At 35.1% G+C, this 144,179-nt stretch overlaps 4 protein-coding genes, 3 long non-coding RNA genes and 1 pseudogene across 12 annotated transcripts; 5 read left to right on the top strand and 3 right to left on the bottom strand.

The window, feature by feature from the left end:
• Positions 1 to 19,742: 19,742 nt before the first annotated feature.
• On the top strand, positions 19,743 to 20,976 carry LOC132301575 (probable receptor-like protein kinase At1g11050; annotated as a pseudogene).
• Positions 20,977 to 21,646: 670 nt separating this feature from the next.
• Positions 21,647 to 49,121, bottom strand: LOC132301574 (putative disease resistance protein RGA4). Its single transcript, XM_059798816.1, has 7 exons — positions 37,685 to 49,121; positions 35,772 to 36,605; positions 26,741 to 26,851; positions 25,853 to 25,990; positions 25,644 to 25,763; positions 24,570 to 25,525; positions 21,647 to 22,137 (listed from the first exon to the last, which is right to left on the bottom strand). Exon 1 carries the CDS (start codon positions 49,119 to 49,121, stop codon positions 47,640 to 47,642), a length of 1,482 nt encoding a protein of 493 aa, XP_059654799.1. The 3' UTR covers positions 21,647 to 22,137; positions 24,570 to 25,525; positions 25,644 to 25,763; positions 25,853 to 25,990; positions 26,741 to 26,851; positions 35,772 to 36,605; positions 37,685 to 47,639.
• Positions 49,122 to 54,895: 5,774 nt separating this feature from the next.
• Positions 54,896 to 55,695, top strand: LOC132300446 (uncharacterized). The gene is made up of 2 exons (XR_009480437.1): positions 54,896 to 55,165; positions 55,288 to 55,695. It is a non-coding gene; the product is annotated as an uncharacterized LOC132300446 (long non-coding RNA).
• Positions 55,696 to 56,658: 963 nt separating this feature from the next.
• Positions 56,659 to 58,517, top strand: LOC132301573 (probable receptor-like protein kinase At1g11050; the record flags this gene model as incomplete). The annotated part of the gene is made up of 2 exons (XM_059798815.1): positions 56,659 to 57,148; positions 58,249 to 58,517. Coding segments are annotated over 2 exons (759 nt in total), but the record flags the coding sequence as incomplete, so codon positions are not given.
• Positions 58,518 to 79,231: 20,714 nt separating this feature from the next.
• On the top strand, positions 79,232 to 93,626 carry LOC132300445 (receptor-like protein EIX1). 3 transcript variants are annotated; one of them, XM_059797511.1, is made up of 2 exons: positions 79,232 to 79,780; positions 92,010 to 93,626. In XM_059797511.1, the coding sequence occupies exons 1-2, from the start codon at positions 79,292 to 79,294 to the stop codon at positions 92,127 to 92,129; spliced, it is 609 nt and encodes a 202-aa protein (XP_059653494.1). In that variant the 5' UTR covers positions 79,232 to 79,291; the 3' UTR covers positions 92,130 to 93,626. The 3 variants fall into 3 exon arrangements, 2 of the variants coding, with proteins under 2 accessions (XP_059653494.1, XP_059653495.1); XM_059797512.1 differs by lacking the exon at positions 92,010 to 93,626 and adding an exon at positions 91,074 to 91,574 and having other exon boundaries at positions 79,236 to 79,780; XR_009480436.1 differs by lacking the exons at positions 79,232 to 79,780; positions 92,010 to 93,626 and adding exons at positions 89,664 to 90,578; positions 91,074 to 91,574.
• A 10,831-nt stretch (positions 93,627 to 104,457) lies between these two features.
• Positions 104,458 to 109,503, top strand: LOC132300444 (uncharacterized). Of its 3 annotated transcripts, none has more exons than XR_009480435.1 (4): positions 104,458 to 104,922; positions 105,537 to 105,910; positions 106,157 to 106,276; positions 107,034 to 109,503. It is a non-coding gene; the product is annotated as an uncharacterized LOC132300444 (long non-coding RNA). The 3 variants fall into 3 exon arrangements; XR_009480434.1 differs by having other exon boundaries at positions 104,459 to 104,922; positions 105,547 to 105,910; XR_009480433.1 differs by having other exon boundaries at positions 104,467 to 105,910.
• Positions 109,504 to 115,969: 6,466 nt separating this feature from the next.
• On the bottom strand, positions 115,970 to 118,679 carry LOC132300443 (uncharacterized). Of its 2 annotated transcripts, XR_009480432.1 has the most exons (6): positions 118,369 to 118,679; positions 118,170 to 118,277; positions 117,693 to 117,871; positions 116,693 to 116,838; positions 116,511 to 116,607; positions 115,970 to 116,392 (listed from the first exon to the last, which is right to left on the bottom strand). It is a non-coding gene; the product is annotated as an uncharacterized LOC132300443 (long non-coding RNA). The 2 variants fall into 2 exon arrangements; XR_009480431.1 differs by having other exon boundaries at positions 116,511 to 116,838.
• A 721-nt stretch (positions 118,680 to 119,400) lies between these two features.
• Positions 119,401 to 120,846, bottom strand: LOC132301572 (putative disease resistance protein RGA4). The gene has a single exon (XM_059798814.1). The coding sequence runs from the start codon at positions 120,844 to 120,846 to the stop codon at positions 119,401 to 119,403; it is 1,446 nt and encodes a 481-aa protein (XP_059654797.1).
• Between the last annotated feature and the right edge of the window lie 23,333 nt (positions 120,847 to 144,179).

Raw genomic sequence — 144,179 nt, 5'->3', positions numbered from 1 at the left:
ATGCTCAAGCCTGAACCCAAAAGCTCAAGCCTGAACCTCAAAGCTCGAGCCTGGGACTCTAAAGCTCGAGTCTGGACGTCCTAGAAGTCAAAAATACATGTGGGAATTATCAAAAATCATCTTTCTTTGTTTCCTTATAGGCTCAGATTACCCTAGAAAACCTAAAAACCCATCCAACCCTTATTAGAAGTTAATACTTCTATAAAAGGAGGAACAACGCCATCATCCATCCATTCGTTGTCTCATATCTCTCTCACGACGGCTTTTAGGGTTTTGAAGAAGAAGATCCAAAAGGAGTTTTGGCGGTCCATGGCAATGAAGACCACAATAACACAGATGATATCTTGCATCGTCATAAGTAGCTAATTCCTCTCTTAGGGCGTTGATGTAGCCCGAATCCGAATATTATGGTTTGATTATTCTATACTTTGGGAATTTAATATATTATGCATTTTGATTGCATAATTTTGGGCAATTGCTTAATTCAATTGGTGTTTTAATTATTAAATAGTTTTTGAATGATTAATACCTTGTCTTAGATTTAATTATTCTTAAATTATATTCAACTCATTCTTATTGGACGATATCTGGCGGAGCCCTGTCGGACATAAGAATGGAGATCATGCAATAGTGTTCAAACGTTTTTCATGAATGAATGTTTTCATAGTTTATGCCTAGGGAAGACGAGTTATACTGCAAAATTAGTGAGAAGTAGGTAGGTAGATATTTCGTGCCAACCGAATATAGGTTATTATTAATTGAAATTCATGAAACATCTTTCTTTAAAATCCGAATTAAATGAATGTTATTGAATTTAATTCCATATTATACATAATTGTTGAAATTCCAAGGTTGAACAGTTGACCATAGTATGAGGTTCGTGGTGAAGTCAATCTCTAAGTATTTCTTCTCTTGATCTCAATCCTTTTAATTCGTTTATTTTATTTTATGTTATTGAGTTACAACATAACACAACAAATCAAATCTTCCTTCTAAATTAAAATAGTATTAATTGAAGACTCGATAAACCACTACAGTCCTTGAGGTTCGACACCCTTAACATAGCCCTATGTTACAAGGATTCGTTCTATTGCGAGTGGTTAATTTATTATTGACACACATCAATTTTTGGCGCCGTTGCCGGGGACTGTGTCATGAATTTATTGAGTTTGAGATTAGTTCTATTTTAATTTGTAGTTTTGGGCTTTGTATATAATTTTCTTTTGATTTCTTTTTGTTTTCAGGTGCAAGATTTTAGGCATGGGAACAACGAAGCAGAGGGAATAGAAGTTTCTGAACATTTTGTGAGTTTTTCTTATTCTTATCCTTGAACTTATTTTTGTTGTATATTATTTTTATTATTTTTTATGTTGAAGAGGATTGTCATGAATGGAGGAATTTTTAGATACAGGTTATAAGGACCATTATATCCCTTCTACTTATAACCTCCCATCATGTTTTGTTCCTTATGAAATTGAGTCTAATTCGTTACAAACATCACCATCTTACTATGGACTTGATTACTCTTTTTATCCTCCTTAAAACTATTACCCTCCCCAACAATTCTATGTAGAACCAACTCCATCACCTTCTAGGTACTCGCCTAGATTTGAAGATAAAGTTTTAGCTCTGTTAGATAAGCTCGAAGCAAGTACTCAACTTCTTCATTCTCATTCTCCATTTATAGCCCAGCTAGAAGATCATGTTGAGAAATTAAAAGTTCATGCTAAGCAAATAAAAATTCATGTTGAGCAAATAGAAGTTGACGTTAGGCAAATAATGAATATTTTGTCTTGTCAAGAGAAGGAGGAAGTGCCTAATCTGCCAATGGCCAATCCAATAGAGCACAACATGATTTATAAGGATATTCCTTGTAATTTGGATCATGAAGTCATTGAGGCCACCTTAGAGAATGAGGAGAAGGTGATTCATTTAGAGGAAGAGAAAAAGGATGAAGAGAGTGAGTTTCCTAAAGATCCAATTGAGTCTTTGAAAGATACTATCTTGCTAAATAACAAAGGAAGTAATTCTTTGAATATATTCAAGAGTATAACAATGATGCAATGTAGACCACTGTTGATTTTGTTTTCAAGATCGTGGATGAAGGGAACGATATTAAATCTTCTATTTATTTTCCTATTATTCCTTTGGAAGATGAATTCACCCTTGTAAGTGAGGAAGTAATGGGGAAAATTGATAAGAGGTTAAACGTGGATGTTCTGTATCCCGTTTTTGATAGTTTTGACTAGCGAGTCGCCCCCGCGTATGCTAGAGACGTTAAACTTAGCACTTGTAGATTAGTTTATTTTTATTTTTATTTTTATTTTTATTTTTATTTTTTTAGTTATTATTTTTTTTAGATTAGTTTATTTTAATTTTTCTTCTTAGTTTTTCTAGGTTTTTAGTTTATTTGTTTATTTTTCTTTTATTTTTAAATTAGGTTAGTTTAGGTTTGTTTTGATAAAAAAAAAAAGTTAGTTTCTTTGTGTATTTTTCTTTTATTTTTAGATTAGGTTAGTTTTGTTTTGATTTGATTAATAAAAAATAAAATTGGCTTATGCATAATGATATATATCTATATTACTCTATATATTTGATACTTTAATATGTGTTGTGGAGTGTGATATTTTTGTTAGGTACAAAGGAATAAGCTTGGGGGTGAGGTGACGATTTCATTCCTCTGAGCTATCAATTCTTGATCCTTGCTGGTTTTGCATATTTGGTAATATCTTTCTAACTCTACAACTATTTTCACACATTAAGGACAATGTGCATCTTAAGTTTGGGGGTAAGGCAGTGCCTTTTAAAATTTTTGTTGATATATTGTGCACAAGAGGATGCAATTTAATTGTTTAAGCATGATTTTGAGTCTGTTGATTGTTATGATGTCCATATGTAGTTTGATATTGGTTTAAGATGGCTTGTATGCCGAATTCATGCTAAATAGGAATTTTTGAAAATTTTTCATATCAGTTGGTGGCCTGTGGTCCACTTTGTCAGGATGATTACTATTTGATGATTTTGATCTCTAAAGTACTTCACTTTGCACATGTTCACACTTGCATGAATTCTGTGGGGTATAAACTTGAAGTTTTATTCTAATTCATATTAAACTAAGATAAGCAGGTGAATTTAATGATTTTGAGAACCAAGGTATAAAAAAAAAAAATGAAAGAAATAAAATGGTATGTATGTAATAAAAAAAAAAGTTTTTCACTAATGTGAAAGAACCAAATGAAAAGAGAGAAAAATGGTCAAGTTTGGGTCTGTACCTTGATTGCTTGAACAATTAAGTCCTTAGGGGTGTTTCAACACCTAATGCCCTAAAACCAACTGGTTTGGGAGTCATTGACTGAAAGTTCGTTACATAAGAAGTTTAGGTTGCCTAGATTACTTGAGGAATTAGGTCCGTAGGGGGGTGTTTTAACACCTAATGCCCTAAAGCCATCTGGTTTGGGAGTCATTGGCTGAAAACTCGTTACAAGAGTGATTTAGAAAGCTTAATTGACCTGAGCATTGCATAGTACCCATTTGAGAAAAAAAAAAAAAAAATTAAGTAATGAATGAAATAAATGCATACCATTAGAAAATTAAGAAAAATACCTTGGGGAGGTTTACTTGTGAATTGAGGGATAATAGGAATTAGATATAAGTATGGATAGTAAGCCACATGTTTAAAATTGTAAGTTTACTATTAAAATGATTTTAGGGATCGAGATTGTTAAACATGTGATTAAACTGACATATGGGGACCATGACTGCTGATATGATATTGAAAGTTGGAGATTTTTCCTGTTTAATATAGTTCCTTATACTTGTTGTAGTTGACTGATTGATGTATTGCTGGGACATTATGATATGAAAATAGGATTGAATGAGCTTATCGTGCAATTAAGGCACTAATTTGAAGTTTGTGGGTATCTTCACTTAAAACCTTCACGAGACTACAACTCGTCCACTAGGGGTAACCTAGGGATTTAAAGGCTTGTTGCATAAGCTAAATGAAAGCTAAATGAAACCGTGATTCCCATGAAAATGACTTTTTAGTCTGTATTGCTAAGGGACTAGCAATATATTAGTTTGGGGGTGTGATGAACGTTGAATATTGCATATTTGAGCCCCTAAATACGCATATGTAAAGAACTAAAGTGATATATCTATCCTGTTTTATACTGATTTATGTTTATTTCATATTTTTAGGTGTTTTCCCAAAGATGCAGTTAAAACCAAGCTTTTATGATGAAAAGAATGATAGTGAAGTTTACCGTGTCGTTGCCGGTCATTCGAAGCAAGCCGAGAGTGAAAATGGTGAATTTTGGAAGAGTTTAAGTTCAGAAGCTTGAGCCTCAGTTTTAAGGCTCAAGCATAAAATGAGAAATTCCACCAAGGCAGGTAAGCTCGAGCTTTGAACTCAAAGCTCGAGCCTAACTTAAGGGTGCTCGAGCCTTTGCCTAAAAGCTTGAGCACATGATGCGTCGGAATGTGAAAAGTTGAACCAATCTCCCAAGACCTCATGCCAAGACTCAGAGATCGAGCACTAACACCTAAAGCTCGAGTCCACAGCCCTGAAGCTCAAGCCCAACACCTTGGGATTGAGCACCATGAAGAGAGGATCGAGCACCATCAATAAAAAGATGTTCCGGATAAATTTTGCTCCCAGAGCTCGAGCCTTAGCTTTAAGGCTCGAGCTCGAACATTTCGGGCTCGAGCATGGCTAAAAACTCTAAACCCGCTTTAGTATTTTAGCTATAACTTTTGACTCAGAACTCTAATTCAGCAAACTTAGAGGATTTGGAAAGAAGACTCAAAGCCTGATATTTTTGTCTCTAATAGTCATTTCCAAATTCGCACTATAAATGGGTCAAAATCGCGTTACAAAGTCGGAACAATTTGCTAGCAGGTAATACTCGAGCCTGAACCCAAAAGCTCGAGCCTAGGACTCTAAAGCTCAAGCTTGGATGTCCTGGAAGTCGAAAATACATGCGGGAATTACCAAAAATCATCTTTCTTTGTTTCCTTATGGGCTCATATTACCCTAGAAGACCTAAAAGCCCATCCAACCCTTATTAGAAGTTAATTCTTCTATAAAAGGAGGCACAGGGCCATCATCTATCCATCCGTTGTCTCATATCTCTCTCACGGCGGCTTTTAGGGTTTTGAAGAAGAAAATCCAAAAGAGTTTTGGCGGTCCATGGCGATGAAGACCACAACAACACATATGATATCTTGCGTCGTCATGAGTAGCTAATTCCTCTCTTAAGGCGTTGATATAGCCCGAATCTAAATATTATGGTTTAATTGTTCTATACTTTGGGAATTTAATATATTATGTATTTTGATTACATGATTTTGGGTAATTGCTTAATTCAATTGGTGTTTTAATTATTAAATAGTTTTTGAATGATTAATACCTTGTCTTAGATTTAATTATTCTTAAATTATATTCAACCCATTCTTATTGGACAATATCTAGCAGAGCCCTGTCGGACATAAGAATGGAAATCATGCAATAGTGTTCAAATGTTTTTCATGAATGAATGTTTTCATAGTCTATGCCTAGGGAAAATGAGTTATACTGCAAAATTAGTTAGAAGTAGGTAGGTAGATAATTCGTGCCAACCGAAGATAGGTAATTATTAATTGAAATTCATGAAAAATCTTTCTTTAAATCTGAATTAGATGAATGTTATTGAGTTTAATTCCATACTATACATAATTGTTGAAATCCCAAGGTTAAACAATTGACCATAGTATGAGGTTCGTGGTGAAGTCAATCCCTAAGTATTTCTTCTCTTGATCTCAATCCTATTAATTCATTTATTTTATTTTATGTTATTAAATTACAACACAACACAATAAATCAAATCTTCTGTCTAAATTAAAATAGTATTAATTAAAGACTCGATAAACCATGCCCTATCCTATAAAGATTCATTCTATTGTGAGTGGTTAATTTATTATTGACACACATCACCTCACGTGATGGTTTGGGTTTTGTACTAATGCAGGATGGTAGAGTAGTGGCTTGTGGGTCTTGACAGTTGAAGACTCACGAGCTTAACTACCCTACTCATGACTTGGAGTTAGCAGCAGTTGTGTTTGCTTTGAAGTGTTGGAGATACTATTTGTATGGTGAGAGATTTGAGGTTTTCTCAGACCACAAGAGTCTCAGGTACTTTTTCTCCCAAAAGGACTTGAACAACAGACAAGGCGATGGGTTGAGTTCTTGGAAGATTACAATTTTAACTTACAGTATTATCCGAGCAAGGCAAATGTGGTAGCAGATGCCTTAAGCCGGAAATCTTGTGGGACTTTGGCCGGTTTGGCTATTCGAAAATGGAAAATGCTAAAAGATCTGGCAGAGATAGGGTTGCAGTGTTTTGATGATGATGTTTGCAGTAAGTCGGCATTCTTGTTTAGTCTTGTGGCTCAGCCTACTCATGTCGGACGAGTGATTGAGTCACAGAGATAGGATCCCGATTTAAATGTTATTCATGCTTTGATCTTGAGTGGTGAGATTGTGAAGGATTGGACCTTACATGCGGATGGAGGTCTACGGTTTAAGGGTTTGTTGGTTGTTCCCACAGTTTGTCGTGAGGACGTTCTAGGGGAGTTTCACACCTCCCATTTTGCAGTTCATCCAGGCGATAGCAAGATGTATCATAATTTGAAATGTTAGTATTGGTGGAATGGAATGAAGAAGGATGTTGCATAGTTTGTGGCTAAGTGCCTTACTGTCAACAGGTAAAGGCTGAGCATCAGAGACCAGCCGGTTTGTTACAACCATTGCCTGTAGTGCAGTGGAAATGAGAACAGATTGCTATGAATTTTGTGACAGGTCTTCCAAAGTCACGAAGGGGAAATGAAGCCGTATGGGTCATCATTGACAGATTGACTAAAACGGCTCACTTCTTGCCTATCATGGCAACAGATGACGCAGAGGTGTTTGGTGTTCTATATGTGAAGGAGATTGTGAGGTTGCATAGAGTTCCAGTAACCATCGTTTCGGACAAGGATGCCAAGTTCATTTCGAAGTTCTGGGAAGGACTTCAAGCTGTGTTTGGCTCAGCGTTGCACCTGAGTATGGCATTCCATCCACAGACCGACGGCCAGTCGAAGCGTACTATCTAGATTTTAGAGGATATGCTTTAGGCATGTGTGCTTGACTTGGGTGGTAGTTGGGAAAATCATCTACTGCTTATTGAGTTTGTCTATAATAATAGTTATCAGGCGAGCATTGAGATGGCTCCATTTGAGGCGTTGTATGGCAGACCTTGTAGGTCTCCTATTTGATGGACTGAGGTGGGCGAGACAGCCTCCTTAGGACTCGAAATTGTACTCGAGACTACAGAGAAGATTAAGCTGATTAGACAGAGATTGCCTACAGCTTAGAGCCGGTAGAAGAGTTATGTGGATAGAAGGATACGACCGCTATCCTTTGAGGTAGGAAACCATATTTTTCTTCAGGTTTCTCCACGGAAGGGGTTGATGAGGTTCGGAAGAGTGGCAAGTTGTCGCCACGATTCATTGGACCTTTTGAGAAATTGGACCATGTAGAAGAGGTTGCTTACAGAATAGCATTGCCACCACAGATGGACAAAGTCCAAAATATCTTTCATGTATCGATGCTACGGAAGTACGAGCCGGATCCATCTCATATTTTGAGTTAGGTTGATGTGGACATTGATGAGGATGTCTCCTATGAAGAGGGACTATTTCAGATCCTTGACACACGACAGAAGGTGTTAAGGGACAAGACGATACCGTTAGTGAAAGTTCTTTGGAAACACCAAGGAGTCAAGGAGGCTACTTGGGAGCTTGAACAGGAGGTTCGCTCCAAGTACCCAGCGTTGTTTTCTTCCCCAGGTATGGCTTGATTTTGGGGATGAAATCCTTTTAAGTTGGGGAGATTGTGATGTTTCCATTTTTCACCGTTTTTCATTTTCTAAGAATTTTGTCATTGCAAAGACATTTTTGTCTTTTGTCATTTTGCGTACCGGACACTGTGAAGTGTGCTGGTTGTGTCCGAGAGTTAGTTGGGGCATTTCATTGAGTTCAAGACTCTTTGAAATGCAAGGTTTGTCATTTTGGCATTTTTCAATTTTTTGGGCCGGACGGTCCCACGCTACCGGAATTGTTACATACGGGGATTTTGGTTGGGTCCATTTGCATCATATGCATTTTTATTTAATGTATTATATGTGGTTATTATATAGTTGGTACATATACATATTTGTGGTGAGAATTAATAAGAAAAAGAAAAAAAATGGAAAATTTTATAAAAAGGAGGTGGGACCCACCATTCTTGATTTTTAAGAGACAAGAGGCATTTTGGCCTCATTTTTCCTCTTCATTCTCTCTCTCCCCGCTAGTCTTTCTCTCTCCCAATTCTCATCTCATTTTTTTTTCTTTTCTTTCCAAGTGAGCTTCAATTCTTGATTTCTCCTTCATCTTTTGGAGTTTTTGAATGCCGTTTGCAGTAAATTGAAGAGCACAACGAGATCTACGTTTTGATCGGAGCCAACCTTTATTTGGTCACCGTTTTGGGGATCTCAAAATTTTAGGGTTTGAGGTGAATTTGGGGCTTTTCTTCAAATTAGAGGTAGGAGTCTCTAATACATAATTTCTTGTGCTTTTGTGGATTATTCTTTCTTAAATTGTTGACTAGCATGCTTAATTTGTATAATTTCATGCAAACTTGTTTAAATGTTGTATATGAGATTATGACTAAGTGATGATTGATGTGTTGTGGAAAGCATGCCTATATGAAATAGAAATTCATGTGTTTATAAACCTATTATGTTAGATCAATGTTGAATAAAAACATGAGTTATGAGTTTAGAAGTTTATTTTGAAAGTTATGTGTGAAATTTCTCGGTAAATTGGTGAATTAGAGACATGAAGCATTCATGCATCTATTAGGAAAGAAAAGGGAAAGTGTTTTAGAATAAATGAAATTGTTTTTGGGAAATGATTTTAATGAAAGGTTTTGCGAAAACCCGGACGCCTAAGAGGTGCCGAATGGTCCATGGTGTTAGTGTAGTCTAGAGGGGAGTATGGTTAGGCTAACTAGGCCAGATGCGATGCCTTGGAGGTGCCTTGTGGTCATTGATAGTTAGCCAATCCTCCTTTCGTGGCGCCTTGGAGGTGCCTTGGGTCGGATTGCACTAACAGTTTAGAAGTTGAAACAGGAATGTTTCGGAAACGGGGAGCGACATTTGCATAACATTGCACTTCATTAGACTATATGGTGTGTATGTGTTTAAATGACAATTGTTATATACTTGTTGTTATAGCTGTTGACATGTAACCCCTGTGTCATGATCCCGTTTTCTCTTTTACCTATTTCTTATATGGATTCACGGGGTCATAAGAAGTGTGTCTTAGGTACCACCTACTGAGCTTAAGCTCACCCCGTTGTTATTTAACAATTTTTTTTCATTTTCAAGGCTAGGAAAAGAAGTAGTGGACGCTGACACACCACAAGCTTGAAGAAGAATAGAAGTTTATATTTTGTTATCTTTTGCCTTTAGCCCACTCTTTTGAAAAGTTGTAACCTATGAAATGTAATTGTATTGTAATGTGACTATAATCTTTTGACAACACTTGATGTATATTTGGAACTAGGTGGACATGTGGAGGTGAATGGGAAATGGAGTTATATTTTGATTAATTATAGATGTCTTTCAATTATATTATATCATGTTCTTTTGTCGTGAATTCGGAAATTTGACTGCATAACAGGTCCAGTGTGGGTTTGGTTTGTAACAAACATAGTCAGGAACCATTCCAGGGAGTTGGAGCATGAGAAGCCTTGTTTCGGTCGGCTGATCCTCACCATCAGCCTACCGAAACCCCAGATTCGGCTGACCGAACCCCCTTCATAAACCGACCGACAAGTTATTTTGAAAAGTCTCGAGAGCATGCAAGTTTCACAACCGTTTCAGCCGGCCGATCCTGCCTTGTCAGCCGGCCGACTAAGGGCTAACAGCCGACTGACCCTTCCCTTTATAGACCCGCACATTCACTATCTTTGTATATAGTACATTTGGTGTATTTTAAACCCCTGGACCGATTCGTGTGTTAAATATTGATGTAATAAATGACGTTGTTGTCCTTAGTTGACCTCGGGTTCGGGCAAGGATCCGGTTAGCCATTCAAACCCCCGGGTTCAGGTCGTTACATCAAACTTGACAAGTACAGTAATATTTACTACACAAATATGTAAAAGTCAAAGACGTCAAAGTTTGAAAAGTGGATGCATGCTGATTCTAGGAACTTGCATGAGCTATAAAATATTGCCAGTGGTTTTTCAATCTAGTTGATGCTTCAAATTATCGAAATTACCAAGATGACCCCAAAATATTTTTCACAGGTATTTTCAAGCCCCCCCCCCCCCCCCCAAAAAAAAAAATAGTCACTTTATAGACTGTTTGTTAAATCATTATGTTCCTCTCATATGGTGGCTTTGTTTGTTGCCTGCTATTTGTCTGATCACATCCGTGTGTTCGCAATGGATGTTCTTTGTAATCGTGTTATTGTGCAGTGTTGTTTTTGTTTGTCAGAAAAAAGGAAAAAAACATAAAAACCAAACAAACAGTAGCTGTATAAACTATCCCTCTCTCTCTTAAAGATAAAGTTTCATCTTGTGTTAATGTCAATATTGGTGTCTCTCTCTTTATTTTCTCTCTAAGCTCAGCCTTGTTTAGCCCAACCAACATAACTTTATGCCCCATGAGCCTAGACTTTTTCTAAATCTACCAATGGGACTTCTTTAGTTGCCAAAACTACTAAACAAACACCATAACAGCCACAGCTTGTTGCCAAACCCTCCTCAACATATATTATGTAGCCCTGTCCCAAAACCTCAAAGACACTTTTCTCTTCCTAATTCCTGACTTGCCCACCTCCATTTCTTGCCTCTCTCAATTCCAAACCAAGCTCAACTCTCTCTCTCTCTGCCTTCCGATCTCACTTCTGAATGTCATTGGTAGTGATTATCAAGATTCAACGTTGAGCTTGCTCTTTAAATCTTTGTGTCTTGCTATATAGGGCTCACAAAATTCAAAGGATGAGTTTGCGCAATCGCAACTGTGCCCAACACAACACGAGACCTTTATTAGTCTCACCACCACACACAAATTTATTCATTTGGAATCTGGATTCTTCTACTTCATTTTAATTAATTATTTTATTTTTTATTTAATAATTTTCCCTCTACACCACACAACAACTTCCCATTTAACCACAAAATGAAAGGACCATGACCTCGAGCTTCTTGCCCTATCTACGTGCATGTGGACACACTCAAAAGGCCTGCACTAGGAGAAATTATTAAATGGTCCTCGACCATGTAGTCCAGGGCCCTTTAATAAAATTTGTCTTCTTGTGTCTTGATTTGAATAAAATTAAATGTAACTTTTGTAATTTATTTATTATTGTTATTATTTTATAGTTTAGGAAATTAAATGCATCACTAGGAGTACTTTTCAATTCATGATAGTATAGGAAAAATTTTATACAATTTATCCTAATTTGTTATATAACAATGTTAGCAACAAATTCTTCTCTGACTAAGAGACAATAATTCTAAAAAATGTTCCAGTCTTCTTTAAAAAAAATTTTGAATTTTTTTTTGAATTTGGTGTATTCTCGTCAAACTTGACAAGTACAGTAATATTTACTACACAAATATGTAAAAGTCAAAGACGTCAAAGTTTGAAAAGTGGATGCATGCTGATTCTAGGAACTTACATGAGCTATAAAATATTGCTAGCGGTTTTTCAATCTAGTTGACGCTTCAAATTATCGAAATTACCAAGATGACACCATAACATTTTTCATAGGTATTTTCAAGCCCCCCAAAAAATAGTAGCTTTATAGACTGCTTGTTAAATCATTGTGTTCCTCTCATATGGTGGCTTTGTTGTTGCCTACTGTTTGTCAGATCACATCTATGTGTTTGCAATGGATGTTCTTTGTAATCGTGTTGTTGTGTAGCGTTGTTTTTGTTTGTCAGAAAAAAGAAAAAAAAAAAACAAAAACAAAAACAAAAACCAAACACACGGTAGCTGCATAGACTCTCTCAAAGATGAGGTTTCATCATGTGTTAATGTCAATATTGGTCTCTTTCTTTATTTTCTCTCTAAGCTCAGCCTTGTCTACCCCAACCAACATAACCTCATGCCCCATGAGCCTAGACTATTTCCAAATCTACCAATGGGACTTCTTTAGTTGCCAAAACTACTAAACAAACACCATAACAAATTATTGCCAAACCCTCCACAACATATAGGGTGTAGCCCTGTCCTAAAACCTCAAAGACACCCCTCTCTTCCTACTTCCGAACTTACCCACCTCTATTTCTAGCCTCTTTCAATTCTAAACCAAGTTCAACTCTCTCTCTCTCTGCCTTCCGATCTCACTTTTGAATGTTTTGAACCCTAACAGTTCGTTAGCACCACCGACAAATGTGCTCATACATAATCCTGGCAAGACTGGCTCCACCTCCTTGGGCCATCCACCGCCATCGACTTAAACTATCGACAAGATCTCAGTGACTTAAATTATAATGATGCATGCGTCGCTGCTGGCTTCCAGGTTCAATCCAAATTGATTTTCATTGATGGGAATAAGTCTCACTCCACATATTGCTTTTATTATATGGTTCTTTATGCAGCCGCCTTTGTAAACCAGCTCGGCCCCAAGAGTATGGGTGCACTCGGGTGTATTGACTTTTATGGCTCAAACTGATGTCAGCAGTTACATCATTTTTTGAAATACCCATTACTTCATCATTCTTGGCAGCCAAGGAGTGTATTCTGCAAGCTTCCCATGCGTGGTCTCCAAGTCCTGCCGTTTCGTGGTCACCAAGTATACAACCAGTGTGTAGATATGTTGGCTATAAATAGCCTAGTCCATGGCATCCAAGTATCATCCAAAATTGAGTGTAAAATTTGCTTAGTAAAGAAAAGCAAGGAGTGAGAGAGTTTTGGGTGTAATTAGGTTTTGGGTGTGAGCCACTTAAGCATTGTATCTCTCTATTTCCATAGTGAAATATTGTTTTATCTTCTCCCCGTGGATGTAGGCACAGCCGAACTACGTAAATCCTTGTCTCATTTGTGAGTGCCATTTTATTATTCTTATCATTAATTTTCTCTTGTTCTCATAAACTCCTATTCGATCCTTATTTCATAACAAACTGGTATCAAAGCTTGGTTATTGTATTATGTACACGTACTGTTCACAAATACGGCACTATTCACCGAAGAATTTTTGGGGGAGTTTTTTGAGATGTCGACCAGATATGAAATTGAGAAATTTGACGGCAAGATTAGTTTCAGTCTTTGGCGCATCAAGATGCAGGCCCTGCTAACCCAACAAGGTCTAAAGAAGGTATTGTTCGAGAAGGACAAGTTGCCAAAAACTATATCCAATGAAGACAAGAATGAGGTCGATGAAAAGGCGCGCAGTGCGATTCTCCTGAATCTTGCCGGTGAGGTGCTGCGCGAAGTTATTGATGAAGACACGGTGGCAAAGTTGTGGCTGAAATTAGAGAGTCTGTACATGACGAAGTCTCTCCCCAACAGATTTTACCTGAAATAGAGACTCTACACCCTTCGTATGAAGGAGCGTATGCCTCTTAAGGAACATGTTGATAATTTTAATTCTATTATTATGGATTTGAAAATTATTGATATTAAAATTGATGAAGAAGATCAAGCCCTTATTTTGTTGTGTTCTTTGCCTCCTTCCTATGAGCATTTTGTTACCACATTGCTCTATAGAAAAGACACCATTAGTATGGAGGATGTTAAATCCTCACTAAACTCTCAAGAGTTGAGAAAAAAGGTGTCTGGAAATAATAGAGATGAACAGGTCGAGGGTCTGGTTGTGAGGGGAAGAAGTGAGAAAAAGGGTAGTAGGGGCAAATCGAGATCTAAATCTAGGTCTCATAAAGATACTGAATGTTATTATTGTCATAAAAAGGGGCACATTAAGTGGAATTGTCCAAAATTGAAAAATAAGAAGAAAGATAAAAAGAATAAAAAGGAGTCTAAGGATAAATCTACTAGTAATTCTTCTGATATTGCTGGGGTTGCTAAGGAAAGTTCCTCGGATGTCAAAAATGTTCTTTCAGTTTCTGTTAGTGATTATCACTGCAGTAGTGAATGGGTTCTTGATTCTGGTTGTTCCTATCATATGTGTCCCAATAGGGACTAGTTTTCTACTTACCGTTCTGTTGATGGTGGTACTATTTTAATGGAGAACGAAAATCCCTGTAAGACTGTTGGCATAGGCATAATCCAAATTAAGATACATGATGGTATTGTTAGAACTTTAACTGATGTTCGGCATGTTCCAGATTTGAAAAAGAATTTAATTTCTCTTGGTACTCTTGACTCTAATGGTTATAAGTTTTCAGCTGAAGGTGGAGTTTTGAGAGATTCTAAAGGTGCTCTTACTATACTTAAGGGAAAACAGAGAAAAGGCCTCTATTTTGTAGGGCATTACTGTGACAGGCGTTGCTTCAGTATCTTCTTCAGTTGATCAAGATTTAGAAACTACCCATTTATGGCATATGCGTTTAGGGCATATGAGTGAAAGGGGTTTAACAGAATTGAGAAAACGAGGTTTGCTAGGTGGACAGAAGACAGGAAAGCTGGACTCTTGTGAGCATTGTGTCTTTGGCAAGCAGAAAAGACTCAAGTTCAGTACAGCTGTTCACAGGACCAAGGGCACTGTTGATTATATTCATTCAGATCTTTGGGGTCCTCCAGAGTTCCCTTTCTTGGTGGTTCTCGATATATGTTGACTTTCATTAATGACTTCTCCAGGAAAGTCTGGATCTATATCTTGAAGCAAAAACATGAAGTGTTCCTTAAGTTTAAGTAGTGGAAGGCCATGATTAAAAAGTAGACCGGAAAGAAAATCAAGCGTCTCAAAACAGATAACGGTTTAGAATATTGCTCAGGAGAGTTTGACGATTTCTACAGAAATAAAGGCATTGTTAGACACCATACAGTTCAAAAGACTCCACAACAGAATGGTGTAGAAGAACGCATGAATAGAACTCTTTTGGAAAGAGCTCGTTGTATGCTTTTCAATGTTGGGTTGTCTAAGGGATTTTAGGCTGAAGTAGTTAATACAGCTTGCTATTTGCTAAACAGGTCACCATCGGCTGCTATTGAGTGTAAAACACCTGAAGAGGTATGGTCTGGTACTCATGCTGATTATTCTAATTTAAGAGTTTTTGGATGTCCTGCTTATGCTCATGTTAATGAAGGAAAAGTTAAGCCTAGAGCCAAGAAATGTATTTTTACTGGCTATGCATCTGGGGTGTAGGGATACAAGTTGTGGTGTCCTGATCCCAAGTCACCTAAGTTTATTACCAACAGAGATGTTATTTTTGATGAGTTTGTCTTACTTCACCCGAGAAAGGAGTCTTTTGTTACAGGTGAATTTCAGGGTGTTAAGCAGCAGGTGGAGCATGACTTTGAAGCTCCAGAGAAACAAGTCAACACTCCAGCTTAAGAGGTGCAGTATGATCAAGTACCAAATGAGCAACAGTACAGTATTGCTACAGGGAGACAGAAAAGGCAGATTAAACCTCTTAAGAGGTATGCTTATGCAGATTTAGTTGCTTATGCTTTGTCTGTGGCAGAAAATATTGAAGATAAAGAGCCTTCCATCTACCAAGAAGCTATTACAGGAAATGAATCTGCCAAGTGGACTGTTGCTATGATTGAGGAGATTGAATCACTTCATAAGAATCAGACATGGGAAATGGTGAAACCTCCTAAAGGCCAGAAGATTGTTGGCTGTAAATGGGTCTTCAAGAAAAAGGAAGGAACTCCAGGTGTTGAAGATGCAAGGTTCAAAGCACGTTTGGTGGCAAAGGGTTATAGTTAGAGAGAAGGTGTGGATTTCAATGAAGTTTTCTCACCAGTTGTGAAACATACCTCTATCCACATGTTACTTGCCATGGTTGCCTATTTGACTTGGAGGTTAAGCAACTTGATGTCAAAACAACTTTTCTACATAGTGAGCTTGAAGAATAAATTTATATGCATCAGTCAGAGGGGTTCATTGTTTAGGGAAAAGAAGACCATGTTTATTTGTTAAAGAAATCCTTGTATGGGTTGAAGCAATCTCCAAGGCAGTGGTACAAGAGGTTCGACACTTTTATGGTTGGTCATGGCTACTTAAGAAGTAGTTATAACAGTTGTGCCTACTACCGAAAGCTCTCAGATGGTTCTTTTATATACTTATTGTTATATGTTGATGACATACTTATTGCTACAAAAGACATGTCAGAAATTAACAAGTTAAAATCTCAGTTGAATACTGAATTTGAGAAGAAAGATCTCAGTGCAACGAAGAAGATTTTGGGTATGGAAATTTAGAGGGATCGTCAAGCTAGCATATTGAGTTTGTCACAGAAGAGTTATATTGAGAACGTGCTTGAGCGATTCAACATACAGAATTCCAAGCCCGTGAACACACCACTTGCTACTCATTTTCGTCTTTCTGTAGCTTTATCACCGCAATCCAAAGAGGAAAAGGAGCACATGTCACGTGTTCCTTATGCTAGTTCAGTTGGTAGCTTGATGTATGCAATGGTTTGCACTTGCCCTGATATTTCACATGCAGTCAGTGTAGTTAGCAGATATATGGATAATACATGAAAAGAGCATTGGCTAGCTGTAAAGTGGATTCTTCGGTATTTGAAAGGTACTGCAGATATTGGCTTAGTTTATCAAAAGAGCAGTGATGATTTTCGCAGCGTTGTTGGTTTTGTGGACTCCGACTACGCTGGTGATTTAGACAGAAGAAAATCTCTGATAGGATACGTCTTTACACTCTCAGGTTGTGCAATTAGTTGGAAAGCAACCTTGCAATCTACAGTTGCTCTCTCTACTACAGAAGCAGAATATATGGCGGCCACTGAAGCAGTGAAGGAAGCCATTTGGTTGAGAGGTTTGGTTAGTGTTTTGGGTTTGCAGCAGAGCTCAACTGTTATTTATTGTGATACTCAGAGTGCGATATATTTGATCAAAAATCAAATCTATCATGAGAAAACCAAACACATTGATGTCAGATATCATTTTATTCGGGATGTCATATCAAAAGGAATTACTACATTAAAGAAAATTGGCACAGCTGAAAATCCAGCGGATATGATGACAAAGTCCATTCCGGCTCTCAAGTTCAAGCATTGCTTGGACTAGGTTGGTATTCTCAAATGTTGAAATTGCCCTTAGGGGCTTAGTGGAGAAGACAGTTTATTTTGCATAAATACAGTGGCTCATTTGAATTTTTTGCCAAGGTGGAGATTTGTTGACTTTTATGGCTCAAATTGATGTCAGCTGACCGGTCCTTGCCTTTACAACAAGGGTCGCGATACCAAGTCAAGCTTGAAGAGTTGTGAATTTAGGAGGTGGCCAAGTTTTACATTTATAAAAAGCCACTACTACCTTTCTCTATATAAAATATAGATAGGGCGAGTAGGGATCGTCCCAAGGGATTTGATGATGTATCGAATTATGAAACTATGGTAATTAGGGTTAGTAGGTCGAGTGATCACACAATTGATTGGTTGGTTGATTAAGCTAAATTGAATTCAACTAAATAAAATAATATGAAGTAAACAAGAGAGAGAGAGGTCTTGGGGTGTAGAGATCACCACCAAGCAATACTTTTCTATACTACTAATAAGTGATCAATTGAGGGTAATGGATGTGTTGCAATATGATAAGGGTGTGTGTGCATTAGGTTGATTCAATTGGCAAGGATTACAAATCAAGCAAGTATTGTCTAAACATCATGTGAAGAGCACAATATATCTAAACAATAGAGCATATATTGTCTAGACAATATGGGGATAGCACAATAGATCAAAACAAGTCATTAATCCTTCATTAAGCTCACAATCCACATACAACACAATATTAGAGGAATATGCCATTTGGACTCACAAGCATGGAACATCAAACATCAAGAGTAGATTGTCCTCCCATCTAACATTACACTACCACTACACTAAATCTACACTACTAGCATGAAAATAAAGCTATCTAGACTAGGGGAGAGGCACAAACCATCAAGAATAGGCATAAACCATCAAATGAACCAAAATAGCATTCATTAAGCATATCATCTTGATAATCTCTAGATCTATAACATCAATACACATAGACATGCATCAAAAACACTAAATCTAGAGATAAGCACATGAATATCCTACTCTAGCATACATAGACATATGGATAGCATAGAATAGTCAATTGGAAGCATTAAACCATACAAACCATGAAATAATCAAGATTTATATATACATGAATATCAAGATGTATCATACAACACTAATCCCTCAATAATACACAAGATTAGAGTATAGAAAGCATGCTTGGGGCTAACTCTAGCCCCAAGAGGATGTCTAGCCACTCATGGTAGTGATGATCCAACTCTCAAGGGCTAACTCCATGGCTGCTCCTTGTTGGTGAAGGTCTCCTCCAATGGTGCTCTAGCTTCCCACCTTCCTCCTCTCCAAGAATAGCCTCTAAAATGATTTTTTTAATGTGTGACAAGAGACTCTCCCTCAAAAAGTGTATCATATTCCTTATATAGGTAGGTCAAATACACCCCATGATGAGCTGTGGTCGTGCAAGGCATATTCTCCAATCATTGGATGAAGGACGGTATAAATGAGCTGGACTTTAACTTTTTCTCGTTGGAGGAAGTTCGATCGATCGAACCTTAACTTGGATCGATCGAACTGCATCTTGGATCGATCGAAGTGGTCTGACTCCTCCGAATAAGGACAAGGCTGAGATATTTCGAAGATATTTATGGGGAAAAAGACAAAAGTGGTTGGTAGGCGTACAGCTGTCGATCGATCGAAGGTGATGTTCGATCGATCGAACTTGGAATTTCAGCAAAGGCCAAAGTTGGATCTATCGAGAAGTACTGTGATCGATCATAGATGTTCGATCGATCAAACTCTAAGTTGGATCGATCGAACTTTTCAGCTGCACAACTTGATTCCTTTTTACTCCTTTCTTTCTCCACTTTGCTCCCTCCTTTGGTTTATCTCAGGATTGCTTCAATTAAGCTCTTATTTGGCTGAGTTAGCACAATTTTGGGATTAGTGCCTGAAAATATAAATAACACGTAATAAGTCTAAAACGGCAAAGTAAGATAGATAAAGGTACTAGAATGCTTAAGCTTAACGGGTTTAAATGCGCACTTTTCAGTGCTCATCATCAGCAATTACATCATTTTTTGAAACACCCATTACTTCATCATTCTTGGCAGCCAAGGAGTGTATTCTGCAAGCTTCCCATGTGTGGTCTCCAAGTCCTAGCATTTCTTGGTCACCAAGTATACAAACAGTGTGTAGATATGTTGCCTATAAATAGCCTAGCCCATGGCATCCAAGTATCATCCAAAATTAAGTGTAAAATTTGCTTAGTAAAGAAAAGCAAAGAGTGAGAGAGTTTTGGGTGTAATTGGGTTTTGGGTGTGAGTCACTTAAGCGTTGTATCTCTCTATTTTCATAGTGAAATATTGTTCTGTCTTCTCCTTGTGGATGTAGGTACAGCCGAACCACGTAAATCCTTGTCTCGTTTGTGAGTACCATTTTATTTTTCTTATCATTAATTTTCTATTGTTCTTATAAACTCCTACTCGATCCTTATTTCATAACAGGGTGCATTAGTGTGGTTGCAGTGCGTTGAAAATATGCAAGTTCAGGATCAGAGAGTAAGGGCAAATCGAGACTGGTTTATTGGTCAGCTGGAGCTGCTGTCACCATTTGTGTCATGACCACTTGTTTGTTGGGTTTGTGGTGCTGGTGGAAGAGATGGAGGTTGAAGAAGAATAAATCATCAAACGGTTCTTCAGGTAATATTGGGTTTGATTCAGATGATAAAAGAACACATCTTTATTGGTGACTCAAGTTTGGAGTGAAAAAGTTCAAGATTCAAGAGCTTGAGAAGGCAACTGATAATTTTTTGCCCAAGAATGAAATTGGGTGAGGCCAGTTTGTGATAGTCTACAAAGGGATACTGCAAGATGGAACAATAGTAGCCGTTAAAAAGATCACAGAATCAGAAAATCAAGGCGCTGCTGAATTTTGCAATGAAGTGGAGATCATTAGCACATTAAAGTACCGGAATCTAATGCAGCTTAGAGGGTGTTATGTGATGGATGAAGATGAGAAGAATGGAAATGGAGTGTGTTGTAGATATCTTGTTTATGATTACATGCCAAATGGGAATCTCAAAGACCATTTATTTTTTTTGCCAGAAAATGGGAATTGGATTGAGACGAAACCGTTGACTTGGCCTCAAAGGAGGAGCATAATCTTGGATGTGGTGAAGGGTCTGGCTTATCTTCACTATGGGGTGGAGCCTGCAATATATCATAGAGATATTAAGTCCACAAATATACTACTAGATGCAGATATGAGAGCAAAAGTGGCAGATTTTGGGTTAGTGAAACAAAACAGATAAGTAGTGCAGCCGCCTCATCTCATGACCGCCAGAGTGGCCGATACACATGGTTACTTAGCCCCAGAATATGCATTTTACGGGCAATTGGCAGAAAAGAGTGATGTTTATAGCTTCGAAGTAGTTATGTTGGAAATCATGTCCGGGCGAAAAGCACTTCATTTGTCATCCTCAGGATCGCGGTGCACATTTTTTTATCACAAATTGGGCCTGGTCATTGATGAAAGCATGCAATGTAGAGGAGGTTTTAGGTGCTTCAATGTTAGGAGATAATGAATTTGCCAATCCAATTTCCAAGGAGATAATGGTAAGATTTGTACTTGTTGGGATTTTGTGTGCTCACGCGATAACGGCCTCGAGGCCTATCATTTTGGACACATTGAAGATGTTGGAAGGAGATATGGAGGTTCTTGCAATCTCAGATCCGTTCGTTTATGGTGGCGGAACATATTGCCTTAATTGAGCTTTCATATAGATGAAATATGCTGCTAAACAATGTAGCCCGCCAAGGGCTGAAGTAATGCTACAATGCCCAATCAGTTTTTTGTGCGATGTGAGACTCCGGTAGATAGTTTCCAACAAGGTAGCTTGTACTGGCCAATAACCCCTATTTATAGCTTGTTATTTATATTATATATCTCTTCTCTTTGTTTTTCCTCCGAGTGGTTTTGTTTATATATTTTGATTTGTGTTTCTCAATCTTTGTTCAGATTTGGTTTGCGAGTGGTTGTCTTGCCCTCTTATTTTCGTGTGCCTTCTAAGACCATCTCCAATGCTGAAAGCTATTTCTGCATGCCAAATCTATATTTTGACAGGTGCTACAGTGTCAAAATGCTACATTTTAGCAATTCTGCTCCAATAGTGCATATTATGCAAAATGCTATTTTTTGACACAACCACCATTCATTTTCAACTATCATTTCTAACTACCATTTTCAACTATTATGTCCAACTACCATTCTTTTTCAACTAACAAATGTGTATTTTATTTTATTTTTTTATTTTTTTTGTGAGTGTTTATATTTTATTTTGCTTGTTTGCCTTGTTAAAAATAAATAAATAAATTTGAATCATCAAACCCATGTTTGGCATTTCAATACTACAATTCGGAATGTGTGTGGGTGACCTGAATGGATAAAAATTGAAACCAATATATGCTAACACAAATATAAAATAAAGTTCTTTCTGCATCAAGACGAAGTAGCAGAACATATATCATAGCCCTATATCTGGATTAAGCACTGAAATCTTAAAGGAAGTTGCTCTGTTACTTAAGATTGGGGGTTATTCACGAGCTACACAACTTCAAAGTTCAAACAACTCTTCAATGATCTGAGCAGATCAATCCTACCAATACTAATCTTAGAAACCAGAGATGTATAAGCTTCATGAGGTTGCACTGTCTTCATCATCATCTCCATCACCTTCAGAGTCCTTTGATTGGTCAGTGTTGTCTAACTTCTCGAATGTCAAATGGCGTCCGGTTATATGATCTATTGGATGGGTGTCTTGTGGCCCTCCTTTGCGTCCCATTGCCAACATCAGTGGAGGGGGTAGCAAACCTACTCTGAAAAGTAGGCGTTGGACAGGGTCCGAAGGCTGGGCACCAACTGATAACCAATATCTGCAGAAAGAGGGAAAACATTACAGCGGAATTAAAAAAGGAGAACAGGGAAAAATAACTTTTGGAGTAATTAGAGTTTTGCTTGAAATTAAATACAACTGAGATCTAGGTATCAGTCTCCATTGGTGTCGTGAATGAATTTGTTACAAAGTAGAAGTACAAAAACGGTGGAACGTTTTCAAGAGCTAGGTTTATTCTCTAAAAAAAATTTATCTTAAAGTCCATTAAAAACCAGCCTGAACCAAACTCCATTTGGTCTAGAAACTTGCATCTCTGCAACAAACTCCCTCAAACCAGAAACATCCCCAGCAAAAAACTGTCAAGAATACCAAAATAAAAAATAAAAAAAAAAAAAGCGCAACAGCAAAACTATTCAAAGGCCTGCTCAAACATGTAAAAATCTTGAAATCAGATGAGACCAGCCCATTGTTATTAACCAAACTCCAAAACAAACAACCTGAAGGCATTCCATTTGAAGCCAGAGCTTGAACCAGCTCTGCAACAACATCAAAATTAGATCACAAACACTACACGATATATACAGAAAAAACTAAACCTTAATTGTGTGTTAGTATAGTTTCTACTCCAAGAGAGCTATATGGGTATGTTCTCAAGGAAAAAGGCAGCCTCTATAAATCTTTTAGTGAATGAAATTTTCAAATATGTTAAATCTGATAAAATATTTTCTAAAATTAGTGTACAAAATACTAATGAATTTTTTATTTATTAAGTCACGAGAAAATTTTGTCAAGCTAATTCTCTCTTCCACACTAGATTATTCCAAGAATCACAAATACTGTAAGATCTAGATTAGCTTCAGAACAGATCACTAACACTGCACGATATATATTTCAGAACAATGGGAAATCAGCAATGCAATCATGGTAGTTCTTTCAGGGAAGCTATAATAGTTGAAATCCTTTTTTAGGACATTCCTCCGGTGATTATTTGTTTTCTATCATTTGTTTTACTGATATCTCTACATCCTTGCACTGATGGTGCTGGTGTTTAAATGACATACAATATATAGTTTCCATGAAAACCAATGATATATTTCAATGTTATTTTAGTATTTTAGAGTAAAATTCAACCACAAAATATATACATAGTTTTATGCAATGTTTAAACAAAAGAAACTTTCTTTTAGCAAAGTTTACCCAAAAAAAAAAGAAGTTATTATACTTTATAGTATTTTAGTGGCTGTGTGTGTGTGTGGGGGGGGGGGGGGGGGGGGGGGGGGGGGGGGATGAAACTAATTTTCTTTCCACTTGATGATACAGTATATAAAACAATTCATAGATAAAAGAACAATTAAACATCCTATGATGAATTATCATATACGAATATGGGCATGGAGCACCATTAAGATTGAGAAAAAAATAATCATAATAAATAAATAAATGAAAAATAAAAATGAGAAGTCAAACAAGAATGGAGTTGTGCTCAATAGCAAGAGCCACCCAAATCCACAGCCAAACACTACACCCAATAAATAAAAATAGAACAAATAGTAAGGAAGTGCCTTCAGCTCTCCCAATCATAAGCTAGCCCTGAAAACCCTAATCTTTCCAACTACCAACCCACCAATTTGCACAATGAAAACCCAAATCTTGTCAATAGAAAAAATACATGTGTATAAATATACATCTACATATATATATATATATATACACACACACATACATATATGAGGATGAGAAGGGAAGAGAAAATACAGATCTGAGAATTTACCCAGCCACCGTCGATAATCGCTGTTGTTGCAGATGAGAGGGAGGGAGAGAGAGGTCATTGCAAATGGATGAGAGCGAGAGAGAGACGGTCGGGCAACGAAAGAGAGAGAGACCGATAGGATTGAGGAAAGAGGAACCCACCCACAGAGCAGCTGAAAGAACAAAGCTCAAAAACCCCAAAGGCAAGCCCATAGCGGACAGAGCGAGGAAGAAAAGGAGGAAGTTACAAAAATAGCTATTGCTATACGTTTTGTTACAATTGGCATAAAAAATAGCAAAGTTAAAATGTAGCAACCCAAATAGTATTGCATTAGAGAGCCCATTTTGAAGCTCACCTGCTATATTTTGAATTAGCTCACCTGCTATATTTTGAATTAGCAGCCCATATAGCAGCCCCTTTGGAGATGCTCTGAGGCTTCTTGGCCTTATTGTTTCTGTTAGGCAATGGAGGAATACCCTTTATATACATGCATAGTTATCTTTGTAATTGTTATTTATTTATTTATAAATAATAATAATAGAGTTATTTTTATTTCTTTGTAATAGTTACTTTTAGATGCCTGTTCTGTAGTTTATAAACTTTGTAATTAATGAAAGCCATTCTACTTCCACAAGAAAAAACATACACCAAGCATTAGACATATAATGTGGTACCATATATATTGGGTAAGCCATTAGGCGTATGATATTACGGGATATTACCTTGTATAACCGGCTTACAGTCGCCTTCAACCATGACATTGACGAAGTTCCACTGACAAATCAGCCTCAGCCTCTCGGAAAACCAGAGCTCTCAGAGCTTCGGTTGCTGAAACCGATGAGCTAATCTGCTGAAAAACGGAGGCAATTTGCAACATTTGATTCCTCCACCACAATCAGTTGTATCCGTGTTATAAGCTGCATCAGAACTTCAACTTTAAACAACCATATGAAGGAGGACTTCATTGAATGACAGAGACTTTCTCTGGGATTGGGATTTCCCAACACCTACACTGACATTAGATATTTCAGAAATCATAAAAATCCCAGCAAACTTTATATACAATAACATGAGGACTAGACTTTGTCTTAAAAATTCCACGCATTCCTCTAAACTAATGCAATCAGCTGGATAATCACTCTGGTTCCATTTTTGCATCAACATCATCCATCTACTCTTCCACGAAAAATCAAAAAAATCAAGGCAAAGAAGGCTATAGCACCAAATGGACCAATTTTGAGGGCATTTGCATAGAAGAACATGATCCACAATCAATTAACAAAAACAAAGAAATCTAAACGATTTACGCAGCAAGGCATATATGTTTATTTTTAGAAAGAAAGAAAAAAAATGCAAGTGTGTGTTAAACAATTCCATTTCTTGCTTAGGTGAGTTTGCAGAAGAAAAACGTGAATGTTTAAAGCACATTTGAGGGCCACATTACTCATAAAAGCCATAGTTGATATATAGACAGTGGCTCTGTTTAAAGATTCCGACGAAGTTGCAAGTCTGGATGACCAATTTATTTATGTAAAGTCATTCAAGTGACTGTGGATCAACCCTTCACAGCAGTAACTCTAGCTGCATTGGCTGCTTTGTTGACCGCTGCTAAAGCTTTGTTTACAATCTCATCATCCCTTTCCACATCGTAAGCTTTCTAAGTAGCTCTCTGTACTTCCTGATAGCAAGGCAATACATAATAAGAGACTCTCACAAGTCACAAGTAACTCCTTCAAAAATCAAAATTGCGTGGCGTTACAATTTGAAACAATTTGTTCACTAGTAAAATGTCTTACAGGTAATCTGATCATCTTGGACTCGTTTTCTATTTTCCTGGTTATAGCTTGTCTCTTCCAGCACTAAACATATGTTCACAACTTATATTCCCTATCGGAATTGAATATCCCTGCTCCTTCCTGCAACATGGGAAGGAAAATAAAAAATAAAAAATAAAAAGTCTTAATATAAAGCAAGCAGAAAAGTGGAAAATAAAATGTATAGTGACCTGATCTGAATCAGGTGTTGTAACCTTAATCTCTGATTCTTGCTGACTCATCTCGAGTACACAAAATTTTGTCTCTGGCAGCTCATGTTCCATAGTTTTTTGTAATCTCCCTTTTGACTGCTTCCACCCTGTTTCTTGCTGTAAATTTGCAGAAACTTCATACTAATATGCTGAACAAAACAAGCTACAAATTTCTATCAAGCAATTGGAAAAAAACAAAGCCTCATATTAAAGAGCCATGTGAATTGTGGTTTAGGTTATGATGATCAACTAGTTTTAAATTGTTCAATGTAGCTAAAAGATCATGGTTTTTTTTGGGATATTTAGAAATGGCTAAAGATATATATATGTCAGAAGCTAACTCTAGTAGCTTAGGAGTGGAAGAAACCAAGTAGTAAATACTAGCGGCAACCACTCACTCCCTAAAATCAGAAGATTGCGAGTTTGTCTATTGATGCACCTTTTATCTGTTAGTCATACACAGTGAGTTCTGGCATAAATTAACGAAGACCTGGAAATGGTCAGTCCAGCAAAAGAGTTGTTAGTGGATAATTCTAGTAGACACAGTGTATGGACCTAGTTTCATCATTTCTTACAGGCAAAGTTGTTGTAAGGTAATGCATACCATGAAAACTGGAGTAAATATTGTTTGAAGGAAAGTGATTTAGTCCGTCTTGAATCAGTTATCCAGATATTTTTCTCTCTTTAACAATTTGCACAAATTTTTTTTAACCCAACAATTAAGAGAATGACACTTCATTTTCCATTGTGTTAGATTATATGAAAGTTTTTCCCAAATTATGAAGTTACCATGGCTGGAAAAATGTAAAAAGTTCACAAGCTGGTTCAAAAAAGTTTTAAAAAGTTTAAGCTAATAAGATGTCTCACCTTTGAGATTAAACAAATATGAATAGGAAGAAGAAGACTCTAAAACTAATGCAATTATGTGCTCATAACGCTGCCCCAGAACACGTGCACAAACTGAACATTTGACATTTCCTGAGAAGGTACAAAAGCAAAAATAAGATAATGGTAAAAGGAAATTTCAATGGTATCATCTCCCTTCTTCATTTACATTCATCAAAGTAGCACAAGCAAAAGACACACAAATATATGTATGTATATCTATATATATATATAATTAAGATAAATATATTTTAATCCAAAAATATGTGTTAGAGAGTGTAAATTAAAAAAAAAAATAGAAGAAAGAAATACGAGGATAATTTCTAGTTTTTAGTTGGAATTTGTAATGAAATGTGGAATCTTGTACAATATATTTATAGCAATGATTCTTTTGTACCTGTCCTGTGATGTCTGTGTCTTATTATAAATATAATTACATATATGTATATATTTGTGTGTGTGTGTGTGGTGTAATTTAAAAGCAAAACAAAACGAGAAAAGAAATTTAAAAAAAAATGATGGGACCCACCATTAAACCAATCAAGGGCCAAAGAGACCACATATGGTCTCATTTCTCTCTTCTCCCGCTGGTTCACTCTCTTACCCTCTTTCTCTGGTTTTTTTCTTTTTCTTTGGCCACAAATCCTTGCACGTTGATTTCTCCCTCATTTCTTAGTGTTTTTAAGTGCCGTTTGCGGCAAATTGAAGCCCACAACGAGGTCTTCAAATACGTACCAGCAATTTCAGCTTTTGGCCATTCAAGGGAGTCCGAAAATTGAGACCCATTTTGAGGGTTTGAGGTGAAAATTGGGGGTTTTGCATAAAAGTGAGGTAGGGGTTCCTAATCCATAGATTCTTGCTCCCTTGTGAATTATTCTTTGTTAATTATAGTTAAACATGCTTAATTTGAGATGAATACCTCTAAAATAATTTGGTTTTGTATATGGAATTCATGATTATGTGTATATGTGGATTTGTGTGAAAAACATGTTTAAAATGTTGATTTTATATACTGGTGTGTTTGATAACTTGTTAAAACTTACTATCTGGAAAGCATGTATATGTGTTAATTTTTCATGCCTATGGTGTTAGTAACTTATTAGAAATTGTTAAATGGAAGCATGTTAAATTATATAGTATAAAAGTCTTTCATTTGTCATGGCATTTGAGAAAGTATAAAATGTTCATGCATGTCATTGGGCATGAAAATGGGGAAAATTATTTTGAAATGAAAAAGGGAATTTTGGGGAAGAAGTTTTGATTAAAATGTTTAATGAAAACCCGGTCGCCGCGGGGGTACCAAAGGGCCGGTGTGTTAATATAGCCTAGAGGGAACTAGGGAGATTGCCCTAGCGTGGTTGAGCTAACTGGGCCCAAAATGACGTCGCGGGGGTACCAAGGGTCAAGGACACTAGCCAATCCTTCTCTCGTGTCACTGCGGGGTCACCAAAGGGCAAGTTATATTAACAGTTTAAAAGTGATGGATTTGAATGTTGAAAATGGGGAGCGATATCAGCATACATTGCATTTCATAGCATCATATTATGTATGCTGAGATTGGATTTAATGTTGTACTTTCCCGACATATTCCAATTGTCCTATTCCTTGTTTGGATTCAGGGGGACACAAGAGGTGTGTCTTAGGCACCATCTACTGACCAATTTTACTCACCCCTTTTTATTTAACATTTTTTTCAGGAAACGGGAAAGAAGTGGCAGATGACGTTCCACCACAGGCCTAAATTGGATTAGAAGATCGTTTTGTTATTTTTGTATTTAAGTCCCATATTTTTGTAAAATTTTAGTTTGTTATATTTGGTATAGAGATTTGTGAACTCTTGTTATTGTAATTATATTTATGGGCTGTAATTTTATTATAACTGGTCTAAACGTTGTAAGACATGGACTTTAAATCTTAACCATGTATTGTTGGGACTGTAATCATGATATTTGGATTAAATGGTATGTGGATGTTCCACCGTGAGATGAACTATGTTAAGGCCTAATGAACGGATAAAATGGATGCTGGAATGTATTATTTGCATTTTTATACATTTAAACAGGTTGTCGTAGGACCCTTTTTAGCGGAGGTCATGCTGAAATATTTTTTTTTAAAATGGTATCAGTTTAGGGTCATTACAAATTTGGTATCAGAGCCTTGGTTCGAAAACCATTAGGATGACAGGCCTACCTAGGGTTGTCTGGGGAGTCATTTGCATTGTTAATTCCTTATTTGCAAAAGTATTTTGCTACGTGAAAAGGCATGCTTAACTGTTTACTTGTTTACGTGTTTATGTGCTTATATGCTTATATTAATGTGTATGCTAAGTGTTAGTATAGTGTCTTTTTATGTTGAGTTGTTCACGGTTGGACCTTGGTGTTATCGTTATTGAACCATTTTCTTTGTTTTATAGAACGATGTCAAGGCGTGAAGAACCTGGGGAAGTTGGCCCTAGGCCAACAAGGGTGATGTTGGCGAGAGCTCTAGCTCTAATCCGGCAGAGCTAGTTGATGAAGACACACTTCTTAGGGATTTGATAGCCCTAAGAGTTATTTCTATAAGGAGGGATAATGTGGAAACGCCCGTTGAAGAGGGTGAAAGTTCAGCGGAACTAGTATTGAATCGCTTGTTGTAGAGAGCCTTGAGGGTTACAATTGCTACACATCCGTAGCCGATACCTCAATCAGTACCACAACCTGTAACCCAAGTTAAAGGGACGCCAGCACAGAAACGTCTCAAGATTATTAAAGGGTTTTCTCAGTTGATGCCGGTAATGTTCGAAGGTGGTGCGGATTCAATGGAAGTGGATGACTATATGGATCAAGTTGAAACTCAATTGACTTCTACGGATGTGATGGATGATCACTTGAAAATCATCCTCACCACTTACAAGTTTTCAAAGGATGCCAAGTTTTGGTGGAAGTCGGTCACAAATCAGTATAAGATTGAAGAGATGAGTTAGGATAGGTTCAAAGAGCTGTTCTATGAGAAGTATTTCCCTGCCTCCAAGAGATGGGAGTTAAAGGATAAGTTTATTGGCCTTATCCAAGGCAATATGTCAGTGACGGAGTACGAGAACAAGTTCACCTCACTCTCTCGCTGTGCTCCAGAGATGGTGAGTAATGAAGTTGATAAGGTTCGGAAGTTTATCTCCAGACTTGACTACAAGATGAGGCCATTGTTAATAGCACAGGGCATAAAGGTTTATTCTGAGGCAGTGGAAAGAGCATTGATGCTAGAGGCGGAAGCCAAAGATAAAGATACAAGAAGAGAACAATGGAAGCAAAAGAGGAATGCAGGGTCATTTCCAAAGGGACCTTCAGGGATGAGGAACAAGGGTGGTTCATCTCAGTTTTCGAGGCAGCCGTCTGCACGATCTGCTCCTACCACTCTTATGCCAGCTGGTTCAGATAAGAGTGCAGTTGTTTGTTTTCAGTGTCAGCAGCCTGGACATTACAAGTCCAGATGTCCTATAAACTCAACCATAGTTTCTGCGCCATCGAGAGCTTATTATGGGTGTGGCCAATAGGGCCATTTGATTCGAGACTGTCCGAGTCAGGAAGCAGGCACCACTAGTGGCAGAGGGTTACGGTAGAGGCCGTCACAGTTGGCTACAGTTCAGTCAAGTTTCAAACCACCACTACCACCACAGCCTGTCATGTCTTCTCAGGGTTCACGGCCAGTTAGGAGGGACACTCCTACTATGTCAGTGCAGCGGTTAGGTGTTCAGGTTGGCAGTTCTCAGGCACAGGCACCACAGGGACGTGTTTTTGCATTCTCCAAGGTATATTTCTAGTGTTTGGTTCTTGGGCGTGTTTTATTTGACTCTGGTGTATCTCATTCCTTCATATCATCATCATTTGCACTTGCATCGGGGTTAGAGATCAGTTTCATGGATCAGGCATTGTATGTTGATATGCCAATTGGGGTTTCAGTGTCTTTGAGCCGAGTTGTGCGGGATTGTTCTATTGTGATAGCTGGGTGGACCTTTGTGTTTGACCTTATCCTCTTAGAGATGACTAGCTTTGATGTCATTCTCGAGATGGATTGGTTAGCTTCCTTTCGTGCCACGATCGACTGTTCTGTTTCTTTTTCACGGGAGATTGGAGTGATTCCCACATTTCATCATTTTATGGAGTTCGTGGACGGAGTCGTAGTGATTACTTCTTGGCTAGCCTTATAGCCGAAGAAGATGATGTTGTGGAAGAAGATTATCCTGCAGTTGTTCATGATTTTCTGGATGTGTTTCCGGAGGATTTGACAAAGTTGCCTCCACACCGAGAAGTGGAGTTCACTATTGATTTAATGCCAGGTACCTCGCCGATTTCTATGGCACCGTATCGTATAGCACCAGTTGAATTGGAAGAATTAAAGAGACAGCTTGATGATTTGAGGATGAAAGGTTTCATCCGACCGAGTGTGTTACCGTGGGGCGCACCGGTCTTATTTGCTAAGAAGAAAGATGGTTCTTTGAGGTTGTGCATTGATTACCGGAAGTTGAATCATGCCACCATCAAGAACAAGTATTCTTTGCCAAGGATAGATAATTTGTTTGATCAGTTGAGAGGAGCCAGTTGTTTTTCAAAGATTGACTTAAGGTCAGGCTACTATCAGTTATGGGTTAAGGATGAGGATATCCCAAAGACAGCGTTCCGTACACGGTATGGACACTAAGAGTTCCTTGTTATGCCTTTTGACTTGACTAATGTGCCAGCGACATTCATGGACTTGATGAACCGCGTCTTTCAAGATTACTTGGACCAGTTTGTGGTAGTTTTCGTGGATGACATTCTCGTGTATTCACGATCTCGGGAGGAGCACGAGGTCCATTTGACTATTGTTTTACAGATTTTGCGGGAGCACCGATTATATGCCAAATATAAGAAATGTGAGTTTTTGCTACAGCAGGTGAAATTTTTGGGGCCTGTTGTTTCAAAAGGTGGAGTGTCAGTAGATCCATCAAAGGTTGAAGCAATTTTGAATTGGGAGCAACCTAAGAATGTTTTTGAGATCCAGAGTTTCCTTGGCCTGGCGGGTTACTATCGGAGATTTGTGAAAGATTTCTCCCGTTTGGCAGCCCCTATGACCCGTTTGACCCGGAAAGGGATCAAGTTTGTTTGGAATAAAGCCTGTGAGACATCTTTTCAGGAATTGAAGATAAGATTGACTACAGCTCCAGTGTTGGTGATACCTGAGCGTGGCTAGGGTTATGTGATTTATTGTGACGTTTCACATGATGGTTTGGGATGTGTGTTGATGCAGGATGGTAGAGTAGTGGCTTATGGGTCTCGACAGTTGAAGAATCACAAGCTTAACTACCCTACTTATGATTTAGAGTTAGCAGCAGTTGTATTTGCCTTGAAGTGTTGGAGACATTACTTGTATGGTGAGAGATTCGAGGTGTACTCGGATCATAAAAGTCTCAGGTACCCTTTCTCCCAAAAGGACTTGAACAACAGACAGAGAAGATGGGTTGAGTTCTTAAAGGACTACAATTTCAATTTGCAGCATCATCCGGGTAAGGCAAATGTGGTAGCAGATGCCTTAAGCCAGAAATCTCGTGAGACTCTGGCCTGTTTGGCTATTCGGAAGTGGAAGATGCTTAAGGATTTGGCAGAGATGGGATTGTATTGTTTTGATGACGATGTTGACAGTGAGCCAACATTCTTGTTTAGTCTTGTGGCTCAACCTACTCTTGTTGTACGAGTGATTGAGTCACAGAGACAGGACTCAGATTTAGATGTCATTCACGCTTTGATCTCCAATGGTGAGGCAGTGAAAGATTGGGCCTTGCATGCAGATGGGGGTCTACAGTTCAGAGGTTTGTTGGTGGTTACCACGGTTTGTCGTGAGGACGTCTTACGAGAGTTTCACACTACCCGCTTTGCAGTTTATCCAGGTGGCACCAAGATGTATCACAATTTGAGACGCCAGTATTGGTGGAACAGGATGAAGAAAGATGTTGCTTAGTTTATGGCTAAGTGCCTTACCTGTCAGTAGGTGAAGGCCGAGCATCAGAGACCAGCCAGTTTGTTGCAACCATTACTTGTAGTGCAGTGGAAATGGGAACATATTGCTATGGATTTTGTGACAGGTCTTCCAAGGTCACGGAGGGGCAATGAAGCTGTATGGGTCATCGTTGATGACCAAGACGGCTCACTTTTTGCCTATTAAGGTAACAGATGATGCAGAGAAGCTTGGTGTACTTTATGTGAAGGATATTGTAAGGTTGCATGGAGTTCCAGTAACCATTGTCTCACATAGGGATTGCCAAGTTCACTTCGAAGTTTTGGGAAGGACTTCAAGCAGCTTTTGGCTCAGCGTTGCACCTGAGTACGACATTCCATCCACAGACAGACGGCTAGTCAGAGCGTACTATCCAGATCTTGGAGGATATGCTTCGGGCATGTGTGCTTGACTTGGGTGGTAGTTGGGAAGATCATCTACCACTTATTGAGTTTGCCTACAACAACAGTTATCAGGCGAGTATTCAGATGGCTCCATTTAAGGCATTGTATGGTAGACCTTGTAGGTCTCCTATTTGTTGGACTGAGATGGGCGAGACAGCCGCCTTAGGACCCGACATTGTTCTTAAGACTACTGAGAAGATTAAGTTGATCAGACAGAGATTGCTTACAGCTCAAAGCCGACAGAAGAGTTATGCGGATAGGCGGAGACAGCCGCTATCCTTTGAGGTAGGAGACCACGTTTTTCTATAGGTTTCTTTACGGAAAGGACTGATGAGATTTTGGAAAAGTGGCAAGTTGTCGTCACGATTCATTGGACCGTTTGAGATTTTGGACCGAGTAGGAGAGGTTGCCTACAGACTTGCTTTTTCACCACAGTTGGACAAGGTCCACAATGTTTTTCATGTATCGATGTTACGGAAGTACGAGCCGGATCCATCTCACATTTTGAGTTGGGTTAATGTGGACATTGATGAGGATGTTTCCTACGATGAGGGACCAGTTCAGATCCTTGACACACAGTAGAAGGTGTTGAGGAACAAGATGACACCAATGGTGAAAGTTCTTTGAAGACACCACGGAGTTGAGGGGGCTACTTGGGAGCTCGAACAAGAGGTTCGCTCCAAGTACCCAGCATTGTTTCTTCCTCAGGTATGTCTTGATTTCAGGGATGAAATCTTTTAAAGTTGGGGAGAATGTAATGTCTGTGTCTTATTATAAATATAAGTGCATATGTGTATATATTTGTGTATGTGTGGTGTAATTTAAAAGCAAAAGAAAAAGAGAAAAGAAATTTTAAAAAAAATGGTGGGACCCACCATTAAACCAATTAAGGGCCAAAGAGACCACATATGGTCTCATTGCTCTCTTCTCCCGTTGGTTCACTCTCCCACCCTCTTTCTCTCGTTTTTTCTTTTTCTTTGGCCACAAATCCTTGCACCTTGATTTCTCCCTCATTTCTTAGTGTTTTTAAGTGCCGTTTACGGCAAATTGAAGCCCACGACGAGGTCTTCAAATCCATACCAGCAATTTCAGCTTTTGGCTATTCTAGGGAGTCCGAAATTGAGATCATTTTGAGGGTTTGAGGTGAAAATTGGGGGTTTTGCGCATAAAAGTGATCTAGTGGTTCCTAATCCATGAGATTCTTGCTCCCTTGTGAATTATTCTTTGTTAATTATAGTTAAACATGTTTAATTTGAGATGAATGCCTCTAAATGATTGGTTTTGTATATGGAATTCATGATTATGTATATATGTGGATTTGTGTGAAAAACATACTTAAAATGTTGATTTTATATGCTGGTGTATTTGATAACTTGTTAAAACTTACCATGTGGAAAGCATGTATATGTGTTAATTTTTCATGCCTATGGTGTTAGTAACTTATTAGAAATTATTAAATGGAAGCATGTTAAATTGTATAGTATAAAAGTCTTTCATTTGTCATGGCATTTGAGAAAGTATCTAATGTTCATGCATGTCATTGGGCATGAAAATGGGGAAAAAAATTTTGAAATGAAAAAGGGAATTTTGGAGAAGAAGCTTTGATTAAAATGTTTTATGAAAACCCGGTCACCGCGGGGGTACCAAAGGGTCGGTGTGTTAATATAGCCTAGAGGGAACTAGGGAGATTGTCCTAGCGTAGTTGAGCTAGCTGAGCCCAAAATGACGCCGCGGGGGTACCAAGGGTAAGGGACACTAGCCAATCCTTCTCTCGTGTCACTGCGGGGTCACCAAAGGGCGGGTTATATTAACAGTTTGAAAGTTATGGATTTGAATGTTGAAAATGGGGAGCGACATCGGCATGCATTGCATTTCTTAGCATCATATTGTGTATGCTGAGATTGGATTTAATGTTGTACTTTCCCGACATATTCCTATTGTCCTATTCCTTATTTGGATTCACGGGGATACAAGAGGTGTGTCTTAGGCACCACCTACTGAGCAATTTTGTTCACCCCTTTTTATTTAACATTTTTTTCAAGAAATGGGAAAGAAGTGGCAGATGACGTTCCACCACAGGCCTAAATTGGATTAGAAGATCGTTTTGCTATTTTTGTATTTAAGTCCCATATTTTTGTAAAATCTTAGTTTATTATATTTGGTATAGAAATTTGGGAACTCTTGTTATTGTAATTATATTTATGGGCTGTAATTTTATTATAAGTGGTCTAAACGTTGTAAGACATGGACTTTAAATCTTAACCATGTATTGTTGGGACTGTAATCACGATATTTGGATTTTATGGTATGTGGATGCTCCACCGTGAGATGAATTATGTTGAGGCTAGATAAATGGATGAAAGGGATGCTGGAATGTATTATTTGCATTTTTATGCATTTAAGCAGGTTGTCGTAGGACCCCTTTTAGCGGAAGTCATGCCGAATTTTTTTTTTTTTTTTTAAATGGTATCAGTTTAGGGTCGTTACATATCCCATGAAAAGATCAAGTGAACTTACATAAAGAGAGTGACAATGAATAGCAAAAGAGAAGAATGAGATGGAGTTTTATGGTCTTGAAAAAATTCAGATAAAAAAAGATTTACCTTGTATAGTTGTATGCCACAGAGGTTATTCAATATAAACATAGGATGCAAGCGATCTTTGGCCAATCTTCCCCTGTTTTTTTCAGGCATCTATCATATTACATGTCGGCACATGATGTAATTCTGAGGAGTTGTAATGCAGTGAGCTGACGAATCCTAATGGGCAGTGATGTCAATTTCTGACAGGAAGTTATTCAAGTGATGTGAGGTTGCCTATCCACTCTGGCATAGAAACTGCATAATAAAACTGTAAAAATGTTTCACTTCATTTAGTTTGCATCTTAGAATTTTGTTAATCAATAAACAATAGTGAGAAAAATTTACAATAGTTGGAAATTGGACCTCAGTTTCTTTCGAAAACAAGTACAATAGTTGAAACATTCATGTTCACAACTGCAATCTCTTGGGACGAAAATCGTTATAATTTAGTTGGATAACACAATTCAAAAAAAATCTGTTCATTCGTAAAGTGTCTTACCAGTAATCTGATCATCCTATACTTGTTTGCTATTGCCCCAGTAATAGCTTGTCTCATCCACCACTAAACATATGTTCGCAGATTATATTCTCCCTCTGGATTGATTATCTTTGCTCCAAAGAGAAAATAAAAAAAAAACCTTCATGGAAAGCAGGCAGAAAAATGGAAAACAAAATGTATAACTACCTGAATCAGGTCTTACAAGCTTAATCTTTTGCTTTGATCACCTCCATTGGGCAAAATTGTATCTAGACTACTAACACTCATCCCAATAGCCTTGGCCAATTGCTTTGAGGCTGGATCATGCTCGCTGGTTTTCGTAATTGTCCTTTTGGCTGCTTCTACCATGTTTCTTCCTGTAAATTTGCAGAACTTCATCTCAATATGCAAGAAGGGTCCTAATCTGAAACGGGAATAAAAATGTAAAAAATTTCTAGCAAGCAAAGGGAACATCCCAGTTAAAGATCCACGTGAATTGTGATCAAAAGTAGGATGATCAAGGTTAAATGGCAAGGACATAATGACAAAAAACTGGAGCCAATGTTGTAAGGCATACAATAAAAACTGGAGCCAATGTTGTTTTAGGGAAAGTGATCTAGTCTCTGCCTTATATCAGCTATCCTTACATTTTTTTCCTCTCGGCAATAGCCATCCTTATATTTTTCTTTGGCCTTCACAATTTTCTGTAATTTGTTTCCTCTCTGTAATTTGTTTCCCAACAATTAAGAGAATCATTCATTAGGTGGAACTTTATTACGTTAGAGACAAAATTTGTAAAAAATAGTTGTCATTGTAGAAAAGAATGTAAAAAATTTGCAAGCCTGTGAATAGAACTTACATGAAAAAAATAAAATAAAATAAATAAGCTAATGAAATGTCTCACCTTTGAGATTAAACAAAATCCAATTATGTGCTCATCAAGGTACCCCATAACACCAGCACAAACAGAACATTTGACATTTCGTGAGAGGGTCAAAATGAGAAATAAGATAATGGTAAAAGGACAATTTCAATGATATTATCTCCTTTCTATATCTACATTCATGGAAGTTGCACAAACGCAAAACATATATACATATATATGAGTATTAATATATTTCTCTTCAAAAATACGTCTTAAAGAGTGTAAAATAAAAAATAAAAAATAAAAAAGAAAGAAATACTAGAGAGCACAAAGATAAGGGTTAGAGAGGGGGTTATATGCAAATAAAGCAATATGGTTATTTGGAATAATTTCTTAGCCTAAGAAGGCTAAAACGATCATTTTCATATTTTTATATCAGTTCAATCCATACATGGAAACATTACCGAGTCTGTACCTGTCCCACAAAATATCTATTGAACTTAAATGAAGAGATTGACAATGAGGAGGAAGATAGAACAATAAGATGGAGTTTTATGGTCTTAAAAAAATTTCAGATAAAAAAGGATTTACCTTGTATGCCACAGAAGAAATTATGCAATATAAACATTTCGGATGTGAGCAATCTTTGGCCAATCGTCCGCGGTTTCTTTCTGGCATCTATCATATAAAACGTCGGTGCATGATGTAATTATGAGTTGTTGTAATGCAGCAAGCCGTCGCATTCCTTCGGGCAATGACGTCAAATTGGGGCAATTGTCAATGAAAAGTCGGTCAAGAGATGTGAGGTCGCCTATACACTCTGGCAAAGTAACTAGGTCCTGAATGTTGACAACACATAGAGTCTTTAATTTGGAAAGATGAAGAAGCAAAGAAGATGAATAGGACAATGACATGGTTGCAACTGGGGACACTGTCATCATTAACTGTTGTTCAACTAGCTTGTTGCTGACATTTTTGAGATGAAGTTGTTCAAGACATGGTTACAGAAAAGGCATTGATGTCAGATTAGGGCAATGTTTGATGTTTAATTTGGAAAGAGAAGGAAATGATGGGAGCCAATAATGCTGTTGTTGATGTTTCTGTTGGTCCAGTAGAGTTGCACTACTTGTTGTTGCTTCTTCTTCTACTGCTTCTCTCCACCATCACTTCAAATTAGGCATTGGATGGAGTAGGAGTTCTTTCAGGGATGGGAAGAATGTTGGTGTTGGTGTTGGTGTTTGTTCTGATCTTCTTATTGAAGATGAAGAAGAGGGGAAAGAAGAGAGGGACACCTCACCACCACTGCCAGTACTATTGTTGTCTATGTACTCCAAGGAATACATAAAAGAAAGACAGAGAAATTGGAGAGAAGGAAGTTGCCCAAATAGTGGAAGATGTTTGCATTTGTCACAGCTGTCTATAGTAATTATGACGAGATTCGGGAGGGATAAGCAAACTTTGTCAACCATCATCATCCAACTTGGGAAACTCATTCCCCCATAATACTCTATTTTCAGCTCCTTCAGATTTGGGTATGGACGGAGGGATTCCAATAATAACTCGTCATCATCGTGATCAACCCTATCAAAACATAATATCAACGACTTAAGGTGTTTTTTAGCCTCCAAGTAGTTCGTTCCCTCAGCTCCCTCTGCTGCTGCATTTTTTAAACACTGGCGGCTACTTGAGTCCCTACGTCCAAGAATTTCAATAGTAAAGCTTCCACATAGATTGTTTAGGCTTTGCAATTCACTCAACAGGCTACTTGAGTCCACTGCAAACCTTGTTAATGTCAAAAGAGACTTCAACTGGCCCAATCCCCATGGCAGCATGCCGTTCAACTTAAGACACTGGTCAAACTCAAGATGCCTGTGATGTCTATCACTTTTTTAATTTTTTCGGGCATTTCTCATTTTAGCATAAGTGATTATTTCATTACCTCGGGTTATGTGCCATGTTTGTGATTGTGTGTCACAAAGGTTTTACAATGATCTGAAATGTTTTGTTGAGTTCGGGATGCATCGATATGCTTCGGGAATCATTTAGACAGTTTTTGGATTTTTGGGCCAAGCGACTCGTGTGGGTCCCACGCCAAGATTTTTGGGTTTTGGAGTTATTTCCTTAATTGAAAAATAATTATCTTGGATGTCATTTATTTTATTCATGAGGGTGGAATGGTCATTTGAGGATTGTAATGGCATTTTAGTAATTAAGTGAAGAGGTGGGAACATTTTGGTCATTTATCATGGTCACACATTTGGCTCATGGTGGGCTTGACACATAGACACATGGACACCACATGACATTCATTTAGCTTACCTTGTATAATTCATTTATGCAGAAGGTGGGTTAGGATTTAGTCTCTGTAGTTGCCATCTTCCTTCGTCCATCTTTGTCCTCCATTAGAGCAGTTTTTGAAGCTCAGAATTGAGAGACTTGTGGTGAGAGTTTGATGGTAAGGTGTGAATGAAAAATGACCTAGAGGAAATGAGGTCTCCATTGATATATTATTTGAGGCCATTCCTTAATCCATGGGGTTTAGAAAGTGCCTTGAAAAGAGGAGGATCTTAGTTGTGCTTCAATGGAGTATTCTTCAATTTTCTTCATCCGTTTGGTGATTCGATTTAGCCTTGAGATAGCTTGGAGGTATTTGTTCCTAGGGTTTGAGCTCCCTTGAGGTAGGATTGTCTAACCCTCAATTCCTTTTCCTTTAGTGAGTTAATCTCTTTCAATTTAAGTTGCAAAGTGTATAAAAATTAAATTGAAGCATGCTGAAATTGTTTGGCTGAAATTACATGCTACTGTTTTGTTCAAATTCCTTTAAATTCGTAAATTATCATTTAGAGATGATTTGATATTATGATAATATAGTTAATTAGCTTTCATTGAGAATTGGTTTCACATAAATTGGTTGAGAAATGAATCTACTATGAATTTTTGAAGTTAGAGTGTTCTTGCTGGAAATTCTAGGTTGGGGCAGATTATGTCCGAGTCTTTCTCATCAAACCTGCTTTAAATGGTAAGGTATTTTTGTAAGGTAAAATTTTATCTTGAAAGTATAGTCTTTGAACTTTCAGTGGCCTTTGGATTCACTCAATTTGGATGAGAATGGAAATTTTTATGATTTTTCAAAGATGGAAACTACAGGTTGGAAATCAGTTTTTGGGCAGATTTTATTTCGAAATTTTGGGCCAAAACTGTTCCAATTGGGAAGGGATTTTGTTAAACTAAATTGACACTTTCGAAGTACATTGTTTAAGCTTTCATTAGGCTTTGGAATCACTCAATTTGACATAGTATTGAAACTATTATGAAGTTTCAAAGATGGAGGTAACAAGCTGCGTATGAATTGTTAACTCTTAGGGGTTGTTTTAACCCTCACACCCTTTGTTTCCTTGTGAATTAAATCCTTTAAATTGAACCATTATATGACTTGAATTAGGCTTTCTTTACAAGCATGTTGTATAATAAAAATCTGAAATTTTGTACCTTAGACAGAAATGATGTATTATGTGTTTTAAATATGGAATTTGAGCTCTTAAAATGTTGTTGGCGTTTATGTGCCTAAAACTGAAATTCAAGTAATCACAATGGTTGTACTGTTATTGTTTGACAAGTTGGAAATTATATATTTAGTTCACTTCAATTATGGGCTGTTTTGTTATAAGTTTGGTGTTGTATTAGTGTTCAAAGATTGAATGATACATTGTCCTTGAAACATGCTACCATGATAAATTTGCTGCCAAAGTGTGTCCACAGAATTGGATTTTGATGTGAGTAATAATGTGGTATTCTAATATTGTGAAGCATGTGTCAATCATGCATTATATTGGGAAGCAATGGGACAAAACTGATTTGTTAAGGAGGAGTTTTGAATGTAAAGCAAACTGAATTTTTTTGGGGAAATGTTTTGAACTAAAGTTTGTGAAAAACCCGGCCGCCTAGGAGTTGCCTAGGGACCACAGCGTTAGTGAGGCCTAGAGGGGACTAGGGAGATCGCCTTAGTGTGGTTGAGTTACCTGGACCCCAAATGACGTCATGGAGCTGCCATGGGTCAGGGACAGTGGCCAATCCTCCTCTCGTGCCACCATGGAGTTGCCATGGGACGAGTTCACTAACGGTTTGAAAATGATGATGGAAATGGTTTTGGAAAAAAATGGGGAGCGACATCACATGACATTGCACCCATTGCATGGCATATCCATTCATGACTTGGTTTATAAATGTGATAATGTGATTATTTTTCTCCCGGCATAGCATAGGACCAGCTAAGATATTGATTAGAAAGAATGTGGTAATTATAAAGTAATAGAGATGGATATTCTCAATTTGTATTTATGATTAGACATGAGTGGTTATCATTTGGTCTAGGTACAGTAAATCATTAATACTAAAGGGTTCCTTAGGTATTAATAGAGGGGTAGTCTTTTCACGGTACAAGGGCATACCTTTAGACTGATGGTTGTGATAATGAGAAATGTGATTCTTTGTATAGAATGTTGTAATAAAGGAAATAGTTTAGACTCTGTGTATATGGTACTTCAAATTCTTCTGTGTTGACTGCTTTGTGAGACAACATAATGATGTGATAATTATTTTTTCCCTGATTTGCATGACTCCCTTTCTGATTCCTATTCTTTGTTTGGATTCATAGGGATATTAAGGAGTGGTGGTTAGGCATTTCCTACTGAGCTGTGGTTGCTCATTCCTATTATATATACATTTTTTACAGGTTATGGACAAGAGGTCGTAGAGGGAATTCCTCCACAGCCATGGATGGATGTTGGATTCTAATTGGTTATATATCTTTTTATAAATGGGAAATGTATATTTTGAGACCAACATGTATATTTGTAAATATTTTTTTTCAAAACAAATCGTGTTAAAATGTTGTAATTAAAGGGTTATGGGATTTTAATTATAAAACCTACTTTTATATTTTCAAATAATGTTGGGACAGGGTACTTTATTTAAAATGACTTTTGAAACAAGGGATTTTCTTATTATCAGCCTTGAGTATTAAAGTTTTATCTAAAATTTTTGGACAATGTTCCAGGGCTCGGTCAGACATTTCTGAATATGAGTATTTCTTTGTTCTATTTTATGTTCACAACATAGATTGCGGTCAAGGGTCATGACAAAAATGGTATCAGAGCATGGTTCATCTAACCTAGGGACGACGGGTAGTGGTCTGTCTACGGTTAAGGGTTTTCTAGTTTGTGTTTTCTCACATGCTTATGTGCTTACTTGTTACTTGTTTTGCAAGCATGCTTACCTGCCTAAGTGGCTATGTGTTTATTTGGTTTGGGCTTTGCAAGCATGCTTATGTGCTTACGTAATAATTGTTTAATTGTTTAAAGATGAAGCATGTTATATGTTTAACGGCTTGTATCCATGTGAGTCAGTTTGGGACTGTGGATAGTGTCATTGTTGTTGACTTTTATTTTGCTGTAGTATGTCACCTCATAAGAAAGTTCAAGCACTTAGAGGTCTGGGAAATGAGTGGTAAGACTGATGCCAATAGCGTTGTCGTTTGTGGATGGCTTATCAGCATAAGCATGTGTGAGTATCATGGCATTTTGCATCGTTGTCAGATGTCCTCATTGGACACGACTTAGCTGGCATTGTGAGTATCTACCAATGAGGATATAGTTTTGATGTGCACTGATTAGTGTTTAGCATATGTGGGTGTTTCATTCATGTAACAGCGGAACGTTCAGGTGTGATTAGTAGTAAGGAGTCCAGAGTTGGATCCTGATGTTAGAAAAGTTTTTGATTGCAGAATTGAGTCTTTGTGACTTGTGATTCGAAGAAAGTGGGTTAGTGATAATGCAATTGTTGTTTGGGCATGGGATGGACAAATGGACCGACCGGACATTGTGGACCATACCCGGCTCTAAACGCAATTTCAAGACACTGACAAGGATGACGGTTGGTGTGTCATGGGAGACACTTATGGTTTCAGGTGACGTCATAGGTGTCTCAGGAAAAGGGTGTGTGATGGGATTGTATTAGGCATTGGTGATGTCACATTACGTATGAGGACGTTGTGAGCGGACAATAGTTGCCGACTATGCTACCATGCTGACGAGTATGTGTGGGCAGGCTCTAGACGCCGACAAGGCTACTATTCTTCTGAGTATGTGTTAACAGACACTAGTTGCTAGTTTGATTAGCAAATCATAGTATGGTGTATCCTTTCATGATTATGATGATTGAGGATTGGCAGTTTTTTTCATTGATGTTATGCTGGATTGGTGGATTGCCACATTGGTATTCGGGGATTGTGTTATGGATTTCTAAATTTTGTAGAATGTCATGATTATAAATTCTGGAATATGGATAAGGATGGTGACGATAGTAGAATAATATGGTGATATTTTGGGTTATCATTTAATTGACTTGCATTTCGGTTGAATACCGGTTGTTAATAAGGACTGATTGATGCTAGAGATTGATTTTACCTTAACTGGTGATAAGAGTAGACATCAGGAATAATGTTATGAGTATCTTGACAGTTATGATTTGAGCTAGCTCGGTTTTGTGGGATTCGAATCCATTGTTGCTTGAGGGCACAGACTTATCAAGCTTTGGATTCGCAGATTAGAGTCTGTTGGCAGTAGATGCATTTTATCACGAGAGTTTGTATCCACTTTTCCTCGTTAGTATCTGGAGAGTTGGAGGGGATTTTGTAGACTGTTGTGTCTATTGTATGATGTGAGTCTATAGGCTCTGCAAATTGTGTGGTGATGCTGGTTAGAGTTCCTGCCAAATTTTGTGAGTGTGATAGGCACATCATCTTTTCTTTTTAAGGAGGGTAGATTTCGAGGACGATATCTTTTTAAGGAGGGTAGACTGTGATGTCCATCACTTTTTTAATTTTTTCGGGCATTTCTCATTTTAGCATAAGTGATTATTTCATTACTTTGGGTTATGTGCCATGTTTGTGATTGTGTGTCACAAAGGTTTTACAATGATCTGAAATGTTTTGTTCAGTTCGGGATGCATCGATATGCTTCGGGAATCATTTAGACAGTTTTTGGATTTTTGGGCCGAGCGACTCATGTGGGTCCCACGCCAGGATTTTTGGGTTTTGGACTTATTTCCTTAATTGAAAAATAATTATCTTGGATGTCATTTTTTTTATTCATAAGGGTGGAATGGTCATTTGAGGATTGTAATGGCATTTTGGTAATTAAGTGAAGAGGTGGGGACATTTTGGTCATTTATCATGGTCACACATTTGACTCATGGTGGGCTTGACACATGGACACCACATGACATTCATTTAACTTACCTTGTATAACACATTTATGCAGAAGGTGGGTTGGGATTTAGTCTCTGTAGTTGCCTTCTTCCTTCGTCCATCTTTGTCCTCCATTAGAGGAGTTTTTGAAGCTCAGAATTGAGAGACTTGTGGTGAGAGTTTGATGGTGAGGTGTGAATGAAAAATGAGCTAGAGGAAATGAGGTCTCCATTGATATATTATTTGAGACCATTCCTTAATCCATGGGGTTTAGAAAGTGCCTTGAAAAGAGGAGGATCTTAATTGTGCTTCAATGGAGTGTTCTTCAATTTTCTTCATCCGTTTGGTGATTCGATCTATCATTGAGATAGCTTTGAGGTGTTTGTTCCTAGGGTTTGAGCTCCCTTGAGGTAGGATTGTCTAACCCTCAATTCCTTTACCTTTAGTGAGTTAATCTCTTTCAAATTAAGTTGAAAAGTGTATAAAAATTAAACTAAAGCATGCTGAAACTGTTTGGCTGAAATTACATGCTATTGTTTTGCTCAAATTCCTGTAAATTCGTAAACTATCATTTAGAGATGATTTGATATTCTGATAATATAGTTAATTAGCTTTCATTGAGAATTGGTTTCACATAAATTGGTTGAGCAATGAATTTAATATGAATTTCTAAAGTTAGAGCGTTCTTGGTGGAAATTTTGGGTTGGGGCAGATTCTGTCTGAGTTTTTCTCATCAAACCTGCTTTAAATGGTAAGGTATTTTGGTGAAGTAAAATTTTATCTTGAAAATATAGTCTTTGAACTTTCAGTGGCCTTTAGATTCACTCAATTTAGATGAGAATTGAAATTTTTATGATTTTTCAAAAATGGAAGCTACAGGCTGGAAATCAGTTTTTGGGCAGATTTTATTTCGAAATTTTGGGTCAACACTGTTCCAATTGGGAAGGGATTTTGTTAAACTAAATTGACACTTTCAAAGTACATTGTTTAAGCTTTCATTAGGCTTTGGAATCACTCAATTTGACATAGAATTGAAATTATTATGAAGTTTTGAAGATGGAGGTAACAAGTTGCATATGAATTGCTAACAACTAGTAGGGGTTGTTTTAACCCTCACACCCTTTGTTTCCTTGTGAATTAAATCCTTTAAATTGAACCATTATATGACTTGAATTAGGCTTTCTTTACAAGCATGTTGTATAATAAAAATCTGAAATTTTGTAGCATAGACAGAAATGATGTGTTATGTGTTTTAAATATGGAATTTGAGCTCTTAAAATGTTGTTGGCGTTTATATGCCTAAAACTGAAATTCTAGTAATCACAATGGTTGTATTGTTATTGTTTGACAAGCTGGAAATTATATATTTAGTTCACTTCAATTATGGGCTGTTTTGTTTTATGTTTGGTGTTGTATTAATATTCAAAAACTGAATGATACATTGTCCATGAAACATGCTGCCATGATAAATTTGCTGCCATAGTGTGTCCATAGAATTGGATTTTGATGTGAGTAATGATGTGGTATTATAATATTGTGAAGCATGTGTCAATCATGCATTACATTGGGAAGCAATGGGACAAACCTGATTTGTTAAGGAGGAGTTTTGAATGTAAAGCAAACTGAATTTTTTTGGGGAAATGTTTTGAACTAAAGTCTGGGAAAAACCTGGCCGCCTAGGATTTGCCTAGGGACCGCGGCGTTAGTGAGGCCTAGAGGGGACTAGGGAGATCGCCTTAGTGTGGTTGAGTTACCTGGGCCCCAAATGACGTCATGGAGTTGCCATGGGTCAGGGACAATGGCCAATCCTCCTTTCGTGCCGCCATGGAGTTGCCATGGGACAGGTTCACTAAATGTTTGGAAATGATGATGGAAATGGTTTTGAAAAAAAATGGGGAGCGACATCGCATGACATTGCACCCATTGCATGGCATATCCATTCATGACTTGGTTTATAAATGTGATATTGTGATTATTTTTCTCCTAGCATAGCATAGGACCAGCTAAGATATTGACAGGAAAGAATGTGGTAATTATGAAGTAATAGAGATGAATATTCTCTGTTTGTGTTTATGATTAGACATGAGTGGTTATCATTTTGTATAGGTACAGTAAATCATTAATACTAAAGGGTTCCTTAGGTATTAATAGAGGGGTAGTCTTTTCACGGTACAGGGGCATACCTTTAGACTGATGGTTGTGATAATGAGAAATGTGATTCTTTGTATAGAACGTTGTAATAAGAGAAATAGTTTAGACTCTATGTATATAGTACTTCATATTCTTCTGTGTTGACTGTTTTGTGAGACAGCATGATGATGTGATGATTATTTTTTCCCTGATTTGCATAACTCTTTCTCTGATTCCTATTCTTTGTTTGGATTCATGGGGGTATTAAGGAGTGGTGGTTAGGCATTTCCTGCTGAGCTGTGGTTACTCATTCCTATTATATATACATTTTTTTCGGGTTATGGACAAGAGGTCGTAGAGGGAATTCCTCCATAGCCATGGATGGATGTTGGATTCTAATTGGTTATATATCTTTGTATAAATGAGAAATGTATATTTTGAGTCCAACATGTATATTTATAATTATTTTTTTTCAAAACAAATCGTGTTAAAATGTTGTAATTAAAGGGTTATGAGATTTTAATTATGAAACCTACTTTTATATTTTCAGATAATATTGGGACAGGGTACTTTATTTAAAATGACTTTTGAAATAAGGGATTTTCTTATTATCAGCCTTGAGTATTAAAGTTTTATCTAAAATTTTGAACAGTATTCCAGGGCTCGGTCAGACATTTCTGAATATGAGTATTTCTTTGTTCTGTTTTATGTTCACAACCTGCATTACGGTCAAGGTTGTGACAATGCGTAAGGCTGACCAATTTTCTAATATCTCTTGGCAATTCTTCAAGATGGAAACATCTATTCAGTTTTAGAGTCTGCAAATTTTGTAACTTGCTTATGGAATTTTGGGAGAGCCTTGATATCAGTACCACTAAGATCAAGATACCTTAAATGTTTTAGCTTGCTTATGTAATCTGGCACGGTATTTATCGAATACGTGTTGGACACAATCAACACACGTAAACATTTAAAAGTTGAAATAGTCATTTCAAAAACTTTGGGTCCTAAATATGTATTCTTCGAAATAAATGTTCGCAACTTCTTAGCTCTCACCAAGTGGGTTGGAATTTTCCATGATGAATAGGAACCAAATGACATATGGCGAATTCTTTCATTAACAGTTTTTGCACCTGAATTCAAAGTGGAGTTCTCAAGCCTAACCACCGATTATGCAAGGTCATGGACCAGATCATGCATTTTGAAACTTACTATTTCACCCCATTCATCTCTTTCAATGTCTTGAAAGAGGGACCTCCTCAATAAACCCATAAAATACAAATCTCCTACATCCTCCAATAGTTGATTTTCATACAATGACTGAATGAATCCATGTGCAATCCACAATTGGATTAATTCTCGCTTAACAATCTTTTGATCTTTCAAATATAAGGAACAAAATACAAAGCATCTCTTCAAATACGGAGGAAGGTGATTATAACTTAACTTTAGTATTGGCAAAATAATATCCTCTTCTTGAGCTATTTTTGACAAATCTTTATTTTTAAAAATCAACCATTCAGCATTTGTATCTTTATAGTATAGTAGGCTTCCTATAGACCTTATGGAAAGAGGAACTCCCTTACAATTTTGTACAATTTCCTTCCCAACCATTACTCGACTTGTATTCTCATACTCTTCCCCTTGTTTGAATGCCATTTTCTTAAACAAAGACCATGACACCACCCCAGACAAGCCTTTTAAGACATATGGTGAATTTTGTCCTGTAACGTTTGCAACCAATTCACTACAGGTTGTTACTAAAATTTTACTTCCTCTTGAACCACCACTCAACAGATCTCTCAGTTTTAACCAACTCTCACGATTCTCATTCCACACGTCGTCCAATACAAGTAAATATTTTTTTTCATCAATTTTTGTCCTCAATTGATTTTGCACTTCTTCGAACTGGAGGCCATTACCTTCTTCAGAACCTATGATTTTTTGTGCAATGAGTTTCACATCAAAGGGGTCAGAAACACAAACCCATATCTTAAGTTCAAAATATTTAGTGACCACTTCATCATTGTATACTAATTTTGCAAGTGTGGTCTTCCCTAGTCCCCCAATCCCAACTATTGCAACCACCGACACACTCTCTTGAATGTTACTGTCCAATAACATTTCTACAATATTATTTTTATCACCTTCCCTCCGAATAACACTTTCTGCATGAACAAAAGAATGAGTCTCCTCCCTCTTAGTATTCCCAACTCGCATCTCTATAGGTCGTTCAATAAGGTGAAATTTTTTCCTGTCTTCTGCAATTGCATCTAGTCTCTCCTTAATGGCCTTAATCTCACGAGTCATCTTACTACTGATAGCTGAGCTTGAGAAGAAATTGCGTACCTTCTTTAGCCTTTTGTTCTGAGTCATAACTTGGCGCCGAAGAACTTCAGTGGAGAAGTCATCGAGCAAGTCATCAGCATCACAAAATGCATCATTAAGCTTTTCGAGCCAGTCTGCAACCTCACAATTTGTGGCTTGCTGCTCCTCTGCATCAGCAAGTACTGCTCTGATAGTAGAAACCGTGTTTTCAAGTTTGTGAAGCTCACCCTCTACACCCCATGCCAGTCCGATCTCTTGGAAAACCGTTGAACCCAACTTCTTGATAATTTGAGTCACAGTATGGTAAAGAATTGTTTCAGCCATTTCTTCTTGATGAGATAGATGGTTTACAGATTCTCTGTGGAGCTGTTGGACAAGTCCTCCTCAATGTTTTATAATCGAGTGATGGAAGGAAAGTCAACAGTACAATTAATAAAAAAGAGAATTGGCATGCAGAACAGTACAATTCATAAACACTGATTGATAGAAAACAAAACGAAGAGAAAAGTCTCCATAATTGAAGGTTAAGTCTCCTCAAATGGGTCCTCATTGATTGGAAAAAAAAAACAGAACAATGACAGCCTTCTGGACTGATTTGTGGACTAGGTTGGCGATGAATCAATTAGATTTAAATTCTATGCTGGCCAACCATATAGTTGAAACAGCCATATATGATATGTATATATACACATACATGTAAGCATATGTGTGTGTAATTGATGGATCTAACCATCAATCTTGAAAAGATAACAACAACAAAAAATAAATTTCAATTAAATAATAAAGGAACACAGTACATCAAAGACAAATCTGTCAAGAAAAAAACGAAGTGATGGAAAAAAACAGAGAAAAGGAGGGAAGGACTGGGAAATCTCCATACCTGAGGATACGATTCTTGGTGCCAATCAATTACCAAGAGAGAACTTCCCACAAAGATTATAATGTAAACACACACAGAATTTCACTTACAATAGACCAAAATCAAATTACTCTTTAATACACAAAACCCAAAAAGATTATAATGTAAACATACAGAATTTCACTTATAAATTTACAATAGATCAAAATCAAATTACACTTCAATACACCAAAACGACAAAGATTATAATGTATGTTTACGCATACAAATTCACTTACAATAGACCAAAATCAAATTACACTTTACCACTCAAAACCCACAAAAATTATAACTTAAGAACACAAAGAAATTCACTTGCAATAGACCAACATCAAATTACACTTCAATACACAAGACCCACAAAAATTATACTTGCACTAGACCAAAATCAAATTACATTTCAAGACACAAAACCCACAAAGATTATAATGCAAAGCCGCATAGATTTTCACTTACTTTTTTCCAATAAGACGCTTAATATCCGAAATTGTGCGTTCGGGGTTTCTGGCAGCTTGATTCTTTGCAGCCTCTCCGATGAATCGCACTGTATCTGTGAAAGCAACCCATGATGTAGTGATTCTGTTTCCTTGACCGTTCGCTACAATCTCAAAATGACCGTTTCTTTAAACACCCACACAAGAATAGCCAATGCTAATCCTACCAAAAGTTCTTCAAAAATTCAAACACAAGTGTTTAGTCTCAATGAATTTCTTTAAATCAGAAAATCCCAACACCAAATTCGTTAAAATTTTGTTTCTCTGTCTTTTTTTGTATTTTGAGAAACTTGTTAGGTCAGTGACATAAAAAAGGAGGGGTCTTTTTGTATTTTATAATATTTTCTTAAGGACTTTTGTGAACTTATATAGAGTTTAGTGGGTTCACAAGTATATTATAAAAATTGTGTAAAGAAAATAACATGGCTCCACAGGTGGACATGGGTTTATTTATTTATTTTAAGAAACTTATTGAGCCAATGAATTAAAACAAAAAAAATGAGATCTTTTTGAATTGTTGAATTTTTAAGGACTTTTGTAAATTTGTACAGAGTTTAGTGGGGCAAAACTATAATTGTTAAAATAATTGTATTGAAAATATAATTAAATTAGAAATCCAGTGGGGGCATGTCCTACGTGAGTGAGTGCATGAGCTTGTTGTAAAAAAATAATAATAATAAAAAAAAGGGCATAAATAAACCAGGCACCAACCCATTCTTCCAAACTGCTATGAGTATCCGTTAGCCACAACTCTTAAGCGATTTTGGGAGTCCTCCAAGCCCCCACCCGATTTAATTGTGGGTTCAAAGAATTTAATTCATTGATATAAATTTTCGATTTGTAGTGAAAAATACAAAGGAAAAGAAAAAGGATAACTAAGATTATATGATTGGTAATTGAATTGATTTCTCTACATATATTTATAATAAATAAAACTTTATAATTGTAACGTTGCATGTGTCATTCTATTGAAGTGAAAATCCATTATTAGGAATGAAAATTTATTTCATATCTAAATCTATAAAATAATCATTCTATTCCTAAAAAAATTTTGTAAAAAAAAATCAACTTCCCTTCAAAAACCACCATCACCGTCGCCACCAACGCCACTACGATCACCTTCCACTACAGCCACCTCCACCTTTTACTACCGCCACCTCTATTACATTCCACCACTGTTACTGTCACCGCCACCGTGGCGGGGGCGGCTTAATCTAATTTGGGGCTTTAGGCAAAAAAGTAAAAAGAGGCCTTTTTAATAATATAAATAAAATTAGTCACAATTCAAAAACAAATTAAATATACAAATATATATACATCCAACTTTATAATAACAAAAGTGCATAAAATTAATAAATAATTAAAGAAAAATAACCATTGAACCTGATTTAGAAAACTCAAATCCAATACTTCTACAAATTTTTCAATAGAATAAAAATGCGTTCATAATAACGGTAAACTTGTGATGAGAGTGAGAGAAGAAGACTTATTGAAAATAAAAAGATAAAACATATAAAATAAAATAATTATGAAAAGTTTTCGTCATTTTTCTAAACAACAACATTAAATAGATATTTAATATTTTACTGTTGGTGTATCTTACCCAAAAATGTTTTTAGTGCTGCTGTAAAAAACGTGAATGAGAGAGAGAAAGAAAGAGGGAAAAAAATATTTAATGATACAAATTTTGGGCCTAATATTAAATTTTTATATTGGCTAGAATTTATTGTAAAAGTGAATGAGAGTAGAAAAAAGGAGGGAAAAAATGTCATATAAGGATGTAAATCTTTAGAGGCCAATATTAAATTTATGTATCAATTAGAGTTCAACTTAATGAAAAAAGAAAAAGAAAAAATGAAGAGAGTTAAATTATGATATAAATATTTGAGACCTAATATAAAATCAGAATGAATGAGGAGAGATAGAAAAGAGAAAAAATAAGTTATTTTAGAATATAAATATTTGAGGCCTAATATAAAATCAAAACGGGTGGGAAAGAGACAAAAAGCTATTTTAGAATATAAATATTTGAGGCCTAATATAATTTTTTTATATTTATTAGAGTTTAACAATATTAGGAAATAATTATAGTATAACTTCATATAAGAAAATTTTAAAATTTTGTCGCCTAAGGGTCCAGCCGGCTTGACAGTCGGCCCCTCCATTACCTTCCACCATTGTCGCCATCACCACCATGGACTTCCACCCAAAAAAAAAAAAACCTCCCTAAAAATAGGATATAAAAACCTAATAACAAAAAAGAAACTAATTGCTCAATAAATTAAAAATATAAAGAAACAATTTAAAATTAAACTCTACCTAAAAATTATAAAATACTAAAAAAAATTAATAATAATATGTAAAATCTAATTATTAAACATGAATAGTAAAACCATCTTCATCAATCTTCTCCCCTTAAAAATAAATAAATAAATTGTTTATCTCAATTAGAAGTCAATTATGGCCACTAAATATGAAATAATGGGACAATGGAATAGCCATGAGATATGCATCTTATCACGTACCACGAGACCATCCAACTCTGTAGTTATCAAATTGCACTTCATCATATGTACTGGAGTATACATAACAACATCCCATATTGATTTTAAGGCCATTTGATTACATCTTTGTTGTCTTCTAGCTTAGAATCCTCTTCATCACACAATGTTCCATGTCCAGATTTTTCAAACCATCTCATCTGTTCTCTGAAGTTGTATTCTTAGAAGCCTCTTCAAGTGCACGCGATGGCTAATGTTTGGACAACATCATCATCTTTCCTTTTAATCTGATCAATTGGTTCTGGTATGTCCTTTTTATTCTTTTCCACAACAGGGTTTTGAGTGCTCACCTTGGAAATAATGTTGACTTTATTCCTACAATCTGGAACAAAGTTAAAAGACACAGAATGAATTCTACGTTAGGGTGCTTGAAAGTTGACTTTACAACATTTGGTGTTATTAGCATTGCGACTGAATCAAATGTAGATTTGTTGGCATGAATAAGAATCGTCTCCATGTATTCTATCAACATACTAATTGTACTTGGGTTAAGTGCAGAAAACCGGATGTAAAATAGGTTTTATGTACAAATAACCTCTCCTTTTTTAAAATGTGTATTTTAATTCATAAAATTTTAAAAAGTTGCAAATAAGTCCCGACCACTTTTTGATCAAAATTGACATAAAGTAAATTTAAAAACTCTAATTTGCCCATATCTCTTCATATTCTGCCTTTTTTTATCAGTTGGGTTTCACCTGTTTAACAATGGGTCTTCTCCATATTGTTTTTAATTTTTTAATATTACATAAATTTTTGTACACGTGTTTTTTTTTTTCCTATTGGGCCACCTAACCAATCAGGGTTGAAAGAAATGCGTCATTGTCTAAAATGGTAATTTTACCTTATTTTATTTTTTAAATATTATTTCATTTTACTGACAATAGGATATTATAGTCTTTTTATGTAGACGGGGAGGTATTTGCACCAAATTAAAAGTAGAGGAGTGTTTTATACCACATAAAGACTTTTTTGCACTATATCAATAGTACAAGGAGTTTTTTTTGGCACTTAAACCAACTCTATTTCTGGTGTTTTTTTTATATTGGTTGTATGACTCATAACCTAGTGGTTCGAAATTAGTAATTAACAATCGTTTCATTTTATATCACTGTACATACTGTTTTCCATGCCTCCTCCAGTTAATCTTTACTTGTTCGCACCAATTTGAAGCACCTCGCTTAAGCATGAATGCTACAATTGAAACTTGCTTATTTTCGGATGTTAAAATACTCAAAAAATTCTTCAACTTCATCAAGCTAGTCCAAGACATCGTCATCAACATAAATATTTCCATTGAAATTTACCATTTTTGTTGCGCCTATCTTGATCAATCCAAACTCCTCCTCATCAGAATAATCCGCGTAGGCTGGAGGCTCGTGTTTGATTGGTTGTGAGACACATCATCAGCATGATCCCGAACTGAACCATGAACTTGCTTGTTGCCAATCCCAAGTCCAGTGACACCCTGTTGGATAGCTTGCCACATGTGTTTCATCCGTTCAGACCGTTTGTTCCTGAGTTTGCATGACTACCTAACAGGCCTTCACTGTGCCATGATTGTCGACAAAGTAGGTGCTATCAAAACGATCAGTCACCATCAGAGCGTGGTAAATTAAGACTCTGATACCAACTGACATAGTAGAAGTTATGAAACGTTCACAAAAAACAAGGGTTACTTTGAATCTACAAAGTTGGTTAACTTTGAATTCAAAAAGTTGAACAAATTCGTAGAGAATTATGATATATTATTAATAATTGAATTGATTTCTCTTGTGCTCTTTGCAATACATACTCTTTTTTTTTTTTTTTTTTTTTTGGGTAAGTGAATATATAAAAGAAAAAAAGATAGTCACACAAAAACTTGTGGTATGCCCCAAGGCCCAACAGTAGCAACCCATTCATCATAGGTATACCTGTTAATGGATTGGATTTTGATCCGAATCCGATCCGATTAGTCGGATATGGATTAGACAAAAAATTTGATAACCCGTTTATAATCCGAATCCGATAATCCGTTTACTTAACAAATCGGATATGGATTTTACCGATCCGATCCGATAATAATCCGATCCGAATTAAAATTTTATATATATATATATATATATATAAGAGTTCAGCACTCCAGGCCCAAACCCATCTCCAAGCCCATATATATATATATATGAGTCAAGCCCCAAATCCATTTTCAAGCCCACTTCTTGTTACCAAGCCCATTAAGCCTCCTTTAATCTATCTAAACCCTAGCTCACAAGTTCACAACCACATTTTATCGTCTGTTCTCTCACTCACACTACCGTTGCCGCAAAACAACCTTTTTTCCAAACACTCCCACAATCCCACGTAGCAAAGTTGCAACACAAATCAGAAAAAGGAAGCCATCGATCGGCGATCGCTGCAAAATATTACTCCTTTCAGGTTATTGTTCTTCCTTTCTCTTTCATCCGATCTCACTTTTTATCGGAATTTTTGCTTTGATTCCTTCAAGCTCTTGGTCGAGCTTCTTTCTTTTATGACCTTTTTCCCTCAATCTGTGTTAGTTGGGAATAGAGGCCTGTAATATTCAAGTTGTGCACTCAAATCTCACCGTCCCTAAACTAGGCCTTCAACATCGGCATCCCCAAGAACTAGGGCAAGCAGGAGTCAACCCCAGCAGCGAAGAGTATCTGATGGTTAAACAGAGGAAAAGATCAGTTGAAGAACCATTGAGAGTGGAGTTTTATCTGCGCCAACTACTGGTCCTTTGCTACCTACTGAACACTGATATATATTTTACCCTAATTTGTAATGTTCCTTTTTTTTTCTATCTCATAAAATCTGTTAGTTAATTTTTTTTTTTTTTTCCTTCTATTATTCTTGTCTCTCTCAATTTGATTTTTATTAAATTTTCTGGTGTAAATATTTTCATAAATTAATCTGTAAAAACTGTCTCTCAAATTTTTTTTCAAGTTTCCTACCTAATTTGTTTGTTGATTTGTGCAAAGTGTGTAGTTACATTATCGAACCAGACTATCGGATCGGATATCCGATAATCAAACAAATCGAATACGGATTGGCTTTGTAAAAATCCGTCGAATTGTCGGACCGGATCGGATCACTCATTATACTTATCGGATTCGGATCGAATTGACCATGATCCGGTCCAAATCTGGTCCGTTGACAGGTCTAATCATAGGGGGCAGTCCATGATTTAGGTCCAAAAAATATTAAACAAGGTACAAACCAAAGAACTCCATGACAGAAGCCCATGGCCCAATCCAAATAAGTTTTCTACCAAACATTCATAGCTCAAAGGCGGTTCGGTTCCATCAACAAACATGGAGAGAACAGAGGAGGGTTCGTTACATAGGTGATCACCATGGGAGATAAGAACTGGTATGTCAAGCAGGTTCCATTCACTGGTTTGATTGGCTAGAATCAAAGAAGGTATCAGGCAGGTTCCATTCACTGGCAATTGATCTTGCAAGGGAACATTTGCTCTGGTTGATTGAGAACAACCTTGTTCGCACTGATTCAATAATGGTATTCAAGGTTCGGATAGGAAGACAAGATTGATTTCGAAACACTAAGCAGTTTATCTCCTTCCAAATGTGATACACATAGCTTGCCACAGTGAGCTTCTAGGTTAGGATCGTACTTTTCTTCAATTCCAATTTGATGATGCCCATACAAGGAATCCCTTCCATGAGTTGGGGTTCGTATAGAACCCACATTTATTTGTATCCCTTTCCACATATCTTTTGAGTATACACACCGGTGGAAAATATGCTCATATGATTCTGCTGCATTTAGACACAGAGGACACACATTGGGTTGCATTGTGTATAGATTTGCTGGCATGTCTTGTGTGAGTAGCCTCTCTTGTATAGCAAACCAAAAACAAAAGCTATGTTTAGGAATAGCATTGCTAAGCCATACCAATTTGTGCCAGTGAATTGAAAGAAGGGGTTGTGAAATGGCTTGAGAAGGCAACTGATAATTTTTCGCCCAAGAATGAAATTGGGCGAGGCCAGTTTGTGATTGTTTACAAAGGGATACTGCAAGATGGAACAATAGTAGCCTTTAAAAAGATCACAGAATCAGAAAATCAAGGCGCTGCTGAATTTTGCAATGAAGTTGAGATCATTAGCACATTAAAGCACCGGAATCTAGTACGGCTTAGAGGGTGTTGTGTGACGGATGAAGATGAGCATAATGGAAATGGAGTGTGTTGTAGATATCTCGTTTATGATTACATGCCAAATGGGAATCTCAAAGACAATTTAATTTTCTTGCCAGAAAATGTAAATCGGATTGAGACGAAACCATTGACTTGGCCTCCATGGAGGAGCATAATATTGGATGTGGCGAAGGGTCTGGCTTACCTTCACTATGGGGTGGAGCCTGCAATATATCATAGAGATATTATGTCACGACCAGACAATTTCAATAAAATCCTCAGTTTATACAAGTCGAGATAGATCAAAATACATCCGGATCACAAAGAAATGTCCTTTTTTATAAAAAATTAATTTTCTCAATTATACAAAAAAATCTCCAAGTAAATAAAATAAATCTTGAAATGTCAACTCTTCAGCCTAAGCCCGAATCTAGCAATCCCCGTCTATTTTCGGTACTTAAAATTAAAAGGTGGTGAGACAAAAAGTCCTAGTAGAATAAATCATAACAAAATTTTTATGAAAGTTTAACAAAATAGTTTCACAAAATAAACATATACAGACGAGTATAACAAAATATATATGCATTTTTTGAAAACATTTAATAAAAACATTGAAACAAAACCTCCTTACGCCATTCAAAGTATGGAGAACTCTACACTGAAAAAAAAATTTCCTCATTAGATCATCAAGTCTCCAAGTTTTTCGCTGCGCCTCTGCAACTCTCGACTCACTCACTGTTTGCTCAAACTCACTCTGTCTCGGCTCACTCTATTTTTCTCTTCTTTGCTTCGATACCCATCAGTGCACAAACACACATTTAAATAGGCAACATGCCACCAACTTCAAACAAAAAAAACATCAACCAACAAACCCACGTGCAAAAAGTTAAGCAAAGGCCAAGTGAGTCCCAAATCATTACAACCTTTCCTTCTCTGTCAACCTGCTCCCTCAACTTTTCAGCCCACCACACAGAACAATTACACCTTGCAATAAAATAATATAACCCATTTCTCTCTCCTTCTCATCACCGCACAATCCCACTTTCAGTTACAAAACCCACGTGGAGATATCAAGCTCAAGTCAAAAAGTTGCCAAAAGCTTCCAAATGGGTCCCGCCCACTACCTTTCCAAACTTTTCTTTCCTTTCTCGGCTGCAACGCCATTTCTTATCACTTCAGCAAACAAAAATATATATACATGATATATATATTTCCAGATGCAAAATAAATATATATATATAATATAAAGAAAATTACAATTACACCAAACAAACTCAAAATTTAAATAATAATAATAAAATAAAATTATAAATTAAAATTTTAAAAAAATCCGGATCATCACATATTAAGTCAACAGATATACTACTAAATGCAAATATGACAGCAAAAGTGACAGATTTTGGGTTAGTGAAACACAGACAAGTAGTGCAGCCTCATCTCATGACCACCAGAGTGGCCGGTACACACAGTTACTTGGCCCCAGAATATGCATTTTATGGTTCGGAGTTGTTATGTTGGAAATCATTATATGGGCAATTGACAGAAAATAGTGATGTTTATAACTTCGGAGTAATTATGTTGAAAATCATTTTATGGGCAATATGGTGGTAGAACATATGGCCTGAATTGAGCTTTCATACTGATGAAATATGTTGCTAAACAATGTAGACCGCCAAGGACTGAAGCAATGCTACAATGCCCAATCAGTTTTTTTGTGCGACGTGCGACTCTAGTAGATAGTTTCCAACAAGGTAGCTTGTACTGGCCAATAAACCATGTTTATAGCTTGTTATTTATATTATATATCTCTTTTCTTTGTTTGTCCTCCCAGTGGTTTTGTTTATATATTTTGATTTGTGTTTTTCAATCTTTGTTCAGTTTTGGTTTGAGAGTAACTGTCTTGCCCTCTTGTTTTCTTGTGCCTTCTAAGGTTCTTGGCCATTTTTGTTTCTGTTAGGCAACTGAGGAATGTCCTTTGTATACATGCATAGTTATCTTTGTAATTGTTATATATTTATTCATAAATAATAATAACAATAGTGTTATTTTTATTTCTTTGTAATAATTACTTTTAGATGCCTGTTCTGTTGTTTATAAACTATGTAATGAATGAAAGCCATTCTACTTCAGCAAGATACAAAACATACACCAACCATTCCATTTCTTGCTTAAGAGAGTTTGTAGAAGGAAAGCGCGAACGTATAAAGCACATTTGAGGGCCACATTACTCATAAAAGCCATAGTTGATATATAGACAGTGTCGACTCTGTTTGAAGATTCCGATGAAGTTGCAAGTCTAGATGGCCAATTTATTTAGGCCAAATGCACATAAAAATACATTTAAATGCTTACACGGAGAAGAAAATCGTAGAGTATCGGAAACGCTTTAGCTATATCCTTCACTTGTAGACCTTCAACTAAGCCTATTTACACATTATCGAAGCCATAAAATGGAGGATACCTATCCTACTGCTCGATCAGTCACATTCGCTTCAACCGACTTTCTGTGATGCATTTGAGTTTGGACAGCCTTCTCTAGCTGCATTGGCTCCTTTGTTGGCCACTGCTAAAGCTTTGTTTACAATCTCATCAACCCTTTCCACATCGTAAGCTTTCTGAGGCAGCTCGCTGTACTTCCTGATAGTAAGGCAATAAGCAATAAGAGACTCTCACAAGTCACAAGTAACTTATATGAACATCCCTGCTCCTTCCTGCAACATGGGAAGAAAGAAATTGGCCGACTTGTCTCATCTCGCCCGACTTGTCTCCAGTACACAAAATCTTGTCAGCAGCCTTGGCCAATTTCTGTGTCTGCTCATGCTCAATAGTTTTTGTAATCTCCCTTTCAGCTGCTTCCACCCTGTTTCTTGCTGTAAATTTGCAGGAACTTCATACTAATATGCTGAACAAAACAAGCTACAAATTTCTATCAAGCGCCGCATCAAAGATGATGATCAACTAGTTTTAAATCGTTCAATGTAGCTAAAAGATCATGGATATTTTTTGGGATAGTCAGAAATGGCCAAAGATATATATATGTCGGAAGCTCACTCTAGTAACTTAGGAGTGGAAGAAACCAAGTAGCAAATACTAGCGGCAGCCACTGACTCCCTAAAATCAGAAGACAGCGAGTTTGTCGATTGATGCACCTTTATATATATGTTATTCATACGGTGTGTTCCGGCAGAAATTAACAAAGACCTGCAAATGGTCAGTACGTCCAGCAAAAAAATTGGATACATAATCCTAACCAGTGCCATTGTCTGCTTTTGTTGGCGCATAATGCTAGTAGGCAGAGTGTGTGGACCTAGTTTCATCACTTCAATGTTATCATCTCCTTTCTTTATCTACATTCATGAAAGTAGCACAAGCAAAAGAGACACAAATATATATATATATATATATAGAAAATGAAGATTAATATATTTTAATCCAAAAATATGTGTAAAAGAGTGTAAAATAAAAAAAAAGAAGAAGAAAGAAATACGAGGATAATTTCTGGTATTTAGTTGGAATTTGTAATGAAATGTGGAATCTTGTATATTACTAGCAATGATTCTTTTGTACCTGTCCCATGAAAAGATGACGTGAACTTACGGTAAAGAGAGTGACAATGAACAGCGAAAGAGGAGAATAAGATGGAGTTTTATGGCCTTGAAAAAACTCGGATCAGAAAAGATTTACCTTGTATGGTTGTATGCCATAGAGGTTCGTTCAATACAAACACAAAAAAGGCCTCTACATGTGAGGCATTGACAAAACCGAAAACGGCCACAAAAATACGCTGACTTTATGCATCACAAACATAAAGCATATGCTTTATTATAGCTTAAGCGAATTTAGTAGTAATTAAACAAATTAGGCACAAACCTCCAAATAGTTTTGACACCCTCCTACTTCATAAACTCTAAAATTGGGCTTAGATATTATTTTAACATGGATAGATTAATAAACATTAAAACATGATAAGTATATCTTTAATTTAATTTCTTTCTTTATTTAATTTTATTTTTTTTGGTTTAGGTATGTGAATATATCTTTAATTTTTTTGCATTCTAGTTAAAAAGGTATTGGAGGCCTATTTACTACATATAGTATAATTTTTGTTGGCATTATTATTTTTTAATAGATTCCAATTTTCAAGAAAAATGACCATTGTGTTGAAATTAAATGATATAATTCCAATATAATTTTACTTAGGGAGTATAATATGTGATAAGAATATTATTATTTGTGAGAACAGAGAATTATTCCAACAATTTCACCTTATTCCTAGGCCGAACTCGCTTGTCCAACCAAGAGCAATGAAAAAAAAAAAAACAGAGCTCGTACAAAAAAAGAAATGCTAATAAAAACAATGATTTATATCGAATTCATTCTAACCCTTGTGATAGGAGGTCAACAAATGAGAGATATATATAACATGTAAACTAAATCAGGAAGAGGAGTGGATTATGTTATAGACATTTATAACATGTAAACAATGATTTATATTGTATATTCATTCTAGTCCTCGTGATTGTTCTGATTTTGATCTGTTAATCAACATATGGAGCTAGAAACATTATATAAATGTTGTCTATTTAAAATTTCAGTTCTTAGAAATAACAAATCCAGCTCTATCACACTGACTTGCTAACTTCTAACTCATTGGTTTGAAAATTTTATTTGAAGGTTCTTTTATTTTATTAATTAATTAATTAATTTTTTTAAAGGATTTCAATTATGATATGCTATTAATTCCAAAAACTTCAGCTTACACTCTTCGTCCACAGCCATATTCAAATTCGCCTAACAAAAAAATATGCCACAGAAGCCGTGAACTTTCGGTGTGTGTGTGAGAGAGAGTTTAATTTTACTTATAATCCTCTTTAAATTAATGGAAGAGCCATTGCAATCAATATGAGAGGACCTTTTTTTCTTTTTTCAGTGTGAGTTTCCTAAAAGGTTGTGTTGGACTTTGTTGGCCTTCTTAAATTGAAGTTTGATAGTATAAATTTCTTTGCGAAGAATTGGTGGAAAAAGAACCGAATTTGTTAGTAGAACTTTGTTTCATCCATATGGAAATTGTGGTTTTATAGAAATCAGATTTGACGTGACGAACAGTCTTAATCAATGAATTAATATTGTTAATTCTATTATAAGGCTGATACAATGAATAATATCGTGCAGGACATTGTGGATCAACTGGGAGATAGATTTTCATATAGCACGTTCAGGTTGCAAACTATCTGGCTGTTGGATCTGTTGTTGATTTGGTTTGCTTTGTAATAAGACTTTGCTTCCTAGGAGGAAAACAGTTGCTGCCTACTCATTTATACATAAATAAGTTCGGTTATACTCAATATTCTATGTGAAATAATTCTTGTACCATAATTAATTTTTGTTCGGTTGTTAAAAGAACTGTCTCGTTGGTAATGGTGTTCCTGAAGCATTGCTAGTGTAGTTATGTTATAGTACTAATTGTGTGCGTAGATGTATGTTGAATGTGATTGATGGCCTGAAAAATATTCTGAAAACATCATATAAATTTGTTTTTCACAAGTAAATTAAATTTACTAAAATGTAAATATCAGTATAAATAACTTGACGAAGACTTATTAAGGTCTCCTCTTTGGACATCCAAGTTTAAAGGTTCTAGTATTCATTGAGACAAGAATAAATGTGTGACGATGGTGGAGGATTCAAGTTTCTATATTCACTTAAAATTGTTGTAATTCACCAAAACATGTGGTTTAGTGTCATCTTCTGTCTTTTCAAAATTAAATGTATAAAACTAAAGTCACGCATTATGGATGTTATATCGTAGCATAAAAAATAGTTGGGTTGACCAGAATTTAGAAAAATAAAAGTTGACAACGTGTCTTCTTTCTATTAAGTTTCACTTTTCCACATGTAGGATTATTCCATTCAAATAATGCAATTATTGAAGAATAATTGATAGAGAGAAATTTAATTTTGTTTTTCCACAAGCAAGATATATTTGGAGCTTCACCAAGACTTGGTAAGGTCTCCTCCTACTTCAAAATTGGGACAATAGCGAGTGCATGTGTGCGTTCGATTAATTTTTTAATGTGTATACATTGGGTCTTACCTCTATTATAGTTAATTAGATCAAAGGGTTTCTGAATATACATGGTTCAACTTTGTTAGTGTCTTACTTTCTTTTTGTTTTTATTTGCTTCACATTATTTCTTTCCCTTTGTGTGTCTCGGATACTTAATTATTTACTTGTATTATTTACGTGCTCTGCTGTTTTATAAAACTAAAAATTAAACATTGAATTGAATTATCAATTCACTACACCTTAATAACTTAATTATATATATAACATATTTAGTTTTAAATGACTTCTCCCTTCTTTTTTTTTTAAAAAAAAAAAGGAGAAAAAAAAGAAAAAGATAAGGAACCTTTGATTGTTTTTTGAATATTGAGTTATCAGTCTTTGATTGTTTTTTGTTTTTGTTTGTTATTTCTTCTGATTTTTGTTTTCCATTGCTTTCACAACTATATTTGTTTTACTCCCAACTTGAGAAAATGATTCCACCTCTTTCTTATGCTAATTTTAAGTCTCTTAGAGTGCTGCATATTTCCAACAGCCATATCAATCTCATGCATTTTAGATTTGGCAGAATATTTGGATAATTTTATGGTCCCATTCCCCAAAAATTTGGTTCGATCCTTGTTCACACTATAGTTCATTAATATAGTTTTTTAATCTTATTTTATCGATAAACAAGTGTCATACTGCATCTAACCATGCTCATTGTTTGCACGTATATGTGAAGTAAATAATCAGATGTAATACAACGTGTTATGTTAATTATTATTATTTTTAATCTTATTTTATAGGGTAAACTATATTTAACTCCCTTGACTTGTAGGGTTTGCAATAAATCTTTTTACTAACTTCCTCTTGTTAAAATAAAACCCCTCAACGAGGTGGGTTATTTTTTGACTTTTTGCCTAAAACACCCCCACCAGGTCAAGCTGGGGTTTTAGCTAATGATTCTTTATTTTTTCTTTCTTGAATAAGAACATTTTTTTCCCCCAAATGTGTGAATTTAGTTTTTTTTTTTTTCTTTTTTTTTTTTTCCTTCCTAAAAATAATATTTGAACTCATGTATTGTTGTTATATGCATTACTATACTTTTAATTAAAGAAAGATTTTAAATTTATTTATTTATTTATTTAACCCCCTTGACTTGTAAGGTTTGCAAGAAATCTTTTTACTAACTTCCTCTTGTTAAAATAATACCCCTCAGCTAACAAGGTGGGTTATTTTTTGACTTTTTGCCTAAAACACCCCCACCAAGTCAAGCTGGGGTTTTAGCTAATGATTCTTTATTTTTTCTTTCTTGAATAAGAATATTTTTTTCACCCAAATGTGTGAATTTAGTTTTTTTCTTTTTTCTTTTTTTTTTTTTTTCCTTCTTGAAAAATAATATTTGAACTCATATATTTTTGTTATATGCATTACTATACTTTTAATTAAAGAAAGATTTTAATTTTTTTTTTTTTTTAAATTCATTGTAATGATTGCAATTACATATAAGTTTAAATCTTATATATTATATATACTATTATTGTATTATATTTTTTATTTTATACAATACGTGTATATATATATACACATTTATGAGATGGACATTTGATAAAATAATTAGATGGATAAAATTAAATTTTAATTATAAAAAATAATTTAAAGACATAAAATAATAGATTTTTCTCTCATTTTGTTTGATTAAATAAAAAAAATAATTATTCCAATATGAAGGAAGTCTGTGTAATTTACTTTCCTTTTTAATATTACTGTTGGTGTTATTTTAACTTAGCATTTATTCTTTATAATTTTATCATAATAGATGGAAAACAAGAAAAATGAAATCTCATATCTTATGGTCGTGGACTTCCCCCGTGATACTAATGGTGGGTTGCTTTCCAAGTCAACAAGTCTTTAACGTCATCTGCTTTTTAAAATTGATGTGTCCATGAAGTGTAATCATTGGCATTATGCAATAACTTCTCACAATGGATTATTGGCGTGGCCAATTACATGGTCACATATAAAGCTCGATTGCATTTTTTATTTACTTATCATCGTATGGTTCCTCGAATAATCATGAGACTATATAATGATTTCTCATTTAAGTGGATCAAAAGTATTAAATGAATCTTTTTCTCAATGGAATGCTCCCATATGGTAATAAGTGGTCCAAAAGTATTCGATAAAAGTTTCTATCTTAACACCACCAAAATATAGACTACGGTGCTATGACTTTCAGCGCCATGTAAAATATTGTAGTGTATGCGTTTTGTAACTTGCATAATTAATTAAATTTTCATAAGAAACTTTGATCAATTATCCAATACCTACCCAATCTTGAAATCAAAATATAACTTATTTATTTATTTATTTTCTGCTTTCAACTCCAAGTGATTGGTTCGATTGGTAAGTTTTTGCCCTAAAGTTTCATGAAATATCAGGTTGGCCACGTCCGCATGTAAAAGTCCGAACTTTACTTGACTTGTAACTTCTTTTTAGAATTATGAAATTTAGCTTTAAATTTGTTTATCGTGATTTTTATAACGGACATGTTAGTATATAGAGCCAGAAATATTCGTATGGAAGAGCCAAATTAACTGCTATTATTATTTTAAAATTTTTCTTTTCCGCAGGCAATATAATTTCTTTAAACTATGGCAATCAATTAAACAACTTAAGGGGGGTTGTTAAGGTCAACTCCTCCCATTAAGTGTAAATTAGTTTTGGGAACCAAAATTAGAAGCCCCTTAATTATTTTTATTTTTCCTAGCAAATTAGGAAGGGAGAAGATTTTAGGCTATTGAGGAATGCCCTAGCAGCCCCTTAATTAGCGAATTAAGAACACCTATTTATTTTTTGTGAAATTGTTGATTGTTAGACATAGTTTGCAGGATGATTAAAGTTTTGTGGGTGGTTTAGGCATCTTCATTTCCAAATGGGCCCAAATTATACTTTTCTAGTCAATGAGAGAGAGAGAGAGAGAGAGAGAGAGTTATCCTAAGTGGTCCTATTTTGGTTATGTTTTTATTTATTATTTCTTATTAATTACAATTTTTATTTTCCTTTATGTGCCTGGGACTCCTAGTTATATATATATATATATATATATATATATATTTGAGTACCAAATAATTTTACAACTTCAACTCCTTAAAGTTTTCAAAATTACTAATTAAGTAGTGAAGTTAGTAATGTGTAATTTATAGTTTACAAAAAACTCCTCTGAAATAATAATAATAAATAAAGCAAAGAAAGATAATAAGAAAAATGTTATAAAAATAGATTTTTGACTTAAATGATTATAATAAAAAAGTTGAATACAGTTAATTGTGATTGCATCCATATATAATTAAGTACCTTGATCCATCTTCTGAATTATATTTGATAGTTTCTTTGTATCTTCCTACTTTTAAATTTTTATTTATTTTTTATTTTTTATTCTAATGTTGGTGTTGTGAGGCAAGTCTTCATTCAATGTCTTTTGATCATTCTCAGCCTCAAATACAGAAAATGACACTACCCAGGCAAATGGAAAGCATTAATAAAACACACACTTCCATGTGGTAAAAAGTTGATACTTCCATCTTCATTTCTTGTTTTCAAATATAATTCTGATAAACTTCTCATATGGTGCTACTTAGTTGAGTCTAATAATATCAAGCAACTTTAATATATTTCTCTTTGTTCTTTTTCTAATTTTCATAGTTAATGAAATCAAAATCAAAGAAAGCATAGTGGCTATATGCTAACTAATTTTTGTTTTTACCGACAAGTTTATTGACTACATTATCTAATTGGTTTAATTTCAATGGTAATTGCTTGCTAAAATTTTTGGAATTTATGATGTGCATCAACATGTGTCATTGTCACGTTGGAATTGTGCAATAAGCCTTTTCACTGGAAGACTCCAAGTCAAGTCAATGAAGTTATTGGACATAGTCATATGGGGAAAAATTAATTATTAGACAATTTTGGTTCATTTGATACTTTGTTGACTAATTTAATATAAGTTAGAGAAGTGATAGATCTTCTAACCTTAATTGTTAACTCTTCTTCCGAATATAACGTGGTTGGGAATGAGTCGAAGAGAAAGAGATGTTTACGGGAATTTTTTTAAGAGTTCCAACGGAATCCAATTACGTTATATTCGGAGGAAAAGTCGATAATTAAGGTCGGAAGACTTATCATTTTTCTAAAAGTTAATATTGAGATTTTTTAAAAATATATTAATATATTTTTGTGGAACTATTTTATCAATTCGATAGTATGAATTTAACTGGTCCACCAAGTATTAAAGATCTAAAATTATCTAATAATTTCTCCCATGTAAATGGGGTCGAAAGTATTAAATTAATATTTTTTCAAGTAAAAGATTCCAAGTCAAGTCCATGTGGATGGGTCGAAAGTTTCTTTCTCGACTCCAACGTATACGCTAAAGTGGTCAGACTTCCAGCCTTATGTAGAATATTGTGGTGTATGTATGACTTCGATCCACATGTAGAATATTGTGGTGTATGTAATTTTGTACAATATATATATATATATATGTGTGTGTGTGTGTGTGTGTGTGTGTGTGTGTGAAAAATCAATTGTGCTTGTTATGAAGCACATAGATTCTTATAAGGAGAGTGTCATGCACGTTCATGGCAAATACTTTCGAAGACTTGAAAACATTTTTATAAGATATTTTCCTTGCATATCTAATACCGAACAAGTCTTGAAATCAAAATGAAACTTATTTTATTTTATTTTTTGTTTTCAATTCTAAGGGATTGGTTCGAGTGGTTAGTTAGTTGGACCTGAAGTTTCATGAATTATCAGGTCAGGCACGCTTGCAAGTGAAAGTCCAAGATTTACTCACTTACAGATTATGCAATTTAGCTTTAAATTTGTTTGTCATGATTTTCATAATGATATGTTAGTAGGCAGAGCTGAACTAACAACTACAATTATTTTTAATTTTTTCTTTCCACAAGCATGATAACTCTTTAAAATATGGCAATCAAATAATAACTTAAGGGGCTTATTAAGGTCGTCTCCCTCCCGCGAAGAGTAAAATACTTCAAAAAATTAGTTTTGGAGAACCAAAATTAGAAGTTCCTTAATTTTTTTTTTTTCTTCTTAGCACCAAAATTAGTTTTGGAGGAGGGGAAATTGTTTTCATTTTTTTTATTTTTTTGCTAATGTTGATGTTGTAAGTCAAGTTTTCAAAGTCTTGTGATCATTCTCAGCGTCAAAAACAGACAAGGACACTACTCATGCAAGTGGAAGCTCTAGACAATAAAAAATTCATGTTTAATTTTTGTTATTCAAGACTCGGTTCGGCAATTTGTAATATATTAATACACTTTTATGGGGTCATTTTCTTAATCTAATGGTCTGAATTTAACTAGTCCACCGAGTATTAATGGTTCAGAACCATTTAATAATTTCTCTCATATGGATGGTTTGAAAGTATTAAATTATTCTTTTTCCAAATTGAAGATTTCAAGTCAAGTCATAACTTAACTGGTCCAAAAGTATTAAATAAGAGTTTCTTTATCCCCACCAATGCATTAGCTAAGGTGGTGTAACTTCCAACCTCACGTAGAATATTGTGGTATGTGTATGAGTTCGAGCCTCATGCAAAATATTGTGGCCTATGTGATTTTGTACTTATATGTTTTCTGCCAAAACAAAAACAAAGAATAATTTTTTTATTTTTTTTTAGTAAAAAATTAATTGTGCTTGTTATGAAGATAATAGATTCTTATAAGGGGAGTGTCCATGCAAACAAAACTCCCCCACCCCCCCTCCCTCGGGGCCTCTCAAAATACGAAGAAGGGGGATTGTAACACAAGCACACTCGATTGGGGAGCTAATTGTTGTACCACCTATGCCATTGGATAATGCCCTAAAATCTCCTTAATTAATTAATTAATTAAGAACACCTATTTATTTTGGTGAAATTGGTGATTGGTAGACGTAGTTTTCTGGTTAATTAAAGCTTGATGGGTGGTTTAAGTGATCTTCATTTTCAAATGGCCCAATTCTACTTTTCTAGTCAATGATATATATATAGTTTTTTTTATTTGTTATTTCTTGTTAAATTCTTGAGATTTTTATTTCTCTTTATGTGTCTGAACTACCAGTTATATATATATATATATATATATATATATATATATACACTTTGAGTTCCAAATAATTTTACAGCTTCAACTCCTTAAAGTTTTCAAAATTGCTAATTAAGTACTGAAGTTGGTAATGTGTAATTTACGGTTTACAAAACAACTCGTCTGAAATAATAATAATAAATAAAGCAAAAAAAGATAATAAGAAAAAGGTTATACAAACAGATTTTTGACTTAAATGATTATAATAAAAAAAAAGGTTATATATAGTTAATTGTAATTGCATCCATATATAATTAAGTACTTAAAGTTGAAGAGATTATGTCTTTGTATCTTATTATCTTTTTTATTGTTATTTAATGTTTTTTTTTTACGCTAATGTTGACGTTGTAAGTCAAGTTTTCTAAGACTTGTGATATATATATATATATATATACTTTGAGTTCCAAATAATTTTACAGCTTCAACTCCTTAAAGTTTTCAAAATTGCTAATTAAGTACTGAAGTTGGTAATGTGTAATTTACGGTTTACAAAACAACTCGTCTGAAATAATAATAATAAATAAAGCAAAAAAAGATAATAAGAAAAAGGTTATACAAACAGATTTTTGACTTAAATGATTATAATAAAAAAAAGGTTATATATAGTTAATTGTAATTGCATCCATATATAATTAAGTACTTAAAGTTGAAGAGATTATGTCTTTGTATCTTATTATCTTTTTTTTATTGTTATTTAATGTTTTTTTTTTACGCTAATGTTGACGTTGTAAGTCAAGTTTTCTAAGACTTGTGATCATTCTCAGCCTCATACTCAGACAAGGTGAAACCTTTAGAAAATAAAAAATTCATTTTTAATTTTTGTCATTCAAGACTTTTTTGCGATTGGTGTTGAAAATGAAATGAGTGAACAGTATCCCAAGTCAGAGTGGATAGATACATTATCGTGGCAGGGAAGTTTGTGGTGGGCAGTTGATCTTCATTTCTACATGGGCCCCACCCATTGGTAAAAGATCCAAAAATGAAGATATATATAATATCTGAGTTTTCTTTTACATATATCATCATCTAATTTGATATCATAAATTTGTAATCATATAGAATTGATGATGATGATGATGAGTAATCGCATAGCGCTTGTCTTGCTTTGGCTGCTATCATTCTTGACTGCCTTATTATTACTATGTGATGGTACTTCACATGTTGTAATTTGCAGTGAAAAAGAGAAAACAGCTCTTCTCAGTTTCAAACAAGGTATCAGCCGGGATCCTTCCAATAAGTTATTCTTATGGTCTGGATTCCAACAAGATTGTTGTACTTGGACTGGAGTCCGCTGCAACAATGTTACGGGTCGAGTCATCCAGCTTCACCTCTCCAATCCATACAATCACTTTCACGATGATTATGAATCTTATGAGACGCACATGTTGGTGTTGGGAAACGTGCAAACTTTAAAATTTTTTGAGAATTTGTAATCATGGATCTTGATTAATCACATAGAGATAAGTTTTATGCAAAAATAAATAAAAGATGATGCATAATTCAATAAACAAATTGAATACTTACATCAAAGGTCTGAGTAAACTTTTTGAACTTTCCTCTAAAGTAAATGTTCTCACTTATTGTAGATCCCTTTAGCAAGATCATTTCTCCTTCTTTTTGATTATTATCTTCCCTTTAGGAATCACCAATATGCCTTGATGAATGACCTTGGAATCTAGACTGGTGGTAGCCTCCTTTAGAAGAGAAAACAAAACCCTAAAATCTAGAGAGAGAAAGTGTATTCCTTTTTCTTATTCTCAAAGTCACCCCTAAAATATACATGAACTCATGTATATATAGACAAAATAAAAATACGAATAAGGAAATAATAAATCATTCTTCATCTCTAATTCAACTTTCTCAATTCTAACATGACTCCAATATCAATTTGGGCTATTGGTGAGAATCCTTTTGGGCTTACTATTTTCTTAGCTCCTATAAATTAATAATTGGTCCGGTCCATTAAACCATGGATCCAATTCAATTAATTCATAAATTAATTTCTACTCCACTAAAAGAAATTAATTGCACTCCAATTAAATAGTAAATAACCTCTAAGTTAATGTTACACTTTGACCCCTCTGTGCTTAATTATTTATCGGATAATTAAAGCCATGAATCCGACAACATAATTAATATAATTATTTTGTTACCTTTGATTATTTCCGGCTCGATCACAATAAAATATTTATTTAACAAAAAATAATAATAATTTATTAAATAAATATATATAGAAAACATTTGTCTAAAACATACGAAGGCCTTCAAATTTAATTTGTGATCAATCATAATCAAAATAAAATAAATACAAATAGCACTGATGCAAATATTGAGAATATAGACTTCTAATTATTAATTACATAACTACCCAAAGTGTCGATTTAAAGATCCCGAGGTATCCGTCGAATAAATCAAAGTAATTATTAATTAATAAAAGAGTCTATACTTCTCTCATGCTTGAGAGTCAAAAGCCATGACTGTGATAGAGAGCAATTGCATATGACAGCTCTCGCAATATATCTCAATTTATCATGGACTCGGTTTAAGTCTTAACTAATTAAATGTCCATCCATAATTACCGACTTTAAACCATTTATGATTACTAATTTATAACATAGTATTAATTGCCATTACATACATATAAATATATTTTGTAATCAAGTGGACACAATCAATTCCATAATGAATCGAAAAATAATACATTCCATTCACCAATTATATAATGCTTTAATAATAATATCCAGATAAGAAATCATGACTTTTACAATCCAAAATTAGAATTTGCTATGCTAGGGCACACATATCCTAACAGCTCCCACTTGCACTTATAGCCAATTCGAATCACATCTAATTCCCATGTTCTCCATATGACGATCAAACATCTTGATCGGTAAAGCCTTTGTGAATGGATCAGCAAGGTTATGTTCCGATGCAATCTTGGCCACAAGTATATCTCCTCGCTTTACTATATCACGAACTACATGATGTTTCCTCTGAATGTGTCTTGTTCCTTTATGAAATTTTGGGTCCTTGGTTTGGGCTAGAGCTGCACTATTGTCGCAATGAAGCGTCATAGGTCGATCTATGTGCTCCACAACCTCCAGTTCAATTAGAAAGTTTCTCAACCAAACAGCTTCTTTTGCTACCTCAGAGGCTGCAATGTATTCTGCTTCCATAGTTGAGTCAGCAGTACAACCCTGCTTGACACTCTTCCAACTAACTGCCCCTCCATTGAACTTGAACACATATCTAAATGTAGATCTCCTGGCATCTGGATCTGATTGAAAATCAGAATCTGTATATCCGACTGGAACCAGATCATCACCTCCATAAATGAGCATTAGATTCTTAGTTCTTCTAAGGTATTTTAAGATATTCTTCACAGCTGACCAATGATCAAGTCCAGGATTGGACTGATATCTACTGACAATCGCTACAGAGTAACAGATGTCCGGTCTGGTACAGACCATGGCATACATGAGACTACCAACTGCCGAAGCATATGGTACCCGCCTCATTTGCTCAATTTCCTTATCAGTCTTGGGAGACTGATCATTAGAAAGAGCCAACCCATGTCTAAATGGCAAAAACCCTTTATTAGAGTTTTCCATTCCAAATTTGATCAGAACTTTGTCAATGTAAGACTCTTGAGACAAGCCTATTTTCTTTTTAACCCGATCTCGCATAAGCTTGATCCCAAGAATATAGCTTGCTTCTCCAAGATCTTTCATCTCAAATTTATTGAACAACCACCTTTTAACTGATGACAAAGCCTCTACATCATTACCAATGAGTAAGATGTCATCAACATATAAAACGAGAATCATGATGACATTACCCTATTTTTTCTTGTAAACGCAAGGTTCAAACACGTTTTGTTCAAAGCCAAATAATTTGACTGCCTGATCAAAACAAATGTTCTATGTGCGTGAAGCTTGCTTAAGTCCATAAATAGACCTATTCAACTTACATACACAGTCGTCACGACCTTTAACCACGAAACCGTCTGGTTGCCTTATGTAGATGTCTTGTTCAAGATGGCCATTTAAAAATGCCGTCTTAACATCCATCTGCCATATCTCATAGTCATAATAAGCACTAATGGCCAAAAGAATGCGAATAGATTTAAGCATTGCAACTGGTGAGAATGTATCCTCATAATCAATACCTTCACGTTGAGTGAAGCCTTTGGCAACCAGTCTAGTTTTGAATGTCTCAACATTCCCATCCATTCCTCTCTTTCGTTTGTAGATCCACTTATAACCAATGGGCTGAACCCCACTAGGAAGTTCTACAATATCCCAGACTTTGTTAGAATACATCGATTCCAACTCTGATTTCATGGCATCTTTCCAACGATTCGCATCTATATCGGTCAACGCTTTCGCATAGCTTACTGGGTCCGACTCATGCTTATCGGGGACGACCTCATAGACCTTACCCAAAAGTGTGAGTTTTTCGGGTTGGATGATAGTCCTCCCACTACGCCGAAGGACCGGTGCAGGAATCGATGTACTAGATGATGGTAATTCAACAGGGACTTCTTGTGTCTCATCATTCTCAGTATTTATATTAGATGTGTCCACAGGGGGTATATCTGACGTGCCAACCATCTCCTCTAACACTATCTGGCTACTAGGTCTGTAGTTCATAATATAATCCTCCTCCAGGTAAACAGCATGAGTGCTGACAATAACCTTATTATCCCTGGGATCATAAAATAATCCACCTCTAGTGCCCTTAGGATAGCCAACAAACAAACATGCATCTGATCTTGCTTCCAACTTGTCTGCCTGTTTCTTTCGCACGTGTGTTAGACACCCCCATATATGCATGTGATTTAAACTAGGTTTATGTCTAAACCACAGCTCATATGGCGTTCCTGAAACAGACTTGGATGGAACACAGTTCAAAATATACATTGCTGATTCTAAGGCTAATCCCCAAAATGATAGAGGTAATGTAACAAAACTCATCATAGATCTAACCATGTTAAGTAAAGTTTTGTTTCTCCTTTCTGCCACTCCATTCTGTTGAGGGCAGTCAGGTGCGGATAACTGGCGCACAATACCCTCATTGACCATATGATCCTTGAACTCCCCCAAGAGGTATTCACCTTCTCGATCAGATCGAAGTGTTTTGATAAGTTTACCTAATCTATGCTCCACTTCCACCTGAAACTCACGGAATTTTCCATAAGCTTCTGACTTGTGTCGCATTAGGTAAATATATCCAAAACATGAATAATCATTAATGAAAGTGATGAAGTACTCAAACCCTCCTCTGGCTTGGGTGTTCATGGGACCACACACGTCTGTGTGCACCAACTCTAATTGTTCTTTGGCTCTATATCCTTTGGCTGAGTAAGCCCTTCGAGTCATCTTTCCTTCAATACATGATTCACAAGTTGGCATAGGCTCCTCTGCCTCACAAGGTAATAAACCTTCTTTAACCAACCTTTGAATCCTATTTTGATTGATGTGACCCAATCGTAGATGCCAATGATACAATGAGTTTGGAGAAACTGTTTTTCTTTTAACATTCAATCTAGATGAAGTTGCATTTAATTCATAATTTTGCATTTGATATGAGCTAGGAGTTAAAACATATAGATTATCTTTCAATGCACCAGAAGTTATAACACAACCATTTAATTTAATTAAAACATTTTTTCCAAAAGTAAAAATATAATTTTTGCAAACCAACGAAGAAACTGAAATTAAATTGTGCCTAACATTTGGCGCATAAAGACAATCTTCTAAAATAAGACTCCTCCCACTATCAAACTGCATATGAACCACTCCCACTGCTTTAGCTTCCACCTTGGCATTAAATCCCATATGCAAGTATATCTCTTCTTCATTGAGGCTTCTGGACTCTTAGAATCCCTGCAATGAATTGCAAACATGATTAGTGGCTCCATAATCTATGCACCAGGAATCTATAGATTCAACCACATTACATGCATCAACAATGAATATACCTTTTCCTTTGCCTTGTGTGCGAAGTGTTGGGCAGTTAGGTTTCCAGTGACCCTGTTGACCGCAATGCAAGCAGTTTCCTTCGCCTTCAACCCGCACATTCTTCTTTCCCTTATCCTTTTGGATTACTTTGCTTGGCACAACCACAGTTTTGGCACCATCCTTCTTCTTTTTCTTGCCCCTCCTCTTGGGCCTAGAAGTGGATGGTCCAGCAGACTGAGTGTAGTTGATAGATGCACCCTTGCTTTTGTTTATCCCTTCAAAGGTTACCAACTCATTCAATAGTTCAGTGAATGTGTACTCAAGCTTATTCATATAATAATTAACCCTAAAAGAGTTAAATGAGTCTGGCAATGAAGCGATAATCATGTCAACCTAAAGTTCACCATCCAAGTTGCATCCAAGGATCTCCAGTTCATTTATAAAAACCAATCATTTTTAAAGCATGTTCCCGAACTGAAGTACCTTGGACCATCTTAATGGTCATCAAATTTGTCATAGCATTTTGGCGTGCACTCTTACCAATTTGCCCAAACATTTCCTTAAGGTTAAGCATGATGTCTGCAGAAGCGAGATATTGAAGATGTTGACTTTGGAGTACATTCGAGGGTGAAGCAAGAATGTAGCACCTAGTCATCTCATCTGCTTTATTCCATTTCTTAAAAACTTCATGCTCCTCAGGAGGATCCTCAGGCAAAGGTGGAGAAGGTCTAGGAGTAGTAAGCACATAATTCAACTTCTCATATGTGAGTACAATATCTAGTTGCCTTTTCCAATCGATATAATTAGGTCCAGTTAATCGATTTTGTTTTAGTATGTTTGCAAGTGGACTGAATGGACTAGTCATGATAAATCTGAAAATAAAAGCATTCATACAATAAATAAAGTGAATAATAATAATCGTGCAAGTATAAAATAATTAATTAATTGTGGGTCCCTTAACCACATTGCATGAAAAATCGGACAATCAATATGCCAATAACTTATCCGGTTGGCGGAATTCATTATTACTTATTGACGAGAACAACTCATTATTTCCATATCTCTTTAGACAATGCCTTATATATATATATGAAATAATTCCCGATTACATTTAGCCTTTCTAAAATCACCTAGTATAGACCACTCCGTTGGGGAGCTAATACTATTGATTTTAGATTGAGTGTATAACATAATTAATGCTCCAACGAAAAATCAAATATTAAATATATTGCCATTAATAGTTTAGACTCTTTAAATCATGCGTAGGGCCTTATTTTTAAAGATCTAACTATAATGGTTATAAATATTTTCGTGAGACCACCATTCTTGTAATCTAGACTCTTTAAATCATGCGTGGAGCCTTATTTTTAAAGATCTAATCACAATGGTTATAATTACGAAGGCCATGGGGTAATGTATAAAAATCCCCGCTCCCACTCAATTTTTAATAATATAAAATTAGGGTTTTCAATTCATGATTTAATGCATGCAAAACACCTTGATTTTAATCCAATTAAATTTAGAAAATATATATGGATTTTAAATGATTCACCAATATTTAATTTGAGGCAAAAAATAATTTACAAAAAAATAATTTTTCTGTTTCCCAATAAATGCCCTCAAATTAATTAGAAATCTAATCCAATTTATTTTCATAATTTAATTAATATAAATTAAGCCATTTAATTAAAAATCATGGATCTAATGCATGAACAATTATAATAAGTATTAAATTATTCCATGCATCAAATAATAGACAGAAGCAATATAAATGGCCAATGGATTCAGTTTTTAACATTTAAAAACTATTCTTGCTGTACGGGCGTCCTTCAACTGTCTGTAAACACCTATAGGAAGCTTGTACGCGTCAGAAGAAGCAAAACGCCGCTTGAAACGAGCCTAGAGGACCCCACACGCGCTGGCACGCGCCTAGGGCAGGCTGCAAGACTCGGCACTCGCCCCCACGCGCGTGGGGCGGGTGGGACGCGCCCTCATACGCTCCCACGCGCCTGGGGCGCGTGGGACGCGCCTCCACGTGCCTTCACGGGCGTGGAGAGCTATGCTCCTTGGCTAGCGCGTGCAATGCACGCGCCAGCATGTGCCTTTATATGCCACTTCCTGGCGCGTGAGGAACACGTGCCAAGCTCACTTTGTCTGTGCCACACCTGATCCGGGCCACCTCCGACGCCCTTTCTCGCGGCCGGCGAAGCTCCGGCAACTGGAAAAACGCTGAAAAAATTCCAAAAAATCCGAAAAATTCAAGAAAATTAAATTAAGCCTCAAAAAAATTCCAGAAAAATTCTGAAAAATTCAAAAAAATTCCAGAAAATTACTGAAGCATAATTTAACCCTTTCGGACCCTCTTGAAGCTTCATAGCATCCTTTGATGAATATTACATGGCTTTAATAAATACTTACAATTTGAAATACAATGGAAAAAATTAAATTACATCATTGAATTTTCAAACAGCTAAAACAAAGCCTTAATTACATTCATCCAAAAATAAAATTACATTCTATATACCTATAAGCTTCATCCATGACCCAAACACACATCATCATTCATTCACAATTATACATACATCATCATGTATTAATATATATCAACATAATAAATCATACATCAACATATATCAATAATTTTATATCTGTATATATAATTTGGATCCATGAATATGATTTTTATAAACACATGTTCTCTAATAATGAATCAAACCATGTGCTCCGATATCACTGTTGGGAAACGTGCAAACTTTAAAACTTTTTGAGGGATTTGCAATCATGAATCTTGATTCATCACATAGAGACAAGTTTTATGCAAAGATAAATAAAAGATGATGCATAATTCAATAAACAGATTGAATACTTACATCAAAGGTCTGAGTAAACCTTTTGAACTTTCCTCTAAAGTGAATGTTCTCACTTATTGTAGATCCCTTTAGCAAGATCCTTTCTCCTTCTTTTTGATTATTATCTTCCCTTTAGGAATCACCAATATGCCTTGATGAATGACTTTGGAATCTAGGCTGGTGGTAGCCTCCTTTAGAAGAGAAAACAAAACCCTAAAATCTAGAGAGAGAAAGTGTATTCCTTTTTCTTGTTCTCAAAGTCACCCCTAAAATATACATGAACTCATGTATATATAGGCAAAATAAAAATAAGAATAAGGAAACAATAAATTATTCTCCATCTCTAATTCAACTTTCTCAATTCTAACATGACTCCAATATCAATTTGGGCTATTGGTGAGAATCCTTTTGGGCTTACTATTTTCTTGGCTCCTATAAATTAATAATTGGTCCGGTCCATTAAACCATGGACTCAATTCAATTAATTCATAAATTAATTTCTACTCCACTAAAAGAAATTAATTGCACTCCAATTAAATAGTAAATAAATTCTAAGTCAATGTTGCACTTTAACCCCTCTATGCTTAATTATTTATCGGATAATTAAAGCCATCAATCCGACAACATAATTAATATAATTATTTTGTTACCTTTGATTATTTCCGACTCGATCACAATAAAATATTTATTTGACAAAAAATAATAATAATTTATTAAATAAATATATATAGAAAACATTTGTCTAAAACATACGAAGGCCTTCGAATTTAATTTGTGATCAACCATAATCAAAACAAAATAAATACAAATAGCACTGATGCAAATAGTGAGAATATAGACCTCTAATTATTAATTACATAACTACCCAAAGTGTCGATTTAAAGATCCCGAGGTATCCGTCGAATAAATCAAAGTAATTATTAATTAATAAAAGAGTCTATACTTCTCTCATGCTTGAGAGTCAAAAGCCATGACTGTGATAGAGAGCAATTGCATATGACAGCTCTCGCAATATATCTTAATCTATCGTGGACTCGGTTTAAGTCTTAACTAATTAAATGTCCATCCATAATTACCGACTTTAAACCATTTATGATTACAAATTTTTAACATAGTATTAATTGTCATTACATACATATAAATATATTTTGTAATCAAGTGGACACAATCAATTCCATAATGAATCGAAAAATAATACATTCCATTCACCAATTGTATAATGCTTTAATAATAATATCCAGATAAGAAACCATGACTTTTACAATCCAAAATTAGAATTTGCTATGCTAGGGCACACATATCCTAACAGTTGGGTGGGAAGATTAGTTCCTTTTTGGTGGAATTAGAATCTCTGATTTACTTGGACTTGAGTATGAACAATTTCAGTGGTTCTACTATTCCAAGTTTCTTTGGTTCTATGCTGAGTTTGAGATATCTCAACCTTTCTTATGCTTATTTTATGGGATTGATTCCTCATCAACTTGGGAATCTCTCTGGGCTTCGTGTTCTTGATCTAAATTCTAATAATGATCAACTTTATGTTGATGACCTTAGTTGGATTGCTAGTCTTCATTCCTTGGAATACGTTGACATGAGTTGGATCGACCTTGGCAAGGCGGTTGATTGGCATAGACAACTGAACAACCTTCCTTCCCTTTCAGAACTACGTTTGTCAAGCTGCAATCTCCAAGGGCCGATTTCTCATCAGCTTGGTAATCTATCGAGCCTTCGTCATCTCGATCTAGGATTTAATTATGTACTTTATGCTGATGATCTTAGTTGGATTGCTCGTCTTTGTTCCTTGGAATACCTTGACATGATCGATGCTGACCTTCACAAGGCAGTCGATTGGCTTCAATCGGTGAGCATGCTTCCTTACCTTTCAGAGCTGTATTTGCGCTTCTACCAACTTGAGAAAATGATTCCACCTCTTTCTTATGTTAACTTTACATCTCTTAAATTCATTGAACTTCATAATAACAATTTCAATTGCAAGATACCGGATTTGTTGTTTAATTTCACTAGTAACCTTCAGTCTCTTTCCCTATCCCGCAATTCCCTATATGGTCAAATACCTAGCATCATTTCAAAACTTCGCCTGTTGAGAGAGTTAGACTTGGGAGACAATCATCTAATTACAGGGAAAATCCCAGACGGGCTTGGGCAATTGAAACATCTTGAATATTTGTCACTTGGAGGGAACTTATTGTATGGTCCCATTCCACCATTTATTGGAAACTTATCATCCTTGAGTGTCTTAGATCTTTCTTCAAATAGATTGAATGACACTTTTCCAAAGAGTGTGGGGTTCCTCTCAAATCTTGAGGAATTATTGGTAGGTCATAATTCCATAGGAGGCATTGTTTCAGAAGTGAATTTTGCTGAACTCTCAAAGTTGAAGTATTTGTATATGTCTTCAAACTCTCTTTTCTTCAACATGAACTCTAATTGGGTTCCTCCTTTTCAACTTGAGATACTGAGTATGAGCTCCTGCAATTGTTGGGAAACGTGCTAGTTTTAAAAAAAAAATTTGAGGGATTTTGATTCATAGATCTTGATTCATCACATAGAGACAAGTTTTATGCAAAAATAAAATATGATGTATCATTCAATTAATGGATTGAATACTTACATCAAAGGTCTGAGTAAACCTTTAAATCTTTCCTCTAAAGTGAATGTTCTCACTTATTGTAGATCCCTTAGCAAGATGCCTTCTCCTTGGATCCCTATCATCTTGATAATTATTTTGCCTTTAGGAATCACTCATATGCCTCCATGAATGACCTTGAAAAATTAGGCTTGTTGGAGCCTCCATTAGATGAGAACACTAACCCTAATTTTCTAGAGAGAGAAAATTTATTCCTTTTTCCTTCTCATAAAAATCATCACCCAAAATATATATAGACCATGTATATTTATAGGCAACATAAAGGTAAAGAAAAGGAAACAACGAATCCTTCTCAATCTCTAATTTACATGTCTCAAATCTAATATGATTCCAATATCAAGTTGGGTTATGAGTGAGAATCCATTGGGCCTATTATTTTATTGGCTACAATGAATTAATAATTGGCCCAGTCCATGGACCCAATTCAATTAATTCATAAATTAATTTCTACTCCACTAAAAGAAATTAATTGAACTCCAATTAAATAATAAATAACCTCTAAGTCAATATTACACTTTGACCCCTCTATGCATAATTAGTTATCGGATAAATAAAGCCATCAATCCAACTACTTAATTAATATATTTATTTTGGTACCTTTGATTATTTCTGACTCGATCACAACAAAACATTTGTTTGACAAAAATAATAATTTAAATAAATAAATATATAATAAATCATTTTGTCTAAAAACATACGAAGGCCTTCGAATTTACTTTGTGATCAACCATAATCAATACAAAATAAATACAAGTAGCAATGATGCATATCTTGAAAATATAACCCTCTAACTATTAATCACATAACTACCCAAAGTGTCGGTCTAAGGATCCCGAAGAATCCGCCGAACAAATCAAAGTAATTATTAATTAATAAAAGAGTCTATAATTTTCTCATGCTTAAGAGTCAAATGCCATGACGGTGATAGGGAGCAATTGCATACGACGACTCTCGCAATATATCTCAACCTAACGCGGATCCAGTTCAAGTCTTAATTAATTGTGAGTCCATCCATAATTACCGACTATGAACAATTTATAATTATTATTTATATATCATGCATTGATTGTCATCACATACATATATATAAATATTTTGTGTAATTACAGGGACACTATTAATTTCATAGTGAATCGAAACATAATACATTGAATTCACCAATTATATAAATCATAAATATTTCAGATATGTCAGAAACATATGTCACTATAATCCAGATAGGAATTTGCTATGCCAGGGCATATAACTCCCAACAGCTCCCACTTGCCCTCATAGCCAATTCAAATTGCACCTAACTCCAATGTTATCCAGATGATAATCAAAATTATTGATCAATGACACCTTTGATAATGAATCAACAAAGTTGTGTTCCAATGTAATATTCTAACTACAAGTACATTTTCTTGCCGGACAATATCATGTAGAACATGATACTTCCTCTCAGTGTATCTTGTTCCTTTATAGAACCTTGGGTCATTGGTTTGAACTACTTCTGCACTATTGTCACAACATAGCTCAATAGGCAGGCTAGTATACTCCACAACCTCTAAATCAGTGAGATCAAACCAATAGACTTCCTTTGCCGCCTTAATGCTGCAATATATTCCACTTGCAGGTTTGAGTCAGCAGTTGAAATCTGCTTAACAATCTACCAACTAATTTCCCTTCCATTAAATGAACATACACTAAGTCATGAACCTCATAGTATCTACTTCTGATTGAAAATTAGAACTAGCATACCTGACTAGGACCATATCATCACATCTATAAATGAGTATGATATCATTGGTTCTCCTTAGGTACTTAATGATATTTTTCACAACAGACCAGTTATCAAGTCCAGGATTGGACTGATATCATCTGACTATCCCTACAATGTAGCGAATGTCCTGTTCGGTATAGACCATGGTATATATGAGACTCCCATATGCCAAAGCATATAGTTCTAGTCTCATTTGCTCAATCTCCTCTGCTAGTCTTAGAAAACTACTTACTAGAGAGAGCAATCCATATCAATAAAGCAAGAACTCATTCTTTGAGTTATGCATACCAAACCTGGTCAAAACTTTATCAATGTAGGATTATTAAGATAAGCCTATTTTCCTTTTAACCTGATCTTGCAAAAGCTTGATCTTAGGAATATAGCTTGCATCTTGAAAATCCTTCATTTAAAAGTAATTGAACAACTACCTCTTTATTGATGAGGAACTTCCACATCATTCTAAATGAGTAGGATGTCATCAATATATATAGAATCAGAAAAATAATGACATTCCCTTGTACACTCATGATTTATTCACTAAGAAATCTTCTGGTATCTTTCTGTAGATTAACTTGCCTTCCATAGGAATCACCCTACTAGAAAGTTCTACAAGATCCCAGAATTTATTAGAATACATAGATTCCAACTCTAATTTCATAGTAACTCGTCAAAACGATCTGTATCCATATCGGTTCACGCTTCCGTGTAGCTTACTGGGTCCAACTCATGTTTAACAGGGATGTCCATAATGGTCTCACCTAAAAACATGATTTTGTCGGATTGGATGATAATCCTCCCACTACCTCAATGTACCGATGCAGGAATCTGTGTACTAGGTGATGCTGACGCATCAATAGGGAATTCATTTATTATTCTCAATCTCTATAATAAGTGTGTTCACATGTGGTACATCTGGTACTCACACCATATTCTCTAACATTATGCTACTAGGTATGTAATTCATAATATGATCCTCCTATAGATAAACAGTGAGTGTAAACAACCAACTTTTATCATTGAGATCATAAAATAATCCATCCTAGTGACTTTTAAAGTAGCTATCAAATCTATCATGCGTATGATCTGTTTCCAACTTACTTGTCCATATCAAGCGCACACGTGCAAGACTACCCCATATGTGCATGTGATTCAAACTAAGATTTAGTCAAAAAAACAGCTCAACGATATCCTTGAAACAGACTATGATAGAATGCAGTTCATAATGCGCATCGATGTCATTAACGCTAGACTCTTAAATTAAAGAGATAATATAGCATAACTGATCATAGATCTAACCATGTTAAGTGGAATTCTGTTATTCCTATTTGACACCTAAATGTATTTAGCGTCAATTGCGGAAAACTGGTACACAACACCCTCATTTACCATATAGTCTTTGCACTATCCCAAGAAATACTCATATCCTCGATCAGATCGAAGTGTCTTGATAAGTTTACCTAATCTGTGCTCCACATCAGTCTTGACCTTCTCAGAATATACCAAAAGTTTAAGACTTGTGTTGCATCAGATAAACTTATCCAAAACATGAGTAATCTTGCTTAGATGTTCATAAGACCACACGTGTCAGTGTGTACCGACTCCAATTGTCCTTTATGTCTATTTCATCTGGTTGATTAAACCCTTAGAGTTATCTATCCTTCAAAACAGGATTCACAAGTTTGGTTTAGGCTCCTCTGCCTCGCTAGGTAATAAATCTTCTTTAACCAATCTTTGAATCTCATTTTGATTGATAACAACCCAAAAATAGATATTAAAAGTACAATGAGTCAGAAATAATAAATTTTCTCTTAACCTTCAATCTAGAAGATGCAACATTAGTTTCTACATCCTGCAAATCTTAAGAACTTATGGTTACAGTATATTAACCATCTTTCAATGCACCAGAAGTAATCGCATATCTATTCAATTTTATAAAACCAGTTTTACAAAATAACAACACAGTTTTTATAAACCAAAAATGAAACAAGAATTAGATTGCGGTTAACATCTGTACATAAAGATAGTTCTCTAATACTAATATCCTCATACTCTCTAATTTCAGATGTAATACTCCCACTAACTTAGCTACAACCTTGACATCAGGTTAAAAGGCAAATATATATCCATATCATCGAGGCTTCTGGATTCCTGAAATCCTTGCAACGAATTGCAAACATGTTTAGTGGCTCTAGAATCTATCCATCAGGAATTAATAGATACAACCACATAACATGGCTCAATGATTAAATATATATTTTCCTATGCCACGTCATTGCTTAGATAGTTCGTCCTTTAGTGTCATAGTTAGCGACAAAAGAAACAATTTCCTTCGCCCTCAACATACACTGCCTTATTCCCTTTAACCTTTTTGAATACTCATGTTTTGTGCTAGCCTAGTCCTATTATCATCCTTCTTCTTTGCTTTGCCCATCCACTTGGGCCTAGAAGAAGATGGTATAGACTAGGTTAGATTGATAGGAACGCTCATACTCTTGATTATCCCTTCATCTGTTACCAATTCTATAAGAATATCAGCGAGTGTGATCTCAAACTGATTCCTTATTTAGTTCACTCTAACAAAGTCGAACGAGTTTGGTAACAAGGCAATAATCATGTCAACTTGAAACTTACCACCCAAGTCAGCCCTATTGATCTCCAGCTAATTTTTAAATAATAAACAATCATTTTCCAAAATTTGATTTCATACTGGAGTTCCTTAGGCTATCTTGATGTTATTCAAGACTGACATAACATAGTACTTTGTCATACTCTCTATCTAATCTCACCAAAACATCTTATTGAAATTTAACATGATGCTTGAAGAAAATAAAATAATGTAAATGTTAGCTTTGGAGCGTATTCGAGGTAAACTCTAGAATATTGCACCAAGTCATCTCATTTGCCTTATTTCACTTATTCAAAACATTAATGTTCTCTTGGGTATCTTAAAGTAAAAGGATTAGGTTTAGGAGTAGTAAATACATTTGTACCCTTACGTTGTGAATAAAATATCTAAGTTCCTTTCCCAGTCAATATTAATGAGGTCCAGTTACATTGAATATGTAAGCAAGCAGATAAACTGGATTAGACATAATTAATCTGAATATAAATGCATTCATACAATATGCAAGGTGAATTATTAATACTGTCATGCATATTTAAAATTAAAATGAGTTTGTTAACCACATAATATAATAAATCTCAATCGAACAAGAGATCATTATCATTATTGGTGAACAATCCCTTTTAATTAATGCGGGTCCCTCAACTCTGTAGCATAATAAATCAACTAATCAATATGTCAATAACTTATCCTGTTGGAGGAGTTCATTATTACAATTGTTGAGATTCATTTACTATTAGGCGAGCACTTTCATTAAAATAGTATGTGGGTCCCTTAACCACTGCATGAAAAATCGAATAACCAATACGCCAATAACTTATTCGGTTGGTGAACTTCATTATTACTATTGGCGGGCAAATCCCATCATCTCCATATCTATTAAGACAATGCATTGTCTATATATATGAAATGACTCCCGATTATGTTTAGCTTTTCTAAAATCACCTAGTGTAGACCACTCCGTTGGGGAGCTAACACTATTGATTTTAGATTGAGTGTATAACGTTATTAATGCTCTAATGAAAAATAAAACATTAAATATCTTGTCATTATAATCTAGACTCTTTAAATCATGCATAGGGCCTTATTTTTAAAGATCTAATTATAATGAACATTTAATATTATTATTTTCATGAGATAACCATTCTTGTAATATTAAGACTCTTCAAATCATGCGTGGGGCCTTATTTTTGAAGATCTAATTACAATGGTTTTAATAACGAAGGCCATGGGGTAATGTATAAAAATCCCCGCTCCCACTCAATTTTTAATCATTCATAATTAGGGTTTTCATTTTATTCATTTATATGATATAATGCATGCAAAACGTCTTGATTTTAATCCAATTAAATTTAGAAAATATTTGGACTTTCAATGATTCACTAATATTTAATTTGAAGCACACTTTAAAAATAATTTACAAAAATAATTTTTTGTTTCCTAATAAGTGCCCTCAAATTAATTAGTAATCAAATCCAATTAATTTTCATAATTTAATTAATATAAATCAAGTCATTTTAATTAAATATCATGGATCCAATGCATGAACAATAATAATTAGCAATTAATTTTTTCATGCATCACATATATCACATAAATAAATAAATAAATGATAAAGCAGATAAAATGGCCAATGGATTTAGCTTTTAACATTAAAAACTAAATAAATATTAAAACAAGCCAGGAGGTCCACTGTAATGTCCAACGCACCTGCAGGAGTCAAAAACACAGTTAAACGCACCCTGGATGAGCCCCCACGCGCCTACCACGCGCCTACCACGCGCTCACGGCTTTCCCCACGCGCATGCACGCGCTGGAGGGAGGTGGTAGGGCCTTTCACGCACTCCTACGCGCATGTGGGAGTGAGCTGCGCGTGGAACACGCTGTGGTTGGAAGCAGGCGCGTGTCACGCGCCTGCACGCTCCTGGATCCGTGGCCTTTGTCTGGCGCGTGAGGAACATGCGCCGGAATGCTTGTTCTTCTCTGGCGCGTGAATACACGTGCTAGAATGCCAATTCTGCTATCAGCTTTGGCGCGTATACCTCACGCGCTTGTGAATTGGTTATCCTCTTCAGTGTACCGTGGGCGCTGCTCCACTGGATTATTTTCCCTCGTCGCCGGCAACTTTCCGGTCGCCGGAAAATCGCCGAAAAATTTCCATAAATTAATTAAAAAATTCCAGAAATTAAATTAGGCCTTAAAAAATTCCAGAAAAATTCCGAAAAATTTCTAAAAAATCCCAAAAAATTCCTGAAGCCTAATTTGACCATCTTGGACCATCTTGAAGCTGCATAGCACCCTTTGATGAATATTACATGGCTTTAAATAAATTTACAATTTGAAATACAATGAAAAAAATTAAATTACATCATTGAACTTTCAAACGGCTAAATCAAAACCTTAATTACATTCATCCAAAGATAAAATTACATTCAATTATCCTATAAGCTTCATCCATGGCCCAAACACACATCATCATCCATTCACAATTATACATACATCATTATATATCAATATATTAATTCATACATCAACATACATTAATAAATAAATATATATGCATATCAAAATTGGATCCATGAATGATGAGTTTTGACAAAAACATGATCTCTAGTAATGAATCAAACCATGCTCTGATACCACTATTAGGAAACGTGCTAGTTTTAAAAACTTTTTGAGGGATTTTGATTCATAGATCTTGATTCATCACATAGAGACAAGTTTTATGCAAAAATAAAATATGATGTATCATTCAATTAATGGATTGAATACTTATATCAAAGGTCTGAGTAAACCTTTAAATCTTTCCTCTAAAGTGAATGTTCTCACTTATTGTAAATCCCTTAGCAAGATGCCTTCTCCTTGGATCCTCATCCTCTTGGTAATTGTTTTGCCTTTAGGAATCACTCATATGCCTCCATGAATGACCTTGGAAAATTAGGCTTGTGGGAGCCTCCATTAGATGAGAACACTAACCCTAATTTTCTAGAGAGAGAAAATTTATTCCTTTTTCCTTCTCATAAAAATCATCACCCAAAATATATATAGACCATGTATATTTATAGGCAACATAAAGGTAAAGAAAATGAAACAACGAATCCTTCTCAATCTCTAATTTACATGTCTCAAATCTAATATGATTCCAATATCAAGTTGGGTTATGAGTGAGAATCCATTGGGCCTATTATTTTATTGGCTACAATGAATTAATAATTAGCTCGGTCCATGGATCCAATTCAATTAATTCATAAATTAATTTCTACTCCACTAAAAGAAATTAATTGAACTCCAATTAAAAATAAATAACCTCTAAGTCAATATTACACTTTGACCCCTCTATGCATAATTAGTTATCGGATAAATAAAGCCATCAATCCGACTACTTAATTAATATATTTATTTTGGTACCTTTGATTATTTCTGGCTCAATCACAATAAAACATTTGTTTGACAAAAATAATAATTTAAATAAATAAATATATAATAAATCATTTTGTCTAAAAACATACGAAGGCCTTCGAATTTACTTTGTGATCAACCATAATCAATACAAAATAAATACAAGTAGCAATGATACAAATCTTGAAAATATAACCCTCTAACTATTAATCACATAACTACCCAAAGTGTCGGTCTAAGGATCCCGAAGAATCCGCCGAACAAATCAAAGTAATTATTAATTAATAAAAAAGTCTATAATTTTCTCATGCTTAATAGTCAAATGCCATGACGGTGATAGGGAGCAATTGCATATGACGGCTCTCGCAATATATCTCAATCTAACGCGGATCCAGTTTAAGTCTTAATTAATTATGAGTCCATCCATAATTACCGACTATGAACAATTTATAATTACTATTTATATATCATGCATTGATTGCCATCACATACATATATATAAATATTTTTTGTAATTATAGGGACACTATCAATTTCATAGTGAATCGAAACATAATACATTGAATTCACCAATTATATAAATCATAAATATTTCAGATATGTCAGAAACATATGTCACTATAATCCAGATAGGAATTTGCTATGCCAGGGCATATAACTCCCAACAGCAATATGGGTCCAAGTTTTCCTTTATGACTACAAACACAAGTATCTTTGTGGGTATTAGACATTTCCCAATCGGGAATTTCAGGTGCAGCTCCAGAATGGTTGTGGAAGTGGGTGTCAGGTATTGATTCTATCAATCTCTCCAACAACCAAATAAATAGAGACATATTGAACGTGTTCCTAAACTCGAGTTTTGTTGATATTAGTTCTAATCGTTTCAAGGGTTCATTACCACGTTTGTCTCCAAATGTTAGATATTTGAACCTTGCAAACAATTCTTTCTTTGGACCCATTTCCTCATTCTTGTGCCAAGAGATGAATGGAGAAAGTATGTTGGAGGTTCTAGATGTATCAAATAATATACTATTAGGTCAACTTTCTCATTGCTTGATGCATTGGCAACATCTGACCCATGTGAACGTGGGAAGGAACTACCTATCTGGTAAAATTCCCAACTCATTGGGTTCGCTGGGGTTTCTCGAATCTTTGCAATTGTATGATAATAATTTCTTTAGAGAAATACCTTTATCATAGCGAAACTACACTTATTTAAGCCTCATTAATTTAGCTGGAAATGAATTTACCGGACTCATTCCGAGTTGGATTGGAGAAATTTTTGGCTTGAAGGTTCCCAGCTTAAGATCCAATAAATTTATCGGCAATATACCGTCACAAATATGCCAACTTTCTGGGCTTATAATCCTTGATCTTGGGAATAATAGCCTTTCCGGACCGATACCAAAATGTTTGAAGAATATCAGTGCGTTGACTAGCACAAATTCTGCATATCATCACAAATTGGAAATGGGAAGTGGTGTTGGTAATATTCCCATTGAAGGCTACATAGATATTTTCTCATTGGTGACAAAAGGGAGAGAATCAGAGTACAAGAATATCCTTGGACTTGTTACGAGCATAGATCTCTCACATAATAATTTATCTGGTTCAATCCCAGATGATTTTTCTAGTCTTGATGCATTGCGATTTTTAAACTTGTCTCATAATAAAATTACGGGAAAGATACCGGAGAACATTGGAGGCATGAAACTGTTAGAATCCCTTGATATCTTGAGAAACTATATTTTGGGTGAAATTCCTCAAAGCATGTCTAATTTGACATTTCTGAGTTACTTGAACTTGTCATACGACTTCTTAAATGGAAGAATTCCTACGGGCACCCAACTTTAGAGTTTTGATGCAACTAGCTACATTGGCAATGCTAAACTTTGTGGAGCCCCTCTCAACAACAATTGCACAAGAAGAGAAGAATCTCAAGGTCGAGGTGTGACGTCAATGGAGGAAGAGGAAGAAAAGCATGAAATGGTTTGGTTTTATATTGGTATGGGTCCAGGATTTGTGGTTGGATTTTGGATTGTTTGTGGTACTCTTCTCCTCAAAAGGACATGGAGGCATGCTTATTTTCAGCTTCTTGATGATATGAAAGACCGGATCTATGTGGCTATATTGATAAAGGTGAATTGGTTCCGCAACAAGTTCAAGAGATCTAATGAAACATGAAGAACATCATCATCTTCTACAAGGTTTTGCTTCCACATTTCTTTCCTTTTAATTTTTTATTTTTTCCTTCTTGTAGTTGCTACTCTGTTCATGCTCTTTATCTATTTACTAATATACTGTACACTTGGTAGTCTATTTTTGTAGTCATGCTAAAGTTTATTTGAATTATCACTTTAAATATAAATTAACTTATATTTGCTATGCAAAAACCCTTCTAACACAAATAGATGAAAACAACAATAACCAGGAAAAGGAAATAATTTTTTTTTGAAATATCCATTTAAACCAAACCCTCTTTGATTCAGGAAAACCAAAATCATTTTGACTACTGATCAAGCCTTTGGTTTTGAAAAAGAATACCACAGACTTTGGTTTTGAAAAAGTGGACTGGTTTAGTTCTAAGTTCCCTCAGAAAAACTAGGAAGTAATTTTGTTTCAAATGTAAAGATTGTGGTTGAACAAAAATCATATTTTATGTGTGTTGAATTGGACATTTGGTTAAATCTATTTTTTTGCAGATTGCTGATACAATGAATAATTCCCTGCTGGACATTTTGGATCAACCGGGAGCTAGATTTTGAATGTGGTTGTGGATCCGTTGTTGGTGTGATAATTTGGTTGCTTTGTTTGTTTGTCTTTCTTCTTTTCTTGGGCTATTTTATTTTATTTTTTTATTATTTTTTTTTTTTTTTTAATTTTTCCCTCTAGTAAGTGGTTTTCTTTTATGGTAATGTATTGAGGAGGGTATGCCTTCCTATCCAATTGTATTGTGTGGACTGGTTGTGTTATAAAATTTGGTTTGCTTAGGAAAAACGAGTGTGTGTGTGACTTCCAGGTTCAGAAAAGTAGAGTGAGAAGAACAAATGTGCGTAATGTGTGTGTGTGTGATTGTTGAAGAAAGTAGAGTGAGAAGAGGTCCGATTGTGAGAAAGCTCTGGAATTGCAGCCAAGAGTGATGGTGGGAAGTTCCGATTTGCTCCCGAGATAAAGGGACAGGTGAGAGTGTTGAGGGATTTTTTCTCTCGAGTTTCCTCCAGTTCCAGTATGAATTCCAAGGGATTTTTATCTGCCAAAAGCTTGTATTTCTGATGAGGTAAGTTCAGCACCATTTAATCCAAGCTATTTTTGCTCCACTTTTCTTCATCTTCGTACCTGACCAAAGAAATGATCTTTCTGATAGGTTCAGTGGATGTTTTACAATTGGAAGCATATAGATTCATTTATTTGTTTTCGGATTTTCCTTTATTTATTTATTTATTTTTTTGGGTTTTTGGTTGCATTTATAGTCATAGTAGAAAGGTTTAAATTTTTTATGTTATAAATAGTTAGAAATATGATTGGTTGGCAGTGTATATGAAAAAAATGACTCTCTCTCCCCATTTGCTTTTGACATCAAGTAAGAAATGCAAAACCTGGGTTAAAGTTTGATTTGTGCACAATAAATTGCTATGCAGATAGACACAAGATTTAGCTACGTGATCGTAGGCAACAAGCAAAGAGACATGAAAAGAATTGGAAGTCATGGTGGTTGTCTCTTCAAAGATCTGAAACAAGCTCTATGTGAACAAAGGTGAGTAGCACAATTTTAAACAAAGAAAAAGAAGAGCACACTTAAAAGTCACATTTATGAACACATTGACCAAGGAAATAATACACAGTAATCTATTCGCATTCATGCCTGAGTTCAACAAACAATAATACAATAATATATAAGAAATATATCTAACTCAGTTGCGCATGAAGTGATATCATGCTTTATCACGAGTCACATTCAAGCAATCTGAACCACTGCAGAGTTATGCTATGAGTTTGCTTTTATTTAATACCTTTCTCATTTGTTTTTGAACTTTATTGGAAATTTAATTATTGGATAACTAATTAACTCTCATTACCAAATAAAGCAATATGAGCTTACATCATTATGTAAAAACATTTTAAGAATTGGTTTAAGATTTGTGAAGTTGAACAAATTAATTAAGTTTTAACGATAATTATGTTGAAGTATACATAAATATTCTCTAATTGGTGACAAAAGGGAGGGAAATGAGAAGAACGGAAATATAGATATTCTTCCTTTCTTTTAATTATATCTTTTTCATATTCCGAAAAACCTATTTTTAGATTCTTTTCACCCAAAAATATTAAGGGTCATGCCACCATGCATGTCTCTCATTGCTTACCACCATAGTTACTAAAACCACCTATTACTTATGGATAAATAAAAATTGGTGTCAATTATATAACTTTACCCGTAACTAATTCATGTTCCACTCCAAAATAAAAAAAAAATCTATTTTAAATCATTTGACCCAAAACTTGTATTTTCTAATTCTATTTACCTAGAATTTAATGAACTGTATAATTCTACATATTTTACTAAAAGATTACATATATATTTAGATATGGAAAAGGAGATCTATTTTCTTGCTTAGAAAAAATATGATATTTGCAAAAATAAAAACTCAACTCTGCTAAATTTTTTTTTTTTTGTTTTGAAAGGTAAACGTTAATTGCATTAGAGTTACTATATAAGGCCCCAAACTCCGGCCCATGTGAGGAATGATGACGCATATACAAGGCACAATTCGTCCAAGCCCAATTCTAAGACAAACAGATAATACAAAAAAGTGGCCCAAGCCTAATCCATAGTACCAATTCTGCTACAAACAGATTTTTCTGACTTAAATTATTATAATAAAAAAAGGGTGTACCATTAAATATTATTTATACTATATTTGCATTTCCAACCAGCTTTTAGACCTATATAAATCTGGTTTTTTTCTTTAAATTTATCTGCTAGATATATATATATATATTTGAAAATTATATTTTGCATTCATTTCGTTAGTTTTTATTAATTTTCATTTTATACAAATTTGTTAAAGAGACACTACGAGAAATAATGCTTAATTTTTTTTATTATTTTTATTATTATTATTATTATTATTATTATTATTTTTTACATATATAATATTTATGCCTACATGTTTTTCTTCTTAATTTTTTTTAATATTTTAAAATAATTTTTTTTCTATAAAAAAAAATGTATTCCTTCTACGTGATTAATGTGAATTTAATAGTCTAGTAAAATGTTAACATATTAAAAAATAATAATAAAAGTGTTAATTTATATGAATGATGTCGTTAGATTATTTAATATAAAAAAATCAAGACGCACTTATAAAGTAAATTTTCAAATAAACTTAATGGGTATTTAAGTCAATTTTTATTTCAGTTCCCTTTTATTTAACGTCGGTTTGCTAAGTCACCCCCTTGGATAATTGAAGGGGGTTTTTTGACAAAAAAGTTAAAGAAAATGGATTTAATGGAAAAGGCAAATAGAAAAGGAGGGTGTAATGTAGTTCACCCTAAAAAAAAAAAAAAAAATAGTTGAATGTAGTTAGCTGTATCTTCCTAACTTTATTATTATTATTATTATTATTATTATTATTATTATTATTTATGCTAATGTTAGTGTTGTAAGTCAAGTATTCAAAGTCTGGTGATCATTCTCAGCCTCCAAAAGAGGAAAATGACACTACTCAACAGGGCAGAGCCAAAAATTTTGATTTAGGGGCGAACTAAAAAAATAAAAGTGACTACAGTGCATAAGACTCCCATTATTATAGAATAGGGACAAATTAATACTATGTAATTAAAAATTTACTAATCAATATCGTAATATATTTCCTAATCAATAGTAATATAAGTATAATATTGTATTAAAAAAAAAAAAAAAAACTATACTATTTAAGTTGTATCTTCTCATTTTTTGGATTGTATTTTGCTCAATACATTTACTAATAAGAATAATAATTGTAATATATATATATATATATATATATATATATATATATATATTACAATATTATTGATCATCGATGGTTTAGCTGGGACCAACCGAAAAAAAAAAAAAAGGGCAATTAGTCTGGTCAAGTTAGCCATTCCAATCGTTGAAATGGGCTCTCGCTTACTCTTTTCAAGATTTTCTTTATTCAAAAGTTGGCTATTCCAAGCTTTAAAAAGGTTGGCTCTGCCTTCAAAAGTACCCATGTATATAACACACGCATATAAGCAAAAAAACACGTGATCAAATGATTTTTTTTACTTCTAAATTTTTTTTTAAGTGTTATCTTATTTTAGTATTTAGCTTCATATTCTATTTTTTTTCTTAAGTTTTTAGAGATAGTCCCAAAATAGGATTATTTTTAGAATACAATGGCGGATTTACACAGATAGATAATATTTCAATTTTCTCTTCAACTTTTGAATGCCAATTGTAGAACATAATTCTCCATTTAGCTTCTCTTTCATCAATAATACTGAACAATTCAACAATTCACTCACGAGATTTTTTATATTTATATTACAATCAAATAAAACATATTAGGATAACTTACACATATAAAAAAATACTAGGCAAAATTGTATAATAAAATTATCAAAGGATAAAATAATATTCGTAAATCACAAAAACAAAAGAAAAAAAAAAAAAATGAATGTAAATGCTGCTAGACAATTGGGCCAGATCCATGTCCAGTAAGAAAAAAAAGCTAAATGAGTCCAAGGTCAAACTGGCCAGCCCAATAGAAATGCTTGTTCATAATCAGTTCACTAATATAGTTTTTTCTTGCTAGGAATAAAAACAATGCCCAATGTATTATCATTTTAAACGAATCATATAGGAAAAGTATAAATTTTAAGCCTAAATAATAGAATAATATATAAGAAATATGCATTGAGTTGGCTTTTGTTTAATACCTTTCTCATTTGTTTTTAGGAATTTAATTATTGGATAACTAATTAAGACTCATTACCAAATAAAGCAATATGAGCTTACATCATTATGTAAAAACATTTTAAGAATTAGATTAAGATTTGTGAAGTTGAGCGAAAGATTTGTGAAGTTGAGCAAATTAATTTTCAACGATAATTATGGTGAAGTATACATAAATATTCTCTAATTGGTGACAAAATGGAGGGAAAGGGGAAGAACGGAAAAATAGATATTCTTCCTTTCTTTTAATAATATCTTTTTCATATTCTGAAGAACCTATTTTAGATTCTTTTCACCCAAATATTAAGGGTCATGCCACCATGTCTCTCAATGCTTATGGTTACTAAAACCACCTATTATATATGGATAAATTGGTGTCAATTATATAACTTTACCCGTAAATTGGTGTCCAAAATAAAAAAATCCATTTTAAATCATTTGACCCAAAACTTGTATTTTCTAATTCTATTTACCTAGAATTTAATGAACCGTATAATTTTTCATATTTTACTAAAAGATTACATATATACTTAAGATATGGAAAATAAGATCTATTTTCTTGCTTTGAAAAAATATGATATTTGCAAAAATAAAAACTCAACTCTTCAAATTTTTTTTTTTTTGAAAGGTAAATGTTAATTGCATTAGAGTATCTGTATAAGGCCCCAAACTCCGGCCCATGTGAGGAATGGTGACGCATATACAAGGCACAATTTGTCCAAGCCCAATATTAAGACAAACAAATTATACAAACAAGTGGCCCATGCCTAATCCATAGTACCAATTCTGCTACAAACAGATTTTTCTGACTTAAATTATTATAATAAAAAAACGGGTGTACCTTAAGTTACACAACCCTTCCCAATAGGTGTCGCTCTTATAGTCTGAACACGTTCCCGCTCTCATACTCCGTGCGAGTTCTGATTCAAATTCTCACTATTTATGGCTTAATTCTGTCGCTAACTTATGGTGTACCATTAATTATTATTTATAGTATATTTGCATTTCCAACCAGCTTTTAGACCTATATAAATTTGATTTTTTTCTTTAAATTTATCTGCTATATATATATATATATATATATATATATATTTGAAAATTATATTGTGCATTCATTTCATTGGTTTTTATTGATTTTTATTTTATACAGATTTGTTAAAGAGACACTACGAGAAATAATGCCTAAAATTTGAAAATTATATTGTGCATTCATTTCATTGGTTTTTATTGATTTTCATTTTATACAGATTTGTTAAAGAGACACTACGAGAAATAATGCCTAAAATTTATATATATATATATATATATTATTTATGCCTACATGTTTTTCTTCTTATTTTTTTAATATTTTAAAATAGTTTTTTTCTATAAAAAAAAAAAAAAAATTCCTTCTACGTGATTAATGTGAACTTGACAGTCTAGTAAAATGTTAACATATTAAAAAAATAATAGAAGTCTTAATTTATATGAATGATGTCGTTAGATTATTTAATAAAAAAGAAATCAAGAGGCACCTACAAAATAGATTTTCAAATAAGCGTAGTGGATATTTAAGTCAATTTCTATTTCAATTGCTTTTCATCAAACGTCTGTTTGCTAAGTTACCTTCTTAGATAGTTGAAGGGGGTTTTTTTAGCAAAAAAAATTAGAAAAAAGGGATTTAATGGAAAAGACATAGAAAAGAAGAGTTTAATGTAGTTCACCCTCAAATAAAATAAATAAATAAATAAGTTGAATATAGTTACTTGTATCTTCCTAACTTTTTTATTTTTATGCTAATGTTAGTGTTGTAAGTCAATCTTCAAAGTCATGTGATCATTGTCAGCCTCCAAAATAGAAAATGACACTCCTCAGCAGGGCAGAGCCATAAATATTGATTTGGGGGGCGAACTAAAAAACATAAAAGTGACAATAGCGCAAGAGACTCCCAAAATTATAGAATATGGGAAAATTAGTACTTCGTAATTAAAAATTTACTAATCAATATCGTAATATATTTACTAATCAATCGTAATATAAGTATAATATTGTATATAAAAAATAAAAACTATACTATTTAAGTTATTTCTTCTCATTTTTTGGATTGTATTTTGCTCAATATATTTACTAATAAGAATAATATTGTAATATATATATACAGGGGCGGAATCATGTGTGGGCTAACCTGGGCTATAGCCCAAGTCTAAAAAAAAATAAAAAAAATTAGTACTACTATTTTTTATCTGCCATAGCCCAACCCAATCAGCCATAACCCAACCCAAGCTGCCCAATTCATAATAAATATAAATGATAAATAGAGTTTAGCCCAAAAACTGAGCCCAACCAAGGCCAAACCCATTAGGTTGGACCAACCATTATAGACCAACACATGGGCGAATTGTAAATTGAAACAAAGACATACTTTAGGAACCCATTTCTAGATTCCTCTAAATGTAAAGATATTATAGCCCATTTGTCTCCTTCCCAATTCATTCTCTTTGACACACACTTATCAATGAACTCAAAAACTGTTTTGAGTTTCTTTCATTTTGCTTTTGATTCTTATGGGTTAGATTCACTATTAGATCTTATTGCGTTTTCATTCATTTGCTTATTAGTTCAAAACTTAATGATGTCGCTCTTACTTTTGATTCGGTTAATTGATTTGAAGCTTTCTGTTTTGTTTAATGACACCAAAAATAGGCATCTTGAGATAGCCATTGCATTGGTGAATTTGAATACGGTGTCCGAGCCTGTTCTTAGCGGACATTTGATTTATTGATAAATGTCTATTGTACTCAATTCAAATTCACCAGTGCAGACTCGGACATCGTATTGATTCTGGTGTTTTACATCAAACCTGAGTCATTAACTCAAATTAGTTGTAATTAGGGATTTTTCATATGCTGACTCGATTTATCATTATTTAAATGTTCATGGATATTGTTGTTGTTATTATTATTATCTTTTCTTTTTGAATTTTTTTTTTCCCAATAAATCCTCTGCTTTAAATTTTTTTTTAGCCCTCCCTACTTTCAGAATCTAGCTTCGCCCTATATATATATATATATATATATATATATAGAGATCAAAAATATATATATATAAATAGGGAAAGAAAGTGTGAAATTAATATGGTGAAGTTAGCCATTCCAATCTTTAAAAAGGTTGGCTCCGGCTTACTCTTTTCAAGATTTTTTTTATTCAAAGGTTGGCTATTCCAAGCTTTGAAAAGGTTGGCTCTGCCTTCAAAAGTACCTATGCATATAACTATATATATATATACAGGCACACAGGTATAAGCAAAAAACACGTGATCACATGATTTTTTTTACTTCTTAATTTATTTTTAAGTGTTATCTTATTTTAGTATTTAGCTTCATATTCTACTTTTTTTCTTAAGTTTTTAGAGATAGTCCCAAAATAGGATCATTTTTAGAATACAATGGCGGATTTACACATAAATTGATAATATTTCAATTTTCTCTTCAACTTTTGAATGCCAATTATAGAACGTAATTCTCCATTTAGTTTCTACTTCATCAATAATACTCAACAATTCAACAATTCACTCACGAGATTTTTTATATTTATATTACAATCAAATAAAACATATTAGGATAACTTACACATATTAAAAAATACTAGGCAAAATTGTATAATAAAATTATCGAAGGATAAAAAAATATTCCTAAATCACAGAAACAAAAGAAAAAAAATGTGAATCCAAATGCAGCTAGACAATTAGGCCAGATCCATTTCCAGTAAGAAAAAAAGCTAATTGAGTCCAAGTCCAAATTGGCTGGCCCAATAGAAATGCTTGTTCATACTCAGTTCACTAAGAAAAAAATAAATAATGCCCAATGTATTATCATTTTAAACTAATCATATAGGAAAAGTATAAATTTTAAGCCTAAATAATTTTGAGTTATTAAATTTTGGTAGATAGGTAAATAACTTATCACTGGCAGTAGGCTCAAAAATTTTTGCTTGGAGGAGTCAATATGAAAATATGAAAACAAAAATATAGAAAAGATTGTGTGTGTGTGTGTGTATATATATATATATATATATATATACACACACATATATATAAATTGTAAAAAATTATAATTTACAATAGAAGTTTTATTGTACATAATATATAAGAAAATTTATTTGATTATTTATAAATAAAAATAATTCATAATTCTTAAGTATATGAAATGAGAATAACGGAAATATAGTTATTCTTTGTGCGTTTCTTTTAAAATGAAAATTTTAAAAGTAAAGAAAAAAAGGGCAGGGGTCCAAATTCAGGTTCCCTTGTAGTTTTGAAATGGCCAATAATAATATCTTTTCTGAACTTATTTTTAAATTTTTTTCACCCAAAAATTTTAGGGGCCATGCCACCATGTCTCTCAATGCTTATCTAGTTGCTAAAACCACGTATTAAATTAATATTAATATTTTATCTCTCCTCCCTTTAATCTCTCTCCTCCTAATCTCTCTTTTGTCCCTTTTATTCTCTTTCCTCATATTCTCTCTCTTCTCGATCTCCGTTTCTCTCTCCTCCGTTATTATTATTATTTTTTACTCTCTCCTCTTATTATCTTCCCCTTTCTCTCTCCTCCTGTACAAATCGCTTCTTTGCTTGTTGACGACTTCGCGCGCTATTCAAAGCATTAAGAAAGTGCTTACTGTTTTGAGAGATGGTTGAATGGCCGCTGCTTTGCCCAACCTACTTACTGTAACGACCTAAATCTGTGGGTCCGAATCGCTAACCGGGTCCTTATCTGAATCCGAGGTCAATTAAGGACATTATCGTCATTTCTTACTTCAATACATAATATACGTGTCATCCTAGGGTTTTCAAAAAAAAAATAGTAATAGCAATAATAATAAAAAGAGATCATAACTACAAGATATGTCAAAGCAGTCCACAAACCCATCGAACCCTGTGGAGGAGCGTCGTCCGCCACTTCCTTCCTATGACATGAAAAATGTAAAATATATGGGGTGAGCAAATTGCTCAGTAGGTAGTGCCTAAAACATACTTCTTATGACTCCGTGAATCCAAATAAGGAATAGGAAAAAGAACTGGGATCATGCCATTACCGGGATAAATATAACAACAACATCAACAACAATAATCCAAGTCGTAACAAACCATGCCATGCTATGGAATGCAATGTCATGTGTATTACTCCCTGTTCCGAAACATTTCTGTTTCAACCTCCAAATCATTAGTGTAATCCAACCCAAGGCACCTCCAAGGCGTCACGAAAGGAGGATTGACCAACCATCCACGACCACAAGGCACCTCCAAGGCTTCGCATCTGGCCTAGTTAGCTTAACCATACTCCCCTCTAGACTACACTAATATCACGGATCACTAGGCGCCTCCTAGGCATCCGGTTTTTGCAAACATTTTTAGAAAAACTTTTTCCCAAAAATAATTCCATTTGTTTTTAAAACAAACTTTTCCTTTTACTTTCCCAATGACAATGCATGAATTATGCAATTCCTTCAATGCCATGACAACATAGAATTTCATACATATTATCCGCATCATTTAAGCATGTTTTAAAACATGAATTTCCACACAATACCGCATTTTCATATTTCCAAATCATGACATTTTACATATTTTTAATTTGCAAATCCAACAATTAAATTATATATATTCCATCAACGTCATATTCACATTTTGAGAAGAAATTCTAAATTTATTTCTACAACTAATAATCCCAATTTTACATTTATTTTTACAACCAATAATCCCAATTTTTCATTTATCTACACCAATTAACATGCTTCCATTTAACAATTTCTAGTAAGTTACTAACACCATAGGCATGAGAAATTAATGCGTAAACATGCTTACCACATAGTAAGTTTTAAACAAGTTATCAAGTACACAAGCATATAAAACCAACATTTAAGCATGCTTTTCACATAAATTTACTTATACACATAATCATGAATTCCATATACAAAACCAAATCATTTTAGAGGCATTCATCTCAAATTAAGCATGCTTAGTTATAATTAACAAAAAATAATTCACAAGGGAGCAAGAATTTCATGAATTAGGAACCCCTACCTCAAATTGTAGAAAAACCCTCAAAATGGGTTTCAAAACTCGAAATCCTAGGGGAGGCTAAAACTGAAATTGCTTGTACTCATACCTAGATCTCGTCGTACTCTCCGTTTTGCCGCAAACGACATCCAAAAATTCTCACAAATGAGGGAGTAATCAAATTTTGAAGCCTTGAAACAAGGTGAAAAGAAAATGAAATAGAAAAGAAGGAAGGAAGGTGGTGCCGGAAGAGGAAATGAGGAAGAGAGAATGAGAGGCTAAGTGGCCTCTTGACCACACAAATCATATTAGTGGTGCGTCCTACCACTAAAACCACCTTTTGATTTTTCTTTTTAATTTTACCACATACACCTACATATATAAATATAAATTACAACCATTACATTCTCTCTCCTCCGTTTTTGTTATTATTATTATTATTATTATTATTATTATTAACTCTTTCCTCCTATTTTCGTCCCCCTTTCTCTCTCCTCCTGTACAAAAATGCGGAGATAGAACAAAATCTTCGGTACCTTATCTAGTTTGACAAACTAATGAAAGTAGCCTTTAAAGGAGGTCCAGATCTATTAGTTGCAGACGATTGGTTTGAACAAGGTGAAAAACATTTCAGGGCAATAGCCATGCCCGATGATCAATTGAAAATCACCTTAGCTACGTATAAGTTTGTTGGCAACATGGAAGTATGGTGGATGACCATGACTAGCATGCACGATATCGACAGTATAAGTTGAGATGCATTTAAGGGTCTTTTCTTTGATAAGTATTTCCCGTAGACTAAGAGACAAGAATTGAGGACGCAGTTTGATAGCATGGAGCAAGTAATTTCGTAAAGTTAGGATAGGACTATAGAAAAAATTGAAGTCAATGAATATATTTAATTTCGTACAATAATGTGACAGTTTAATTTTTTATTTTACTTTTTACAACTGAGGCATGAACTTCAAATCTTTTTTTGGGCTGGTATTTTCTTAAATATTAAAACCATGTTAATTTACTAATTATTACGACTACTCATAATTCCCAATTACTAGTACAAATAATATCAAACAAAAACATATGGTCCATTCCGTATAACAAAGTACAACCCAACTATTTTCTAGTATGTATCAGCAATAAAATTTGAACAATTTCCCATCCATTTATTAATTATCAACTATATACTGATATTTAAAAATATAAATCCCTCTCCAACATTAATTAGGGTTCACATGTCATAAAAAAAAAGGTTAAGAGTTATTCTTCAAAATATGAACCCAATTAATCGTAAGAATAATAAATGCAATATTTGTTTCCAACATTAATTATGGTTCAGAACTCATTAAAATGGGTTGAAATTTTTTCTTCAAAATACGATCCTAAAGAATTAGTACAATGATAAATGTAATATTTATTTCCAACATTAATTAGGGTTCAGAATTAAATAAAAATTAACCAATTTTTTTTTTTTCTTTTCAAAATACGAACCCAAATAATCATAAGAACAATAAATGCAATATTTGTCTGCAACATTAATTATAGTTCAAATACAATACAATATATATAACCTTTAATGATGGTTCAGTTCATGAATAAACTTATAAATACATCAACAAATTACAAAAAAAAAAAAAAAAAAAAAAAAAAAAAGAAAAAAAACAAACCTAATATATTGGAACTGACTTTAACTTACAATATTGAAAATATGTAAGTTTTTCTCTTCTCTCCCTTCCTTCTTATAACTTTCCTTTTCCAGCTATTCATGTACCCGCCAATTCACAGCATGATGTACCAACTGCTCTGTTTCTTTGGAAACAATTATCTATAGAAGTAAAGAAAGAAATAAGAACAAATTTTGGGAAAGAGATGAGACCTCTCTCTTGTTTTGGTAACAAAGAAAGATCTGATTTTATTTTGGGCTTTGGGAGAGAAGAAGATACAATGAAGGGCAGGTTTTTGAAATTTCAATTTTCAAATTGGCTACAACACTGTTATGATATATGTATATATTATGTTTATAATCTATATATATTATGTATATAATTTATATTTTCATAAATATAGATTTTAAACTTTTTACTTTTTACCATGGAATGGCTGGAATAGGAGCACTGTTCCACCGAAGACGATTTTAGTCCACGTCAGTGACATGAAAAAAGGAGGAGTCCTTTTGAATTTTATAATATCTTTTACGTACTATTGTGAACTTGTATAGAGTTTAGTGGGGTCACAAGTATAATTATTAAAATTTTGTATAGAAAATAACATGGTTCCACCAGTGAACATGGGTTTTTGTTTTAATTTTAAAAAACTTGTTGAGCCAATGAAAAAAAAAAAAAGAAAAAAAAAAGAGGTCTTTTTGAATTGTTGAATTTTTAAAGGACTTTTGAATTTAGTGGGGTAAAACTATAATTGTTAAAAAAAATTGTATTGAAAATATAATTAAATTAGAAATCCAGTGACCACTCGATTTAATTGTGGGTTCAAAGAATTTAATTTATTGAAATAACTTTTCTATTTGTATTGAAAGCTATGAATCGTTCTGAAGGAAGAAAATATTGGTATTTTGATAACTTTATTTACTGACGTAATAAAAAATCGTTATTGATATAATTTAAACCAACATTTGTTTTTAAGAACGTTTGATATAAATTAATGTAATGTTTCCGATTTTTCTTATTTTCCAATTTCTAGGATTTTTTCTGATTTTTCTAGATTATTTTCACTTTGTCTCGTTTTGCATGCCAAATATAGTGGAGTATGCAGGATGTGACTGAGTATTGGTTTGGGCATTTCTTTGAGTTCAGGACTTTTAGAAATTCATTATTGGCCATTTCGGCCTTTTTTAGTTTTTCGGGCTAAGAGGTCCCGGGCGAGACGCGTACCCTGATTTTTTGTGCATGAGATTATTTTTTTTTGATGTCAATGCACTTCGTATTTATTTATTTGTTGCATATTTGGGTGGCTACATACCAAAAGGCGTGTTGTGGCATGTGCTTATGTCTCTCTCTCTCTCTCTCTCTCTCTCTATATATATATATATATATATATATATTTGGAGGCAAGGAAGATATTTGGGGTCTCGTGGACCCCACTTGAGCACTTGTGGCTAAAAGGGGTCAAAGCCCCTTTTTCTTTTCAGATTCTCTCTCTCTCTCTCGCAGCCTCCCTTTCTCTCCTATTTTTCTTTTATTTTTCTTTTCTTTTGGAGGTTTCAATTTCTACTCCATTTTTCCGCCAATAGATCGGGTTCTTGGTTTTGGTTCCTTGACAGAAAATGTTCCTCTCGTCATTCTCTATCACATAGTTAAAGGATTTAATTTTTGGAGAGGCGATGATTATTTTATGAATTTTTAAAAATTTTGAATTTAAGGCTTCGAATGGGTTTTTAGGCCACTTGGAGTCGGATTCCAGAGGCACGCCTTTGGAATAGTAGAATCTCCTTGTCGTCGGCTACGTTCCCACCGAACAATTTTCCGTTCCGCCGTCGTTGACCTGCGTTGACCGACATTGACTTTCCGGTCAGGGATGCATTTTGGCTACTTTTGAGGTAGGAATGTCTAAATTATTAAGTTTTGACTTTAGTTGAGTTCGTATACTTGAATTCGTGATAAAACATGCTTAAAATGATAAAAGATACAATAACACAGATATATATTTAGAGAGAGAGTTTTTGGAAGGGATTTCAGAAAGTACTCACCTATTTAAAGCTCTGATCTACAAAGCCATAGTGGGGAGGAGGCGGGAGGAGGCGGCGGTCATGGTGGGAAGGAAGTGGAAGGAGGCGGCGACCATGGTGGGGAGGAGGCGGCATGGATGATTTTGGGATTGTTTGGTTTCGGTTTTTATTATGTCCCGTTTTATGTTTCTTTGATTTAGCTTATCCTAATTTTATACAAATTGAGGTTTATTTTATTCTTGTCCTAAACAAACACAATTTTATACAAATTGAATAAAAGACTCATTTTACATGGTTTGCAATTATAGTTATTAATGTATTTAACTGAAGGGAGAGGATATCATTTTATATCATGAACCTATTTGCACCAAATTAATAGTGCGGATTGGTTTTATATCACACATGTACCTTTTTGCACTCTACCAGTAGTTGAGGTTTCGTTTTTTTGTTTTTGGTTTTTTGCACTTAACCCATTACTCTTTTAGCCATTAACAGGGAGAGGTAATGAAGCAGCAATACGCACACAATGGTGGGCCGATTGGTTCGAAACAAGCTATTGAACTCTAAGCCCTTTCCTTCCATGGCCTCTTCGTCGTCAGTCTCATTTCAGTTATAAAAATCGTTTTGATTATAAAAGTTGTGGTTCTCTGGAGCAAATCGTCGAACATGTGAAGCATGTTTGGAATCAATACCCATTTTTCACCGCTCCCTATCTAAAACCCACAAGATTTCTCACCAACCATAATCCAAATCAAACAACAAAAATCACCGCCACAATCGAAACCCCACCAGATTTCGCTCTCCTTCTCTCCTACACTCTGAAGCTCTTCAGCCTCAAGCTTAAAAACACACTTCGAATGTAAGTAATCAACAACTATATTAATATAGATGTATATGTGAAAAATATATATATGCATAAATTATTTCCATCCTGGATCTTCTTCTCACAGTGACAGAAGGTAAGTTACTCTCTCTGTGTTCTATCTCTAGCTTTCTCTTTATATATGGTTTATTTCTCTAGCTTATATATACATAAATATATATATATATATATCTTTCTATGGAAGACTGATATAGTTTTGTTGTCTTTGTGTTCTAATTTCAGTTGACATTAAGAGAGACAGGAGGGAAAGACACAGCTGGATTTAGGGTTTCCGGGAACAAAAGTTGCTAGACATGGAGCGCTGATTTGGGGAACAAAGGTTATATTTGGGTCTTTCATGAGGTATATTTTTAACCCGATTTAAATGGGTTGAAACCCGATTTAAATGGGTTGAAACTTGAAACTAAGGGCCTTTTTTATAAGGTTTTCAGTTTTGGTATTTTTTGTTATAGTTTTTAATTTATTTTTTTATATTTAAATTAGGGCAACAAAATTCGTTTGATAATTCTATTGTCAAAACTGTCATTCCTTCATAATTCCCACAACTTTAAAATGAAGCTTTGATTTTCAAGTACTATTATTTATTATTTAATTAATTTTTAATTATACTCAAATAATAAATAAAATATTATTTTATTATTTTTCAATTATACTTTAATAATAAGTAAAAATTAAAATATTTTATTAGAATCGAATAGTAAAATAAAAAATGCTATTTTATTAATTTTCAATTATACTTGAATAGTAAATAAAATTTTATTTTATTTTATTATCATAAGCACCCAAGATAAATAACTGATAATGAATTATGAAAGAAACAGAATAATGAAAAGGTTAAATAATCAATGAAATATAGAAATATATATGTATATGTAAGTCAATAATAAATAAACAATAGAACATGAATAACTTTGATTGAAACATGGAACTTACAACTTTGATCTTTGAATACAATACTTTGTTCTGAGCTGAGCTTCTTGGATAAAGTAAAACTAATAACTTAAATATTACAATTTGAACTAAGAACTTTTGAAATGAAACTATAAACTAAACTTGGTTCTAGCCTGCCTTCAATGTCTTGAGGAGATGCTATTTATAGGGCCTCGAAGGAGCCTTGGGAAGCCTTGGATTCTTTGGGGATAAGGATGCAGGCCATGTGCAAAGGCTGAAAGGCTGAATTGATCTGATGGCTGCTGAATGATGCTGGAGGCCATGTGCAAAGCCTGAAAGGCTGAATTGAAGTGATGGCTACTGACTTGCCTTGGATTCCTTTTCTGAAACGCTTGTCTGTCTTGAGCACCAAAAGGTGCTAGATGCCTGAAAATGGAGAACCGTTGAATAAAATTTTTTAACTGTAAATTTTTTTTTTTTAAGGGAAATGATTATTCTTTGAAAATTTTGTTACTGGAGCTGTTGGGTGAAAATACTAAAACAGTCATCTTCATTGGGTTGGGCTAAATCTGTTTGGGAGCCATAGAATGAACCTGAGCCTTCACTTCTGTTCGAGCCCATTCTTGAGAAGGCTATGGGATTGACTTGGGCTAAAGCTTCCATAAGGAAGGCTTCATACTCGACTTGGGATTTTGCTGAAGAAAGCCTTGCTTGGGTTTGGCTTTTGGACAGGAGGAAAGTTGAAGACTCTCTTAAGCCAGAATAAGAGATTGTAGGATGCTTTGAGAACCATTCTGAAATTGCTTCTATAGTAACATCCTTGATGGAGAACTGGTCCCACAATTTAACTTTGAAAATTTTCCTAGAAGAGGACGATTGGAAGGGGAATTGAGGATTTGGAATTGCCAAAAAACTATCCATGATAATGCGAAATTTGCAAAAAATAAGAATGATTTGGGAAATTTCGAAAGCTCAGGAGGAGCTTGAAATTTTTCTTGGAAGATTGAAAATCCCTTGGATATAGAATCAGAGATAATTTCTTTGCAGGGACCAAACATATGCCACCAGTCAATGAACCATCTGGGGACATTCAGATTGAAATTCTTTTGGAAAAGGATAAGCCAAGAATGGCTATAATCTTAATTTTAAAAATAAAAGGTATTGTACCAGGCATCCTGATAGTTCCAGTAATTGAAAGTTTGAGAATTGCAAGGCTGAGAAAATTGCCTCAGAGCATTAATGTTTTTACCCAGGCTACTGGAGTAAGGACTTTTTGAATTGTACAAGTGGTGTGAGAAATGAAAGACTCATCACCTGGTTTTGAATGAGTTCGAATCTTGATGGAATTAGTGTCCACTAAAATAAACTTATAAAAATTTTGTATTTTTCGAAAATCTGATGTAGGATAATGAAAACCTTTGACAAAATGATTTTGAGAAAGTAAAATTGGGTTTTGGTTAAAAAGTTCTTTTTCAACCACACAAATGGTTGATGAATTTGGTTTTTGAAAATAACGAGATTTTTTTAGAGTGGGATTATTAACCACCACTTGTTGCGAAACAGTTCTTGAGGAAATTTGTTTGTCTGACGTTGAAGAAATTACAGCATAAGATTTTTGAAGGGGAGGAAAAATTGGTTGTTAGGATTGTAAGTATGTTTGGATGGGATCATACTGGATTGGGGACATATCTATGATATGTTGCGGAATTTTTGTTAGTGCTGAAAACTGGTTCGTATTCAATGGAGATTGGCTCGCACATATTGCTGCTTCATCCTCAACTTTATCATACCAGCTTATTTTGGGAGGGGTTTGGGAAGAGGATGATTGTGCATAGGCATCTTTTGTTTTGTGGGGTTTTGTGCTAGCAACTGAGGCTCCTCTACCTGTCTTGGGAGGCATGGTGACCGCCCTTAAGCTCCTACTTTTCCTTGCAAAAATTCTCTGGTGAGAAAGTCAGGAAGAGAATTGTTTTCTCCTTTTATATATTCAATATCAAAGTCAAATACGAAAAGAATAGCTTGCCATTGGGCAAAAATTTGTTTTGAAACTATGTTATGAACGTCTTTTTTTAAAACAGTTTTTGTAGATTGGCAATCAACACGAACCAAAAATTTTTGATTTAGTAAATCACTTTGAAAATTTGAAATGCACAAAACTATAGATAAAATTTTCTTTTTGACTGTAGAGTAATTTTGTTGTTCCTGGTTCCATCTGCTAGAGGCAAACTGGACTAGTTGTTCCTTGCTACCTGTCTTTTGTTTAAGGATACCTCCATATCCTAATTCAGAGGCATCAGTTTCCACAATTTTGAAGGCTTCTGAATCAGCAATAGATAGGCAAGGGAGGTTTTTTGCTTTGCTTTTAAGGATTCTGACTGTTCTTGTATGCTCATCGGACCATGATGGAGGGGTCTTTTTTAGTCTTTGGCATAATGGAGCACAAAGAAGGGAAAGATCTTTGAAGAACTCCGAAAGATAATTTAGGCACCCTAAAATCTTTGAAGCTAGGTTTTGTCTTTAATTTCATCAGGGAATTTGTCAGCAAATTGGATGGATCTATTGATTGGGATAATAGTTCCCTGATGGATCTGAAACCTAGGAACCTGATCTTGGTGTGGAACAAGATTAACTTTGATAAAGAAATAACTAATCTATTATGCTTGATGGTTTGAGCAAATATATTGAGATATTTCCAATGTGCATCTATGGAAGAAGAAAATATTAGTATGTCATCGATATAAACAATTGAAAAATTTGTAAGATGAATAAAAATATCATTCAAAAGTTTTTGAAATTCTGAAGGGGCATTTTTCAATCCGAAAGGCATCACATTCCATTCGTAATGGCCAAAAGGAACTGTGAAAGCTGTTTTGTATCTATCTTTTTCAGTAATTTGGATTTTCCAGAATCCTGACTTTAGATCAAATTTTGAGAAAATCGTTGCATGAACTAGACGTTGGATTAGGTCCTTTTTATTGGGCAGGGGATATCTGATCCATTGAAGGACTTCATTGAGGGGCTTGTAATTTATGACTAATCTGGGAACACCTCTTTCTATTTCAGCATTCCTTTCGACATAGAAAGCAGCACAGCTCCATGGGGAATGGCTTTTTCAGATGAGGGATTTGCTTAATAATTCCTGGACTTCCTTCATGCAGTAATCAAGAAGTTCTTGATTCATTTGCCTTGGACGGGCTTTGGTAGGGATATCCTTTTCATTGAAAGATTTTTCATAAGGTAATTCAACAATGTGCTGTCTTCTGTGCCAGAAAGTGTTTGGGAGATCAGAGCAAACTTGACTTGCTAGTCTTAATCTAAACCTTTGAATAGAGTCTTGGAGACTTTTGTGACTGAGCCGTTCATCAATCTGTTTAAAGGTCAGTTCTTGTTTGAGAAAATCTAAATGCTTTGTTTTGCTCTCAATCTTGTTGACAGCTGGGATCTGAGAAACATGAAAATCCTTGATGGTATTAAGATCCTTGGTGTTTATAGGATGGGCAAAGGGAAAACAAATCTCTTGTCCAACCAGAGTTGTTGAAATGCCTTGGCTATCAACTTTGAATGGGTAAAGAAGAGAAATAAATGGAGTTCCTAAAATCACAGGAGTACTGAGGTCTTTAACAAGGATGAAAGGTGTCTTAATACAAAGACCATTGTAGACACTAAAATTTTAGTGGACTTTGATTTGGACAAATGGACTCATAAAATATGGGCCTACTGTTTAATTGGCCAAGTTTGGTCCACTTAAATTATTTAATTAAGCCCAGTTCAGATGGTTAAATAAAAAGAATAATTATTCCTAATAAAATATATTTGGAATAATTATTTTTAAGGATAATTATCATAATATATCCGGCCCGGCCCAATTATGATATTTTCCTTATCAGAGAGGACACGTGTCATCATCCTATGGATCCAAGAGGCCTATAAATAGAGGCCTGGAGAAAGGGAGAAGGGGTACACAAATTGAGAATTCAGAAATCTAGAATTCTAGAGAGAAATACAAAAACTCTCATCCCCAACATCCAAACCCAAAAGCGAAGAATATCAAGCACATCCAACAACGTGCCGTTCTTTATTAAATCCCACGGTGATCAACAACAAGCATATCCAACGATGTGCCGTTCTTCATCAAATTTCACGGTGATTCAAGAACAAGCTCGTGCAGCCCTTGGATCCAATCAATAACAAAAAGAAGATCGAATCAGAGGACCATTCTTTTTGTAAAAGATATCACAAAGGACTGTACTCCAAATATTTCTGATTTAATAAATTATTATTTTGCCCATATTTTGTCTTTATTGCAGAGTACAAAATTTGTGTGTACAAATTTCTGGCACGCCCGGTGGGACCTGCTTTGCCTCTCATCTCTTTCTCCTACCATTAAGTTTCTTTTCTATCAGATTTTATGGCTCCCCCTAAGACTCCGACAGAGAAGAAAGCCCAAAAGAACATCGCTACCACAAAGGTCGACGCCAAAGCCACAATGAAAAGTGGCACGAAGGCCAAACCTAATGATGGAAGTAGCTTGGCGGGCCCTGTGACACGTAGCAAGTCCCAGGTGATGGCTTCATCCAAACATCAGCAAGATTTGGTGAAAACCAATCCTGCAAAGCCGGCAAACGTGAAAACCCAACATGTCAAGAACACTGACGTTGTTCCAGAGGAGATTCCGCCACCAGATTCACCTTATTCCATCAATGATTCTCGCTCTAGTGTCGGTTCACCCCCAGAGTCACCACGTCAGACTTCGGAGTATTCAATCACTTCAAGAAACGTTGACTCTCAAGGCCTATCATACTCAGATGTGGTCGCTGCTATGATGATTGGAGCTACCACGGTGGAGGAATAACTAGCAACTATGTCTCGTGCCATTAAGAACCTCACAAAGACTGTTGAAGAGAAGGACTTACAAATCGCTATGCTGATGAACAAATTGGAAGTTCAGACCTTCGGTGAATCACCAGTACAATCTGGGCATCCTACATCTTCCACAGCACCGCCAAATGGGAATCGTGCAACTTTCTCACCACCACTGTCTGGGAATCTTACATCTTCCATGGTAATGCCGACGAAGAATCCTAATTCTACCGCACAAGGTACTCGTATAGAGGACCCCAAACAGACGCCGGTGACAGAACAGGTGGTTAGTTAAAACCAGACATCGGTAAAAGAACAGGCAGTTAGTCAAACCAGTCACGCTTCTTCAGTCTCTTCATTATCTATCGCACAATTGCAAGATATGATAAAGAATACAATCCGAGCCCAATATGGATACGTCTCACAGAGCACTCTCATGTACTCAAAACCCTATACAAAGAGAATTGACAGTATGAGGATGTATGTAGGATACCAACCTCCGAAGATTCAATAATTTGACGAAAAAGGTAACCCCAAGCAACACATTGCCCATTTTGTCGAGCATTGCAACAATGCCAGAACAGAGGGGGACTTACTAGTTAAACAGTTTGTCTGCTCCCTTAAAGGAAATGCGTTCGAGTGGTACACTGACCTAAAGTCAGAGTTAATTGATAGTTGGGACCAAATGGAACGAGAATTCTTAAACAGGTTCTATAGAACTCGTCGTATTGTTAGTATGATAGAGTTTACTAACACGAAGCAATGGAATGATGAGCCTGTAATCGACTACATTAATCGGTAGAGAGCACTCAGTCTTGACTACAAGGACCGATTGTCAGAAATCTTTGCTGTGGAGATGTGTATGCAGGGAATGCATTGGGGCCTTCTTTACATTCTGCAAGGTATAAAACCTCGCACATTTGAAAAATTGGTAACATGTGCCCATGACATGGAGATCAGTATGAAATCCCATGAAGGCAAAAGTCCCGTGGCCATAGAACCACGCAAGGATAAAAAAGACTGGAAGAAGGGCGATAAGTCGTCAAAGACAGTTGTTAAAGATTCCATGGCTATCTCAACCACCCAAACAAGATATCTGTTAAAGATGACAAGAAGGATGATAAAAAGCCTCGCCAGTTTTAAGAGAGGGAAAGATAGCGTCCTACGCTAAAGGAGTTAGAGAAGAAGGAATACCCCTTCCCCGATTTCGATGTCCCTGGCATCTTGGAATGTTTACTTGAAAGTAAAGTTATAGAACTTCCTGAATGCAAATGCCCTCAAGAAATGGGACATGTCAACGATCCAAAATACTACAAATATGATAGTATTGTTAGTCATCCAATTGAGAAGTGTTTTATCTTCAAGGAGGTGGTGATGACCTGGCAAAACAAGGAAAAATCTTGTTGGACACGGATGAAATTGTAACTTCAAATCATACTATTGCTACTGTGACAACCTCTGTCTTGGGGAGTGCTCGTTCTCAACCTTCAATTTCTGAGATATATTGCACAACCATCCAGTTTGGCTCATTGGAACCAATCCCCATCTTTCTTGGCAAATGGAGTGCATTTGACGTTTCAATCTTTGGAAGGGTCTTTCTTCAGGATGATGAAGAAGGATGGACTCTGGTGACAAGAAAGAAACCACGGAAGCAACGAGCTGACATTTTTCAGACTAGTTATTCTGACAGGGGGCAAAGGAAGAAGAAACTTCAATATCGCCATAAGTATTCTAGCCATAACAAAAAATGGGTCAAGAAGACACAGTCAACCAAACACGCCTCTATAAGCCAAAGGATCCAGAAGCCTATTATGAGGAAAAGGGGTATGGTTGCTGCTGTTGTGAGATTGGAGTGGACTTAGGGAGGGGGCAAAAAAAAAAAAAAGTACCTACCATAGATTATGTACTCGATTGCCATGGAAGACACATGTAGAAAGGCACACATTTATTAAAATACTAAGAGAACCATAGCATATTCATTCAGCTCTTGATAGCCATCACAGACAATGACACACACAAAACCCTAGTTACTTTTCACTATTGGAACAAAGGTAAAGGCCCGAATCAAACGAACCAAAGTTAGAACAAATCAAATGATGAGATGAACGAAAGAAAGAAAGAAACATATATAAAAGATCGATTCATGCAAAAAGAGGGATAAGAGAGAGATAGAGGATGAACATACCTTGTCACCTGAGGCGATGGCGGAGGCTGCGCCCTACGGAGTGCGAAGCAGATTGTGTCGTCTGAAACTTGCCCTAACTTTTTATTTTTTTATTTTTTCCACCCTGTATGGGCCTCAAAATATGAGGCCCAAGGCGACCGGTGGGAGTACTTGTAATTTATTTATTATTGTTATTATTTTATAGTCTAGGAAATTAGATGCATCACTGGGAGTACTTTTCAATTCACGATAGTATAAGAATATTTTTCTACAATTTATCCTAATTTGTCATATAACAATATTAGTAACAAATTCTTCTCTGACTAGGCTCCGTTTGTTTTGACCTAAAATATTCTTTTTGAAATCTTTTTTTTTTTCAAGTAAAATATTTTTTTTATTTTTACTTTGTCGGTGTTTGGAAAAGGTCTATGTTGAGGTTGAGGTCGAGTCCATCGAGCTGGACACGTAAAATAACTTGTCAAAAATTGATGGATAATTTATTTTTGTTAAATTTTAATAATTATTTTCTTCATAAATTTTTTACGACAATTAAATACCAAAAAAATAAAAAATATTTTTTAAAAAATATTTTACGTCCAAACAAACGGAGCCTAAGAGACAATAATTCTTAAAAAAATGTTCCAATATCAAATTGCACAAGTGCAGTGATATTTATGTATGTGTACATATATATATATATATATATATATATATATTTTTTTTCAGACATAACATACATACATACCACACAAATATGTAAAAGTCAAGATGTAGAAGTTTGAAAAGTGGACGCTTCAAATTATCAAAATTACCAAGATGACCCCATAACATTTTTCACGGGTATTTCAAGCCCCCCAAAAAAACAGTAGCTTTGTAGACATTTTCACAGGTATTTCCTCTCATATGGTGGCTTTGTTTGTTGTCTATTGTTTGTCTGATCACATCCCTGTGTTCGCAATGGATGTTCTTTGTAATTGTGTTGTTGTGTAGTTTTGGTTTTGTTTGTCAGGAAAAAAAACAAAAACCAAACAAACAGTAGCTGCATAGACTCTCTCTCTCCAAGACGAAGTTTCATCTTGTGTTAATGTCAATAATGGTCTCTCTCTTTATTTTTTTCTCAAAGCTCAGCCTTTTCTTCCCCAACTAACACAACCTCATGCAGGTCCCATGAGCCTAGACTATTTCCAAATCTACCAATGGGACTTCTCTAGTTGCCAAAACTACCAAACAAACACCATAACAGATTGTTCCCAAACCCTCCTCAACATATATGTTGTAGCCCTGTCCCAAAACCTCAAAGACACTTCTCTCTTCCTACGTCCTGACTTACCCACCTCCATTTCTTGCCTCTCTCAATTCCAAACGAAGCTCAACTCTCTCTCTCTCTGTGCCTTCCAATCACACTTCTGAGTGTTTTGAACCCCAGCAGTTCGTTAGCACCACCGACATATGTGCCCATATCCAATCCCGGCCAGACTGGCTCCACCTCCTTGGGCCGTCCACCGCCATCGACTTAAACTGTCGACAGGATCTCAGTGACTTCAATTACTGTGATGCATGCGTCGCTGCTGGCTTCCAGGTTCAATCCAAATTGATTTCCATTGATGGGAATAAGTCTCACTCCACATATTGCTTTTACTATGTGGTTCTTTATGCAGCCGCCTTTGTAAACCAGCTGGGCCCCAAGAGTATGGGTGCACTCTGGTGCATCAGTAATATGAGATATTTCAGAAATCATAAAAATCCCAGCAAATTCTATATACAATAACACGAGGACTAGACTTTGTCTTAAAAATTCCACGCCTTCCTCTAAACTAATGCAATCAGCCGGATTATCACTCTGGTTCCATTTTTGAATCAACATCATCCATCTACTCTGCCACGAGAAATCAGAAAAATCAAGGCAAAGAAGGCTATAACACCAAATGGACCGAGTTTGAGGGCATTTGCATAGAACATGATCCACAGTCAATTAACAAAAAGAAAGAAATCTAAACTATTTACCCACAAAGGCATACATGTTTATTTTCAGAAGAAAAAAAATGCAAACATGTGTTAAGCAATTCCATTTCTTGCTTAAGTGAGTTTGTAGAAGAAAAGCGTGAACGTATAAAGCACATTTGAGGGCCACATTACTCATAAAAGCCATAGTTGATATATATAGACAGTGACTCTGTTTGAAGATTCCGATGAAGTTGCAAGTCTAGATGGCCAATTTATTTAGGCCAAATGCACATAAAAATACATTTAAATGCTTACACAGAGAAGAAAATCCTAGAGTATCGCAAACGCTTTAGCTATATCCTTCACTTGTAGACCTCCAACTAAGCCTATTTACACATTATCGAAGCCATAAAATGGAGGATACCTATCTTGCTGCTCAATCAGTCACATTCGCTTCAACCGACTTTCTGTGATGCATTTGAGTTTGGACAGCCTTCTCTAGCTGCATTGGCTCCTTTGTTGGCCACTGCTAAAGCTTTCTTTACAATCTCATCAACCCTTTCCACATCGTAAGCTTTCTGAGCAGCTTGCTGTACTTCCTGATAGTAAATGCAATAAGCAATAAGAGACTCTCACAAATCACAAGTAACTCCTTCTAGAATCAAAATGTGTGGCATCACAATTTGAAACAATTTGTTCACTGGTAAAGTGTCTTACACGTAATCTAATAATCTTCGACTCGTTTGCTAATTGCCCTAGTAATAGCTTGTCTCGTCCACCACTAAACATATGTTCACAACTTATATGAACATCCCTGCTCCTTCCCGCAACATGGGAAGAAAGAAATTGAGTCTTAATCTAAAGCAGGCAGAAAAATGGAAAATAAAATGTATAGTGACCTGAATCAGGTGTTGTAACCTTAATCTCTCCCGACTCGTCTCCAGTACACAAAATCTTGTCAGCAGCCTTGGCCAATTTCTGTGTGTCTGCTCATGCTCGATAATTTTTGTAATCTCCCTTTCGGCTGCTTCCACCCTGTTTCTTGCTGTAAATTTGCAGAAACTTCATACTAATATGCTGAACAAAATAAGCTACAAATTTCTATCAAGTGCCGCATCAAAGATCCATGTGAATTGTGATTCAGGTTATGATGATCAACTAGTTTTAAATAGTTCAATGTAGCTAAAAGATCGTGGATTTTTTTAGGGATATTCAGAAATGGCCAAAGATATATATATGTCGGAAGCTAACTCTAGTAACTTAGGAGTGGAAGAAACCAAGTAGTAAATACTAGCGGAACCACTCACTCCCTAAAATCAGATGTTAGCGAGTTTGTCTTTTGATGCACCTTTATATATATGTTATTCATACGGTGAGTCCCGGCAGAAATTAACAAAGACCTGCAAATGGTCAGTCCAGCAAAAGAGTTGGATACATAATCTCATAATCCTTCTAACCAGTGCCATTGTCTGCTTTTGTTAGTGCATAATGCTAGTAGGCAGAGTGTATGGACCTAGTTTCATCATTTCAATGGAATCATCTCCTTTCTTTATCTACATTCATGAAAGTACCACAAGCAAAAGAGACACAAATATATATATATATAAATATAGAAAATGAAGATTAATATATTTTAATCCAAAAATATGTGTTAAAGAGTGTAAAATAAAATAAAAAAATAGAAGAAGAAAGAAATACGAGGATAATTTCTAGTTTTTAGTTGGAATTTGTAATGCAATGTGGAATATTGTACAATATATTTCTAGCAATGATTCTTTCGTACCTGTCCCATGAAAAGATGAAGTGAACTTACATAAAGAGAGTGACAATGAACAGCAAAAGAGAAGAATAAGATGGGGTTTTATGGTCTTGAAAAAATTCAGATCAAAAGAGATTTACCTTGTATAGTTGTATGCCACAGAGGTTGTTCAATATAAACATATGGGATGCAAGCTATCTTTGGCCAATCTTCCCGTTTCTTTCAGGCATCTATCATATTACACATCGGCACATGACGTAATTCTGAGGAGTTGTAATGCAGTGAGCCGACGAATCCCAATGGGCAGTGATGTCAATTTCTGACAGGAAGTTATTCAAGTTATGTGAGATTGCGTATCCACTCTGGCATAGAAACTGCATAATAAAACTGTAAAAATGTTTCACTTCATTTAGTTTGCATCTTAGAATTTCGTTAATCAATAAACAATAGTGAGAAAAATTTACAATAGTTGGAAATTGGGCCTCAGTTTCTTTCAAAAACAAGTACAATAGTTGAAACATTCATGCTCACAACTGCAATCTCTTGGGAGGAAAATCGTTATAATTTAGTTGTAAAGCACAATTCAAAAAAATCTGTTCATTCGTAAAGTGTCTTACCAGTAATCTGATCATCCTATACTTGTTTGCTATTGCCCCAGTAATAGCTTGTCTCATCCACCACTAAACATATGTTCACAGATTATATTCTCCCTCTGGATTGAATATCTGTGCTCCAAAGAGAAAATAAAATAACCTTCATGGAACGCAGGCAGAAAAATGGAAAACAAAATGTATAACTACCTGAATCAGGTCTTACAAGTTTAATCTTTTGCCTTGATCACGAGTATTGACAACAAGTCTCCAGTAACTTTATAAAATTCTTTCTCCTGACTCACCTCCATTGCGCAATTTTGTATCTAGACTACTAACACTCATCCCTATAGCCTTGGCCAATTGCTTTGAGGCTCGATCATGCTCGCTGGTTTTCGTAATTGTCCTTTTGGCATTCACAATTTTCTGCCTTGTATCAGCTATCCTTACATTTTTTTCCTCTCTGCAGTAGCTATCCTTATATTTTTCTTTGGCATTCACAATTTTCTGTAATTTGTTTCCCAACAATTAAGAGAATCATTCATTAGGTGGAACTTTATTACGTTAGAGCCAAAATTTGCAAAAAATAGTTATCATTGTAGAAAAGAATGTAAAAAAATTGCAAGCATGTCAATAGAACTTACATAATAATAATAATAATAATAATAATAAGCTAATGGCATGTCTCACGTTTGAGATTAAACAAAGTCCAATTATGTGCTCATCAAGCTACCCCATAACACCAGCACAAACAGAACATTTGACATTTCGTGATAGGGTCAAAATGAGAAATAAGATAATGGTAAAAGGACAATATCAATAGTATTATCTCCTTTCTATAGCTACATTCATGGAAGTTGCACGAGCGAAAAACATATATACATCTATATGAGTATTAATATATTTCTCTTCAAAAATACCTCTTTAAGTGTAAAATAAAAAATAAAAAAGGAAGAAGAAGAAATACTAGAGAGCACAAAAATAAGGGTTAGAGAGGGGGTTATATGCAAATAAAGCAATATGGTTATTTGGAATAATTTCTTAGCCTGAGAAGGCTAAAACGACCATTTTTATATTTTTATATAAGTTTGATCCACACATGGAAACATTTCCGAGTTTGTACCTGTCCCACAAAATATCTATTGAACTTAAACGAAGAGATTGACAATGAGGAGGAACATAGAGCAATAAGATGGAGTTTTATGGTCTTAAAAAAATTCAGATAAAAAAGGATTTACCTGGTATGCCACGGAAGAAATTATGCAATATAAACATTTCGGATGTGAGCAATCTTTGGCCAATCGTCCCCGGTTTCTTTATGGCATCTATCATATAAAACGTCGGTGCATGATGTAATTGTGAGTTGTTGTAATGCAGCAAGCCGTTGCATTCCTTTGGGCAATGATGTCAAATTGGGGCAATTGCCAACGAAAAGTCGGTCAAGTGATGTGAGGTTGCCTATACACTCTGGCAGAGTAACTAGGTCCTGAATGTTGACAACACTTAGAGTCTTTAATTTGGAAAGATGAAGAAGCGAAGAAGATGAAGAGGATGATGACTTGGATGCAATTGGGGGCACCGTCATCATTAACTGTTGTTCAACTAGCTTGTTACTGACATTTTCGAGATGTAGTTGTTCAAGACATGGTTGCAGAATAGGCATTGATGTCAGATTAGGGCAATATTCGATGTTTAATTTGGAAAGAGAAGGAAATGATGGGAGCCAATAATGCTGTTGTTGATGTTTCTGTTGGTCTAGTAGAGTTGCACTACTTGTTGTTGCTTCTTCTTCTACTGCTTCTCTCCACCATCCCTTCAAATTAGGCATTGGATGGAGTTGGAGTTCTTTCAGGGATGGGAAGAATGTTGGTGTTGGTGTTTGCTCTGATCTCCTTATTAAAGATGAAGAAGAGGGTAAAGACGAGAGAGACACCTCACCATCACTGCCAGTACTACTGTTGTCTATGTACTCCAAGGAATACATAAAAGAAAGACACAGAAACTGGAGAGAAGGAAGTTGCCCAAATAGTGGAAGATGTTTGCATTTGTCACAGCTGTCTATAGTAATTCTGATGAGATTCGGGAGTGATAAGCCAACTTTGTCAACCATCATCATCCAACTTGGGAAACTCATTCCCCCATAATACTCTATTTTCAGCTCCTTCAGATTCAGGTGTGGACGTAGGGATTCCAACAATAACTCGTCATCATCGTGATCAACCCTATCAAAACATAATATCAACGACTTCAGGTGTTTTTTAGCCTCCAAGTAGTTCGTTGCCTCAGCTCCCTTTGCTGTTGCATTTTTCAAACACTGGGGGCTACTTGAGTCCCTACGTCCAAGAATTTCAATAGTTAAGCGTCCACATAGATTGTTTAGGCTTTGCAATTCACTCAACCGGCTATTTGAGTCCACTCCAAACCTTGTTAATGTCAAAAGAGACGTCAACTGGCCCAATCCCCATGGCAGCATGCTGTTCAACTTAAGACACTGGTCAAACTCAAGATGCCTAAGGCTGACCAATTTTCTAATATCTCTTGGCAATTCTTCAAGATGGAAACATCTATTCAGTTTTAGAGTCCGCAAATTTTGTAACTTGCTTATGGAATTTGGGAGAGCCTTGATATCACTACCACTAAGATCAAGATACCTTAAATGTTTCAGCTTGCTTATGTAATTTGGCACGGTATTTAACAAATACATGTTGGACACAATCAAAACGCGAAACATTTAAAAGTTGAAACAGTCATTTCAAAAGATTTGGGTTCTAAATATGTATTCTTCAAAATAAATGTTCGCGACTTCTTAGCTCTCACCAAGTGGGTTGGAATTTTCCGAAATGAATAGAAACCAAATGACATATGACGAGTTCTTTCACTAACATTTTTTGCACCTGAATTCAAAGTGGAGTTCTCAAGCCTTGACACCGATTGTGCAAGGTCATGGACCAGATCATGCATTTTGCAACTTGCTATTTTACCCCATTCATCTCTTTCAACGTCTTGAAAGAGGGACCTCCTCAATAAACCCATAAAATACAAATCTTCTACATCCTCCAATAGTTGATTTTCATACAATGACTGAATGAATCCATGTGCAATCCACGACTGGATTAATTCTCGCTTAACAATCTTTTGATCTTTCAAATATAAGGAACAAAATACAAAGCATCTCTTCAAATACGGAGGAAGGTGATTATAACTTAACTTTAGTATTGGTAAAAGAACATCCTCTTCTTGAGCTATTTTTGACAAATCATTATTTTTGAAAATCAACCATTCAGCATCTGTATCTTTATAGTATAGTAGGCTTCCTATAGACCTTATGGAAAGAGGAACTCCCTTACACTTTTGTACAATTTCCTTCCCGACCGTTACTCGACTTGTATTCTCATACTCTTCCCCTTGTTTGAATGCCATTAGTCTCCATAATTGAAGGTTAAGTCTCCTCAAATGGGTCCTCATTGATTGGAAAAAAACAGAACAATGACAGCCTTCCGGAATGATTTGTGGACTAGGTTGGCGATGAATCAACTAGATTTAAATTCTATGCTGGCCAACCATATATTTGAAACAGCCATATATGACATGTATTTATTCACATACATGTAAGCATATGTGTGTGTAATTGATGGATCTAACAATCAAACTTGAAAAGATAACAACAACAAAAAATAAATTTGAAAGGAACACAGAACGTCAAAGACAAATCTGTCAAGAAAAAAAGGAAGTGATGGAAAAAAACAGAAAAGGGGGGAAGAACTGGGAAATCTCCATACCAGAGGATACGATTCTTGGTGCCAATCAATTACCTAGAGAGAACTTCCCACAAAAATTATAACGTAAACACACACTTAATCTCACTTACAATAGACCAAAATCAAATTACCCTTTAATACACAAAACCCACAAAGATTATAATGTAAACACACAGAATTTCACTTATAAATTTACAATAGATCAAAATCAAATTACACTTCAATACACTAAAACGACAAAGATTATAATGTATGTTTACACATACAAATTCACTTACAATAGACCAAAATCAAATTACACTTTACTACTCAAAACCCACATTATAATGTAAGAACACGTAGAAATTCACTTACAACGGACCAACATCAAATTACACTTCAATACACAAAACCCACAAAGATACTTGCAATAGACCAAAATCAAATTACATTTCAAGACACAAAACCCACAAAGATTATAATGCAAAACCCACATAGATTTTCACGTATCCAATAAGACGCTTAATATCGGAAATTGTGCGTTCGGGGTTTTTGGCAGCTTGATTCTTTGCAGCCTCTCCGATGAATCGCACTGTATCTGTGAATGCAACCCATGATGGAGTGATTCTGTTTCCTTGATCGTTCGCTATAATCTCAAAATGACTGTATCTATAAACACCCACACAAGAATAGCCAATGCTAATCCTACCAAAAGTTCTTCAAAAATTCAAACACAAGAGTTTAGTCTTAATGAATTTCTTCAAATCAAGAAGGGTGTGTTTGGTAGGGTTGATTTGGAGGGACAGGAGAGAAAAGAAAATAGAGAATAGTGTGAGAGTGAGTTCGGATGGGTTAAGTGGTGATAAAAGAGAGATAGGGAGAGATATATCCCTTATATATTTTCTCTTCTACTTTGAGAAGATAGGAGAGGGATATTTTCTCTTCTAATTTGAGAAGATAGGAGAGGGATGGTAAGTTACAAATTATTAATATCAAAAATGTCCTTTATAAATCAACATATAAATCTCAATATGCTTAGTGGAATGCAAGGATATATGACAATGCTAAAAGTTATTAAAAATTTTAGGATGGAAAGGGATTAAGTCGAATAGGTATAACAGATACAACAAAAAGAAAATTTTCACATGTTCATAAAAAAGGTTAAAAACTGTTATTACCTTCAACCATGTTGAATGGTTCATCTTAGTCTTGTGATACTTTTTTTTTTTTAATTTTTTTTTTTTACTTTTGTTTTTACCCATGGCATTCAACTATAAAAAAGAAACAAGATTTTGGAAATGGATAACTATCATTTCTTTTCTTTTCTCCCCTATGTATTCAAACACGAATATAAACTATTACTATCTTTTCTTTTCTTTTCTTTTCTCTCCTATCTAATACTATCATTTCTTTTCTTTTCTCCCCTATTTATCCAAACACACCCTTTATCCCAACACCAAATTCGTTAAAATTTTGTTTCTCAGTCTTTTTTTGTATTTTGAGAAACTTGTTAGGTCAGTGACATAAAAAAGGAGGGGTCTTTTTGAATTTTATAATATTTTCTAAAGGACTTTTGTGAACTTATATATAGAGTTTAGTGGGTTCACAAATATATTATAAAAATTGTGTATAGAAAATAACATGGCTCCACAGGTGGACATGGGTTTATTTATTTATTTTAAGAAACTTATTGAGCCAATGAATTAAAACAAAAAAAAAAAAATGAGGTCTTTTTGAATTGTTGCATTTTGAAGGACTTTTGTAAATTTGTATAGAGTTCAGTGGGGCAAAACTATAATTGTTAAAATAATTGTATTGAAAATATAATTAAATTAGAAATACAGTGGGGGCGTGTCCTGCGTGAGCTACGTGAATGAGTGCATGAGTTTGTTGTAAAAAAATAATAATAATAAAAATGGCATAAATAAACGGGTTAAGTGCAAAAAAACACCCTTGATATATAGGGTTTGTGTAGAATTAGTCTTTACTTTTTGAAAATATGTATGTTAGTCAATAAAATTAAAAAAAAAAAAATGCAAATAAATCCCTCTGACCACCTTTTGACAAAAACTAAATATGAAAATTCTATTTTACCCTTTTGATTCCCATTCTAGCCCCTTACCCATATGTGCATATTAAACCCCGTTCCCCCGCCCCCTCCCCTCTCTCTCTCTCTCTCTCTATGATATATATATATATATATATATATATATATATATTCCTTTTGCATGTATTTTTTTTTTTTAAAATTTTTTTATCAATTCAATAGATACATAAAATAAAATTAAAATTATATTAGGGTAAACACAATGGATAGACCCAGGAATGTTTCACTTCGAAGCAAGCCTTTCTGTGTTTTTTTACTGCCACGTAATTCCAACCAGTCACATATACACCAGAACAACATCAATCTACGAGAGAGAGAGAGAAATTAAGAGTGCCTTCGTAGGTGCAAAAAGAGAGTAAAGAAGATTGATCTGCAGTGAACAAAAAATAAAAAGAACCCAAAATATGTACTTCAAGTATGATGAGATATATGGGTTCAAAGGGAGGTCTAAGCTTAGACAGACAAAGTAGGAGGAGGTGGGAGGAGGCGGCCGCTATGGCAGCATGGGTGATTTTGGGTTTTTTTTTTTTTTTTTTTGGATAAATAGTGCTAGTGTGTGTTAGGGACTGTTTGGTTTCGGTTTTTATTATATCCAGTTTTAGGTTCCTTGGTTTAGCTTGTCCCAATTTTATACAAATTGAGGTTTATTTTATTCTTGTCCTAAACAAACACAATTTTACACAAATTAGACAAAAGGGTCATTTTACATGGCCTATATTTATAGTTATTAATTTATTTAACTAAAGTAAAGATATTATAGTCATTTTATACAGCAAAGGGACCATATTTGCACCAAATTGATAGTATAGGAGGTTTTATACCACACATGGACCTTTTTGCACTATATCGATAGTAGAGAGGTTTTTTGCACTTAACCCTAAATAAACCAACCATTACAGAGGCACCAACCCATTCTTCCAAACTGCTATGGGTATCCGTTAGAGCCTCAACTCTTAAGCGATTTTTGGAGTCCTCCAAGCCCCCACCCGATTTAATTGTGGGTTCAAAGAATTTAGTCCATTGATATAAATTTTCGATTTGTAGTGGAAAATACAAAGGAAAAGAAAAAGGATAACTTAGATTATATGATTGGTAATTGAATTGATTTCTCTACATTTATTTATAATAAATAAAACTTTATAATTGTAATGTTGCGTTGGTCATTCCATTAAATTGAAAATCCATTATTAAGAATGAAAAATCATTCTATTACTAAACTTATGAAATGACCATTATATTTCTAAATAATTTTTGTAAAAAAAAAAAAAATCAACTTCCCTCCAAAAACCACCATCACCATCGCCACTAATACCACTACGATCACCTTCCACCACAACCATCTCCGCCTTTCACTACCGCCACCTCTATTACCTTCCACCACTGTTACCGCCACCGCCACCGCCACCGCCACCGCCACCATTATTCTCGTCTTCAACTGCCACACCGTCGGCCCCTCCATTACCTTCCACTACAGTCGCCATCACCACCATGGACTTCCACCCGAAAAAAAAGAAAAAGAAAAAAAAAAAACCCTAGAAATAGGATATAAAAACCTAATAACAAAAAAGAAACTAATTGCTCAAGAAATTAAAAATATAAAGAAACAATTTAAAATTAAACTCTCCCTAAAAATTATAAAATACTAAAAAAATTAATAATAATATATAAAATCTAATTGTTAAACATGAATAGTAAAACCATCTTCATCAATCTTCTCCCCTTAAAAAAAAAAAATGAATGTTTATCTCAATTAGAAGTCAATTATGGTCACTAAATATGAAATAATGGGACACCGGAACAGCCATGAGAATCTTATCACGTACCACGAGACCATCCAACTCTGTAGTTATCAAATTGCACTTCATCATATGTACTGGAGTATACATTTTTCAAACCATCTCATCTGTTCTCTGAAGTTGTATTCTTAGAAGCCTCTTCAAGTGCACGCGATGACTAATGTTTGGACAACATCATCATCTTTCCTTTTAATCTGATCAATTGGTGCTGCTATGGCCTTTTTATTCTTTTCCACAACAGGGTTTTGAGTGCTCACCTTGGAAATAATGTTGACTTTATTCCTACAATCTAGAACAAAGTTAAAAGACAGAGTATGAATACTACGTTAGGGTGCTTGAAAGTTGACTTTACAACATTTGGTGGAATTAGCATTGCGACTGAATCAAATGTAGATTTGTTGGCATGAATAAGCATCGTCTCCATGTATTCTATCAACATACTAATTCGATTTGGGTTAAGCGCAGAAAACCCGATGTAAAATAGGTTTTATGTACAAATAGTCTCCTTTTTTAAAATGTGCATTTCAGATCCTAAAATTTTAAAAAGGTGCAAATAAGTCCATTTGATCACTTTTTTTTTTGGTTAAAATTGACATAAAATAAATTTTGAAACTCTAATTTGCCCATTTCTCTTTCTATTCTGCCTTTTTTATCAATTGGGTTTTACCTGTTTAACAATGAGTCTTCTCCATATTGTTTTTAATTTTTTAATATTACATAAATTTTTGTACACATGTTTATTTATTTATTTATTTATTTCTATTGGGCCACCTAACCAATCAGGGTTGAAAGAAATGTGTCCTTGTCTAAAATGGTAATTTTACCTTATTTTATTTTTTAAATATTATTTCATTTTACTGGCAAGAGGATATTATAATTTTGTTATGTAAACAGGGGAGTATTTGCACCAAATTAAAAGTAGAGAGATGTTTTATACCACACAAGGACTTTTTTACACTATATCAATAGTATAAGGGTTTTTTTTTGCACTTAAATCAACTCTATTGTAATGTTTATGATTTTTGCCATTTTTCATTTTTTTGGAACTTTTTTGTTTTACGAGGGTATTTTAGTCTTTTCTCGTTTTACGTGCTGGACACCGTGTGGTGTGCCGGATGTGTCAGAGAGTTGATGTCCTTGAATTCAGGGCTCGTGAAAAATGCAATGGTCGCCATTTCGGCATTTTCTGTTATTTGGGCCAAGAGGTTCCAAGTGGGACACGTTACCGGAATTATTGTATACGAGAATTGTGTCATGAGTCCATTGCATTTCTTACATTATTATTTTGTGCATAGATTATTTGTTTATGTGTTAATTGGTGTGGTGGTGAATTAGTAATTGTATATATACAAATATATATAAGTTTATGTTATTAAACATTATTATAGAAGAAAATAAATTAAAATGGTAGGACCCACATGCTATTATAACAATGGTAATGGCTAAAACTATTATTTTCGGCAGATCAGGACGAATTCTCTTTCTCTCACTGAATTTTTTTTTTTTCTTTTTCTTTTACAACTTCTATCTCTGATTACTCTTCAATCATTTGGAATTTTTGGGTGCCGTTTGTGGCAAATCGAAGAGCTCAGCGAGATCTACGTGTGAGTACAATCAATTCATCATTTGGTGCACTCTAGGGATTTCAAAATTCTAGAATTTTTGGTTTAAATTGGAGCTTCTTATGTCTTTGTTCTCCGATTGAGGTAGGGGTCTCCCTAATACATCAAGTTTTGCCTTTTATTTGAGCAATTTCTATTTCTTTTTATTTCATCTTGAGAATTATGAATTTTGATATGAAAATTATTGTTATTATGAAAGTCTTTAAGTGTGAAAGCATGATTTTATAAACTTTGTGTTAAAGGGACTGATTTATTTTGTTGTATGAAGATTATGTCATTGTTTAATTGAGGGCATGTTATTGTGTATATAATTTTATGTTGAGCATACTTAAGAAAGTTTCTTGTATATACCTTACTTGAGATAATGATGTTCTTATTGTATTGAATTTTCTAAACATGTCATGATCTTAATTGATTTTTTTTTTAAATTTTTTTTATAGAATATCTTGTTCATACTTGTTGGATTAGAAAGGTTATGTTAATGTTTTTATTACCAAATTGGTGAGTTTGATGGTTGAGATCATGTAAAACATTACATTGCATGACGTGGCATAAAAAGAGAAATTTGAAAAGGATTAGGGAAAGGAAGTTTTACAAAAGGAAAGTCTTATTTAAAAGGGGAAGTTTTTTTTTATTTAAATGAACTAGATTTCACGAGTCCGGGGCTAGCTTGACCTAGAGGGAGCGCAACCCGGTATAGGGAGTGAAAAATTTAATATTAGGCCCTTTAACGGTTGCCGGATTTGGAACCGGGGATAGTTATCAATCTCATCTCGATAAAGTCAGTTAGCGAATTTTTAAAAAAAGTGTGGGTTGGGTCGGTATAAACCAAATTTGGGATGGGTACATCACATCTCATATCATTTCACGCACATTAATTTTAAAATTGTGCTTGTGACTAGGAAAATTATTTGTTAAATGGAAATGTTATTATGTTATTTGAACCCCATGGCATGACCACGGCTCCATTTTCTATTCTCTTATGTGTTGATGTGTTGTATGGCTTAAGGGAGTCCAAAACTAATGTCTTAGGCGACTTCTACTGAGCTTTATGCTCACCCCATTACTTAAATATTTTTTTCAAGACATGAAAAAGAAGTGGCGAGCGACGTTCCACCACAAGCTTAGTTTGGATTAGAAGACCGTTTTGTTAGTTTTTGCAACCAAAGTTTTACGTTGTAATGATATAATTATGTTCTGTATAATTTTGCGTTTGGAAACCTTGTAATTATAATGATGAGCATGGAGTAATTCTTGTAAAATGTCTCAGTATATATTAGGACTCTAAATCATGTTTTGGGACTATAATTATGATGCATTTGGATTAGATGGTATGTGGTTAATGTACCAAGAAATAAACTGTGTTGGGGTATAATGAATGGATGAATGAAATGTTGGAATGTGTTATATAGCAGTGCTTTGGGACAAGGTAAATAAATTATATGGTCCAAGTGAGGCCATTGCATATTTCTTATATTTTTGCAGCAGGTTGTAGTAGGACTTTTTCAGCAGAGGTCATGCTGAAATTTTGGGTCGTTACAAATTTGGTATCAAAGCAATGGTTCGAATACCATTAGGACGATGGGTAGAGGCCTACCTAGGATTGCATGGGGAAGTTGAATTGCATGTTTATATACTTATGTATTAAGGTAGTTAATTGTTTGAAAGCATGTCTAACTGCTTAATTGTTTAACTGCTTATATGATTACGTGCTAAATGTTTAAAGTTGATGTATATTATTATCATGATCATGTTTATCATTAGTTAGGTATTCCGGGAGTATGGAAGGTGTTTATGTGTTTCCATTCTAGTCAAGTCATTCGTGTGAGGACTTTGTTCTCGTACGTATTTTAGTGTCATCGTTTTTGACTCGTTTCCTTTTTCTTATAGTGTCATGGCACCAAGAAGGGATCCCGGGGAGAGTTCTAGCTCCAATCCCACGGAAAGGGATCATGAGCAGGTTGAGGAAGATGTGTTGCGAGATTTGGTCTGACCAAGAGGGAAACAAGAGAGGGGAACCCTCGAGCCACCTCCTCAGATAAGTGAGGAGCTGCTTAAGTTGGCTGTACAGGCATTCTTTCATGATACATTTCGGACTGTAGTGGCATCATCGTCACATGTTGTGCCACCACTGGCACCACCACCACCACCACCTCCAAAGACAAGTGAGACAGATGATTCTCTTTATCACATTTCTAAGTTTGTGAAATTGATGCCAACTTTGTTTGAGGGTGGTCCAGATCCACTTGTTGCGGATAATTTCATGGATAGGGTGGAGAAGCATCTTAACGCCATGAATTTAGCGACAGATAAGTTGAAGAATACATTAGCGACCTATAATTTTATTGGGGATACTAAGATTTGGTGGAAGACCGTTTCTCACACCCACAATTTGGATACAATGACCTACGACACATTTAAGAAGTTGTACTATAAGAAGTACTTTTCGGCACCTAAATGGAGAGAATTAAAGAAAGAGTTGGATGGGTTGAAGTATGAAAATATGACTCTCACTGAGTACGAGAACAAGTTTACGTCCCTTTTAAGGTTTGCACTAGGGATTGCTGATGATGAGGAAGGAGATATAGAGAAGTTTGTTGATGGCCTTCATCTTACTATTAGGCCAATTGTGGCTGCCTTAGAACCCAAAAAGTATGCAAAAGGAGTGCGAAAAGCCTTAGTGGTTGAAGCTGAAAGTAAAGACAGCAAAGTTATCAGGGAGTCCTATAAGCACAACAGGGGCATGAGTGCTATCTCCGAGGGTCAATCACATAAGAAGCAAAAGAATGAACAGTCAAGGTTTAGGGGACAGCAGTCAGCTAGATCCGCAAGCAACTCGGGCATTACAAGGCACAGTGTCCATAGATTCAGATGGCATCGAGAGGATGTTTTGGGTGTGACCAGCAGGACCATAAGGTGAGAGATTGCCCACAGTGGGCCAATGGTTCAGGCAGGGGTCGGGGTTCATAATAGAGGCAGACACAGTCTGCCATAGTCTAGTCAGGGTTTTGACTGCCACCACTACCTTAGCCATCTCAGCCAATTATGTCATCACAGAGTTCTCGACCAGGCAGAGGAGCCTCTTCCAGTGCATCTACTCAGTAGTCGGGTTATCAGACAGGTGGTTCTTAGGGGCGGAGGACCCAGGGTCGTGTGTTTGCAGTCACTCCAGCTGATCCATTGATGAGTGCTGAAAAGTATACTTTTAAACCTATTAAGCTTGAGTATTCTAGGACCTTTATCTATCTTATTTACCCGTTTTAGTACTTATTTGTGTTTTTGTCTATTTCAGGTCAATAATGTTAAAATGGGCTAAAAATGGTTTCTTAAGGCCTTTTTGGAGTCAAACTAAGTCTTGGAGAGGATTCGGAGCAAAAGGAGGCTAATTTGGAGCAAAAAGAGGCTGATCCTGAAAAGCTGCCAAGTGAGATCGATCGTGAGATCGATCAAAAAAGTGAGATTGAACAAAGTTGGATCGATTGAAAATCAAAGTTGGAACGATCGAACATTGCTGGCAGCGAGCTGTCTTATTCCGTACGCGCCCAAAAGTCCACCTATCATATAGTACGGGATTAGATATTTTTGGGGCTATATTCCTAACTTAGTGATTAAGAAAAGGGCCTTCTATATAAAGTGAAGTGACCCATTTGTAAAGGAGCTTTTTATTATTTTACTTTTACATTATAATTATAATTTCTCTTTCTAGAAAAGTTAGAGATTAGGGTTAGAAGAAATGAGGGAAGTGGAGGCACATCTCAAGATCCATCTCTAGACCACACTCTCTCTCTATCTCTAGAGCTTCAAAGAAGAAGAAGATGGAGCTATATTTGGAGCTTGATTTCATGACCACATCTACCTCCTCCATGATTGGCTAGATCTTCACTTAGGGCTTGGATGAGCCCTAAGTTTTGTGTAATCTAAACCCTTGTATTTCTATTTTTGGGGATTTATATATATTGCTGTGATTAGTGTTCTAGTCTTGTGAATTTAATGAATCTTGGTATATTTCTATGATTTCTATGGTTTAATTCTTCCTATTAATTCTCTAGTTTATTTACATATCTATGTGTGATTAAATTAGGAATTATTTCTTACATGATTCATATGGATTAATTCTTTCTATTGATTCTTTATTTTAATTACATGTTGTCTTATGTGTGATTATTTGGAGAATTGATCTCTACACTAGATTCTCTATGTTGGTTGCATGTATATGTGTGATTAATTAAGGATTTAGTGATAGCTAAACATGGTTTTCATTGAATGGGTTTGTCAATTAATTTGATGATTTATACTTATACTTGATGGGTTGTTCTACAATTTAATTCATGTTTGTAGGTAGGTAAATAATCTATGCTTGCTTAGATATTCCATGGCTTATTATTGCAAATTCCATGATTATCTAGATTGATGTGTGCTACAATTATTGCTACTTAGATGGGTCATGCTTAAAATTGATGGGTTGTGCTACACTTAGTTTAGATAGACAATTCATGCATAAATTAGATGGTCCATGCTTAACATTGCAATTGGTAGTCGCATTTTACTCACAACAATGTATTCCCCATTAATGGAAAGCGAGTGGTTAATTACATGAGCTTAGTGGTGATTCCAACACCCTAAGACCTCTCTTCATATCTCTTAAATCCCTATCTCAACTTAGTTTATTTTAATTGTATTTTAATTTCATTGCACCTTAGTTTAATCAAACCAATCTTTATCTTTTGCAATCTTGTGATACGCTAGAGTTGAAGTTAAATTCCAACACGTATAATTCCTTGGGATGATCCCTACTCACTCTTGCTACGTTAGTAGTAGTGGTTTTTATAAATTTAAATTTGACCTAAAAGGATTTTCTTGAACCGCACATTTACTACATTATTTTGACGTATACAAGCGGTCGTCGTCAAATTTTGGCGCCGTTGCCGGGGAATTAACGGTTTTGTTGGAATTAGATTAGACAATAGTGTTCATTCGATTGCTTCTATTTTTATTTTATTTTTCATTGTATATTCCTTTCTTACTCTTGATATTATTTGTTCAATTAGGTACTTGACTACAAGGAAAGCACACATTGGATTTTAAAGTAATCATTAGAGCTTAAAGCTAATATTAAAATTTGAAATTGCTTAAGGATCATTGTGAGCAATTCTTAGAACTCTTGTATTTTAATTGTTTCACTTCTTTGAATGCTTGTGATAGCCCTTGTTGAGGCTTATTATATTGCTTATTTTTTTTTTGTCCAAGCATCGGCCTGTGTGGAGGCCAATTTTTTTTTTTTTTTTTTATTGCATTTGGATTTTAATTGTGAATGGAGGAATTGTTTGATCCAAGTTTGGGAGGAAATTCCATTCCCTCACCTTATGCGCCTCCATCATATTTTAATCCTTATGAGATTGAGTTTAATTCATTTTATGCATCATCTTATCATGGACTTGATCACTCATTTAATCCTTCTTATGACTATTGCCCTTCACCACCATTTTATGATGTGAACCAATTCCACCACCTTCTAGGTACTCACCCGGATTTGAAGAAAAAGTGTTAGCTTTACTTGATATGCATATTTCACAAATTCCACTTATTAATTCTCATTCTCAAACTTTAGCCAAGCTTGAAGCTCAAGTTGAGCAAATTACAAGTACTCTTTCTCGTCAAGAGAAGGAGGAAGAGGCAAATGAAAAAATGGCAAGAACTTCAATATATATAGATGAGGATGATGAGAGTGAAGAGAAGAAGGAGGCAAGTGAGCTAATGCCTAGCACTCTATCTTGTATAGAGGAGGAAGTGGCAAGTGAGTTAGTGGCTAATCCAATAGAGCATAACATGATTAATGAGGACTTTCCTTATTTTGATTATGATTTTATCTATGACCTTGCTACTCTAGAGAGTGAGGAGATGTTGACCATACTTGAGGTAGGAGAGAAGGAGGAGGAACTTGTTGAAGAGGGCCTTCCTTCTATTATCTCTAATGACCCTCTTGAGGAATGCCTTTTGGAAATGTATGAAAATTATGGTTTTGACTTTAAAAGCTCCATAAATGAAGTGAACTCTCTAATGGACTCCTTAGCTAACTTGGAAGGTGAGGAGATGGTTATTTTTGAGGAAGAGAAGAGGGATGAAGAGAAGGTGTTTCTTGATATTCCAAATGAGTCTTTGAAAGACAATGCCTCACCAATTATCAAAGTGAATGATCATTTTAATGTGTTTCAAGAACATAACAAAGAGGCAAGCCTAACTATGTTTGATTTTGTTTTCAAGACCGTGAATGAAAGGAACAATATCAGCTCTTTCATTTCTTTTCAAGTCATTCTTTTGAAGGATGATTTCATTGTTGTAAGTGGGACATTAAATGAGAAAAGTGAAAAGAGGATCAATAAGGATATTTTATATCCGGTTTTTGATTAGTAAGTTGGCCCAACGTCTTGCTAGAGACGTTAAACACTAGTATTCGCAGAGTTTCACAACTCTATTCCTCCCTCATTTCTTTTTGTTTTTCATTTCTTGCGAAGCCTAGATATTTGTTTTGGGTTCATATGCATTGCTAGGAACTATGATAAGGATTGCATGAGCTTTCATGTTGAAATTGAGCATTTTGCATAAGTTCGATTGATCTCAAATGAGAGTTCGATCGATCGAACTTCATTCCTGCAACAAACCTGCATCCAAATCACTCTCTCCCATCGATCCAAGAAAATCTTCAGATCTCAGTTCTCAGTTAGATCGATCAGAAGACCTTCGATTGATCCAAACATTAAGTTCGATCGATCTTGAGTTTCAACACTTAGAAAAATTTTGAGCCTACATAAACTTGCATATTTAAGCTCTCTGTCCCATCGATCGAAAATATTTCAAGATCGATTTGAAGTTCTTCGATCGATCCAACTTCATTATTGGATCGATCTTAAGTTCCAACACTTAGAAAATTTTTGAACCCAAAAACCTGCATATTTTTACCTCTCTGTCAAATCAATCGAGCATTTTGTCAGATCGATCGGACATCTCTGCAGGTTTTGAAAATTTATTTTTACTTTTACTTTTATTTTTATTTTTGTTTATATTTCAAAAATCCTAAAAATATTTCTTTTATTTTATTTAGTTTATTTTATTTTATTTTTCATTAAAAAAAAAAATCCAAAAATATTTTGTTTGACTTTAATTTTTCTTAATTTTTAATTTTTAATTTCAAAAAATAATAAATAAATAAATTTTTTCTTTGCATTCTTTATTTTCTTGAATTTTTATTTCTTGCCTTTTTATTTTTGTGTGTGTACATACTTATTATGTCATAAAATAAAAAATAAAAAAAAAATGAAAAACAAAAAGTACGAAAATTTTGTATATACTTGCATTATGCATATTATTTTTCATTTCTTGCATTGTACATATTTTTCATTGCATTTTACCTTCTTTATTTTTCTTTTTATATTTTGTTCATGCATTTTATTCTTTATTTTTCTTGCATTTTGTATATATTAGCTTTCATTAAATGAAAAATATAAAAAGATTCACCATTGTGCCCTTATGTGTAGTCATGCATACTTTATGCTTTAGTTAGGGCTTGATCTCACATCTCTCTTTCATCTTGTGCTATATTGCCTTAGAATGCTTGATTATTCTTATCCCATTTGATATTTGATGTGAGTTTGCTAGTGTGGTTATTAAAGTAGGTTGTTGATTCCAAGTTTGGGAGAAACGTCTTTCAAATTGGATCATTGCAGGGCTTCACGTTTTCACCACCATGGTATACTCTTTCCATCTTTTCCATTGTTCTCATTGTACATTGAGGACAATGTGCGATTTAAGTTTGGGGGTAAGGTGTTTTGTTGCATTCTACTTAAAGTTAAGTTTTAATTGCATGATTGAGTTTTGGGATTGATGTTAGCTATGATTTTGATCTTTTGAGGACTATATTGCTTAAAATTTAAAAATTGCTTGACTTGAGAGTCTAATACTCCTTGTATGCCTTGTGGATGCTATTTAGGAGTAAATTTTTCGAAAGATTGATATCTTGATTGCACTTGTGGTCTACATCATCTTGATTTTATGATTGTTTTGAGATTCACTCTAGGATTCTACATTAGCACAGGCGCACACTAGTATTCATTTGTGGGGTACATGCTTTGTTGATTATTAAATTGGTTATATCCCAATTGAGCTAGTAGTGCATTGAAAGCTTTCATTTTTGATAAAGGTGGATAACAATCCCTTTTCACTAAGTAGCCGGGATTCTAGCATCATCAAGCGCTGAATTTCTCGCGCCGAAAGGTGGAGGGTCCAAACTTTAGGTTAATAATTGAACTTGCTTACAAAAAAAAAAAAAAAAGTGAGGACTTCTCCCAAATGGTGAGAAGTGGGAAATGATTAGATGGAGGTTGTCTTGATTTGTAGCCTAGTTGATTTGAGCTTGTAAGTCCGTAGGGGTGTTTGAACACCTAATGCCCTAAAGTCGTCTAGTTTGGGAGTCATTGACTTAACGCTCGACCTCATGAATCGCTAGAAAGCTTAATAGATCAAAACATTGCACCATGCTTCCATCTTTGATCCTAAAAAAAAAAAAAAAAAAAAAAAATCGAGTGAAAAGAATAAGCGCACATAGATGAATGAAGCTTTAATAAAAGGTCCACTTTTTTGTCTTGATGATCGGTACTAGATTTGTGTGCTAGTTTGAGGGTAAGGATGTGATTAATTCTTTAATTGGCTTAGATAGCAACATATTTGATGCCGGTCCACTCAAAATGATTCTAAAGTTGTTTTGATTTGCATAATCATTTTCTTGATGTATGGAGGACCATACTTGCTTGCTTGATGTTGAGATTTTGGGAGATTGCTTAGAAATGTTTGAAAAATTGCATACTTGAGGTAGTTTTCTCCCAATACTTGTTTGTAATATTGGTGTCTCTTTTGTGAGAATGAGCTTAATATTTATGGGTATCATTTCTTAAAACCCTCACTAAACTTCACTCATCCACTAGGGGTAACCTAGAGGTTTAAAAGGCTTGTTGCATATGCTAAATGCAATCGTGTTCCCTACGAAAGTGGCGTTATCCATTTATTGCTTTCTAGTTATAGTTGTTTAGTTGTTCATTTCATTTCTTTACTTCGTAATTCATTGTTAGGGACTAACAATATTTAAGTTTGGGGGTGTGATGAGCGCTGAAAAGTACACTTTTAAACTCCTTAAGCTTGAGTATTCTAGGACCTTTATCTATCTTATTTACCCATTTTAGTACTTATTTATGTTTTTGTCTATTTTAGGTCAATAATGTTAAAATGGGCTAAAAATGGTTTCTTAAGGCATTTTTGGAGCCAAACTAAGTCTTGGAGAGGATTCGGTGCAAAAGGAGGCTGATTTGGAGTAAAAATAGGCTGATCCTGAAAAGCTGCCAAGTGAGATCGATCGTGAGATCGATCAGAAAAGTGAGATCGATCAAAGTTGGATTGATCGAAAATCAAAGTCGGATCGATTGAACTTTTGCTGAAAGTTGGATCGATCGAAAATCAAAGTTAAATCGATCGAACATTGCTGGCAGCGAGCTGTTTTATTCCGTGCGCGCCCAAAAGTCCACCTATCACATAGTACGGGATTAGATATTTTTGGGGATATATTCCTGACTTAGTGACTAAGAAAAGGACATTCTATATAAAGGGAAGGGACCCATTTGTAAATGAGCTTTTTATTATTTTACTTTTACATTGTAATTTTAATTTCTCTCTCTAGAAAAGTTAGAGACTAGGGTTAGAAGAAAGGAGGGAAATGGAGGCACATCTCAAGATCCATCTATAAATCACACTCTCTCTCCATCTCTAGAGCTTCAAAGAAGAAGAAGATGGAGCCATATTTCGAGCTTGATTTCATGACCACATCTACCTCCTCCATGATTGGCTAGATCTACACTTAGGGTTTGGATGAGCCCTAAGTTTTGTGTAATCTAAACCCTTGTATTTCTATTTTTGGGGATTTATATATATTGTTGTGATTAGTGTTCTAGTCTTGTGAATTTAATGAATCTTGGTATATTTCTATGATTTCTATGGTTTAATTCTTCCTATTAATTCTCTAGTTTATTTACATGTCTATGTGTGATTAAATTAGGAATTATTTCTTATATGATTCATATGGATTAATTCTTTCTATTGATTCTCTATTTTAATTACATGTTGTCTTATGTGTGATTATTTGGGGAATTGATCTCTACACTAGATTCTCTATGTTGGTTGCATGTGTATGTGTGATTAATTAAGGATTTAGTGATCGCTAAACATGATTTTCATTGAATGGGTTTGTCAATTAATTTGATGATTTATACTTATACTTGATGGGTTGTTCTACAATTTAATTCATGTTTGTAGGTAGGTAGTTAATCTATGCTTGCTTAGATATTCCATGGCTTATTATTGCAAATTCCATGATTCTCTAGATTGATGTGTGCTACAATTATTGCTACTTAGATGGGTCATGCTTAAAATTGATGGGTTGTGCTAACTTAGTTTAGATAGACAATTCATGCATAAATTAGATGGTTCATGCTTAACATTGCAATTGGTAGTCGCATTTTGTTCACAACAATGTATTCCTCATTAATGAAAAGCGAGTGGTTAATTACATGAGCTTAGTGGTGATTCCAACACCCTAAGAGCTCTCCTCATATCTCTTAAATCCCTATCTCAACTTAGTTTATTTTAATTGTATTTTAATTTCATTGCACCTTAGTTTAATCAAACCAATCTCTATTTTTTGCAATCTTGTGATACGCTAGAGTTGAAGTTAAATTCCAATACGTATAATCCCTTGGGACGATCCCTACTCACTCTTGCTACATTAGTAGTAGTGGTGGTAGTGGTTTTTATAAATTTAAAATTGACCTAAAAGGCTTTTCTTGAACCGCACATTCACTACATTATTTTGACATATACAAGCGGCCGTCGTCATCCATCTTCCAATCCTTCAGTGGTCAAGGGTATGTTTCTTGTGTCCCATTCTTGGGCACGAGTGTTATTTGATTCTGGTGCTTCCTATTCATTTATTGCTTCATCATTTGTACGGGCATTGGGGTTGGAGGTCAGTCAGTTAGACAGACCACTTTGTGTTGACATGCCTGTCGAGGGTTTCGTTGCTCTTAGTAGAGTTTGTCGGAGTTGTTCCATCACGATTGCCGGACGTGTACTTGAGTTCGATCTTATCCTTTTCGAGATGACAGGGTTTGACGTCATTCTTAGGATGGACTGGTTGTTGTCCTTCAGAGCCGATATCGATTGTTTTAGGGGTAGAGTGTCAGTTTATACCCCAGATGGGGATTGCTTCTGTTTTGTGGGGGATCAGTGTGATTCTCTTACTCCTTCATTTTACGGCGTTAGAGGTTGGGATCGACAGGAGTTCTTCTTGGCTAGCCTTTTTGCCAATGATGATGTTGAGTTTTGTGGGGTTGAGTATCCAGAGGTTGTGCGTGATTTTCTGGATGTGTTTCCGGAGGACTTAAAAGAGTTGCCTCCAGACCGAGAGGTAGAGTTTGCTATTGATTTAATGCCGGGTACCGCGCTAATCTTTATGGCACCATATGATATGGCACCGATAGAATTGGAAGAATTGAAGAAACAACTTGATGATTTGAGGATGAAAGGCTTCATCTGACCGAGTGTGTCACCGTGTGGTGCACCTGTCTTGTTTGCTAAAAAGAAAGACGGTTTTTGAGGTTGTGCATTGATTATCGGAAGTTGAATCATGTCACCATCAAGAACAAGTATCATTTGCCAAGGATGGATGATTTGTTTGATCAATTGAGGGGAGCCAATTATTTTTCAAAGATTGACTTGAGGTTAGGCTACTATCAGTTATGCATTAAGGATGAAGATATCCCAAACATAGCATTCCATACACTGTATGGACATTATGAGTTTCTTGTCATGTACTTTGGTCTGACTAATGCACCAGCGGCATCATGAATCTAATGAACCGTGCCTTCCACGATTACTTAGATTAGTTTGTGGTAGTTTTCGTGGATGACATTCTTGTATATTCATAGACTCGGGAGGAGCATGAGGTCCATTTGAGTTTAGTGTTGCAGAGTTTACGGGAGCACCGTTTGTACGCCAAATATGAAAAGTGTGAGTTTTGGCTACAAAAGGTGAAATTTTTGGGGCATGTTGTCTCGGAAGGTGAAGTGTTAGTGGATCCATTGAAGATAGAAGCAGTTTTGAATTGGGAGCAACCCAAGAATGTTTTTAAGATCCAGAGTTTCCTTGGCCTAGCAGGTTATTACCGTAGATTTGTGAAGGATTTTTCCCGTTTGGCAGCACCTATGACTCGCTTGACTCAAAAGGGGATCAAGTTTACATAGAACAAAGCTTGTGAGTCATCCTTTTAGGAATTGAAGACAAGGTTGACTATAGCCCCAGTGTTGGTGATACCTGAGCGTGGCTTAGGATACGTGATCTATTATGACACTTTACGTGATGGTTTGGGATATGTGCTGATGCAGGATGGTAGGGTTGTGGCTTATGGGTCTCGACAATTGAAGACTCATGAGTACAACTACCGTACTCATGATCTGGAATTAGCAGCAGTTGTATTTGCCTTGAAGTGTTAGAGACACTATTTGTATAGTGAGAGATTTGAGGTGTTCTCGGACCATAAGAGTCTCAAGTACCTTTTCTCCCAAAAGGACTTGAACAACAGATAGAGGTGATGGGTTGAGTTCTTAGAAGACTACAACTTTGATTTGCAATATCATCCGGGCAAGACAAATGTGGTAGCTAATGCCTTAAGCCGGAAGTCTCGCGGGACTTTGGCTAGTTTAGCTATTCGGAAATGGAAGATGCTTGAGGATTTGGCAGAGATGAGATTGTATTATTTTGATGATGATGTTAGCAGTTGTAGGGGTTTAAATTTGTCGTGGCCTGGTACGACACCGTTTCCTGTAAAATGAAAGCGGCTAAGTCAGGCACTGGTGTGGTGCCGGTCGTAAACCCTTTGACGATCAAGTTAATGGGGGTTTAGAAAGATAATTAAACTGTAATAGCTAAAATAGGATTTTTTGTATATGATTGTTGAACGAAATCAACTCCACTCTGGGCGGTTTTTTGGGAGGATGACTATCACCAAACATCATTTTCCCACAAACGGCGCCAACTGTTAATGTATAAATCTACACGCTCCGGAGTCGGTGGCGATTCCTACAAGAGGCGTTGTGCCGGCCGGGTGCACTCTGATGGTCAAGTTAGTACTTGACGATTGAATATCCGATAAAGGAGTAAATATGGGATTTATGGTGTACCTTTTTAGGTTAACTAATGACTTCTTTTATAGAAGCATTAATGGTAGTAGTCTTCTATCATGAAATAAATTTACTTTCCTTGTCTATTATGGATTTAAGAGTCATTGGAGAGGGTAATAGTTGTTATTTCTATCTCTTTAAGTTTATCCATGCCCTTTGAGTCTCCATGTCACTTGAAATTCTTATCTAGTCGAATATTCCGTATCAGCAGTGAATTAACATTCTTGTTTACTCTCGTGGCTCAGCCCACTCTTGTCGGACGAGTGATTGAGTCACAGAGATAGGATCCGAATTTGGATGACATTCATACTTTGATCTCCAGTGGCGAGACAGTGAAAAATTGGACCTTGCATGCAGATGAAGGTCTACAATTCAGGGGTTTGTTGGTTGTTCCCACAGTTTGTCGTGAGGACGTCTTACGGGAGTTTCATACTTCTCGCTTTGCAGTTCATCCAGGTGGTACCAAGATGTATCACAATCTGAGACGTCAATATTGGTGGAATGGGATGAAGAAGGACGTTGCACAGTTTGTGGCTAAGTGCCTTACCTGTTAACAGGTGAAGGCCGAGCACCAGAGACCAGCTGGTTTATTGTAGCCATTGCCGGTAGCGCAGTGGAAATAAGGGCAAATTGCTATGGATTTTGTGACAGGTCTTCCAAGGTCACGGAGGGGAAATGAAGCCGTATGGCTCATTATTGATAAATTGACCAAGATGGCTCACTTTTTGCCTCTTAAGGCAACAGATGACGTAGAGGCACTGGGTGTCCTATATGTAAAAGAGATTGTAAGGTTGCACATAGTTCCAGTGGCTATTGTTTCAGATAGGGATGCCAAGTTCAGTTCAAGGTTCTGGGAAGGACTTCAAGCAACGTTTGGTTCAATATTGCACCTTAATACGACATTCCATCCACAGATGGACGGCCAGTCGAAGGGTACTATCCAGATCTTGGAGGATATGCTTCAAACATGTGTACTTGATTTGGGGGGTAGTTGGGAGGATCACCTTCCACTTATTGAGTTTGCATACAACAACAGTTATAAGGCGAGTATTCAGATGGCTCAATTTGAGGCATTATATGGTAGACCTTGTAGGTCTCCTATTTGTTGGACTGAGGTGGGTGAGACAGTTACCTTAGGACCCGAGATAGTACTCGAGACTACCAAGAAGATTAAGTTGATAAGGCAGAGATTGCTTATAGCTCAGAGCCGATAGAAGAGTTATGCGGATAGGCGGAGACAACCGCTATCCTTTGAGGTGGGAAACCTCGTCTTTCTATGGGTTTCTTCACGAAAGGGGTTGTTGAGGTTTGGGAAGAGTAGCAAGCTATCGCCACGATTCATTGGACCTTTTGAGATATTGAACAGGGTAGGAGATATTGCCTACAGGCTTGTATTGCCACTACAGATGGACAGAGTCCATAATGTTTTCCATGTATCGATGCTACGAAAATACGAGCCGAATCTATCTCACATTTTGGGTTGGGTTGATGTGGACATTGATTAGGATGTTTCCTATGAGGAGGGACCAGTTCAGATCTTTGACACATGACAGAAGGAGTTGAGGAACAAGATGATACAGTTGGTAAAGGTTCTTTGGAGACACCACGGAGTTGAGGAGGCTACTTGGGAGCTTGAACAGGAGGTTCGCTCCAAATATCCAGAATTGTTTCCTCTCTCAGGTATGGCTTGATTTTGGGGACGAAATCTTTTTAAGTTGGGGAGAATGTAATATTTATGATTTTTGCCATTTTTTATTTTTTTTTGGAAATTTTCTATTTTATAAGGGTATTTTAGAATTTTCTCGTTTTACGTGCCGAACACTGTGTGGTGTGCCGGGTGTGTCAGAGAATTGACTTGGGGCATTTCCTTGAGTTCAGGGTTCGTGGAAATGCAATGGTTGTCATTTTAGCATTTTATGTTTTTCGGGCGGGAGGTTCCAAGTGGGACCCGTTACCGGAATTGTTGTGTACGAGGGTCGTGTCATAGGTCCATTACATTTCTTACATTATTATTTTGTGCATAAATTATTTGTTTAGGTGTTAATTGGTGTGGTGGTGAATTGGTTATTGTATATATATAAATATATATAAGTTTATGTTATTAAAAATTATTATAAAAGAAAAGAAAATAAAATAGTGGGACCCATATGCTATTATAACAATGGTAATGGCTAAAGCCATTACCTTCGGCAGATTACGACTAGCTCTCTTTCTCTCACTGAATTTTCTTTTTTCTTTTTCTTTTATAACTTTTATCTTTGATTACTCTTCAACCATTTGGAATTTTTGGGTGCCGTTTGCAGCAAATCGAAGAGCTCAGCAAGATCTACGTGTGAGTATAAGCAATTCATCATTTGGTGCACTCTAGGGATTTCAAAATTCTAGGATTTTGGGCTTAAATTGGGGCTTCTTGTTGCTCTCTGATTGAGGTTGGGTTCTCCCTAATACATCAAGTTTTTCCTTGTATTTGAGCAATTCCTATTTCTTTTTATTTCATCTTGAGAATTGTGAATTTTGATATGAAAATTGTTGTTATTATGAAAGTCTTTAAGTGTGAAAGCATGATTATATAAACTTTGTGTCAAAGGGACTGGTTTATTTTGTTGTATGAAGATTATATCATTGTTTAATTGAGGGCATGTTATTGTGTATATAATTTTATGTTAAACATGCTTAAGAAGGTTTCTTGTATATACCTTACTTGAGATAATGATGTCCTTATTGTGTTGAATTTTCTAAACATGCCATGATCTTGATTGATTATATATATATATATAGAATATCTTGTTCATACTTATTGGATTAGAAATGTTTTGTTAATGTTTTTATTACCAGATTGGTGAGTTTGATGGTTGAGATCATGTAAAACATTACATTGCATGACATGGAAAAAAAATAGAATTTTGAAAATGATTTGGGAAAAAAAGTTTTACAAAAGAAAAGTCTTATTTAAAAGGGGAAGTTTTTTTTTAAAATGAACCGGATTTCGTGAGTCCGGGGCTAGCTTAACTTAGAAAGAGCGCGGCCTGGTGTAAGGCGTGAAAATGTTGATTCTAGGCCCTTTAACAGTTGCTGGATTTGGAACCTGGAATAGTTATTAATCTCGCCTCGGTAAAGTCAGTTAGTGGATTTTTAAAAAAAGTGTGGGTTGGGTCGGTATAGACCAGATTTTGGATGGGTACATAACATTTCATATCATTTCACGCACATTAATTCTAAAATTGTGCTTGTGACTAGGAAAATTACTTGTTAAATGGAAATGTTATTTGAACCCCATGGCATGACCCCGACTCCATTTTCTATTCTCTTATGTGTTGTATGGCTCAAGGGAGTCCAAAACTAATGTTTGAGGTGACTTTTACTGAGCTTTATGCTTACCCCATTACTTAAACATTTTTTTCAGGAAACGGAAAAGAAGTGGCGGACGACGTTCCACCACAAGCTTAGTTTGGATTAGAAGACCGTTTTGTTAGTTTTTGCAACCAAAGTTTTACGTTGTAA

Source organism: Cornus florida, unplaced genomic scaffold, assembly GCF_030987335.1.
Source record: "Cornus florida cultivar Cherokee Brave unplaced genomic scaffold, ASM3098733v1 CherokeeBrave_3.0.0_Hap2_Chr03, whole genome shotgun sequence".
Classification (NCBI taxonomy): Eukaryota; Viridiplantae; Streptophyta; class Magnoliopsida; order Cornales; family Cornaceae; genus Cornus; species Cornus florida.
The sequence above is the reverse complement of the archived record's forward strand: the minus strand, read 5'-3'. Positions and strand labels throughout refer to the sequence as shown.

Coding starts and splice junctions, on each gene's coding strand:
- LOC132301574 (XM_059798816.1), bottom strand. CDS start 49,121: ATGGCTGAAACAATTCTTTACCATACTGTGACTCAAATTATCAAGAAG.
- LOC132301572 (XM_059798814.1), bottom strand. CDS start 120,846: ATGTATTTGTTAAATACCGTGCCAAATTACATAAGCAAGCTGAAACAT.
- LOC132300445 (XM_059797511.1), top strand. CDS start 79,292: ATGAACAATTTCAGTGGTTCTACTATTCCAAGTTTCTTTGGTTCTATG. Junction 79,781..92,009: donor CAGTCGATTGGCTTCAATCG/GTGAGCATGCTT, acceptor ATTGCTATGCAG/ATAGACACAAGATTTAGCTA.